This window comes from Dermacentor andersoni, chromosome 3 (genome assembly GCF_023375885.2).
Source record: "Dermacentor andersoni chromosome 3, qqDerAnde1_hic_scaffold, whole genome shotgun sequence".
NCBI classification, from domain to species: domain Eukaryota; kingdom Metazoa; phylum Arthropoda; class Arachnida; order Ixodida; family Ixodidae; genus Dermacentor; species Dermacentor andersoni.
The window spans coordinates 113,310,409-113,454,587 of NC_092816.1; the positions used below are offsets into that span (position 1 = coordinate 113,310,409).

The 144,179-nt window shown below is 47.2% G+C and overlaps 2 protein-coding genes across 5 annotated transcripts; one reads left to right on the top strand and one right to left on the bottom strand.

The window, feature by feature from the left end:
- Positions 1–9,722: 9,722 nt before the first annotated feature.
- LOC129386722 (membrane metallo-endopeptidase-like 1) lies at positions 9,723–85,865 on the top strand. Of its 4 annotated transcripts, XM_055074847.1 has the most exons (11): positions 9,723–10,302; positions 19,244–19,393; positions 22,800–22,940; positions 28,765–28,941; positions 40,856–41,024; positions 57,470–57,565; positions 58,324–58,608; positions 65,182–65,379; positions 72,330–72,562; positions 73,343–73,486; positions 84,530–85,865. In XM_055074847.1, the coding sequence occupies exons 1-11, from the start codon at positions 10,186–10,188 to the stop codon at positions 84,887–84,889; spliced, it is 2,070 nt and encodes a 689-aa protein (XP_054930822.1). In that variant the 5' UTR covers positions 9,723–10,185; the 3' UTR covers positions 84,890–85,865. The 4 variants fall into 4 exon arrangements, with proteins under 4 accessions (XP_054930822.1, XP_054930823.1, XP_054930825.1 ...); XM_055074848.1 differs by lacking the exon at positions 73,343–73,486; XM_055074850.1 differs by lacking the exon at positions 28,765–28,941.
- Positions 85,866–125,965: 40,100 nt separating this feature from the next.
- On the bottom strand, positions 125,966–127,169 carry LOC126540238 (uncharacterized). Its single transcript, XM_050187042.3, has one exon. It carries the CDS (start codon positions 127,163–127,165, stop codon positions 125,966–125,968), a length of 1,200 nt encoding a protein of 399 aa, XP_050042999.1. The 5' UTR covers positions 127,166–127,169.
- Between the last annotated feature and the right edge of the window lie 17,010 nt (positions 127,170–144,179).

Sequence of the window (144,179 nt, forward strand, 5' to 3'; positions counted from 1 at the left end):
GAGTGATTCGCGGGTGAGCCAGGTTCGCTAGACATAGAGTAAAGTAATATTAAAGGGAACCTCAAAAAGCCTCAGTGGACGAATAAACTTGGAAGTCTTTCTTTCTCTTCAAAAAAAAAAAAATAAAAATAAGAATCATGAGTCATTTCACTGTGTGAAGTTGCTTGACATGGAAAGCTGTTTAGCACATGACGGAGAGGTGACACATAACGTTGAACAAAGGCATGAACTCATTTATTGTCTTGATTGGTGGTCATCGTGATGAAAGGTACGCACACTCCTTTATTGTCTTGATCGGTTATCATTATTTCACTCGCAACTGTAATTACATTATTTGATAATGTCGAATCGATGCACGTACGCCACTGGGTGGTCGGTTGGGCCGGATGAGTGTGGCATTGCAAGGGATATGTCTGCAGGACGGAACGCGTAAAGCACATGCTTTTCGCTACCGACACACCCACACTAAAATCGCCGACAACGACAGCAGCGGTAGTGTCATCGTAGCTGATTCACACAAAGTCAGTAGCCATGAACCTTACAGAACTATGAGTCATTGCATTTTTTGCTTGCTTACGGGGGTATGAACCATTGATGATGACAGATTTCGACATGCGGTTCTGTATGTTGTATGCGTGATTACAAAGAATTTAAGAACTGTTCGTTTCACTTTGCTGAGTACTTGTAGCCTCTGACTTGGTTGGTTTTTGGTTCACGGTGAGCAAAAATGCACCGAACCCTAGCCATATCGGTGTAAATACTCTTGCAAAGCAAAAGACGTAGGCCATGGGATGGGACTAGCCGCAGCTGCCGCAGTGCAAAGAATGAACGCCTATAAGCGCGGGTATTTATTCACACGTTGCAAGGTCCACCTACTTGCTGGTACGCTAAATACTGCAACAACATTTTGTATACAGTATGGGAAAGAGTTATCATGCGAACGCGACGCTAAACACTCGATGTGGTGTTAGGGCGCTGGCCATAGATATGTAGTGAGGCGTCGGGTGTCATAGAGATTCTTACTTGCCTACACTCTCAAAGCGCCTAATTTTGGTAGCTCGCCTGTGCTAAAGCGGCAAGTAGAACTAAGCTGACAAGGCAAATCCATGCATTGTTCCGTCTCTAACACATTGACTCTCAGGTGAGATGATGTGGTGAAGAAGTTGCTCATGCATAAACGTGTTTATTCCACATATCTACGACTGGCATTACAGTCCATGGTTATGTGAGCTTAGAATATATCAGCAGTCTACATGAGCGAATGAAAACGAACTGCATGAAGGAGCACTTCGCTCGTCTTAGTTGCTACCGCACACGAAAGATCCACTAAGACTCCAGTTTAAAGCTATCTTTTTGCCTAGGTCACTAGATGAGGAAACTGATTATTCTTAACCTGCTGAATCAGAATCCGTGAGCTGTTTGCAGCAACCCACCTACGTTGCCACGTAGCCTCAGTAGAATCGGCTTGTGATATGCACGCTACAATGGAAGCACGAGACAATTGGAAAGCAAGGGTTGACACTACATCCACGGTTGTCGACGTTGGCTCATTGTAACAATTAGTGGGCTCTCTGTGACGGTCAGCTTGTAGCTATTTAGGGAGCCAGGCCCTGACGGTCGTTACCACTTGCGCAGATAGCAGCGCTTGCTGGAGCCTCTAGGGCAGCTTCTTTCTTTGCCATTCAATAATCAGTGCCGGGTGTGAGAAACCAGGTTCACCCCAGTGTCGTCTAGGCGGGCACTGGTGAAGTGGTCATTTCGCGGGAAGCACACAACGAATGTCTCTGCCACTGTGAGCCGGAAAAGCGGGTGGGCTTGATATGTGAGGTGAGGCGCTTTCCGCGTCTAGCACAGCGGTAAATCCAGTGGCACCCTGCTATAGCCTAGCAAAGCGCTGGATTCATTGGCTGAAGCTGCAGCGATTGCTCAAACAATTGCCGCGAAAGCATCCGCCAGCTGGTTCTTCACGTTCACGCTGAAACAGCGCTAGGAATAGAGAAAGAGGCACAGGGCCCTTGAAACTTGAACGTTCCGGTCTTCTGCGGACCACTTCTGCCATCCTCATCCTCCTTGGATAACATCGTCAATAAGCAATTGCAACAGAAACTGTCTCGCGATGACTGGCGAAGCTGACGTGTTGATATTTATTCAGCATAGCGACACAACTTATTGCCACCATCGAACTGAATTACCTATGAGGCGTACGCCGCAGCGGGACACCTCTTTGGCGCTTCGCTAAGCACAGATGCTGTCAGCTAGAGCCACGGCCGCGAAGCGCGCGCATAGCCTTCGAAATAGATGGCACGTCGGTGGTGGTGATAAAATTTATTGAAAGGGGGAAGGGCAAAGGGGGACGTGGCTGAGGGATTGGGCTCAAGTAAGGCCCTCGGCCTGCTTGGCCTTCTCCGCCAAGTCCAGCAGTTCAAGCTGTCGGTCGACGTCCCCGGAACTGAGCCAGTCAGTCAGTCTCGCTGCTGACGGGGGGATGAGAAATCGGGAGCGAGGTGCATTCCCACATTATGTGTGTGAGTGTTCCTGTTTCTGAACAGAGCCTACATTGGTCGCTTTCCTTGCCCCCTGTGATTTTGTTAATGTACTTTGGGTGTGGGTATCTGTTTGTCTGAAGACGCCTAAACGCGACCGCTTGCCTTTTATCTAGTTGTTTGGCCGGTGGTGGGAGCGCGCCACGCCTCAATCGATACCTATGGGCTATTTCATGATAAGTATCGCAGGGTTCCTCGTGTCTCTCCTCCTCATTCACGCCGTCCGCATCCGCGGACGAGGCTCGGCGCGCGAGATCTCGAGCCAAACTGTGAGCAGACGCGTTGCCGGGCACAGCTGCGTGAGCGGGGGTCCACACGAGGGCTTTGAAGCCGCTTAGGGGGCGTTGTGTGAGGACATGGTACGCTTGTTTGGAAATTATACCGCGGACGAAATTGCCGATGGCCTGCTTGCTGTCGCTGATGATGGTATTCGCTTCCGCATGCATGGCCATGGCAATCGCGGTTTCCTCCGCTTCCACCACTCGGCCAGCCGTGATTGTTGTGTGTTCTATCAATCCTCCGGCGACCTCATGCCCGCGGTCATAAGGTCGCCGAGAGGGTGTCTGGCTGCGTCTGTGTAGACCACTCCATCTTGCGAGCCGTAGCGTCGCCGAATGGCTTCACTACGGGCTTGCCGACGGGCCTGATGGAACTCGGGGTCCATGTTGCGGGGTAGAGGTGGGGCATAAATATGCCCCCTCACCTTTCGCGGAATCGTCATGTACTCTATAACCTCGGGGATAGCCTCGGGACTGAGCTTCCGGAGGACTGTGCGGCCAGCCGGGCTTAGCGAGAGACGACGGGCTTGGGCTTTCTGGTGAGCGTCTAAGAGCTCCTCGATCGTGATGTGCATGTCTAAGGCCTCTAGTCTTGCGGTGGCCGCGTGGTCCGGAAGGCCCAGGGCTGCCTTTGTGCTTCGTCTGATCATTGTGTTTAATTTGGCTGAGTCCGTGGCTGCCAGTTTGACATATGGTGTCGAGTACATGGTTCTGCTCGTTATCTATGCCTGCACAAGTCGAAGCAGATCGCCCTCGCCCATGCCGTAGTACCGATTAGCCACCCGGCGAATGAGCTGTAGTGTGTCGTTGGTCGTCCTCTGGGGTTTCTTCAACATGAGCCCGCAGCGCAGCGTGTTCTGAAAGTCTAGCCCCAATATTTTGATACTGGGGCGCTCTGGGATGGTAAGTTCTCCGACCTTAAGTTCAAGCAAGCGCCTTTTCTGTGATATTCCCCCGGGACAGCTACTTCTGCCGGGCTTGATCAGGAGGTATTCGGATTTTTCTGGTGAGCACGTCAGGCACCTTGACTCCGCATAAGCTTGTACGACGTCGATGCCGCGTTGCATGACCTCTTGAAAAGGTTGTGAATCATCCGCCGCTGCCCATAACATCACGTCGTCAGCATAGAGGCTGTGGTGAAGCCAGGGGATAAAGCACAGCAGGTCGGTGAGCCCGTGCATCGACGCGTTAAAGAGAAAAGGGGAGATGACTGATCCCTGCGGCGTGCCTCGGCTCCCCAGCTCTATAATGTCAGTTTCATGTTCGCTGACTTTGATCCGGCACTTCCGGTCAGTGAGAAAGTTTCGGACGTATTCGTACGCTCGGTTTCCGACACCCAGTTGGGTCAGGCCCTCGAGCACCGCTGCTTGGGCGACATTGTCGAAGGACTTCTTCAGGTCGAGACCCAGGAGGCACCGGAATCGGCGAGCCTCCGCCGGACTTTCGGGTTGCATCACCTGCCTTTTTAACTGAAGGAGTACATCTTGAGAGGACAGGTGTGGCCTGAAACCAAACATAGAGTGGGGGAACTCGTCCCCATATTCTACGTGTTCATTGAGACGGTCTAGGACCACGTGCTCCATCAGTATGCCAACGCATGGTGCGAGTGAAATCGGCCTGAAGTTGTCCGCACTGAGTGGTTTGCCTGGTTTCTGTATAAAGACGATCGTGGGCGTCTTCCACTCTTTCGGGATGGCGCCCGTCTTCCAGCATTCGTTCGCGAACTCGGTGAGCTGCTCGATTACGGCCTCCTCCAGGTTGCGTAGGATCTTGTTGATAACGCGGTACGAACCCGGCGCCGAGTTCGTCCGCAGCTTGAAGGCGGCAGCCGACACCTCAGCGAACGTAAAGATTGCGTGTATGTGCGCGTTCGGCCGGCCGTGGTAGGCCGCAGGTAACGGTGTCTTAAGTTACGGGCCGATGTACTTGTCTCGCATCTCGGCCAGGAACGCCCCCGGGTACTGAGCATGCCTGTGGATTAACCTGGCCATGTTTCTTCTGCCTTCGGCGCTGCTGGTGTACGGGTGCAGGAGGTGGCGTAGGAGGTGATACGTCCGGGATACGCTGAGGCGCCCCGTCATGCGATCACATGTTTGGTACTATTGCTGCCGGGTGACCTCGGTCGCGTGATCGGATATCTTTGCGTCGAGTCGAGTGATTCGTCCCTTTAGGGCTTGGTTATCTTTCCACTGCTGTTGCCGACGCCGGAGCATGCTCGATCTTGCCTGCCACATGTGGAGCAGCCTGCTGTCGACGTTGGATGTTTCCGGTGCGTCTTCCAGGTCAAGATGTTCCGTATGCTCTTCCACATCGCCCAGGAGTTGGCTTGTCCAGTATGAGATATTGGCCATGGATCCCTCACTGGCTCGCATTCTTCTGGGCTCGAGGAATTTGTCCCAGTTTGTAATCGAGAAGCAATGCTTCCTGCGACGCTTGCCGCGTGCATAGATTTCCGTGTGAAGGATGCAGTGGTCGCTTCGCGGAGTTTCGCCGGCGTTCGTCCAGGCGTAGTCTTGCGAGTGGACGACGCACGTCAGGTCCGGGTTAGTGTCTACCTGACCTCGGCTGCCGATTCAGGTGCGGGCGGTAGTATCGTTGATTAGCGTGAAGCCAAATTCTTGCGCGGCTTCTTCTAGATGTCTACCCTTGCGGGAGTCGCCCAGGTATCCCCACAGAGTATGACCGGCGTTAAAGTCCCCAACGATTAGCAGGGGGCAGTCGCGGCTGACTTTGAGGGCCGAGCGAAAAAGCGCATCGAGCTTCGGGTCTGCATGCGGAGCGACGTATACGTTGAGGACGAATAGGCTGGGATCTGACGTGCGAGTCGGGATGATCTCTACGAAAACGTGGGGGATGCCCGAGGGGGGAGAAGTTTCGATGTCGTGCATCGCGGTCACCTGTTCCCGGCGAACGAGCGTAGTGACTTTCTTGGAGTTGTTACGGCAGCGGAAAGCCCGCTAAAAGGAGAGGCCGGCTTCCATGTTGACTTCTTGTAGCGCTATGATATCAGGTTTGTAGGATTCTTGCTGTGCCGTGTTATTAACATGCTGGTGAAGCTTGGCCTTCTTTTTGAATCCGCGGCAGTTCCACTGCCAAACGTGATAGGTGCTATTGGTTGTTACAGCCATGTTGATTGCTGGGGAGTGTGTGGACGGCCAGGTCAAGGCGAAAAGGGCGGAGGACCGCCGCTGCGCTGACGGGTGCCGCCTGAGGGACGACCGCGGGGTGAGGGAGAGTCAGCTCCGGTTGGACGGGCGCTAATTTAGGGATGTATTGTGCGATTTGTGCGACCTGTGCGCCTAGCGTGTTGTGGTTCTGTTCGAGTGCCGTCATTGCGGTTCTTCAACTGCTGGAAGCGTTCAAAACTCGCAGGGAGGATGGCCTCCATAGCCGCCTTGTCCGCGCGTTCAACATGTTGCTCTACGCGTTTCATTAGGTCTGCGTCCTCGATTGGGGCTGTAGTGGGAGTCCTGTGAAGGAGGCTGGCTTTTCGCTTGTTCGGTGGACCCTGTGAGACCATATCGGACTCTTCACTTTCTGTAGTTGTTGGTATGCTAATAAGCGCGGATGTCGGTGAGGTAACTGATAGGGCGCTGGCTGCCGTGCTAGGGTGTCGGTCCCTGTATTGTATGTATTGTAGGTTCGTATGGTATGTCCATGCCGTCCGCACCCCTCGCAATTCAACGTCGAACTGCGAGTACGACCCAAGGGGCAATTCACAGCCCGATGCCCTATCCTGTCACACATAAAACATTTGATTGTGCTTCGAGTCTGTTCTCTCTCATCTGGTGTCTTTTTATCTTCCTTCCCCTTTCCCAAATTCTTTTGGCCTTGGGCTTCTAAATAGCGGTCGGCGTGTTCAGATAGTTCCGCCACCGTCCTCAAGTTACGCTCTTTCAGGAATATTGCCACGCCCTGATGACATGATGCTAGGAACTGTTCTGCAATCATGTTGTCCCTCAAGTCTTCGAATGTCTTCTCTATGTTAGCCATCTCCAACCAACGATCAAAGTAGTTGGAGATTCGAGCGGCGAATTGCTGGCCTGTCTCGTTATCGTGTGGCTTGGAGCTTCGGAATTTATCCCTGAAACCTTCGGCCGTTAGTCTGAAGCGTTGTAGGAGAGCCTTCTTTACCTTGTCGTAATCTACTGCGTCAGTCGCTGACATTCGGCTGTACACGGCCAATGCTTCCCCCACGAGACACATACTCAATCCCGTCGCCCAGTCACTCTTCTGCCAGCCTTGTCCAGTTGCTATTCGCTCGAAACGCTGTATATAGGCATCTAAGTCATCTCGCCTTTCGTCAAAGGGGGCGATTAGCTTTTGGGGACACACTGTCGCTATTCTCTGAGGTACCACGTCTGAGCTCCTATTTCCTGCCTCTTCTCCACTGTTACTCATGCGCAGCTGTAATTTCTTTTCCGTAAGCTCTTTTTCCAAAATCAAATTCCTATACGCATGCTCGTCCGCATCCTTCGCTCTCTCCTCAGCGGCCTTGGCTCTCTCCTCAGCTGCCTTCGCTCTCTCCTCATCTTCCTTCGCAGCCTCTCGCGCTTCTGCGCGTTCTTCTCTTAATCGCTTCTGTTCCTCGTGATACAGTGCTATTATGGCCTCAGCCGACATGCCCGCGGCACTCCCTGCCGTCATCAAACGTTCAAGGTCCATTCCGCTGCTCAAGACACACCGAGGCACGTGACAAAGTTAAAGGGATCCTGGCAGGCTCGCCAATGTTGTCACGCATATGTTAACGCCTGGTACGCTTGCTTGAGCGGGCGGAAGGAACACACGAACGCAAGATGCAGCACACGTAACATTCATTCAATAGGCTATTTTAGTAACAGGAACACGCGGTAAGATTCAACACTTATTACACACGGAATGCGTCCACCTTTGCTCAGCTTTCCGCTCACACTACCGCGTTTACAAACGTCTGTGCGGCGATCGTCTATTCGCTGTAGTAGTGGCGCTTGCAGTACCGGTTCTGTTCGACGCGGGTATCGGCGTCCCCCGGTCTGTGGTCCGTCGATGCGATCTGGTCGTCGTCAGTCGTTGTTAGTGTCCGGCGTCCCCGATGCCCCGGCCGACGTGACGAAGGCACGGTCGCTGGGGGGTCTGTCGCGCTCCGGCAGAGCGCGGCTCGTGCCGGCTGGCGCTCCCGGTGCGCGCCGGCCCAGCGTAGTTCTCCGGACGGGACGGTGACTGGCTGTAGCCAGCCTCCGCGCGTCTACGTTCAGCGGCACAAACGCTGACGTGTCCTGGCAGGTAGGTCCGGGCCAGCGGTAGTTCCGAGGACGTCGGACATCTGCTCGCCGAGCCTGGTACTCGGGCGAGACGTCGATGCGTCGCCTAGAAACTGGGGCAGGACCCAGAGAGGCGATCTCCGGCCGTCTTCTTCTGGAACGCTGCGCCCTGGCCACCACGTCCTTCCCTGCGCGCGCCCCTTCTCCAAGATGGCGGCTCCACGCGCCCGCTCCACTCCTTCTTCCTCATCTTCCTTCTTTGTTGGCGCTTGTCACTCCTGACAGTGGGGCAACAACAGACGGAGAGTAGAAATGGCGCATAGGCGTCTAATAGGCGGCTCACAATGGTGGGCGTATGAGGAGCGCCGCTACTAGCGTTGCAGGCGTCGCACCTTGCGATCAGCTTAGCGCATTCGACAGCCGCTGATAGTGGCGCAGTTCACTTATCTGTAGGCTGCAAACTACAACATGAATTACGCCCTTTCACGTGCCATACTCGAGAGCGGATAGTATCGAAGCTTGGTTGTGCTGCAGCTCACGTTGTACTTACGTACATCCCCTAGTGTCCCAGGCTGCGTTGGCTGGTGCTATAACCGGTGGCCGCTTCTACTATTTCAATCATCGGTCCGTCGGCCAAGACAGCAGCAGCAAGCGCCTGCAAAGGGTGGCAAAAAGACAAACAAAATTTGTCTTGATTGGTCGCTCTGGCTTTGAGAGGAGGCTTGATAAGCCAGAAAACAGGCAAGAACATGATATGCGTAGCCAGGCCACCACGAAATACCCCCACCAGTCATGGGCTTTCTTCGCACGGCCTTTGGTGTTTCTCGGTAGAGATTGACCATGCCGAGTACTGAAGAAGCCAAAGACTGCACCGGCAAGTTTCGAGGACTTTACGGCACCACAATGACTAGTACAAGTAAAAATTGTGAAAGAACTCATTTCATGATGAATGTCGACGCTAATGCGATGAGTATAAGCACAGCGACACATCATATTGCCACCGCAGAGGCACTTCATTTATGAGATCTGCACGCTGTAGAGCTCCTCTGTGGCGTTGTCCCCTTGACATGATGTACTAGGCTAGCGGCCTAACGGCGTCTTCGTGGCGTCAGCACGAGGCAACTATGTGCGAATACATAATCTGAGGAATGTGTCTGAGTATACATAGCACGGCTTGCATTCCGGTGAGCATCACGTATAATTTATATCATTTTTTGTCATTGAAGAGCGCCACATACTCAGTGGCCTGTATTTGGGCCCTAAGTTGTCCAATATGTTCATTGAATAGCAGTACCTGCTCGATGGAACATAGCCAGGGTGAAATCATGACTTCAAAGAGGCACATTGAAGGGGGGCACGCACCCAGTGTTAGACACCCAGTCACCCAAGTTGGTCCAACGGACTGTGGCCTTTGAACCGGGTTTCCTAGGCACGGCAGGCCAATTTACTCATTAGACCACAAACTATCCACTGACCCAAGCTGGCTGAAAAACGTTTGAGATCAGGATAAGCAGCCAAACAAGCAGAACCATTGGTAGCGCAAATTGTGTGAATCTGTGAAGAGTAACTGCATATACTACATAGAAGTCTATAACAATGCTCTCAAGTACTGGCAGGGGATTTCGGCATGAAGCTCAAAAAGTGTTTGGCGTCACGCTTTTATTCCTGTACTAAAGATGTCATTGCGAAATACCACAAATACAATTTTGAAATGCCGTAAATTATCTATTCAAAAAAATTCATTGTTTATCATTGACGTTCCCTTAATATTGGAGCCTGTTGACCGGTATCATTGTTACTGCTACTATATGTGTGTTTATTCGTTATTCTCAATACTGGGCTTGATTTTCGATTCATGGAAGCCGCTATTTCTGGCGGTTCTACGAAGAAGTTCCAGTTTTGCGCGCAGCCTCGTCAAATTAACGTGGCCGTTAACCATCGAATTAATGCGACGAACAATAAGTACACAATCAGTCACAATAATATGCGTACAAAAGTGGCAGTGCAGACAGTCCAGGATAGCGGCACTCAACTACATCCTTAAGCTACAGCTACATCCGCCCTCTGCAGGGACGACCTAACGGGAGCTTACTGAAAGAAGACGGCGATGATGACCGGCGTTATATGACATCTGTGTTATTCTTGTGCCTGATCGGAGTGGTGGAGGGAGCAATTACAGCTGCATTGATAACGGCACTGCTTTACCTCTGGCCGTCATCCGTCTCTCCACCGACAAACGAAGTAAGTGCAAATTTTTCAAGAACTTATTCGTTCCTGGTCCTCTGTGAAGTGTACCACGCTTGATACTAAGCGAAGCGTCTTATTTTCGAATGTTTATTCTTTCATTCAATGGCTGATTGGCTGATCTGCGATCTTGAACGCTAAATACCACGATGTGGTACATACATTTATCTAATGGCCTTATATACTATGGTAACGGCAGGGTCCCGCAGTCCATGCCAGCAGGCCCCAGTCCGGGCCGTCCACGCCCGAGAGCGCCCAGCCGAGCATCGAACCACTGCTTGCGCTCACGAGTCACCATGTACACCACTTCTTCAACTGCTGGCTCCGATGCCGGAGTTCTCATAGTGCCCCTCCCTCTACGAAGGCGATGATGACACTGGCCCACGGTGGCTTGCAGCAACGGCGCCGCTCCTCCGGCGGCGGGCAAACCTAGCAGACTGCTGCAGCGAACGAGGACCGGCGGAGCAAGCAGCGTCCGAGTCACCAAGGTCTTCTAGGAGCTCAAACGCCCTAAACCTGGCTGGCGTCCCGAACGTACGCTTCGCGAAAATGCGGTAAACCAGGTGGTGGCGCCTCAGAGTTGTCGAGGTCTTGCAGAAACCAGAAGGCGCTAAACCATTCCCCGAGGCACACCTGGCACGGTCTTACTCCTCGACTTCGTTGTGATGAGTGCGTGCAGCAGGTCGCCAGAAGTAGCATCCGCCCGTTCGCTCCAATTCCACCGCACAGAGACAACGTGGCACCACACCACGCACTTAACAGGAGAAGGTCGCCGACGATAATTATCGTCGCTCTAACGGTGCCACTTCCACTACCTTTGGCAGCTGGCCTCAAGCGCCCATGAGGTTCCCGTCGTAGTCGTCGTTGAGCTCCACTTCTTCGGAATCGTCATCTTCGTTTACGCTGCCGCTGGCGCCGGCTGGTGTCGAGCAACCGGCACCACATTCCGAGACTTCCCCGTCCTCGGGCGCGGACGAGGAGAACGCGGCGTTCTTGTTATCGGTTTTGCTACCAGACGAGCGGTTCTTCCGTGCCCTTTTCTTCGACGGCTTACCTTCGCGTGCCTTGGCGGCGGCCTTACCGTGCACAGTTTAGTCGTCGTCGCTTTACGACGTCTCCAAGTCGCTGGACGCGGCGACGCCGCCGAGCTTGGAGGGACGCGTGGTCTCCGTGCTTCGACAACATGTCGCGTTGATGCAGTAACCGCGCAGGCCGGTCGCTTCTCCAACGGTGGCGCCGGGAGCTTCAGTAGCTCGTAGAAGACCGCTCCGCACCCGTATTACATGCCAGATCCGATGACGGTGACAGAGGAGGAGCTGGGCGAAAACGCTCCTCAGGGAACGCCAGAGCTGAAGATCACACCACATGGATGATCACGCCCAGGCCAGGATGGCTTCGCTACTGGCCGTGGAACGGGCGCCGCCAACCTCCTCCACGATCATGGTCTGTCCCGGAACGCAGCCGGGGTCTCACGCTACGGGCGCCTATGTGGGAACGGCGCGGTCTCTCAGTCCATGCCAGCAGGCCCAGTCCTGATCCGCTGCGCCCAAGAGCACCCAGCCGAGCCTCAAACCACCGCTCGCGCTCACGAGTCACTTCGTCCTCTACTTTTCGACTGCTGGCTCCGATGGCGGAGTTGTCACACACTCTTTACTTAAAACATGCACTTTAGATGGTTAGAACGACAGAAAGCTGAGCTAGTTGGTAAGGATTCATTATGCAAAAATGGTGCTTTATGCGTTCTTGTGGTCCAGTTCTCTTGTGTCTTGACTGCACGCCTCACCTTTTTTGCATAATGAACTACAATTCAATTCAATTCAGCTTTATTCATAATCTGCCAGATGTTTGGAGCACGGACAAAAAGCCTTAAAAGGCTCGACTGGGTTCGTGCATCATAGCATGGTATACAGTGGCATCAATTCCATACAAAACGTTGGGGAGAAAATCAATTTGCAGAAAATTCAAAAACTGCAGAAAATGCAAAAACAACGCAAACAGACAAATATTTGCGTGGGACATTCACTGTATCATAAACGACAAAAAAAAAGTACAGAAAATACAAGTACTGTTTCAACAAAATATAGAACAATGGAGAGATATACATATATGTTGAGTAGCTGATTCAAAGAGATCAATTATATATTCGTGCCAATTTTGGCCGACTCATTTAACAGGGTCGGTAATGTGTACTTTACCATTTGCTTACCGTAGGTCGTGCGGCATCTATCAACTTTCCATGATTCGAGATAGAGTGTAGTGTATGCAGGAGGATTTTTTATAATCGCGCCAGCCATTTCAGAAGGTAATTTTTCTTGTTTGTCTCCAGTTTATGTTGTCGAAGTAGTCTGAAATTGTACATAGATTGTACGTTTAGAAGCTTAAGCTTGTTAAACATGTCCTGTTTGTGACTCAGGTAAGGAGCTTTAAAAACAAGGCGTATTGCACGCTTCAGAAGTGAAAGAAGTTTCTTCATTTTCTTTAGTTGTTGTTCCCCAAACTAGTGCTCCATAGTTTAGCGTAGGAGGAAATAGAGCATGGTACACAATAGTGTTAGTAAAAAGAGGGAACGTAAAGCAATGTCGACGCATGAGACCAACTACATTGGACAGTTCTTTCGTTAGGTAATTGATGAGAGCTTCCCAGGACAAATTATTGGAGAAAATCACGCCAAGCGTTTTAAAACTCTCTACAACTTCTATTTCGGAATGGTTTAGCAGTAGTCGTGGAATTTTGCAGAATTTGTGTCGTGGATGAAACAAAACTGCTTTGGTTTTACTAATGTTTAGCTTTACCTCATTATTTGTAGCCCACAAGTGAATGCGATGAAGGGTTTCATTTGCACGAAGAGATAGGCATGCGACATCCGAGCCGGTAAAAAGGAGGCTAGTATCGTCAGCGTATAATATGTACTTGGTGGTATGATCAATGTTAACAATATTGGTAATGTAAAGAACAAAGAGAAAAGGACGCAAGATTCTTCCCTGTGAAACACGTAAATTAACTGGTTTGACTAAAGAAGCGTGACCATTAATCATGACAAACTGCGACCGATTCTGTAGGTACGATGAAACAAGTCACAGCTTCCCCTCGAGTACCATAGTGCTCCAATTTTTGCACAAGTATGTTGTGATTAATATGGTCGAATGCTTTGTGAAATCCAGAAAGATACCAAGGACCAAGCTCTGACTTTCAAACATTTCAAGTATTATTTCTTTTTGCATGAGCAATGCCAGTTCTGTAGATTTATCTTTCCTGAAGCCGTCCTGCGAGTCAGTTAGCATGTTGTAGCGATCAAGAAATGAAATTAAACGCGGTAAAACTATTTTTTCAATACCTTTTAGGTAGATTAGAGATTGGACGGTAGTTTGTAAGATAATTCCTATCACCTTTTTTGTAGATTGCTGTAACCTTAAGCATTGCATTTTAAGAGGAAATACCGCACACGAAAGACAACTGTTAATTATATGCGTTAAGCAATGTGCGATGAGGTCAATAACAAATTTTACCGGTTTTATCTGTAGATTCATCATATCTGTGGCTGTGCTGTTTTTTAAACTCGTGTACGTTGTAATAATTTCCGATTCAGGTACTGGCGGCAGATACATTGTATGCTCGCAGCGCGGCTGCATGTAAGACAGGCTGTCACCTCCAGATGATGATGGGAGATTAGAAAGAAAAGAATCATTAAATGCGTTTGCTAGTCCTGCTCCAGAAATGTGCACGTTGCCCTTCAGTATTTTTGTAATAGGTTCAGTACTTTTGCCAAATATCGTATTTAGTTTACGCCACATATCCCCAGAGCGTTGGCTCGAAGAAATTAAGTGGTTATAATGGTGCCTCTTTTTAGCAACACGAAGTTCTTTAGTGCCATGATTTCTGTTTTTTTGAAAGCACGAAGCGTTTGAGGACATCTAGTTTGAATGAATGTTTTGTATAGCTGCTCTCGTTTTCTTATTAGATGCAAAATGCAAGTAGTTATCCTTGGCTTACGAGCTTTCTTTGGTCGCATAAATGTTTTTTGTGGAAAGCATGAATTGTAGATAGATGTAAACTTTTCTAAGAACCTGCCGTAGGCGATATCTGGAATACGTTCACTCAGAACGTCATCCTAACTTACCAGTGCCATAGATTCACGAAAAGTGGTTTATGTGAGAGAGTCAATTGATCTGTAAGAAATGTGTGCCAGTGGCGTAGAGTGGTCAGTAACTTTAGAAGATTCATTTACAGATATAAATATTGGAAGACGGTCGCTGAGGCAGTGCTTTATAACACCAGAGTGCACACGGCGCAAATCAACATGTGTAATGAAGAAATCAAGAAGAGTTTCTGTTGAGGTTGTCAGCCTCGTTGGTGAAGTTATTACTTTGTGGCAATTGTGTATGTCTAAGAGAGGCTCAAAGGCAGCTTTATTATGATTATCTGCAGGTAAATTAATATTAAAATCGCTGCGCAAAAATATTTGATATTTGTAATAGTTGAAAAATTCCAGAAGGAAATCTAAAAAGCTGAAAAAGGGGGAAACGTCACCGCGAGGTGGGCGAAAGCAGACACAGAATAAAAATTTCCCTGATTTGAGAACAAGTGCTTGATAGTGAGGTGTAGAACAATATCGAGATAGCAATTCGCAATGCACTTCATTTAAAGCCAAAATAGCCTCAATGAAGTGCAATGCACTTCATTGAGGTCAATTTGGCCTCAAATGAAGTGCATTTCGAACATATCTGAACATTGTTGTTATATTCCTCACTATGAAGCACCACCACGCTCCTGAGAGCGGTTTACAAAGTAAGACTTGTATCCATGCATTTCAAACACATTCTCTTCACAAGTAAACCACGCTTCCGTAAACATTACAATATCAAAGATAATTTTAACCTCGCTAAAGAAACATTCAACGTCGTTGTACGTATTCCGACCGGATTTCAAATTGATATGGACACAGTTACAGCATCGGTGAAATTCATTCACCGTTAAGTCCTTTAGCTGCATCACTTTTGCAGGTTCATTTGTCGACGAAGCCCTCCACGGACGAGAAAAACAACACTTTTGGTCTAGCATTTGCTCAATGAAAACACATATTGACCAGAATTCCCCGGCCACACCTTACGCGCATGAGCGATCACGTCATATCTGCCGATTAATGAAAATCTGCATTCTCGTTACAAAAACGATGAAGAACATGTATTATTTGACTTCACATGTACTGACCCTCTCAGTTCATTGATTGTACCCGGTATCAGCAACATTACAGCTTGTGAAACTGTCCTCGTGTTTGAATGCATCCACGATAACAGGCGTTGCCAAGTGCCGATTTCATATCCGTTAGAGAATGTTTCAACGAAAGTAAATGTAAAAATATTGCGAGGCTTACGTCTCAGTCTGCGCCTTCGCGTTTGATTTAGGACTGCCTAACTGGTTGCAGCAGTTTCTGTTATAACTTTGCTTTTGTTACTAATGTGGCGCCGTTATTCGTTGTCTTCGTATTGCTCCATTCTGAAGTGTACTCGATAAGCATACAGAGCGGTTCATTGGATCTTTTCCAGATCGTACTCCTGCTTTATGGCGAGTGCCTCTGAACCGTCCGAATTTTTCTCAGATAACTTCTCATTACGGCACCATACGTATTTCCATCCATTCCCGCGCTTTTTAAACAAAGCCATTCCGAGGAGACGTTTTAGTGTTGGACATAAGTGTTCATCCACATAGACAGGCGACGCTAATTCATTGCCAAATCGCTGTTCTTAAGACGCAGTTTTCTTGCCTTCTCAAGCAGGGCACCCCGCTTCTGTCGTCGCGTGTACAGTAAAATAATGCAGCCGGGCTTATTTCTTGCAAGAGCATGGTGACAAGCCTCAACGTCATCTCGTGCAACGCTCACTCCTGAAAGCCGTCCAAGTTTGCAAACAACAGCAGTTACGTCCTCGGTGGGGCTTTCCACGATACCTTTCATTTCGATATTTCTGTTCCTCGAATATTGTTCGGAGTGTTGTAAACGAGACCCCGCGTCTGCAAGGCGTTTCTTCATTCCATCAAGTTCAGCGCGTAGCTTACTATTTTCATCCTTCACCTCAGCGTCTTCGGCCTTGATGGCCTCGTAATTCTGTCGAATGTCTTCGAAGACACCATTCATGTGATCCATGCTGCGAACATTGTCACGAAGTTCAGTTCGCAGTGCTTTCATCTGCGCGCGGAGCTCCTTCTCTACAGCCTCACGAACTGTCTTTAGCTCCTGCCGTAGTTCCTCTCTTAAATCATTGACTGACTTCTGCATGACTCAAAGCAGTATCAGCACACACAAAAACACGCTCAAAAGAAAGCTGTGAAGGAAAAACTAAGCAAGGTCAGCAGTGACAGCTACTGAGTAAAAAGAAACAACAAGGACCAAGAAACGGCACCCGTGCTGAAAACACCAACCTGTAACGTAGGCAAATATAGCTGCGTGAGATGCTTTGACCACTACGCTGCCACTGCTGCCAAAGTGATGCACGCCCGCTGCATTGCTCCTATTATGCAGCCCGGTGGTTCTGACAGCGCCAAAGGGCGCAGTGTCCAGATACACCGATGCACAACACGTGTCCAGACGCTGGCAATGCGCAGAAGCAGCAGTCGTCCCTATGCGCTGAGATAAATCAGCGCAACCGAGAGCAGCGGCAAAATTTCTCCGACTGCATCATGAAACCTTGCAGTATGTTGCTTGCTGAAGATGGCAGTGGGAAACAAGCTGTAACATAAGCAAATGTAGATGCGGGAGATGCTTTGACCACTACGCTGACACTACTGCCAACGGGTTGTGCGATTTCTTTTTTATCCGTTGCTCTGTAGTATCTAAAGGGACCACGTTTGCTATAACATTGAAAAGACGCTCTTGATGCGCTTTGAGGCGACCTGCAAATTCAGCGCGTTCATTCATTTAATTTGTGCATTCAAGCTTCTGTTATTTGTAATATGTTGGTGGTTTGTTCCTTCAACGACTCCAAAAGGCGAATATGAGGTGGTGTGAAGGGTAGGGTACGGGTTAATTGCGAGATGGACAGCGGCAAGAGGAACTTTCGTTGCGTATTTTTATAACTGGCAACGATACCCTGGGTCCCAAGTAGCGATGATGAAGGCAGTCGCGGCAACTACGTTTATCACCTTAGAAGGGATGCCTGGCAACACCTTTATGGTAAGCCGTTCAATTTCAATTGTGTCTCATAGACTTTAACTGCATTTCCACGGACGTAGTGAATCGGAGGTGCATACGCCTCTCTGAAGTGATTAGCCAGGGCGTGTATGAGTAAGTGGAAGTTCTCATGTTACGCGAGCAGCGCATTCAGTAGGAGTTCCGCTGTTTCAGCACGTAGGCTTGCAATCGCACACACTTGCTGACCACAGGCTAGGTCACGCCAATCGAAACGCTAACAACACTTGTCGCTCCACCGACAGCGCTGTTGTTCTCACGCCTGCGAGTTCCTCCACCACTTCGCCACACAGCCACCCTACAGTTTCTTTCTTCAGGCAAAAGTGGTGCCGAAACAGATCGTCGGGCATGTCAAACGCATCCTCGGGCTCCCTCCTCCCGCGCCCGGGCTGACGAGCCGCCGCCAACGCAATCAGGAAGGCAGCCATTTTCTATTCCAAACGGAAGGGGGTAGTCGACAGTTATTCCACGATTTTGGCTGGTTTGTTCGGCGTAATTAGGCATAATGAGTGCGTAAACGTCACTTTGACGTGTCGGTTTTTGACGTTGCTTGACAGGCAGGCAAAATGGACGTGGCCTCAAAAATTTGGACCAATGAGCGGGCGGTGATCGCGGATTTGGAATAAAAGCTGAACGGAATAGTTGTACGTTATGCCGACCGTTAAAATATGTTATCTAGCTGAGTACTAAAGGCATACTGGAGGTCGTCTGATGCGATTTTAAGATTTTGGCGGCAAGTGGTAGGAATCCAAGTAATGTAGGAACTGAAGCAAGAACGGTTCACTGCAGTGAAGGAGACACTGGATAAATTTGACCGCAAACAAGACACTAGGCTCAAAGAGTAGCACAATTGGTAGTGAAATCCACGTGTAACGTGGACGCCTTGAATGTGCAAGTATCGAGTTATTCAACTTCAAGACTTTTTTCTCACTTCGGACAAACATTATTTCAGTTATATTTCGCCTGTTAAATTCACAGAACATGCATATAACAAACACTTCCTCACACACTATTAGTTAACCAGTACAGTGAAAAATATGCGCTTGAATTGCCATATTGTAGTTTCTGTCAAATTTATGATCTTGTTTTTTTCAGGAAGATCAACAAGTCCTTCGGCAAAAAAAAAAAAAAAATATGCATATTATGCGCTATACTGAAGGTGAATGCACTTATTCTGACAAGACTAGCTACCAGAAGGGAAAAGATGTTGAAATATAATGTCGTAAATACTAAACAATTTTGTCACAAAAAAGGCACAAAACTGCTGCAGGAACAGCAGATTACAATAGGTCCGCGCAGGTATCAAGGGACCATTTGACATAGATCATGCAAATATATTCTGACAAGTGTGCATACTTGAAGCTTTTTCATCGGTGTTTCTGTCACCGGTAGTCAAAGCCCTCAAAAGAAATCACAGGATGCATACTTTTTCGAGAGAATAACTTCGAAGACACGCTGGCATGACGCATTGATCTGCCATAAATTTTAAGGGAGGAATCTGAGATGGTCGAGATGAATGTTCGGGACGTTTTTCGTGGAACGAATCTGTCTTGCTATGGTTGTCCCCTCACAATACTTACTTAACACTACGGAACAAATGATATAATCTCGCGTATATATTTTTTTTCTAAAAGCATTTATTGTGCATTCGGGAGTGTACGCTGTGACGAAGGCTGCGCCACAGCCAATACTTCAGCATCTCAATAGCCTTTTTTTTTCGGCGTCTCTTTCTTTCCGCAAATACATATTTATCCGCAGAGTACACCCAAACCTCTCATGTGCACGACCGATGACTGCAAGGTCCTGGCGCAGTGGCTGAGGGTGAAACTGGACCAGAAATTCGACCCTTGCGACGACTTCTACCAATTCGTTTGCGATGATTACCAGGGCATAGATACTGTATCAAAAGTAAGTATTAAAGCTCGCAAGTCCGATCGTAGCTGCTAGTGGTGCCATATAATGCCGAAAGAGAAAGACATTGAATAGATAAGACAACATGGTGCTACCGTAGAATAGAGCTCTACCGAAGTCTACTGAACTGCTAGACCTGGTTTTCTAGCGCATCTAACGACGTCAACAATACGTGTGTTTTTGATTTCACGCTTCCTCACCATGAGACTTGGCGATTCCTCCATCGCCAGGTAAGACACGAAAATTGGAGCATTTTATCAGTCAACTTGCTTCTGAAATCAGTTCCCACGCCGACGGCTGCCTCATACATCAGCATATTTGGGCGGCGAGTATGCCGCAAGGATACGCAACAAATTTTATGCGTTTTTATAGGATCAACATTAGTGCGACATCTTTCGTGCTTTTAGTACGCATAGAAATGATCCATTAAAATTTGTGGAATGCAACATGATTACGTTAGAAACTACACAAGGTGCGCTGCCGCAATGGCGTACAGATGAAACAAGGCAAACAAGCAGGTGCACATCGCATGTACGCACGAGCAGTTTCTAAAGATAATTGTGTGTGTTTTTTTGGCGAACATCCGATTGTTATTTATGAAACTTACTGGACGTAAGAAGGGGCATAAGCAAATGCCTTAACTAAATGGTGCCACCGTATCAAGCGAGACTACGAACGCAAGGCTACAATAGGGAACAAAATGTCCGGTACCGTGTTATGTAAACCGCGTTTTGATTGGAAGCAGCAAGAGTGATCACTGGATGAGCAAAACGGGGATGGATGTTTGTCTTTCGATTTCTGCATTTACGTCCAAAGTGGAAGTTTGGAAGAAGTTTGGAAGAAGTGGCGTGAACTCTTGTATTTATTTTTGAATTCCCCTCGGTATAACACAATCAATGCGCTGCGATTCAGAACTTCGCGGATATAAAATCCTTGCAGGACCCATTTGGGGCTACTGCGCACGCGCATAGATAACCTGTTGCCGGTGTCTTGCCGCAATTTATGATCGGTGCAACGCAGAAGGAAAGAACAATAATTTTACGTGGTTTAGAGAGAAATTGCTGGTAAAATTTAATTATCCACATTTGAAAAATTCTAAGGTAAAGAAAAGGGCCATCAACTTCACTAGGCGGACAACATGGCGATTTTCAGCATATGGCAAACAGCATGGCGAAGTTTCAGGTGGCCGACGGAAAATTAAATACATTTTGCACATTTGGCTCTAACTTCGGCGCCTACGAATAATATAAGTAATATTGCGGAATAATGTGAAGAAAAAAATGCGATTCCTTGTATTTTTGGTGTAACTTTTTTATTTATTCGCTTCCTCTGTTGCTCCAACGAGCGGCGCTGTGGAAGTTATCGCTTCGGCTGTCATTCTGTTAGTGTGCTTAGTGTGTGTTAGTGTGCCCACAGCGCGCTGCAAGATTTTATTGATACTGAAGCATCAAATGGCTCATTTATCGAAAAAGCCAGGTTCTCTAGCCGCAAACAGCGTCTAAATTCCCATTGGCTGCGACGCCAACGTGAAGTGCGCACCTTGACGAAAAAGAGTAGGCGAAAGGGCACAATTGCTGCCGCGTTGTTGCCCAGCGCGCCAGGTGTTGCCTGAAAGGAGAGAACACCGCTTCAAAGCCACGTCACACACGCTCTCGGAAACCTTTGTTATTTGCGCAAGCTCTCCCCTGCGTTCTAACTTCAGCTCGGCAATCGCGTATGAAGAAAGGAATGCATAAAATATGTGACAATGGGAAATCTTAAGCTTTGCCTTCAAGAGTGGAATGCGATAGCATTCAAATATCCATGACTGCTTGTCACGCTACCCGCCAACTGCAGCTTACGTAAAGGTAATGATTGCTGGGAAACGCTGAACGCTGGATGGATGGATGGAAGTTATGAGCGTCCCTTTTGGAACGGGGCGGTGCGTTGCGCCGCCAAGCTCTTGCTTTTATGCTGTCTAATGTCCTACCTATGTTTAACAATAAAAAAAGAAAAAAAAGCACTAGGAACTCCCACAACCAAATCTTTTATCCCCTATTGCGAACTGTTCTTTTGTACGTTTCCGTTTTTTGTTGTTTCCGTACTTTTATTCCACCAATCCTCCAATCGCCTCTTACTAATCCATATTGCGGACAAGTTCACTTTTCCACTGCTCTCGCTGAACTCAAGGGCTTCAAGGCTGGGTAGACGTCTTCACATGCTAATAACATGCTCTATAGTTTCCCTAGCTTTACTGCAGCAAGCACATGCTTATTCTTCCTTCTTATATCTCGATTAACAGGTGCGTGTTCTAAGGCATCCAGATGTCGCTTAGAAAAGTAATCAGCTTCCCTTTGAGTTATCATTAATTGTTTCTTTCCTGATTTCGTTTTTTCCCCCTTAAGTAGTTACTCATGGCAGGTTTTTTTCCATTGCCGCCACCCATAAGATTATTTCGGTCTCTGACTTTAAGCTTGACGTCCTTTGTTGCTGTGTTGCCCACCCTAGAGGCCGCATACTTGCTGTAAGCTTCCTTGTCCTCTTCCTCCACTGTGAATCAATGTTTTTCCTGCACAGATACCTAAACACTATCCCAGCCTTTTTACTTTCATCCATATTCCTCAGTCGTTCTCCATACTCAATTTTACTGCGAGCTTCCCTCACTTCAAAACTAGTCCAGCCCATATCACCTTGCACAGCTTCATTTGTAGTCTTTCAGTGAGCGCCCAATGCGAGGCGACCCACTGACCTTGCAGTTTTTTTTAACGTATGCTTTGATAAAGCTTTTTTTAACGTATGCTATGATATATCGCAAGTTCCAATGTATTATTTACGAATTATATCTCCCGTGATACTGCGATCGTCACCGTGAGACTTAACTTTTACATATATAGAAATCTGCTCGTGTATGCTTGTTACAAACATTATTGCTTACGCTTTTACACGTATGCTGTACTGGTGACAATATAAGAAAACGCGGCAAAGAGGGGCCACCAGGATGGAAGTGTCAAAGCGTTGCACAGCGTGCCGCATACACTATGTGGCGTCTTTGCATAAGCTGGCACCTTTATGTGAATGTCGGCTGTAAGTGCATAAGAAATAACTCTATTAACAGACACTGATGCCAAATATAAGCTGGCGTCTTTCACGAGCCAATGAGGCAGTTTATGTGTCCTGCTAATGAAATCTGAGAGGTCGGTAGTGCTGCGCAGCATGGTATATATCGTGCCGAACCGATTTGGTTTTGAGGAGGAGTAAAAATTTATATTTCTCTGAATTGCAACTGAACAGGAACAAGATCGGAGCAACTTGAACACCAACGTAACCGTTGTGTTTATATTTCAATAACCTGTCAAATAAAGACATATTGAACAGATTAACGACAACACAAGACCCTATGTAAATCTGCCCGTATCGTGCCCAGATTACAGATGACGTCATGAAAGCTGCCTTATCCGCGGCTCGCGCCAGCACCGCCATCCCGTCCACGGGTCAGACCGCCTGGCAGAAAGCGACGGCACTCTTCAAGGCCTGCGTGACGATGTTCTACTCCAAGCGTGACGAGGTGAGCACGCCACATGCCACTTGCGTGCCTGCTGCACGTGCGAGGAAATACGATTGCTTTTTGTCACACGCGCACACACACACGACTGTTGTAGTGTGCCTAAGTGTGCTATTGTTATTAAATATGTGATACTTAGTTTGGCATTCTATGGTGGTGCTTCAAGTTGCGAGTGTCAAAAGGCATAGGCCTTTAGCTGGTTATTGCTTATTAACAGGTGCCTATTGAAAGGTAGGGTGAAATTCTTTTTATGTTGCCTACGTTGAATGTGCCTCATCTCAAGCTTTTTATAGTGTAAAGTGTTGTGGGCTGATGCCAGCAGCCGTTTCAGTTGGCCATGGTGTCGGCTGCCACTACCGCCCCCGGTGTACGGTGGCTGTAGCAGCTATCGACGGGATTAAGGAGAAAAACCTAGTTCTTGCTGGGATAGAACCAGTGCGCTGTGTGGGACTCAGCAAATGTACCACTGAGCAGCGCCAGCGCTTCCAAACGTGCAGCGGAAGAATGTCCTCTGGACGCGTACTAGCGCACGAGGAGACACGCGATGTCACATCCGCGCTACGTAGGGTCGACACGTGCAAGTTTTGCTTTGCACTTGCATTCTGTTACTCTAGGTAGAACGCCATCTCGCAGATGGACAAATAGCGGTACAAGACAGTTAAAGGTTTGAGGAGGAAAAAGAAGTTTAAGGAGATGTATACAACAATGACAGAAGTATATATAATGCGTGTTTGATTAAATCAACTGGCTAGGTCACTATGCCACCACCGCGTTTCAAAGATGATGCCAATGAATCACCATCAACCCTTCATTATTGTATCGTGCTTCTTGCCACATGCGCCCTTTGTACTGCAGTTGCATATTATTACACCAGGTGGCACGCCATGTAGCAGTTGCATATAGCAGTTGCACGCTGCATGTAGCCTGACTTATTTAACGAGAGCAGGCTATGTAGCTATTTGTAACCGCCTAGTTTCGAAGGGGATGCCAATAAACCATTATTATCATTATCAATAAGAACAGCAACGCAGCGTGCCAGAGTTCAAGGGATATGACATGTGCGCCACGTAGTGGCATACATGTGCTAAGTCTTCGGCAGAGGGCTGTCTTTGGGTGACTTCTGGCCTGTGAACGACGGCGAGATATTGGCTCTTGACGTTGAAATTCCTTCGCCCTGTTCAGGAACCTCCGATTCACCGACACTCACAGAGGAACTTACCAAGATGATTGTTCTTGATCTTCTGGCAGAAGCTGCTGACCTCTACCGTCTCATGGCAACTTACCGCGTCGTTTCTGACCTTGAAGACCACACTTTAGACAAGACATTGATGGTCACTCATCGTATTTACAACAGAGACGCCAATTGGATACGCCTCCGGCTGTACCGTGTTTCTTATGTTCAACGACAAGTGATAGAGCGAGAAGTCGATAAGTTGTTGAATAAAGGCGTTATCGAAATATATTGCAGCCCCCGGGCCTCCCTTGTTGTCCTTGTCAAGAAGGACGACGATTGGTGCGTTTAGGTCGATTACAGATACCTCAGCGAAATAGTGCGAAAGATGTCTACCCCTTGCCGCGTATTGATGACGCCTCGGACCGCTTGCACGGAGCCAAGTATTTTTCATCGATCAGGCTATTCCATAGCATATCCCGATCGCATATGTGCAAATCTCGGTACATGACATGGACCGTGAGAAAACTGCCTTCGTAACAACTGACGGCCTCAATCTTCCCAAGATCATGCCGTTCAGTCTTTGTTATACCCCGATAACCTTCGAAAGACTGATGGACTCCCTACTTCGCGGCTAGAAATGGTCGAAATGTCTGTGTTGTCTAGACGACGTCATAGTCTTCTCACCAATTTTTACAAGTCATCTAATGCACCTATCAGATATTCTTGCAGTTTTCGGGCACGCCTACCTGTAATTGCACTCATGCAAATGCCGCTTTGGACGTCGTCAAATTCCCATTTTTGGCCATATCGTCAGTGGCGCTGGCGTTCAACCCGACCCTGACAGATTCGCACTGTCTAGAATTATTGTGTTCCGTCTTCCACCGCAGATGTACAAAGATTTGTTGGACAATGATCGTTCTTTCGTCGTTTTATCAAGAATTTCGCCGAAACCGCTCGCCCACTCACCAACTTACTCAAGAAGGACGTTGCTTTCACGTGGGGCCTTGCTCAAACCAAAGCCCTCTCCTCCCTAGAACGCTTGCACACGACTCCTCCATTGCTGGCTCATTATGTTCCATCTGCCGCCACTGAACTTCACCCAGATGCCAGTGTCCATGGCATTGGGACTGAACCCTTCAATGGGAGCGTAGCGCAGAGCGCGTAATTGCATACGCCAGCCACCTGCTGTCACCCACCGAGAGGAATTTTAATATTACCGAATTGGAGTGCCTGGCGTTACTTTGGGCAGTTGCTAAATTCCGCCCCTACTTGTACCGCCTCACATTTCGCGTGGCTACCAATCACCACGCTTTATGCTGGCTCTCCTCACCTAAAAACCCCACTAGACCATTGTTTAGGTGAGCAACACGGCTCCAAGAATATCTATTTGCTGTCTTATACAAGTCAGGCAGTTTGCAACAAGGACGCCGATTGCCTCTGCTGTGATCCTGTCGACCGCCCTGAATATTATGCGCATAACACCTACTCCTGTGTACGGGCCATTTCTGATCTGCACGACATCCGCACTGAACAAAGAAAGGCATGATGACTGCTTACGTGTTCCCATCGATCGTCTCAATTCTTATCATTCGGACCCTCCGCTGCGCATGTTCTTGCTCCGCGACGACGTTTGTCTATCGTAGCAGCTTACGCCCTGAAGGACCAGACTTTTTAGTAGTTGTACCATACCATTTCCGTACATCGGTTCTTGAGAAGTTGCATGACGGCCTTACTCCAGACCAACTCGGCGTTTTGCGTACTTAAGACCTCGTATGGCACCGCTTTTACTGGCAATGCTTCTACGGCTATGTGCACCGCTACGTTGCAGCATGTGCGCTCTGTCAGCGCCGCAGAACAGAAAAGAAAACGAAACCTGCCGCGCTGCCCGCTGGATGCCTTCACGCCATGTAGGTACCCTATGAAGCATTTTTTTGCGTCGGCCTCGACCTTGTCGGCTCTTTTCTGCCGTTGAAATCCGGCAATAAGCGGGTCATTGCCGCAATCGATTACGCGACTCGATACATGATCCCGCATTATTTGCGCACAAGCTGGGCAAGTGACGTGGTAGATTTACTTTTGCATGACGTCATCTTCCATCACAGCGCATCCCGGCAGCTCCTCACTGATCCCAGCCGCACCTTCTTGTCCCGAGTAGCTAAAGACCTACTTCGCTCATGGTTTGCCGAGCACAAGCTTTCCAGCGCTTAACACTCGCAGACATACGTGCTGACGGCTGAATCGCCTGTCGACAGAAATGCTGTCTATGTACGCTTCTGACTATCCCTGTGATTAGGACAGCACGTTACCCTTCGTGACCTTCGCCTTTAATTCCTCCCATCACGAGAACACTGGCTTCTGACCATTTTACCATTTGTTCGGCCGTCACATTTCTTTGCCCTTAGGCACAATGCTTCCTTCCTCGATGAACACTCCTACTGAATATCCTCAAGGCGTCTTCACCCGGGCTCGTATGGCACGCTGATTGCCGGTTCCCGGCTCACCCAGTCTCAGGCCACGCAGAAGATCCTGTAGGAAAGCCGACATCGGGACGTTCGATTTCTCCTGGCTTCATTGTCCTCCTATGGACACCATGTCGCCGCGTCGGCTTGTCTCAAAAGCTGCCACCGTATTACAGTGGGCCCTACACGATATAGCGTCAGCTTGGCGATTAGAACTACGAGATCGCTCCACTGGACTCGCGTGTCCCCATGGAAGTTGTGCGTTGGTCCAGCCTGAAGTCTGGCTTTCCCACAAGTTCACTTGCCTATAGTAAGTGCCGTGACGGCGCCTTTACAGGCGGGAGTTGTGTTACGGCGCAACCAAGAGTGGCGCCAGTCAGAAGAAGACGATTTGATGGGTGGAGGTGGAATTGGTCGCGACAGCTATCTTCATGATGCATTGTTGCCTAGCGCTCTTGTAAGTTTGGTAAATACATCTTTATATGTGAGTTATGCAACGCAACAATATTGATATTTATGTTGGTTAAAGTAAGGGGCTGGTTGTAAATAATATGTAGCCGAAGGTCAACATCTTCAGAATTGTTACAGCCTCAGCAGTATATTGACTATGCAATCAGTACGAAGCATCCTAAGTGTGTCTTGCGAACGATGCACATATTAACCTGATGTTCTGCGATTTTAATAAAGGCCACCAACATGAAATTTAGTAAATATACCAACAAGACTATCGCAAGCGAGTATGCGAAGTTAATGGTGGGGGATCAAATACAGCGTTTGTAAAAAAAAAAGCAAAAAGAAAGTTTGAGAAATTTCTAGAAACGGCTATATCAGTCAAACGGGTCAGTCAAACTAAGGCGTTTTGTATATATGTTTTAATTTCAAGGAACTTCGTTTCATAATGCAACTTTTCACCGCACAGTTTCTCTGCAAGCGAGGTTCTAATTCTGGAAAATCGCACAAGTATGTTGTCATTTGGTGTCACTAAAGCTAAAGTGTTGTCAAGTTATTGCTTGGTCAAATCTGAATATTTATTTTATAATCTTATATCTTACGAATATTTCATAATTTGTGATGTAGTGCCCTGCAGTAAAGTGTGTGTGTTTATATATCGCAAGGGTATTTATGAACCGGAAAGACGAAGCATTGAAACACACTAGAGGAAGTGCCATATGTTTATGTTTCCCGGAATTCATTAAAATTGCCTCTGTAAGATTGCATAATTCTTGCCCCTGAGCTGCATTATTGGAAGAAGGGGAATTTAGCAGCGCGTGGAATCAAGACAAGCATTGAACTTTCCATTACATTCAGTAATTAACTTTTTTAAGTCAGCTTATGGCACATACAGCAACCTACGAATAGTAGCCGGCGAGTACGCAAGACGTATTCATTGAAATGAATCTCCGGGATGACAGCAGTTTCGACAAATTATTTCCCTACGTGTGAACAAAAAACACAACCGCTATAGTTCAATTTGTTCTTCAATGTATAAAAGATTGTTTTGTTTAAAAACTAAGCACAACAATAGTGCATTTATGTGAGCTTGATGGGGCATATTTCCCAACTGATATTACCCTGAGTGTCCTGCAAACTCACCGGCTACACTTCGTAAATCGAGATGTGTGCGTAAATTTACTATCTGGGTGTTCATATAGGAGGTTTTTAATTAGTTGAATATATGTTTCTATTTCTCGTGCAAGTAATGTCCACCTCCCAGAAAAATTCTGCTAACGGAATATAAATACGTTATCTGCAACAGGGAATATTTTAAAAAATCCAGGCACACTTAATACCGACGACACCGGGCTACTGAAATGTTCAAATTCAACATTTTTGTAATGTGCACAACCTGCTAACAACTTGATAATAGAGAAATGTTTCACGAGTTTTAAAATTTACTATAACTAATTGAATGTTATGAACAGCACAAATTCTGATGGCAGCTGATCTCCACTGCAAGCAACATGTACTTTTACGACACGGTATTCAAGCGCCAAAAAAAAAAATCGGGAAGGAAAGAAAGAAACACGGTGCTACTTACTAGGAGTACATTGTTGTTACTTGATTTTAATTCCGCAAAATGGTGCAAAGTTCTTAAGAGCTCATTGTATGATATTTGAGACACCAAGTGTAATGAATAGACGCGCGTAGAAATAAGGCAGGGATGGAGGGTAACACTAACTGATCGTCGTTGCAGACCAAGGAGCTCACAGCGTGGATGACTTCGCTAGGCCTAGATCTGAATAACCTGACATCTTCGGACCCGTTTGACCCGGTGGACATGGTGGTGCGGTTGTCTCTCGACTTCGGCCTCCCAGTCCTGCTTACCTTCACTTTTGCAGACGTGGCGTTTGGCAACAAGCGTTTGATGGTTGTGAGTACATATGTATTGCCGCTATGTCCTAATTATCTCTCAGCACTCTCAGTCAGTCATCTCGTGGATTGTACCGCCTCAGACGCGCGACGTCACTTCAGCCTTAGCCGAGCGTCCTCCACTGCTCGTGAGACGCGCAATGCGACAGTTAATTCGCTGAGGCGCTCCAGAATAGCGTAGGGGCCAACGTAGTGGGCTAGAAGCTTCTGGCACAAGCCACGCTTCCGCAACGGCGTCCAGATCGAGCCACACAAGGTCACCAGGATCAAAGTAAACGTGGCGGTGACGCCCGTCATAGAGTATCTTCGACCGGTCCTGCGATGTCAGTGTGCGTACCCTAGCGAGGCGTCACGCTTCTTCTGCTCGACATAGGATCTCATCAATTGATTCGTTGTCATGAGCGAAGTTTGAAAATATGGGGTCGAGGGTCTAGCGCGCCAGACGAGCATAAATAAGGAAAAATGTTGAGTAACCAGATGTCTCGCGGTATTGAAGGCATAGGTAATGAAAGGCCAGATACTGTCGCAATTCTTGTGTGCTGAATCGACGTACATGGACAGCATGTTGGCAAGCGTTCTGTTTGTGCACTCGACCAGACCATTAGTTTGTGGATGGTAGGGCGTAGAATGGCGGAAGCTACATGAACACAGACGAAGGGTTTTTTCAACTACGTCTGCGGTAAACTGTCCCCAACGATCGCTGCTTACTATGCGAGAAGGTCCATGAGGGAGTATAACGTCAGCCAGCAAGAAGACAGAAACTTCTGTAGCTGTGGCCGATGGCAACGCGGCGGCCTCCCTATAGCGGGTAAGGTGATCTACGCAAGCGATAACCCAGCGATTGCCCTCGGAGGATCGCGGAAAAGGGCCCAGAAGATCCCCACCAACTTGCTCATAGGGGCCGCTAGAAGGGGGAACTTGAAGCAGGCCGTGTGGCGCTTGTGGCGGACGCTTGTAGCGCTGGCATTAGGAGCAACTGGCGACGTACCGTTCGATATCCTCCCGCATCTTAGGCCAGTAGAAACGTTCTTGAGCCCGGTAGAGCGTACGTGTGGAACAAAGACCTGAAGTTGGGTCATCATGCATGGCGTACAATACTTGGTTGCGAAGGTTCTTGGGGACAACTAAGGGGTAGCGCGCACCGGTGGTCGAATAGCTCTTCTTATACGGTGCGCCACCATCACGTAGGCGAAAGCGACTGCCTGCAGGTGACTCCTGTGCTGCCGCGAAGAGCGGTTGTAAGCTTTGTCCTTGTGCTGCTCGGATATGAGGTACCCATATCCGAAAATTCCGGGGACACAAAAGCGATGTATTCATCAAAGTTATCCATATCACATTCAGTTATTTGAAGTGGCATCCGAGAGAGACAATGAGCGTCAGTATGTCGCCGGCCACTTTTGTAGCGAATAACGAAACCGTATTCCTGTAGACGGAGGGCCCAGCGCGCTAGTCGTCCTGAGGGATCCCGCAAATTCACAAACCAGCATAGCGAATGGTGATCTGCTATCACAGTGAAGGGGTGCCTGTAGAGATACGAACGAAACCGTTGCACTGCGAAGGTGACCGCCAGACACTCTTGTTCGGTGACTGTGTAGTTGCACTCGAAGCGGCTCGAGGACCGGCTAGCGTACGAGATCACGTGCTCACTGTCCCCAACACGCTGAACTAGCACAGCACTGACGCCTACGCCACTGGCATCGGTGTGAATCTCAGTTGGTGATGAAGGATCAAAGTGGCGAAGAATTGGTTGGGACGTCAGCAGGAACTTGAGCTGGCGAAACGATGAGTCGCAATCTTCAGTCCACTTAAAGGGAACGCCTTTTTTGGAGAAGGCGTGTAAGGGGATGAGCCATGTCAGCAAACCAGGGAATGAATGGACGAAATTAGGAGCACAAGCCCTAGAAATTTCCGAACTGCTTGACATAGTTGGGCACCTTAAACCCTTCTACAGCCGCAATCTTTTTTCGATCTGGTCGGATGCCTTCTTTAGCGACCAGATGTCCTAGCACAAGAGTTTGTCGTTCCCGAAAACGTCATTTTTTTGATTGAGCACAAGACCCGCTTTCTCCAAGCAGTTCAGGACCAAGTCCAAACGTTTCTTGTGCTCACTAAACGTTCGCCCGAAGATCACAACGTCGTCTACGTAACACATGCAAACTTCCAATTTTAAGCCGCGTAGTATTGTGTCCATGAACCTCTCGAACCTTCCGGGAGCATTACACAACCCGAACGCCATCACGTTAAACTGAAATACTCCATCGGGCGTTCCAAATGCTGTCTTTTCTCTGTCGTCCTTGTGTATAGGAATTTGCCAGTAACCTGACCGTAAATCAATAGAGGAAAAGTAAGATGCCCCAAAGAGACAGTCGATGGCGTCGTCAATTCGTGGGATCGGATGCACATCTTTCTTAGTAACGGCGTTTAGGCGACGATAATCAACGCAGAACCGCCACGTACCGTCTTTCTTCTTCACTAATATCACGGGGGCTGCCCAAGAACTAGATGATTCTCGAATGACGCCTTTGCATAGCATTTCTTGGACTTGATCGTTAATTATCTTGCGTTCTGACGGGGACACACGATAAGGTTTTTGTCGGATTGGCTGGGCGGCTACTGTGTTGATGCGGTGACGAGTTCTGGACGCAGGAATTGATGGTGGGCCATCGTGCTGCGCAAAGTAGAATACCGAGGTGTGTTTCGTAAGCAGGGCCATCAACACTCGACGCTCGTGATCACTGAGTGATTTATCAATCATGGAAAGTATGTTCGAGCTCCCGGGGCTCGAGACACTAGCTCCTCCTCCGTCGGGTAGCTCTGTAAGTACTGCCACCGATACGGGCGAGTCTTCGCGAAACGTGGTAATCTTTAGGCCTTGGGGTGGAAGTGGAACAGGTTCAGTGGAACAGTTTAGCGCCCACAGCCCCGCACATCCATTGGTCATGAGACCACGCTGTGCGGAATTAACACGTTTTTCTTGAGGCAGTTCTGATGTACAGGTTCCACTGCAGCATCGAACGAGATAGTAGTCGGAGATGAACATGCGACGGCAACACGCATCGCGGATAAGGCGGGCACAACTGTATCATCTCACACGCAAACCACACACTCCGGGAAAGATGCACCTTCAAAGACCACAGGCGAGACACTGGTGTCGACACTGAGATCTCCCGTCCGGCAGTCAACATTGGCACCACACAATTGCAAAAAGTCAATCCCCAGAATCACGTCATGCGAGGAGCGAGAAAGAACAGTAAACTCTGCATTAAAAATTTTCCCACCCAAACACACGTCCACGTTACACACACCAACCGGGTATAATGATTCACCACTGACTCCATGGAAACTTGTGCACTGGTCCCAACGAAACATAACCTTGCGTCCCAGAAGTCCTTTAAGCCCCGCACCCATGACCGAGACAGTTGGTCCCGTGTCGACTAAAGCCATTGTAGAGACCCCATCAATCACTACATGAACCTTATTTTTCAGCATGAAAATAGCTGGAGGCAGTTGAGTCGGCAGCGCAAATTTTCCAGCGACCTCACCTCCATCGGCCGCGCTGGCAAGTTTCCCGGCGGGGGGACACGAAACGGCGCCGAGGCGATGGTGACGTGAATCGCGGCCGAGGGGATGGTGATCGGGAGGCTCGGAAGGCTGGTGGTGGCGTCAGAGTACGGTCGGAGGCAGGGCAGCGGTAGCGGTTCCGGGTTCTTTCTTCTCCAATGTAGGTCTCCTGGGCGGTGCATCGGTCTCCTTCGGGAGTGGCTTCCTGAAGTGGAGTCTCTTGGCCACTGAGTGCGCAGTGTACGACCGCTAGACCGCATAGCCGGCGCTGACGGTCCGTAGTTCGATACTCGACATCGGCTACAGTACCTAGCTATATGGCCAGGCATGCCGCAGAAGTAACACACTGGCAAAGGGCGAACTTCAGAATGTGGATTGAAGTATTCTGCCGAAGACATCGGTTGAGGGTAACGAGCCTCTTCCCCATGGAAATCGTAGGTAGCCGCAAGTCTTCGTGGATGAAAGTTGCGTGGGCATGGATCAAAACGTTGAGGGGACGAACCATTGCGTGGGGGTTCGGTCGTACCGTAATGGGGTTCGTCCCTGCAGCCGTGAAGGTCCGCGACGTTCACCGGGTGGTTCCAAGTAGCCGAAGGGGGTTCCCAAAGAGTGTCTTGGAAAACGGAGGAGCTGCAGCGTGGCGCCGCATAACGTGCCTGTTCGTCATGCCGCTGGAGCTCCTCATGGACTATCTGGCGGATGGCGGACGAGAGGTCTGCGTGCGGAGGACTCGTGTCAGCACTTGCTACGGTCGTTACATTCGCCAGCCATCCAAACTTTGGTGTAATTCGGCGAGTCTTCAGCGCCTCGAACGTACGGCAGTGCCGTATCAATTCTGATATAGTGTTCAAGTTCTCTTGACAAATGAGGAAGTTATACACGTCTTCCGCTGTTTCCTTTACCACGTGCCCCACTTTATCTTCCTCTGTCATTTTAGGGTTAATGGTTCGGCACAGCTTCAAAATTTGTTGGATATAGGTAGTGCAAGTCGCGCCGGGTATCTGAGCTCTCTGGGCTAGTGTCGATTCCGCATGTTATTTCTTTGTTTCCCAGTCACCGAAACACTTCTCGATCTCCTCAATGAAGCGTGTCCATGTAGTTAGCATGAAGGCGTGGTTGTCATACCATACCAACGCCGTGCCGGCCAAGAAGAACACAACGTTCCTAAGCTGAGTGGCAGCGTTCCAATTATTGTATTGGCTTACCCTTTCGTAATGAGCTAGCCACTCATCCACATCTTCCTCTGCCGTCACCGAGAACGTGCGTAGCTCTCGGTAGTGCTGGATAGGGACTGAGTTCGCCGAGGCACTGCTGGTGAGGGTACTTTGCTCTGTGGTCATGATTGAGCGCGACGGCGAAAGTCCGGTGAGGCCACGGCTTCGGTGTATTTCTTGAGCTAATGGCTCCGTTGTAGGTCGTGGGAGTTACCCCGCACAGCTCCACCAAATGTTACACACGAGGTGTTTAATGGAGAACCAGATGACTCTGGTTGATAGGCGCGTTGTGAGAGCGGTCTTGTCTTGTCTTGTCTTGTGTCCCAGACAGTGGCGCGTACCCACTATGGGGGATTGGCCAAGAAGCAGGCGGTTTTCCGTAAGGTTAGAAGTATAGAGAAACTAGATTTGAATAGTGGAGCGTGGGACGATAGAACTGTAATTTAGACTTGCAATGAAAGTATTGGTAAGAATTTTGATAAAATAATTTAACGTAAAGGAATTAAGTAATAGAAACTATGGATAATTGTAGAAAATCAGCAAGGTACTCTTTTTGTCTCTCTAATAAAATTGTAAACAGCAAGAAAAGCATCCCTGTGGCTGGTTCCCAGTGAAGTTGCCCCAAAAGAAAGAATGTTTGTCGAGGTTAGTGATAGGCCAAGTGTGGTAAATGAGTATTCTAATATTCTTCTTTGTCTTAGAAAGCGGCGGCATGAGAGAAAATAATGTTCGATAGTTTCAGGTGCACTGCAATAAGAACATAGAGGGGACATCGCGAGACCAGACCTGTGTAAGTAAGTCCTGCGGCAGCTTGGCTAACGTCGTTGTCTTCTTTCTTCCACCTGGCTGCCTGCACTGCAGCCATGGTTCATGACGGAGCTCGTGACATTATTATATATATATATATATATATATATATATATATATATATATATATAGTGGTGGAAGTGCCTTAATATCGCTTTGACCTCTGCGAATTTGTCTCCTGGAGCTGCGTTCTGGTCGCCGCTTTTGCCGCGCACCCACCGACATGTCCCAAGCCGAGCCAGCAGCGCCCACTCGCCCAGTTCGAGTGCCAGCCACCATACCCTCGTGGTCTGTAAGCAGCAGTCACCGCGATCCTGATATGTTCGCTGGCCTGCCTGGCAATGACGTCGAAGACTGGCAAGACCACAGGGACGATGCTTCTTAATTACGGAACGTTGCCTCCTACGTCAGTGAGGTCGCCAAGACATGGTTTAAGAATCGCGAGCAAAGCTTCAGTGATTCTTCTTCTTTCAAAGAGCATATTCGGCGCATTTTTGGCACGGCCACAGTACTCACTGAAGTTGCGAACAAGCTCTCTGAACACGTGCAACATTATGGCCACTAACACACGTCATACACTGAGCATGTTCTCACGCTTTGCCGTCGCGTTGACAATGCCATGCCAGAAACTTACCGTGTCCGCCACCTGCTCAAAGGCATCGTATCTATTGCTTTGAAGGCTCTTGAGGCGCCAAATTCCAAAAGTAAAACTGTTTGCAGCCCGACTCATCCGATAACCCATCGACCAGCAGTGCTGATCTCGGAGCTCTTATTCGAGCTCTCATTCGTGAAGAACTGGAAGCTTACGATTTGTCACCGTCCTCCAGCGTTCACGTTCACCTTGCTGCTAACAGCCTATGTGGCATCGTTAAAGAGGCGCTGGCCTTCCTGAACAGCGCCAATGATATAACCACTTCTCTTTGCCTGTCACCGCCTTCGTACGGCCACATTGCTGCAATGCCATCCGTGTCTCTTTGCGCCACGTCGCCTTTAACGGTTTAAGGTCGGCTAGCACCTTCAGTTACACGAACGCCCAATCCGCCTGACTTCTGTCTGGCGTCAGACTTGCGACTACTGCGATATACGTGGGCACATCCCTCTTTTGCAGACGCCGCCAACAAGACGAATGACGAGGCTGCGTTGGCTGTGAGAATGATGCGCTTTCTGCTCCGCGGTCATATAACCGACTCTGATAATCCGTCCTCTCACCGATATCCTTCTCGAGCCGGCTTCTGCAACACGCCCCCGAGTTCACGTACACTAGAACGCTGCTGCCCATCGCCATTCCGAAGCTTCATTTTTCGGCTTCGCTTGGCTTCTCAACTCCCTGTCCAGCCTCCGGAAAACTAACCAGTGCAGGTTTTGGAGACAAAGCTGCAGTTTCGCGAACTGTTCTAATTTTTCCTGAGCACCCGGCAAACATTTTATCGGGGTCTGTGGAAGGTGTGCGGTTATTGGCTTTGGTTGACATGGGAGCTACTATTTCTGTCATGCATGCGGACTTGTGCTCTCGCCTGAAGGAAGTGAAAACCCCTTACATTGGACCGTCCCTGCGTGGAGCTGATGACGCAATTATTCGACTCTCCGCACAATGTTCTGCACGCGTCATCATTGATGCATCCGTCACCACATTCCGTTCGCGGTTTTATTCCCGTGCGCTCACGAACACATATTAGGGTGGGACTTTCTCTTCTCGGCGTCCGCTGTAATTTCCTGCCGTCAATGCGTCGGGTAAATGACCGAGACCGACCATTCTACTGATGTCGACAAAGGACGAGGGCCTTTCTTCGTAGCTGCGGATTCTGTGCTGCCTCCCAACCAAGAGGAACGTCTTATCCTCTCGTCCTCCGCCATCATCGATGGCGACGATGTATTCCTCACTTTATACGGCCGTTGTCGTTACCATAGGGTTGTCTTCGCTTCAAGTCTGGTGCGTTTGAAAGATGGTTGTGCCTCCATGACCGCTATGAATACAACCCAGGAGTTTCTTCGGCCTCAAGGCATGACTGTCACTTCCTGCTTGGACACTCAACCATTCTCCGTTCATACCCTTGATGCTTCTCAAAATACCCGTCGACCGGACATATCTGGTACTCTATCTGGCCTTGCTTCCACAATAAGCCCTGAACTTACCTCTTCGTACACTCAGGCATCAGACAAAGCGCCAGACATCCTTTGATGGCAATTTGTCTTTACTTGGCCAGACTTATGTCGCATTCCAACCCATCGACACCAATAGCAAAACTATTGTGCGTCGTCGTCCCTACCGCGTCTCCTTACTCGAACGCCAAATCATCGAGGACAACGTCGCCGACATGCTGGAGAAGAACATCATACGGCCCTCTGCAATTTCTTTCTCATCAGCCGTCGTTTTAGTAGAAAAAAAAAAGACGAATCGGTGCGTTATTGTGTAGATTGCTGCGCGTTCAATAAAATGACTGCGAAGACGTCTATTTGATGCCGTGTATCGATGACACACTTGATTCCTTGCGAGGGGTGCAATATTTCTCGAGCCTAGGTCTTCGTTCAGGCTATTGGCAGATTCCAATGGATGAAAAGTTGGCAAACACAGACCGCCTTTTCTACTCCTGATGATCTTCACGAGTTCAACGTAATGCCTTACGTTGAACTAGTTGAACACCTTTGAAACACTGATTAACACTGTTCTTCGTAGCCACAAGTGGAACACTTGCCTATCTTTTCTCGATGGCATTGTCGTCTTTTCGTCGACTTCTCCTGAAAATTTGCAGCGTCTCGACGAAGTGCTCACGTGCTTTCCAAGTGCTGGCTTTCAACTAAACACTAAGAAATGGCGCTTAGCTAGCACAGAGATTAATGTTCTCGGCCATGTTGTAAACCAATACGGCGTTCAACCTGATCATGATAAGAATTACGCAGTGCTAAATTTCCACGCCCACCTTGTGCGAAAGAACTGCGTAGCTTCTTCAGGTCTCGCCTCGTACTTCCGGCGTTTTATCCGGGATTTTCCACTATTGCCGCGCCCCTCCATAGACTTCTTGCCAGTGCGAGTTCCTTTCACTGGTGCGATCGCTGCGAACCCGCTTTTCAGAAACTTAAGCGCGCCTTAACCTCGCCATCCGTTCTTTGTCATTTCGACAGTAGGGCTCCCAATAAACTGCAATCTGAAGCTTGCAGCCAAGGAATTCGCCCCGTGCTGCTGCAGCGCGACCGCGCTTCTCACGAGAAAGTCGTCGCATACGCAAGGCGCTTTAGACTTCTGCGCAACAGAATTACACCATTACCGAACAGGAGTGCCTGAATGTTGTACAGTCCGTGAGAAATTTCACCCATACCTCCGTGGTCGACATTTAACGGATAATACCGATCCCAATGCTTTATGTTGGTTGCCAACGATCAAAAACTTCTCAGGACGCCTTGGCCGCTAGATCCTCATATTACAAGCACATGATTTCGATGCCGTTTATAAGTTCGGAAGAAAGCACCAAGACGCCAACGCATTTTCTCGCTGCCCATTACCGTCATATTATGGCAACGTGCTGCGTGGAGATGGACCAAGGGCACAACACTTTCGCATACGTAGGCCACTCACAGAGTAGTTTCTGCGTGAATTTCTTTCAATTACAAGCACAAGAAGTAGCAGCGTGGCGGCACCCTCTCGGTTACCACCTTTTTGCCCAACTTTTGCTCTAGAGCTAATATACAAGTATATGCTCCAACTTCACCTAACATCGAACTTACCCGGTAAGAACTTGTTTCAGCAACCTCAAGAGGAGGCTGAATCGCCATTCAACTATTTAAATTTTGTTTAATACTGTAATTTCTTTAAACAATAAGTTTACGAAGCCAGTTGAAGCCACAAAGACGGTAAGCCAGAAGTATAGGTAAATTCTGGTTGAAGCCAAAAGTATACGTAAATTCATGCACTACCCATCATTCTTATTGTGGGTCAACCATAGTGTTGCCTAAACTCCGAGGTCGCGGGATAGAATGACGGCCACGACGTCCGCATTTCGCCTGGGGTGGAAGGCGAAAACACCCGTGTACTTAAAGAACCCTCAGGTGGTCAACATTTCTGGAATCCTCCACTACGGCGTGCCTCATAATCAGAAAGTGGTTTCGGCACGTAAAACCCCATAATTTCCATGGTGTTTCCATGTACGAGAATTTGGGGGGATGTGTGTCAGCGCCTGGCGGTTTTCTGACAAGATATCGTGTGGGACGTTCCTGCGCCTAAAGGTGGATGACAACAAATGGATGACGACAAGTGTAAAAAAGTTTCTGCAGTTATATAAATTCACCTATTGAAGCCTAGACGGCGTAACGGGTCATTTGGGACATGAAACGGAAGGACGCACGAGACGGAGTAAAATATGATCCCGCCCACCAAGACTAAGATTGTTACGCATTAAAAATCCATCTATAAAGGGCCGACGCCCGTAGTGCCGTGATGTGAGCACTCGTGGCATCGCCTTGCCACCGAGTAGGCTAAGAATGCTCGGTAGAGCCCTTGACGCAGCCCCCGAAGCGATACTTAGAGAGCTAGAGAGAGCACCCGATACGAAAATTTGGGAGGCTGCGGCAGAGGTCAAGGAAGAAGTACTCGACACTTTGAAGAATCGAAGAGTGTTTGTGGTGGTGCCCAGCTTTTTGCGCGCGACAGCAGGCACGCGTTTACGATGTGCTGAAGCCATCACTTCCGGGTCGAAGGAAGGTTGGAAGTCGGGGCCGGCGCGTGATGACGAGCATCACGGGTGCGCGCTGATGGTATGCGTCGCGAAGATGCGGGATGACGCGACTGGTATTGTGGCGAAGGTTTGCAACACACCGTATTGGGACTCTCGAGGACAATGCCGGAGCCTGAAGAGCCACAATAGGCGATCCGCAGAGCCTTGTCACGTTTGGCTCAGGAGGTGGCAGTCGTAGTTCCGTGAGCAAGCCCTCTAGAAGCTCCCATTGTTTGTGGTGGTAGTGAAGCAGTGGATCAGTCATGTAGTTAATGTAGAAGTCGCTGGCCAACAGCATAAACCAGAGTGCGGAGCTTTTATTATGAAACTCCTAAAGGTCATAGATTCGCGGGACGCCTCCTGGCGCAAATTTGTTGCACATGTGGTCGCCGTTACTGGATCTCGGGCATGGCTGGCTCGGTCGTGCGGAGTCACCAGTTATGCGTAGGTGGGTTAGAGGAGGGCCTTTGTAGCCATGGTTCATTAGATCGGGCCCGCCATGATGGTGATGGCATCGTGGAGTGACAAGTGGATGCGAGTGTTCAGGACGGGTGCGTTGGGGTGTTCCACTCTGCTTACGAATGTCCACGTGGCGTTCTTCCTTGGCGGCTATCGTTAACTGTCACGCCATTACAACATTTGCGATCGTTGAGATGGAAGAAATTTCATTTATCTCTTAATCAATTTTGATGACCTGAACTCATCATGAGCGATCATCATACACTATGCACGTCTAGCTCTAACTCTCATTAGAAAAGATTATTTCGCTGTATAATCAATGTCAAAATTGGGAAACGTTTTGATACATGTAGACGCGTCTATATCGGAGCGATAACATTGTAGCAATGGTTAGTGAATCCAAAGCGGTCACTGGAAATACCGCATGCGAGTTAACGTGGACATTGAAGGCACGCTCGCCCCGTTGGCGACTCTGCTCCCGTACTGTCCCGCTATCGACCATGCAAACGTAGGCACGCGGGGAGGTTTAGAACGTCACCAGAGGCGTGACAGACGACCAGTGCTCTTGTGTTAGAGAAGATGAGGCTAATTTGACTTATACTTGCGCTCCGCTCAATTAGCTCTGAAGCACAGCCAGGACAGCATTCTGCTTTCCTTGGAAGGCAGTAGCCTCCTGGGCTCGCTATTGTGTTCCTTCACTGCAGCCGCTTGCTTACCGTATGAACTAGATTATAGCTAGGCTCAGAATATAGGTCATTGCCTGATATTGACTTGACCACACGATGACCCAAATGTGTTAAACACCTGTATATAAGAAGAGCTCGGACATTTTTTCCCTTATCTGATTTTGTCAGTGGCTGATGATTCAGCCAACGTAAAAAAAGAGCTTCACTTTCTGTGAAGCATTCAATCGAATTTTAGATAAAATGCATTTTCTTTTCTCAGAAGGCAGCAAACTCACGGGTAGATATTAGCAGAGAATCTATGTAAGAGACTCTATAGGATATAGGATTCATTACAAGCTATAAATTGTTGTTGCTGTTTCTCAGTGTTCCTTTTTGGACGTGTGTCATGGATACGTGGTGTTTAGTGATAACATAGGTGTCAACAACAAGCTTTCTTTATCCTAATAATATCACACTGCTTTTGCTTTTTTGCTTTCCTGCAGTTACAAACAAACGACGCGGATGCAAGTTGGTCTGAATACCGACAAAAGACCTTGAGTACATCACCGGCGAACATTAATGACTTCTACTTGAGGATGCTCCAAAAATATGGCGTTGATAACGAAACAATCCAAGGACTCTCCTCCGAAATCAGCAAATACGAGACTCGACGTAAGAATAAAATATTTTTAACGTACCCTTATCCTTAACCTTAGATGTTATGAGCTGATCTGCGGTTCACAGCTTGTTTCGTTCAGAGGGCCGCCTTTGCCTCGCTCCAGTGCAGATTAAAAAAAATGGGTTACGACGCTAAGCACACTACGACGAAGTCATACGCAAATGACATATACGAGTGCCAACTTCGTACTTTTTCATCACCAGAGACCACGAAATTTTATACACCAATCCTAAGTGTGAAGTAATGCCTGTAGAGATAGACTAATCGAGGTGATAAATGCTGACACTGCTCGTAAGCCATTGATCTGTACTGAATTAGCATGCGGATAGGTTCCTGCAACAATCACCCCTGTATATTCCTGTGTACAAGTCAAACAATTGTATAACACACACACGCTACTTCTCGCGAGTTCCCAAAAAAGAGATGGTATAAAGGCACAGCTGTGTATACTACCCGCCTATGTTAACTCGGTTGGAATGGTCAAACATTACGTGCGATTGTAGGCTCATCGCGAAGCTTTTATGTAAACAAAATATTTACGAACTGTAGATGCTAGGAGAGTGAAGTTTTAACCAACGCCTTGAATAGGGGCAGAAAACCAACATTTGCTGCACCGCAGGCTTTACCCTCCGTCTAACCCTTCACTCACTTCAACCGGCAGAATCACTCGGCTAAAATCTCGGCATCTAAATAAGTTGTACGCGACTTCTTAAGCATCTTGAACCCCGTCGGTGGCGTTGCGTGTTGCCTTTGACGTACTCGGGCCGAACACACGAACCAGAATCGTGTGCCTGAAGGCCTGAAACCACGTCTCAAAAACATACAGATGCAAAATGGTGACTGGAAGCTCGAAACACTGCAACTACTGCTTGAGCGCTAAACAAGACTTCTCACCTAGGCGACTGCAGATGATTATAGCCAAGTGTGTTTCTTAATGGTAAATGTCGGGTGTCCCAGGGTAGCAACGAAAAAAAGATGTAATGCCCTTTTCCCATTTATTGTTATTCCAGGGTGTCTAAACATGCCTTTAAAAAATTTCAGTTTCGCCCGTAGTTGACAGTTGCACAAAGTAAGGATAGTGATGCTAGCGCGCACACGCACACTTGAACACATCACGCTAGATGACCGCGGGCTCTAGTTGTCAAAACGCTGGCCTGAGCAAGCGCGGCAGCACATTAGTGCTGTCTATTGCTTCCACCAAACAGCGGCGAGAAAACAATACGTACAAAGGTATGAGCTGTCTGCAGATCGCTTTCGAGGTACAAACGCGCGGGACCGCGCGCCGCCGTGCAAAGTACGCAGTGGCTGGCGGTGTAGAAGCCCTCCTCCCCACTCTGTCCCGCGCTGCCTCCCCGCTTTCCTCGGTTTCTCACGCGATATTGAGCCGCGATCGTCCGTTCATTCTCCCGGTCGCTGAATACGCTGTCGCTGCCGGAGCCCAACAAAGCTCTCCGCTCCCTCCCTCCCATACTTCCATGGCCTTTCGCGCTTTCTCTTGCTCTCCGCCTTCCTCCCTCGCGCGCGCCAGATTGAGCCACTGTCGTTGGGTTTCCCCGCGTGGTTTCACTCGTACATACAGTATAGGGCGCGCAGCGACGGCGTTATCGCCCTTGGACATTGCACGGAACATCACGATGCCGCCGACGGCAAGAATGCGCCTGGAGTGTCCATATAATTGCTATCGCAATAAATAAAATGCATTCTAACAGCCTACCAGTACCACTTACCTCCAATTACTCAGGCAACTATGTCAAGGAGACCATGTTCGTCGGGCTACGGTAGCCGCGCAGCCTACACGGCAAGCCCTCTCATCTGGCCTTTTTGACAAAGACCGTTGCCCGCCGTGGTTGCTCAGTGGCTATGGTGTTGAGCTGCTAAGGACGAGGTCGTGGGCTCGAATTCTTGCCACGGCGGCCGCTTTGCGGCGGGGGCGATATGCGAAACCACCCGTGTACTCAGATTTAGGCGCACGTTAAAAAAAAAACCAGGTGGTCCAACTTTCCGGAGTCCCCAGCTACGGCGTACCGCATAATCAGACCGTGCTTTTGGCTCCTAAAACCACAATATTCAATACAATGGTTGGTCCACTGTTAAAAAAATATTGAATTTCTATAGAGCTGCCGCGTACGGTTTCTTTAAATTATGGGGTTTTACGTGCCAAAACCACTTTCTTATTATGAGGCACGCCGTAGTGGAGGACTACGGAAATTTCGACCACCTGGGGTTATTTGGAAGCCTGTCATGTGTGTGTGTGTTTTTTTTTTCTCACTGTTGTCTAATAACTTGTTACTGATGGCTCTGTCGCTGTCTGCCAGGCACTGCCGTTCAAGCCCATTGTGGCTTTGGCAAACGCGATTCTTCCACTGTAATGATTCTCAAGTTATCAATAAAGTATTATTATTATGATTTAACGTGCACCTAAATCTAAGTACACGGGTGTTTTTCGCATTTCGCCCCCATGGAAATGCGGCCGCCGCGGCCGGGATTCGATCCCGCGACCTCGTGCTCAGCAGCCCAACACCATTGCCACTGAGCAACCACGGCGGGTTTCGGTTTCTTGTACTCGTGAAAAAAATGAGCGTGTATCGGTCGCACTAGAGCGCTTGGTTTTATGCATATCTAAGACGCGCCGTTGTATAGACCGATGTATCGGCGAGGAGAAGCATAGCCTCGAACCAGCACGCCGCGCCGCTCTCCTCCTCGCACTGGTATATGCGGATCGCCATTCTTCAACCAGTGTCATTTTCGGCACCCCCCAGCGGCCGCTTGGAACGGCAGCAGTGCCATTCCGAAATACTGCGATTCTAGCACGCTCCGTGTGTAATTACTGTGGTGACACATGGCTCAAGGTCGACGGGTTATTCTTGTACTGTACTCCGCTGCACAGATAAGTTTCAGAAGAGAATTCAAATATCATTATACAGCCGCGGTGACTCTGTGGACTCCGCTGCTGCTGCAGTTACATACAGGTGGGAGCTTTCAATTACCAGCATGAACAGAAGGGACTTAGGTCATCAGTGTCGTGGCCTGTATGTTCAGACGCTTGTGTTTCCAGTGCGCGTACGGCGACGAACTGGGTAGCCTTCATTAAACTGCGATATGAACGAAAGGAAGATGCGAATTTGTCGCGGTCAACTGATGTAAGTGGACGAAGTGAGCTATTTCTTTGTGCACGCACAATAAAGTTATTCTTTCGGAATGTGTTCAAAGTTCACATGGGCTCTCGAGACCTTCTGAATCTCTTCGGCAAGCTGTCCAGCCAATGTCGCGCCTCGTGCGCTTTATCTCATGAGAAAACAAAGCTGCAGTTGCAAAGAGTAGTTCATCTTTCAGCTCTCCCGAGTTGCCGAGGTGACATTGCCTATGCGTCACTCGAGATCTAAGAGATCCCACATACTTTCAACGCATCGCGTGTGTCTGGTTGACGACGTCATTATCACGGCCACTGTCACCAGATCCCTTTGGCGAGTACTCCATATTAATGGCCTTTCCGGTCGCGTAATATTTCAGTTGTTTATTTTGTAAAATTTTATGCCCACATACCAAGGTAAACAAAGTTTGGAAAATCTTACCACAAGAATTTAAGCACCACCAAACCTAGCAAAACGTGTTTACTCATAGCTTCGCTGTTACATGGATTGCGATGAACATTGCGGCACACCGCGTGACACACGAAGACACGCCGGACTGTTGTCACCTGAGGGCGACTTCAACAGTATTCAAGGTCTGATATACAATAATAACACGTTGCACGTACAATACGTATTATATGTACGTATCGACAATGTGGAGATTTGACCCGCCTGCTGTTTGAATCGCGGGCTGAGCTGTGGTAACCCTTGTAGGCCTGTCGCCTTTAGTTAATGTGATTATATCGAAGCTCACAGCTTTAGTAACGCCCCAATATGAAGCTTCCCAATCGGAAAAAAGTTGTAGTGACCTCTCAAGAAGACGCAAGAATTTGCCACTTGTAGTCAACAGCACGTTCTCTGAGCACCATCCATTGATATCCCACGTAACAGCTAGGCGACGGACGATAGCGGACGCCGTTACCGCAAAATCGCCGTGCTCTCGATAAAACGGTCTACAGACCACATATTTTGTAGCCTCGTAGCGCTGATGTCAGTCACGCCGCTACCCTTGACACAAGGTGCTGACTTCTGGTCAGGACTGTTCGAGACACGAGAAAATTGCTGGACTTGCGGTGTGTGTTTGCATGTTGTGTTTTTTAGACGTGTTCTTCTGAGTGGGATGTACAATGGTTGTTCGTCTGAGCGGCAGTGTGCCGTCATCGGCTGCGCCAAAAATCAGCGAACGCGGAAGCTCCTCATGCAAGAGCCCTATGATAAACAAAACAACAAAACACCCTCCATGTATTTTTTACCAGTCGACACGACATGTTCATAAATTTATTTCGTAAGCATTCCTCCTCCTGTCTGTAAAATGCGGCAAGATGCACTCTATAGACTTACGTTTGGTCCTATGGCAGAATATATGAGAATGACTTATGACTAGGTATGAATACTATTTATGATTATGACTACATGTGGAGAGTGCGGATAGACATTAACACTAATTAAGCCTAATAAAATCTAGTAACGGCAATTACGGTGAAAGTAGCTTTAGCTTATTGAAGAGTTAAGCATATTTAAGCATAGTCAGGATAATTTAAATTATTTAGGTAAAAATAACATATTCGAGCGTAATCAGTTTTCATTGATTTGTTTATCGTAAGTCTGACTGATTGTCTGACCACTATGTCTGACTGATATGCTTCAACAGACGAAACATTTTTCGTCTGCCATATGTTGCGTTTTATCTGATCTTTTACTTATGATTTCGGGTGGCGCGCAATCTAATCCGGGTTCCATGAAGAAAGTCGAAAGTGATGCGTTTGCCCAGGCCCTGAGCACCATACACACGCTTGAAAATGACCTTGCCGCTCTTTTAACAGGGTGAAAAAGCAGTGCTGAACAGAGGCTGCTGCTCATAATGAAATCAAGCAACTAAACGCTAGAGTTGCGGCATGAGAACATTTTATAGCATCACTTGTCAGTGTGGAAACCAAGACTGATGCCCTCAGCGTCATTTCAAAACGAATGGCGGCCATTTCATCTAAATGTAACGACACGGAAAACAAATTGCGGCGTTCGAATCTCGTTTTTTTTTTCCGCCTAGACGATCATCCCAATGAGGATTGGGCATCGACCGAATAGCACATAATCAAATTTGGCTCATAAAACTGGGCGTTACATTAATAGGTCAACAGCTTGAGCGCGTGCATCGACTTGGTAGATTTGTTGCCTGAAAACGAAGGCTTGTCATCGCCAAGCTAACTTTCTTCAAAGATGAAGAGCGCATTTTGTCTTGTGGACCGAGGCTTCAGGGGACAGCTTTCTCAGTCCGAGAAGATATTTCACAGGCAACTCGGCAGGTCAGAAAGAAGCTAATTGAATTCGCCGAAAGACAGAATAAGTCCTTTAAGCTTTTGGTTGACAAACTAATAATCGGCTCTGTAACATACGTCTATGAAAGCATGCCTAACGCTGTCGTCGAGTTAAACAGATAGCTTCCAGGTCGGAAGGGACGCCTGAAGTTAGGAAATTGGAAGTTAGACAACCCTTTCTTCGCTGCAACTGTCACAACCCAGGGCACATTGCTGCGCATTGTTACAAGGCGAAGGTTGTGTTTTTACCGGTCGGTTTCAATGACGAGAACATCAAGCTGATCGAACCGTACATGCGCGACCTTGAAGTAAACGGGAAACCATGTGGCGTACTGCGTGACTCCGCGGCTGTTATGGACGTGGTTCACAGCTCTTATATGGAAGCCTAGGTGCCCATGGCTCAACGCGTCTAGATTAAGCAAGGTCTAGAAGCTCATAGCGCATGCATTCCGGTCACAAAGGTATCTAATAAAGATCCTTTCGGCACACTTGAGACGGAAGCTGCAGTACCACCTACGCTTCCTCCGTAGGATCCTTAACTGCTCGCAAACAGGTCGGATTAGATTCGGCGCAAGAAAGCGCTAATGTTCAGGGAGGCTAGTGCGTTGGCACAAATGACAGCGAATACTTGTGAGTTAACTGCAGTAGCAGTCGCATAAACGGCTCTAACTGAGGTGAATGGCTGTTCGCAACCTTAGAAAGTGGAGATATAGAATCCTGCCGCGTTGGAACCACAGATGTTTGGATCTGCTCTGGCAGAGGCCCCGGTAGTAGAAGCAGCCGAGTTATTGGAAGAGAGTTCGCCAGATCTGCTTGTAGCGCTGGGATGAAAGTTTTTTTCTTTAATTGTTGCGGGTGGTTGGGCTGAGCCTCCGAGAACTCAATTGAGGACGGAGCCGTTTCTTCCAAAACGCACATGACACCTTTAATGCATCAAACAAAAATAGAAACACCTAAAATGACTACTCAATGAAAAACTCATAACCAGAAACAAAATACAGTAAGAACTATAATAGTAGCCGCAGCACTGTAGTTAGGGGCAGGTTATGTGTGATCGTGCACGTAAACTGTTCCACGCGAAGGGGTGGAAACGAGGCGGTGAAAGAACTGGCGTTGGTCTCGCCACAATGTCGATGTACTTGACCGATGAGCCAGCGACCAGAGTGCAGCTCCAGCTTAGAGAAGGGACGCAGGCGGCTTGGTGCGGACTGGTGGACGCGGTGTCTCGGCCAAGCAGCTGGGTGCAAACTGCGGCCCGTCTCCCGACTGCTCGAACTCCGCCTCCGGGCGCAGAAGTTTTCCGGCCTCGGGTAGAATATTTCATGCTCGGCAGGAGTACAGACGCCTGACAACAGGATGGCAGGAGGTCCCGGTCGGGTGAAACACTGGTGACTCGGGTCGGGAACCCAAAAGCCCATCTTTAGTTCCCGGTCTGGTGGGCGATCTTCACCCTTGCGTCGCTTACTCGAACCCTTCCACCATGGCACTGTTTCGCGCGCTCCACACATCCCAAGCTCCTCCGTCGGAATGGCTACAGCGGCTGTTACAGATAAGCAGTTAAGTCTTCAAGTCCGATAAAAACAAGGATCCAAGCCTGCGGAACATCCGAAGCAACCTAAATGGAGGTGTTCCATGGGCAAGGCTTCACGAAACGATTCCGGTAGAGCTTCCGGGCATTTTGTCAGTCACTAACGGAGAGGTTCGGGAACAACTCATTAAGAAACTAGTCTTTGAAGCGTAGCTGGAGCATGAACGAATAAGTCGTAAAATCCTGCAAGGATTTCAGGACTTATTTGGAGATTGGGGACGTTCTTCCTGCAACGCAGAGCAATTTGTAAGGATTTGCGACACATGTACGTGGGTGCGGAACTGGGTGAAAGGAAAGAGCGCCAATGAAGCTAGTGCAGATCACCCCTGAGCCCTTTCGCCGTCTATTAGTAGACACACCGGTAGGCCCACTTTCAGTAACGACCTCGGGATGCGATCACATTTTGACTGCGATTTACCCCGCTAACAAATTCCCCGAAGCGGTCCCACTTAAAGAACTCCGGTGGAAATAGTTAATGCGCTTCTCTCGATATTCGTGCGAGTTGGTTTTCGCGCCGAAGTACAGTTTGCCAAGGCACCAAAAAATGACAAATCGCACAAGGGAAAGTAGGTGACTGATCTCGGTCTTGTAATCAGACAGAGCCGTCGCCGTCCCTCTGAGCTAGAGGAGGCTGTGACACGAGATTTCCCCCAACGTCGCACAAACACCGATATTCGATCTTTGTTAGAGGTCGCCGGGTACTATCAGCGGTATATCTCTAGGTCTTCTGAACAAGCTACTGCTCTAACTGATGCTCTTCAAAAAACGTAGCCACAGGCATTTAGGAAGAAAAAAAAGGAATACTCTTTCAACGCCCTAAAGAGCACGCTGACGAGTCGGGCCGGTCTAAGATCACCGGACTACACGAAGAGATTTGTGGTTCATTGCGATGTGGGCAAGCGAGGCATGAGCGTCGTACTATGTCAAAAGGGGGAGAACAGCGACGAACACCCCGCCCTTTATGCAAGTCGAAAACTCACTAGTCGAGAACAGTCCTACTGCACTACTGAGAAAGATTTCGCATGTCTCGTATGGAGTGTTCAAAAATTGTCCTGCTACTTTGCGGGCTCGAGGTTCTTCATGGAAGCGGTTCATTGTCCTTTCAAATGGTTGCAGGCAACGTCTTCCAAAAATGGTCGTGTCCTACGCTAAATTCTCGCGTTACAGCAATATCCTTTTGGGAATGCCGACGGCCAAGGCGTCGGTTAAAATGCGCCTGAAGTCTCATTATAGTTACTGTCGCAATAAAGCGGAGACTGGGTTCGGTGACGTGTCTTCGAATGAGTCCATATGCGCGCTCAGACATGTAGTTAGTCGATGCATCTAACGTACTCCTACATGGAGTGGGCTTTCATACGTGAAGCCCCTGTAAATCTCTAAAATAAACTCCTTTTGTATCGCTCCTGCTCCTGAATGTACTCATCCCTGTGCCTTTAGGATTCGTGGCCGAAACGCCACGCCAAGCCGCCACAGGACGTATAATGCTTTTGCATAAAAAACTAAATTCGCACACGTTGGTACGCACGTTCACCGACTGCAAACAATAGCGTCGGCTACGCGTTATCTTCGTCAGGACAATGACAATTTTGGTGAGACAAAATAATGTGATAGCAATTGACCAATCGGTGGCTGCTGCCTTAGTGAAGATTGTTTTGGTACTTTCCATAGTCCTGTGGCTTTGTAGGTTGCGTGCAATCGTTTTTTCTGGGCTTTAAGCTTTCCAGTGGCTCGTTGACGCTTTGTTTCTGAATGATGTTGGAGGACGGCTTTGCAGATTGCAGTGGCCCGTTAACTCTTAGCCTAATGCAGTTTGTGTAATCAGCCCTCTATCACGTCCTCCCTTTAAGCTGCCTCGGCACGAAGAATTTCTCTCTTTCACGTCTTAGGGGGAACTATGCTAGCACTGAAAGGAACGTCCTCCCTTTAAGCTGCCTCGGCACGAAGAATTTCTCTCTTTCACGTCTTAGGTGGAACTATGCTAGCACTGAAAGGAAGGCACTGTATGCAAGTACTTTTAGCATGTAAATGTTACCAGGGGACATTTAGAGAGAAGTGTACCGCACTTTCACCTGTTGACCCTTATGCCATTTGTATATGAGCTCCTGTCTTTTTAGCACTACTGAGGTTTCTAGTATGACAGACCAAGTACTCCGAATGAATCTTTTGTCATTTGGTCGTAGGGTGCATGAGCGTGCGCTGGTGTTGAGCATATTTGATTGGGAATTTACTGCGGAGTAGTAACATGGACTTTTCTAGGCGTAAAAGTGTAGTTCATTGTAAGCTGGAAAAGCGCGCTGGCTACCTCTTACCAGTAAATTGTTTCGATGCGGCGCCACTCACATGCTCAGCGTCCCAAAGCACTGGCTAGCGCGACGGAAGCTGGTATGGTGTTAGGTGAAATTTCATGGGGCGCGTCCATGGCTAGAGCATCCGGCTGCTATGCTAGAGTCTTTGGATTCCACAGGAACCGTCGGAGATGTGTTAAAGCGAAGCTTTTTTTTTTTTTTTTGGTAGCCCAGCCAGACTTTCCTGCCCATAATAGCTGCTGGGTTTCTTTCTGTGTACCTTGTGGCCTGGCTTTCTATGCAGTCATTCAGTGATAAAATAATAGCTAGACCTTATTATTCTAATTGCTGCACTATGTTTACTGAAAAGCACAATTCCGTTGGGAACGCCAGCCTTTATATGCATACCGTCCTAGGGTTTGGGGTCTGGCCAGTCGCCTTGGTCAGACTTACACCAAGTAAAGGCAGGATCCGACCGCGTGTATTCGGCATGTTGACTCTACATACAATGTCCTAACACGGGGCGCCGATTCCGAAGACAGTATTAAGCGTGGTTACATGGTTCATAGGTGAAGGTCACCAGGTCTTGTTGTTTTCACTGATTCGTAGGTAATCGCTATGGTGGAAAAGGCTGTTCCGGATGTAGTCAGTTGCGTGGCATTTCTTTACCCTTTTCACCAAAGCTTCACTTCTCAGTATCTACCCTGCTGACTGGATCAGCAAAACGTTTTACAGCGAAGCTGTTAATGGGACTAGAAGTGCTCGAAGACGTTAAACGCAGCTTTTATCCGTTGTCGGGATCCTGGTATGGGATTCGGGTTTCGCACCCATGTGTGACATAAAGGATCGCTTGCCTAAGCTGCCGGAGTGCCTAAAACATGGTAGCTGGACTGCGCTATAACGGGATCTAGAACTAAGCCAACTAAACGGACCCAGGCCGTCGTCTATCTCTATCAACGAGAGTTGCTTCTTGGTGATGAGATAAGATCGGGAGTTTGGTGGAAGTGAGAAAAGTGTTTAGATTTGCTTATTTACAGCTCCCAACTCTGTAAGGTGATAGGAGCACGCTTCAAATGGGAGCAAATTACAGGACTGATCATACTACATATAAGCACACCACATGTCTGAGCACACTAGACGTATACAGATTACGTGTCTGAGCACACTCTGCACAGCAGCAAAGATCCGCTTTTTCAGTCTTCGTTTTCTCTACATTCACTAGACGGGCGATTTCGATTACTCTGTACCTGGCAATCAGAAGGGTCGAAGTGTTCAGAGCGCTCCACCCATGATTTCGCTGCAACATGTTGGACTCCGCCTCTGATGTCATGCAGTCACTCCCGCACATGACGCAACCAAGAGACAATTGGGAATATGAAGTCAACGTTGTTGCCATGGATGTCGTCAGCGCTGGTCGGTGCATCAGTTAGCGGGCTCTCCATGGAGATCAGCTTGTAGCGAGTTGAGAAGTCTGGATTTGACTATTGTTACGGCTTTCACAGAATGTGGTAATCGCTGTCACATTGAGGGGAGCTTCTTTGTTGGCGCGTCAATAATGAGCGCAGGGCTCCGTCTTCGTCTTGGCGGGCACTGGTGAAGGAATCACATCGTGGGATGCACCAAAAGAATGCCCATTCTTGTTTTGAGATGTGACGGTGCATTCTTAAAAAAAAACTGCTTAACATGACAAATTTATGCATGCTCAATATCGGGAAAATGATAGAGGCAGTATGCAGGCAAATATTCAAGAGTGTGTGTTTGCATGTGTGTCAATTAGAGTCTATATAAAAGTTGATAAACGCTCGTTTTCAGTCTGCATGAAAGAAGTTACATGATACGCTTCAAATGTTTGTCAGCTTTGGTGCACCAAATGCGGCAGAGATTCATTAATTTCAGCAAATGAGGCCGCTCTATAAGTGACGTGTACCGTAAGTTTGAGTGTGTAGATTATTATCTGTTTGAAAATAATTACTGAATACTCCTGTGCACCCGAGTTTTAAGCAGTATAACAGGCATTTCTCTTGTGTCTCCTCGGTGAAACATGTGAGGCACAGTATCTACAGCTCCTTGAATTCGAAAGGATGCTGTGAGGGACAAACGAGAAATGATTATTCTGTGCAACATATTTGCAGTTAATGTAGAAACTTACTTATTCAAATGTCCCAGACTGTCACATGCACATTACCGGCAATGTTTCCCAGGAGCATGAAACATTCGCGAAAGTCACCAACTTCAAAGTCAGCTAAAATATGGCGAACCTATAGTTTGCAGTCACGCGAAAACTTCATGCTACAGGTTTAAAGAGATGCCTTGGAAATATGTACGTTTATTTACTCTTCTGCGTCTGATACGAGAATTTCACTCTGTTTGTCCGGTATCGTCGATGATTAGAGAAGCCGCCTCCTGTAAATTTTCAAAAATGATTACATTTGCGTAACTTGTACTGAAAGTTCAATATGTGTCAGTGAATTGGGGTCATTGTCATTAATTACGGTTGCAAGTGTTTCGGTGTGTTACGAGCCTGATTTACGAGACGTGCAAAGTTTAGACAGCACCTTTGTCGTACCTACAAATGCAAGCCAGATCTACGGGGACTTGAGGACAACACCATCAGATGTTTGTGTGTATATGTATTAACAACATCAGCTTAGGCTCATGCGGATAATATAACAGCTTTCTAAAATATTTATGCAGCAAGTGCTCCAAAGTGTAACGCTTAGTTTCCGAATGTACTCAAAAAAGAGCGCGTTACAAAAAGTTTGCATTTCGTAGAAATGAGCGCATTCATAAGTGCAATATTGGTGCTATAATACGTGCACTCGCCAAAAATAGATAAACATTTTTATTTTTATTTTATTCTTTGTGGGTGCACGTTTAATGGCACCAATATGTTTCCTTGCCAGACGAGTTTTCGTCGAACACTTGGCTATAAGGGCAACCTATAGAGAAATTAAAGCTTAATAAGTAATTGCTGAACCGTATGTTTATTCCTTATTTCTTTGCGCATAACGATAATTGTAGTTTGTTTTTCTGGTGAATCTTGCGAACTACCATAGTGAAATTGTTTATATTTTTAGGAACTAAACGCGAAGACTGGGGTAACGTACATGCAAAGTTCTAAATGGGGACTTTAATTACGGTCTTTGCAATAAATTGCCGTAGAGGTGTTCCGAAGCGCTCTTAGTGTATTTCACGAGCAGCGCAAAATTTTGTTAGCTGCTCTGCCGTGACTGCGAATTTCACAAAGTTCAAGTTTACGGAATAATTAGTAGAGCGTTATGGTAAATTTGTGCGGAGTTATTTGCTTATGGTAAGATTGGCCTTGGTGAAGCATTTCTTAATGAAGTGTTCGCAGGTGTAATTCGAAAGTGTCATGGGCGTTAATGGCTATGCTATCCAAGTTTTCCAAATACCTGCAGGTTGCACCATGTTTTTATTTCGCAGGAAGGGAGGCAGTGGGTCTGCGCAATTTTTGGAAAAATAAAGAAAACACTTTCACGTTTAATCATTATTGATACGGGTTACAATTCAATACTGAACCCTCATTTTAAAGCCACAATCATCTTCCTTCAGATATTCAACTGCGGCGACTGCTGCTCCTGCGGGCGACCCTCCAGGATCAGTAGTTTGCTCCCGTCGGCCAGACGCGGTGGCACAAATTTATCCTAGTGAAGCTTTGGCAGCAACTAGCTTCCCTACAGACGGGTGCAGCTTCCCATTTGTTTTCCTTGAAGGGCCCCTCACCAGGTCTGGCCACTTTGAGCTGACAAGCGCCGTGCATACAATGCGCGCTAACAAAGCTGTCGGCTAAGTGTTACATCACTACAGCCGCGGGAAGAGCCGACATTTCAAACCGAACGCCGTCTGCTCTTCTCCTCGCGCGCGCTGCGCTCCCAGCCGGAGAGCGGATGTGCATCGAACAAGTGTGCCTAAGTAAATATCAGTGCTGTGGCGTCGTTCATAGTGGCACGTATTTTCGAGAATCATCCAAGGCAACATCTGTTATTTGCGTAAATGTTTGCTTCAAATGATGAATTAAAATTTAGAGAAATCATAAAACATTTAAAACAAAACTCCACGCGTTTCTTTAACGTGAGGCTTTCTTTGCCTCTTCCTTCGATTTTCCCACTGCTGCTGCTGCTGTGGCTGCTGTTGTCTGGCACACCGCTCTGGGGTGGGTAGTGGGGGGTAAGAACTTCTGTATACTTGACAGGAGTGAGTCAGAGAGGAAAGGCGACACGGTAAACTCGTTGGGACCCCACCGCGCCGAATGTGCACAGTGCCCTCTGGAGTACCCTAGGCGTCACCACTTCAGATTTTTGACAGCTGTAATTCTCCATGACTCCACTCAAAACCATATCAGAAAGTGGAGTCCCTCCTCTTCTACTAACGTAGATAGAACTGCAGAGAGGAGGGAGGAGAAGAGGCTGCTCCCATGCAAGGGGGCGGGGAGTAGTCGGTAACGTGAGAAAGCAAGCAAACCCTACTACTATACCACAGTGGTTGCGGGGAAATTAGATATGCTTAAGTTCAAGGCATGGTACAGTACGTACCTGCTATTTATAAAACAAAATACCATAAATATATCAAGCGGACAAATTATGCAGCCGCATTTATTAAAGCAGCGTCCACGCGACACAACGAAAGCGGTCCCTCGTCAAATCAACACTTCTATTCCCGCCGCAGTATTTTTGCAGCTATGGCATTGCTACAGGTCGCGCATTTGATCGCGACCGTGGCAGCTGCATTTAGACTGGGGCGAGATAGGAAAGGCACGGTCACTTAGATTTTCGGACACGTTAGAGAACGTCACGGTGTCAAAACTAATCCGGAGTTCGCCACTACGGCATGCCTCATAATCCGATTGTGGTTTGGCACGTACAGAACCATATTCAATTATTAGTTTAATACTTCTGCCACAAAGTCATGTGCCATGTGAGGCAATGACAGTGCTCAACCGTCTCAGATGCTATGAAATATGGCTCAAAATTACGCCTCAAGCAAACACCACTCCCTGTGTGTTCTGTGTACTACGCAGACAATCAGCAGTGGTGCACGAAAGGTAACGTTAAACATGAACTCACCACTCTCGTGTTAGCCTAAACGTTGAAGAAATTAGGCTTTCGCCATCGACAATCCCGCTAATTATCGTCAATAAAAGCAACCAGCAAAGAAAGGTTCGCTTATATTGATTCCCTCAGGGCTTGGGATTCGCACAATTTTTTACTTCGCATCTCAGCAACCGAGATGTACTTCCGATTCGTCTGCTTCTTCTAACGCCGTTCAGACGTGCGTGCAGACAACGATACTATGTCATTTCCTAGCGTGTTCAAGCACACGATCATGCTCTGTGTCCCGCTTTTGTCTGTCCTGTATTCGTGTGGCTACGACTTACAGCGGTAGTGAACTGTTCTCGTGCGCAGCGCGCAAAATCGTGCGCTGCGCGAAAGGAGGCAGACAAAACAGCTCGCGTGCGACGCTGTCTGCGGAAGTGTGCCTTGCAGCAAAGAAAAAAGACAGAAAAAAATGGAGGCAGTGTCCGTGATGTATGAATCCTCTAGCTTTGGTATTAGAGAACGCAGGGAAAGAATTTAAATTGCAGACACTAGACGGGGCAAGTGGAGAGAGGCCTCCATTCGCGGTGGCGCAAGCCACTTGAATTCGTGAATTCGCCGCAATGAAATATTTCTGCCTAGACTTTTAATGAACCAATTTTAAAAATTATTGGGGGGAACGCTCCCTAGTGAGCACGTAACGACTTTAAGCGTGTAACCGACGTGTTTTTTTTTGTGGCCTGGTGAGGGGCCCTTTAAAGATCAGGTGCAGCTGCACTAAATATTGCATTGTACAATCCGTAGCATGAAATTCTCTCTCTACGAAACTTGAGCCAGAGAAAATAAACAGTATGCGAAAAATAACATAACTATGATTTTGAGCAAGATACGTACCTCTTCGAAGGTAGAGTGAAATTTTATTGAAGCGACTAATTTATTGTTGAACGACTAACTGCGATGCGTAAGCTGTGTCTATTGTCATAGCGCGCAACGTGTAACATGCTTCAATACTGACAAGATCAGAACTTAATTTCTGTATTTCTTTATAATAATGCGCTACACTCTTCCGAAACTATACTGAAGTGTAAGCACGAAATCAGGCCAATGCACAGCTTGAGACGTCTACGCAGTGATGTCCCCAGACCGAAGACGTAATGTGTGTCAAAGCAAGAATGGTGGAAGTAGTGAAATGGACAGAGAACTACAGCACACACCCAGCTACATATAAAGATTCTGTACCTCGTCTGTTATAATGGCTCCTATCCATTGCACAGCATTTGACAGAAATGGACACGTACCCTCTGATACATACCAAATAGCGAAATCAAATAAAATCGAAAATATCAGTGAAGCAATTGAATATTATGCGCTAGTTCATGAAGAATTTATAAAGACATGCCTATGAGCCGACATGATATGTCCAGGTTTTTGGTGGCGTTTTATTTTTTGAATACACACAAAGAAGGTGCACGTTTGCCTTTAATTTGTCAATCGAAACGCAGTGCTACTTCAGACTCTGTATAGTCGTACCAGTAGTAGCAGCGATGGTGCCATCGCTGCTGCATGCACCGGGGTGTCAGTCAACCAAGCTCCACCTTAAAAACTTCTACACTGACATAGAAGTTCATACTAAGCCGAGCAGCACAGCCCCCGTGCACGTGCGTGTTCGACATGACCAGTGCACGTTCAAAGTGTTCGCTGCGTCCGACTTAAAGAATTATGGTATCTTCGGCTTACTGAGCTAGGTATCAACGTAGGCCAGTGCTGGTTTGTTGAATATGGGCTATTGTAGTTAGGAGCAAAGCCGAGAACATGCCGACCCTCTGTTGATTGGTTGATTGATCAACCTGTTATTTTTTTATTGATTGGTTGAGTTCAAGCAATCTGTTGATTAGACCATCTTTACTTTCATTTGGATACGATGCTCGAAAATATGCTGTTTGACAAAGGTGCATTCTTTCTTCCAGCGGAGCTCCATGTGCCGAGCTTTGCTGCAGTCGCAAGAACAGTGAAATAGACCAGCTTAGGGCCGTGGTGGTGTAACAAGCTTTCTTTTCTTTTGCAGTTTCTGCAATACATGAAAGCGCGCGAAGAGTAACGGGTCAAGTTCATGGACCCATTAAAGACATAGGCGCCCTGACAGAACCACTCATCACTGGCGGTACGTTATTTTCCATTTTCGTTGTAATTAGTTCTGCTGCAAAGGTCTGTGAGTAATGAAAGCAATATGATCCTCCTGGAAAAAAATGGTGTGCGCACAGCTTCAGTGCCAAGATTGCCACAGAGTGGACATGTCAAGATTTTGATATCCAAATGCCCAGCTCGGTGGTTTCTGCATTCAATTGCTCCAAGGCTTAGCCTGAGGTCGCGAGTGCGATTCACCTCTGTGGCTCCGGAGTAGTTTCGACCTCGTGTGGATCATTTTAAACTGCAATAAATCTAATTTAGGCGAGCGGTCTCGCATTACAATGGAGGCGAAATACGAAACTACCCGCGTAACGTCTGACGTAGAAATTATTCCGGAGCCTGGACCCTCCTCAGTACGGTGTCTCATTATAGCCCAAATGCTTCTTCAGAACGTTTCCCTCCATAATTATGTATGTTTCATTTTGTTTGATAGCGCGTTTATCAGGCAGTGCTACTATGTTTATGAGCCTTTTATCAAATGAGTATTCCAGAATTTAAAGTTCTCCAACAATTCACCTTCACCTTGTCATCCAATCTGCAGCTTTTTACATCTGAATTAAGTTTCTTTCCCAGCCGTGTTAATATTACTAAATCCCAAGGTCACCCAAGGGTGCTCACTCGAACAATGTATGTTATTCTTCTCGTGACGATGCAGCAGCCTGACGCATGTCAGGTCGCCACGTCGTGTAGTATACACGCCTGTGGCGCATTACGTGGCGTTTTCATTTCCAGAAATGTGGGTTGGAACAATTGCAAAGTACACGAAAAACATGTACGGAGGCAATGATATCATCACCTACCAGAAGCTCGTCCCGGTGTTTCTGGTGAAAGCGCTCGACTCCAAATACGTTGGCTTGCACGGAATACGGTGCTGCATGGCCTGGAGCCTGTTCCGCCAGCTCGTATACTACGCGGATCCCGGTCAGTTGCCGAAGCACAGAAACCCCGAAAGCGTTTGCTACAGGCACGCCAACTGGCTAATGGGGTACGCTATCACCAGCCGGTTCTACCATTCGGGTGAGTTCATGGGCTCAATAAAAATCTTGATAAGTGGTCACTATAGTTTGCACCCTAGTACAGCAATTAATTGTTGATTGAAATGGTTAGCAAAAACTCGGCATATATATATATATATATATATATATATATATATATATATATATATATATATATATATATATATATATATATATATATATATATATATATATATATATAGTTACAAAGGCTCAATGCAAGTAAAAATACGCGGGAAGCGAGAATGGAGAAAGAGCAGCACGACATTGCCCCTACGACTTCGACGGCTATTTCTGCCTTGGTGATCATTAAAGCAGCCCCTTAACCATCTCCGGAGAGCGTAGCAGATTGGTGGAGGTGCTGCGTACGACGAAGATGACCGCAACGACGGAAGCTCTACTCTCTGGACTTCGCGGCAGCCGCCTCCTTGCCGCAATTCGCCTTCGCCGATCAACATCATGTCCCAAGTCCAGACCACTGATGCGGTGTTGGCAACTCCTACGTGTTCCTTGCCATACTTTGGAGTACCACCGAACTTCGGCGGCACTTCAGGAGAAGACGTCAATGAGAAGCTCAAGAACTACAACCGGGTGAGCAGAAGCAACGGCTTGGACTAGGCAGCGCAGCTGAGTCTTGTTGTTTTTTTCGGTAACACCGCTCCCATGTCGTATGAAAACTACGGTTACATGTTCACAACTTGGGATCGTTTCGTTGAAGAAGCGCAGAAACTCTTCGGCGATCCTAACGCGAAGAAAAAGCGAGTGGAACAGTCATTGGCTGAGAGGGCAGAGCTTCCATGCGAGAAATGTACCACATAGAATAAATTTCGAAGTTTTGCAAGATAGTGAATCCCAGGATGCCTGACGAGGCCAAGGTTGGACACGTTGTTAAATAGATAGCCGAAGACGTGTACAACTTCCTGAATGGCAAATAGAATCCGAACTCCGCGTCCTCAGTAATGCTGCACTGCTGCACATTTGAAACGCTGAAGATGCGACGGAGAGCTCAGAAGTATGGCCGTCTGTCGAACGTCCCAACAGTGGCCAATGTCGATACAATGCCGCCTATTGACCTCTTGTCGACAATACGGCAGGTTGTAAGGGAATAATTATTTCGATGTCAGCAAATCGCTCATCGCAAATCACGCGGTAGCTTTCAGGGCGGCTATGCAACGGAAACAGAACGCACGCGAACATCGGCGGCTCCGGTCCCATGGCAGCCGTCAGTTAATGCAGCAGATGTCGTCGATCATTATCAAGGAACACTGCAATCTGGGTACTCAAGTCGACCAGTCTCCAATTACGAACGCCGTTCTCGCTCGTCGCACTTCTCTCCACGAATGTTGGCCGGCGGCCGTTGCCATGAAGAGCGATAATACCATTGAGTTCCTTCTGGGAGGCCTGGTTACTCCGAGCTGCCGCAGGTGTCTCTACCCCTTCCGGTGTACTACAGCTGTGGCGTCCCGGGTCCCATCTCGTGCTTTTGCAACTACCGCCCTTCATACCAGCGAGAGCTCTTGAACATGTCTTCCCAGCCTTTCGACCGCCCGTTCTCCACGCCATTGCCACCACACACACCTTCGGGTTCACACTAACCCTTGCCAGCCTCTGACCGAAGCTTAACGCTGCCATGAGCTCCCCGTGCTCCACGATCCCCATCGCCGCAGCGACGCACGCCGTCACCGCCGCCGGCAAACGGGCGGGGCGGCCAACGGGGGTGAGGCCGCAAGATTCCACGCACTATCAACAGATATACCGCCGTCAGTGTTTATGCTCAAGAACATTGTACATGTACTTGTTGATTACTTACCTACTATGGCACTTGTGGGTAGAGGCGCGACAATATCTGTGACGAGTGTCAATTTTAAGAGGCTTCTTGGAGGTAAAGTGATGTTTTCTTTAAGCCGTGGTGCGACATACCGTGGTGTGAGCAGTGATGCGTTGTGTCCTGTGGAAATCTGTACTGCGGATGTGTCTTTGTGCGGCAAAGTGTTTCCCACAGAATGCGCGCTTATTACACGATCCACACATGACGGAATTTTAGGTATCGATTTTTCGCCGGAGTGTGGAGCAACGTTTGACTGTAGAATTGGGCACCTTTCCATTCGCGGTAGTTTCCCAGCTGTGCTCTTGGAGATTTCATCGTGAGGTGAATTAATCTTTGTCGTCTCTGAGGACACTGTCTTTCCTGCATTTCCAGCTGTGTGCATTGCGGTGACCTCTTCTAATAACGACCTTGCCATGTTCGATGCAACGCTGGAACCGATTGAGTTGACTTGTGTGAAAAAAAAAAACATTTTAGTTCTCCATTGCGTGGTGTCTGTAATCGAAGGACCCGCGAGCGCGTGGGACATGTACGGTTCAATGGAGCCTGCAGTGTTGCCTTGTGGTATGAAACTCCCTGTATTCAAACCCGAATCCTCTGCGGTGCTGGTTGCGCTTGTTGCTGCTACAGGCGAGAATGAACATCTAGATTCTCAAGGTTCGGAAGATTCAGAACTTCTACAAATGAGCAGCAAGTCAGTTAGTCAAAGCGAACGTCACACACTCATGGGCATTTTATCTAAGCACTTCAAAGTGTTCGACTTTCTGAAAAGCATCAAAATTCTTTCAATTCCAGCGCCTCGAATGCGTCATCGGATCAACACCGCTTCGGCGCATCGCATATCTCAGAAAACTTACAGAGTGGCACCGTCAGAGCGTAGCATCATCAACGAACAAGTGCAAGAGATGCTAGGAAAGAGAGTAATTCAGGAATCGGCAAGTCCCTGGGCTGCTCCCGTCAATCTTTTGAAAAAGAAAGATGGTACGTGGAGATTCTGCGTTCATTACTGCTGACTGAATTTCGTTACCAAGAAAGACTTCCCTCCGTTGCCTTGTATTGATGACGCCTTCGGCTGTCTGCATTCCGCTTCCTACTTCCGTGGATCGCAGAGCAGGTTATTGGCAAGTTCCCATGCACCCAGCTGATGAGAAAAAGACGCCATTTGTTGCGCCTGCCGTGACGAGTTGAACGAATTCAAGTCATGCCGTTCGGATTGTGCAATTTGTCGGCGACATTCGAAACATTCATGGATACTACTCTGCGCGGTTTGAAATTACAGATTTGTATGTACTACCTTGATGATGCCCTAATTTTTGGACACGCATTTCAGGAGCGCAACACTCGTCTCGCTATATACTCGAGTTTATCGAAAAGGCTTGTCTTTAGCTGAGTTCCAAAAGATGCCGCTTTGGCAAGCGCCAAACTGTGGTGTTAGGACATCTCGTCGATAAAGATGGCATTAGACCTGACCCACTGAAGACGGCAGCCATTGAATCAATGGAGCAACCTAAATCTATCAAACAGCTTCGTAGCTTCATAGGGCTCTGCTCATATTTGCGGTGGCTCATACCCCGTTCTACTGATGTCGCTCACCTTTTGACGAGTCTTCTGTTTAAGAATACTCGATTTCAGTGGATCTGTGAGTGCGAAGCCGCTTTTCGCCATCTGAAGTTTTTTTAACTTCACAGTCAATACTCCGGCACTTCGATCCTTCGTCACCAACATAGATTCACACAGACGCAAGTGGCGTTGGCATCGGTACCGTCCTTGTTCAGCGCTTTCGGAACAACAAACATGTCGTGGCGTAGGCAAGCCGTTCTTTAGGGAGCCTGAACTAAACTACACTGTCACAGAACAAGAATGTCTAGCAGTAGTATTAGCACGGCAGCGGCTTCAATCGTACGTCTATGGTCGCCAGTTCACCATCGTCACAGGTCACCTTTCTCTGTGCTGGCTTGTCAATCTTCGTGACCCGTCCGGTCGCCTCGCGCGATGGGCGTTGGTCTTTAAGAATATGTGTTCACTATTTCGTACAAGAGTGGCCGTCGACACGCTGATGCGGATTGCTTTTCTAGGATGCCACTACATACGATGTATTGTGAAGCCGACAACTTTGATCACCTTATCGCTTCCCTCTCGCCTGGCTTTCCCAATGCTTTGAAAGTCGCCGCAGAGCAACGCAGAGACCCAAGCTTGAATGCTCTTTCCTCTGTCACACTGGGCCTTATAACCTCAGGTCAATTTTCCACCCGAAGTAATCTTTACAAGAGAAACTTCTCAATGACGGGCGCCCGCTTTCTACTGATGGTTCCGGAGTTTCTGTACGCACCTGTTCTGCGCGCGACGCACGATGACCCGACCTCGGATTCCTTAGGGACCACGCGAACAATTACTTATTAATACCAAAGAAAAATTCTACAGGCATCAAATTCTCAAAACAATGGACACCTATGTGGAAAACTGTACACAGTGCCAGAGCCGCAAGCGACCTACCTCAGCTGCAGTCAGTCACCTGCAGCCTGTAAAGCACCCGAGTTCCCCTTTTGAAAAAGTCGGCATGGACCTCATCGGATCATTTCCGCGTTCTTCAAGAGGCGACCGGTAGATCGTTGTGTGTGGTTACTACCTGACGAGGTATTGTGAGACGGCAGCTCTATCCTCTGCCACTGCAGCCCAAATTTCCCAGTTTTTGCTGCATACAATAATACTCCGATACGGGCCGCCTCGCGTGATAAGTGACCGTGGTCGCGAATTTATTGCAGATATTGTGGAAGAATTACTGCGTTCGTGTGCCTCCCCGTTCCGATGCTCCACAGCTTATAATCCACCCAATAATGGGCTCACCGAGAGCACAAACGGAACATTGATAAGCATGCTATCAACGTACGTTGCTTCGAACCACAAGAACTGGGATGAAGTATTACCGTTCGTGACTTATACTTTCATCGCTGCGAAACACGAAACGACCGGTTTCAGCTCTTTCTTTCTTCTTTGTGTGCGCCCACCTTGTCATATGCTGGACACTATCTTTTCTTTCGTTATCCAGGATGATTTGTCTATGGCGGAGACTTTGTGTCGTGAAGAAGAGGCTCGTCGACTAGCTTGCTTACGTACACCGGCCGCGCAAGGCTACTCTGAAACACGCTGCGACAGTCACCACCAACATGTTACTTATGTTCCTGGCGACCTCGTGTTGCTTCGAACCACAAGAAGTGGGATGAAGTATTACCGTTCGTGACTTATACTTTCATCGCTGCGAAACACGAAACGACCGGTTTCAGCTCTTTCTTTCTTCTTTGCGTGCGCCCACCTCGTCATACGCTGGACACTATGTTTTCTTTCGTTATCCACGATGATTTGTCTATGGTGGAGACTTTGTGTCGTGAAGAAGAGGCTCGTCGACTAGCTTACTTACGTACATTGGCCGCGCAGGGCTACTCTGAAACACGCTGCGACAGCCACTACCAACATGTTACCTATGTTCCTGGCGACCTCGTGTTTTCTGTGGACTCCAATACGTAGACGTGACTTGCGCCAAAAGCTACTTGCCCGCTGTGCGGGGCCATTCGTTATACTTTATCGTCCAAACGAGGCGAGCTACACGATTGCACGTGTAACTTCCCATTGCCGCCGTTGACGCAAGACTGAGGTGACGCTTGTTGCCCGCCTGAAGCCGTTCACATGCAGCAAGCAAGAGTGACTCACTCGGAGCGCTTCGCCTGGGAGAGCAGAAATGTTACAACGTGTCACTGCAAGTAAAATACGCGGGAAGATAGAGTGGAGAAAGAGGAGGACGACGTTGCTCCTACGATTTCGACGGTTGTTTGTGCCTTGGTAATCGTTAAAGCAGCGGCTTAACCCTCTCCGGAGACCGTATAATACCGTAACAATATATATATATATATATATATATATATATATATATATATATATATATATGTATATATATATATATATATATATATATATATATATATTTGCACACACTTAACGCGTTGTAGTTTCGCTCAAATTATACTTGATGCTTCCTTATATTTACCTGCCGCATTGTCTTAGCAGCCATGGCGTTAGTTGCGCTGCTGAACGCGATGTCCACGCGCTGAATATAAATGTCGCAAGCATAGTGCGTATTAAATACAACCCGTATACATTAGCCGATAGTGTCAACGTTCTTGAAAATTCGCCTTACTTTTGCGATCTGCACTTGCTGTGCCATGACTGCGATCCTCAAACTAAAAGATACCTGATGATGGTGAAGAAAGTTCCTGTTGCCAGAACGTTCACGCCAAGCTGCGGCTTCTCTCGCATCCGCATTTCTTTTCAAGACTATAAGCTTCAGTAACGTAGCTCGAAGTGGTTGCACTAATTCTTGAAAAAAAAATCGACCACATTGACAACGTTTACATTATCGGCTCAAGCTAATGTTGATAGTAAGATCGCAGGAATATATTTATAAAAAGGAGATAACGACCTGATCTCAAAAGAAAGTTCACTAACATAGCATGTTGCAGAGAAGCGGTGCTGAGAACGTGTAGTCTGAAAAAGCAATGCGAGTTGTTTGGGGGAGCTTGCATAAAATCGGGATGACATTGTACAAAGACCCAAAGATTGAATAAATCGAGCGAGATTTCCATCACACTAGCGCACCTTAATTTCTACCTCCTGTAGCGGCGAATGAATCTCAGGCTCAAAAGGAATCAATGTAATGTCGGTTTTGTTTGTCTTCCTTTTATTGTGCCCAACAACCAGTGATCAGCAAGAAATCATTGATGGAGGTGAACGAAATTGTGTCCAACACTCGCAAGGCCTTTCAAGCAGCATTCCAGTCGTTAAAGTGGATGACCGGATCTGTACGCGAAACCGCCCTACGCAAAATCATGACTATGCGGCATCACATCGGTGCTGTTGGAGCACTTCCTGATAGCGCCTACGTGGAAAAATATTACGGTAAGTGTATCGCCTTTAAGTCGTGTGGCACGCCAGCCTGTTTAAAATCCGAATCCGATAGGGACGGAGATTTTTCGCTTGTTGCGCCACTTTGGTTGGTAGTCGACGAGGTAAATTTTCTGACAATACCGGCTTGCTTGCGTCCGAAATTCTCAGATGTTGCCTCAAAATGAGATTGTTCATTGCACCTAAAGCCACCAGACTAGTAGGCCGGCCTTCAATTCTGTGCTTCAACTTGCACCCGTTGCTCTGTCGCGTGGCCCGCTCATTCCCGCGTTCGGTAGTGACGAAATTCGCGGACGCTTTCTCTGTATGTCAGTTTACTTGCTAATTTATATTTCGGATGAGGTCTTTCTTATGAGCAGCTTTTAGAAATTCTTTGCCACACGAAGCATTCTTTCAAAGTCTTTTTCTCTTATTGCTTCAGCCTCTCGCTTCATTTGGCTTTATGGTCATGTGCCTCGTCGTTTTTGGCAGCCACCTCATACAGCGCTCTACATATGCCCACTAACACAGGTGTGGTCTCATCCTAAAAGGTGCCGGAAAACACTGCCCAAATTTAAATGGACGGAGACAACGCTGACACACACCTACGCCAAATCAGCGCTATCTTCGTTCCCGTCCGTCCAAAGATGCGCAGACCAAATTGCCGAAATGTCAGCTTTCATGGTCATCGCGCAGAACATGCGATTAATCAGCTTGCCCGGCAAGAACTTCAACTTGTGGTTTGCCTTTTTTGAAAGCTCAATTAGCCGCTCGAAAACACAGAGCAGCATTCTGCGGTCTTCTGTAGCTTTACGAGCTCACTGTCAAATAAGATGAGCTGTATTTTTTATGACAGGTGAGAGTTCGGTGCCACTATTTTGGCTTTAAATATGGCCCTTTGGGTGTTGATAGAAGTGGTCCACTTGTCATCTGAAGCCCAGGCAACGTGGGTTTTCTGAGGCGTGCTGGACCGTGGCCTTGCCTCTCGGGCTTTCTTTCTCCAGTTTCAGGGGCCCGATAACGTAAAATTATTCCAATATGTTTTTACTCCAATCTCCTGACGTAAAAGTTGCGTAATCACCGACGCATACATCGGACGGTCACCCTCAGGGTTGTCTGAACACACGAATAAAACGCTCTCCTCTTTCATAGGAGGTCACTTTCGTTTGCTTGAAAAACGAATAACGTTGGCTACACTGAGCGGCTTGTCTTACCTAATTGGCTGACAAGAGGCGAGGAGCACGCTCACGTGGCGAGGGATTCGATGGGGCAGAGCCACTGCACTAAAATCGATAACCGGGTGAAGAGGGTGGTGCCGCTGTCTGCGATTGGTCCGCTTTCCCTTACTCAGCTTGCGGTGGCTGGTCGAAAATTGCGCCGGTATGCGACGGAAGCTTAAGAATGACGCTAAAACGGATTTTCCGCAAAGAAGAGTTGGCAGAACGAGGTTGTAAACGTGCCGAAAGTGCTCGAAAATGCTACGCAGCCACCCAAAAAGTTTTAATATACGCAAATAAGCCCATGCTTTCCGGCAGGGGCGAGTAGCTAGTGCCTGAGTGATCGCCGGCAGCCATATTTTATTCTTTTTGGAACGGGGTAGCCTGCGGCTATTCAGAAGAAAATTCAGTTTTGTTCGGCATATTAATGCATCTTTAACGCGTACACGTCACTTTGACGCGGTGAGTTTTTGCTGTTTTGTGACGTCGCGTGACAGGAAGGAGAAGTGGATGCAGCCCGAAAGCTTTTGACAAATAGCCGAGGGATAATGGCTAAAAGGCGTCGAATCAGAAATAGGTATATTTTCTTTTGTTCTGTGAAATCATGCAGAATCAGTGTGTAGACCTCATATCAGATGGGGAGCTGTCGTGGTTTTCGTGACGTCGCGTGACAGACAGGTGAAGTGGGGGTGGTCGAAAAAAGTTTTTGACCAATCGTGGACGGCTGATTGCAGAATTGTGATAGAATGGCTTGGAATAGCTTTACGTTATAGTACCCCAGGGTTTTGAACCACGGTTCCCTGCTATATCGTTCCGTGATCTCTTCATGAGTGCAAATGTGATTAGAAAAAAAGCCAACATGCACACAGATCGTCGCCGGTGGTCTGCTTAGCTTTCGTTTCATTGTTTCTTTACTCTTTTATTGGTTCCTTATTATGTCTACATCTGTGCGGTGGGCATTTACCTGAGTCGCCGAAGCCACATGTCTCAACCGATTTCTGACAAGCAGCATCACACACGTGCTTCTTCTCGGCATGCGAAGGGAGTTTTCTGCCCTATGTATTAGCTCCTGAACCGTTCCTAACGTACAACCTCCTTATCCCTATCTTTATAAGCCTCGCAACAGATATGCGCTCCATCGCTTGTGTTTCTGCCATACGGCAGCACCGGAAAGCCCAAGTACGTTTACTATAGGGCAGATCGCCTGGTGTGCAATCGCCTCCATCTTGCGATCATGTGCCGCCAAAGGTCATCAATGTTACAAATGGTGGCATTGAGGGCTAGCGCCACAGATGGAACACAAGTAGGCTGGAGGAGTTTCAGCGAACAGCTAGACTTTAGTGACAAGGCTTGTTTAAGTACACATCAAAACCAGCACTATTTGCGTAGTGGTGGTGGACTACATGGGCAATACAAAACAATAGAGAACCGAAACTAACTATGCAAAATATTTCCCCAATAATAATCTTTAGCTTGTCAGTAAGTGTTAGCATCGTAATATTTTCTTAAAGGGCACAAATGACTCATTTACCACAAGGCGCTCGCCATATGAAAACAATTAAACAATACAAGTAAACCAAGATACAGAACTGCAATTATATTTACTCATTTATTTCAGTTAAATCAGGGCCCAAGATGTACTAAAGAGCAGAGTGTGCGCAGCTTACGTAAAAAATGTGAAATACAGAATAAATAAGTACAGAACAAATAATACCAAAGCGTAACTACGAGTACATATAGAACGTTCCGGCGTATACAGTGTTAGCTAATGCATCAAAACAAATGACTACAAAAATAGTACAATTCTTTGTTAGGATTACACTCGTAATGCTCGTACTAATATTTGCTCATGCATCATAAAGATGTACATTTTTACAGATGACTACAATATCGACTGAAAGATCGTTCCACTTTTGCGAATTACGAGGCAGGAATGACAACAAATGTGTTTGTAATAGAACCATGTCTACCGGATAAGCATAATCAACGCGTGATGAGGTGTAGTGCGGCGAAGGAATGAGATCACATTGTAGTGCTGGATGGCGAAAGAACTTGTGATACATGGCAAAAGGTGCGATTTTACGATAAAGCGATAGGGTAGGTAGATTGAGGCATGACTTCGTTTGTGCCATACTATCTGTACTCAAATAATTAGAGAGTGTAAAGCTAACGAAGTTATCCAGAACAAGTTCAAGATATTTATTTAGGTTGTAGTGCTAGGGTCCTATACTGAGGCAGCATATTCAAAGGTTTTATGAAGGGGAAGTTTAGCTGAAAGAGTTGCGTTGAAAAAGTTACGATGTAAGTAACCAATGATGCGCATGGCATGGCGGACTTGCGCATGGCAAAATACATCAAGGACCGGGTTTCTGGGCCAGGAAAGCTAGGAAACCGATTCAACAAACAGGCAGGTAGGAGAACGGGCTCATATTTCACACAGAAACAAAGATATAGGAATGTTAGCGGCCGCCGCGCCGTTTCACAAGCCACTGAACGTTGAAGAGTGTGACCGTGACTAACAGAAAAGAATGTTAAGAAGGGGAGTGGAGTGATGGATACGAAGAGGGGGGCACGCGCATAAAAGGCGTCAAGAACGAAGGTGGCGGATAAATGTGGAGATAGGGAGAGAGTCTCGTCACTGCCCGTTCTCTCAACACCTAGACAGCCGCGGCCACCGGCCTAGCCGAGGCTCACCTACCACGTCGTCGCACGTGCTGCCTGCTGCGAAGAGCACATTCTGACTGAACATTTCGGCAATTTTAAGAATAGACGGGTGTCGAAGGATACGACGCCTTCAACTCTCTTAGATGTACTGGCCCTTATTTTACTGTGAACAACAGATGCCATAATCTTCACAAAGGCTTCTAAACAGGAAGCAGCCCAGTCTCGGACTGTGCCTCATCAGTTCCCGAGTGTAATAATATAACAATATGCGTTGTGTGATGACTACAATACCATGATTACAATTTACTTCCAAACATCTCTTCAAACAAATTGTACAGCAAGCCACCAAAAATGAGTGAAACCTGCATCATATGATACTAAGGTCCTAGAGCAAAGCTTCGTTTCTTTATTTTGAAATCTAGGATAATATAACATGCCCACAATGCTGAACGCGCGATTGAGTGATAGCCAGGAAACTTGAAAATTATTGTCCACACTTTCAGGTACGTAGCCCCGACCGTACCACTCACTAGGTCTGGCTGGAAAACAACGGTGATCTCCACTGTTGCCTGGGCTGTAACACGTCTGGCCTGCAAACGAGAAGACACGATATAGCGCTGTCTCTTTTGTATGGCCGCGCTTTTAGCGCTGTTCGTTTTCCCAAGACATGAACCAGCTAGGTCATTGACATACATAATATAAATGCGGTTATTCGTAAACTAAATTGTAGTTTTGATATCATTTATAATAACAGCAAAAGCATGGTGTAGAATTTGATGTGAAGTGGCTGCAGAACGTGCATTCTCGTTGTTAAAGCATTTTCGTCCAAGAGTGTTAGGAGTTTCTCTTTGCGTGCTGTACAACCTCCACACACACACACACACACACACACACACACACACACGCACACGCCCACGCACACGCACACGCCCACGCACACGCACACACACACACACACACACACACACACACACACACACACACACACACACACGCACGCACGCACGCACACACACACACACACACACACACACACACACGCACACACACACGCACGCACGCACGCACACACACGTGCATGCATATATATATATAGATATATGGAGGGGCAGGAGTGCTAGTTGGCAACGGTAGAAACCCGCCACGAGGAATAAATTTCTGGCTACACCATCGATGACAGACGCAGTTATGTTGTAGGTTGGGTACTACGATCCGCGCGTTTCACTCGCAGGATGCAAGTCACCACGTAGTTTCAATGCGTACGCTCACACCCCCTCTTTTCAATGGTGACACCCATCGCATCAATCCAGCCTGAGTTCCTGTGTCGACTAGGAATTGTGAGGTGGAATTGGTGGCCAGATTAAAAAAAATCAAGAACAATTTAGTGCTAAATGGTCAAGAAATGCCGGAGCATTAGGTCGCACCTGCTTGAGTTCCCGAATCCATGATTTAAATCGAGTTCACCACGTGGCAGTCTTCTTCGGGAGCTCATTCGACACACAAACCTGCCTCTTCGAGGAGCGAAGAAGAGGAGCGAACTCACCGTGTTCCGCAAAAGACAACCGTCAATTATGCTACGGGATTATACGCGCCAAAACCACTTTCTGATTATGAGGCAGGTGGTAGTGGGGGACTCCGGAAATTCCGACCACCTGGGGTTCTTTAACGTGCAACGTGCATTTCGCCTCCATCGAAATGCGGCCGCCATGGCCGGCATTCGATCCCCTGACCTCGTGCTTAGCAGCCCCACACCATAGCCACTAAGCAACTACGGTGGGTACCCCCGTGAGTTGCTGTATTTACATACACACACTCATATAAATATATATATATATATATATATATATATATATATATATATATATGCTTCTAACACGTGATCGGCTGCGCGCACTGCACACAGACGTACTTTTTGCCGCCTTGACGCTCCCAATGCTTTAGCATATAAGGCGACAGTGGTTGAGGCAACAACCGCTTATTGCCCTCAGAGGTGGGCTAAGGAGCTCGCCTACCACCAACACTGTAGCATGTAGTGGCACGCGGCTGTGCCGAAGCGACGGGTATAGAGACGCCTGGTGCGTTATCACGTTCGCGCCAGCGGCTGTGCTCGATGCGGTTGCGCGGCGAGATTGGGATGGACGTCGGAAGTAGTAGTTCAACGACATGCTGTATCGGCGGTACGTCGCAGCTTTTATGTGGTCCATTCGTGCGCAGATGCGATAAACGGCCGATGCTGGCGGCGAAATTAGATTGTTGTGCAGGAAGATGTCGGGGTCGTGGCAGCTACGGCGGCGTGCAAACTAAAAGGCGCGGAGTCCATCAGTTTGCTTGTTAGGGAAGCGAGATGGATCAGACTCGTGGTAGTAGCTGCCTTTGGAAAACATTCGGCGTCATAAATTAGCAAGTTGCTTTCTAGAATTTCTATTATTTACCTTCTCGACCCAAATTCAACAAATTTCACTCAATGTGGCCCAGTGGTTGTCTCATATAAATATTCGCTTGACACCTGTGTTTCACAAGTATCTGAATAGCTGTGCACAAATCAAAACGCCATCTATCGTTTCTGCTAATTAATTTTGTAACTCTTTCCGGCACATATTGACGTTTTCAAACAGAACCCTTTGAGATTTCAAAGCACGTCCGCATAGAAATCATTTTGAAGCTGGCACCACTTGTGAAAAACATGCAGTGAAGTACAATGCTACTGCCCTTCTCTTGCCTGTGTTTTCTTTCTTTTTTGCATTCAGCCAACATTATAACTGGAACGCTAATGTATTTTGGAATGAACTTTTGGAATGTTTATCTCGAAACCGCCCTGCAAGCTAACCATCTACATCTGGTGCATTACAACAGCTGCCGTAAAGATAATAGTTTAAAATCTCCTTGGCAAAGTTTTCATAATAATTCGATTATGAATTGCGATCGCCCTAAGAACATCCGCCTCTTAAAGTAATTCAGGACAAGAGTAGTATAATGGGCCTAAATAATACAGGCAATTTCGGAAGTTTCTGATAAGCAAACACAAAGATAACAGCTTATACTTCTTCCTCGTCTTTCTTACGGGTCATCCATCTCTCCACACAGCGAGCTTTCCGGACTTGCCCACTAACCGGTTCTTCAAGGGTTGGCGGGAGGCCGCAGCAGCCGCCATTCGCCAAGCTTGGGCCGACACAACGATGCTGCTGCATATGGAGACCGAGGCAAACGGGTTTTACACTCCCGTGTTTAACACGATGGTCATCTCTGCATCGATGCTGCTTCCCGATATATTTTTCACTGAAGGTCCTGCTGCCTTCAACTACGGCAGCTTAGGCAGGGTGAGCATGCGCCTTGGCACGGTGGGACATCCGCTACTTCGTGCTCCTGCAGATAAAGAGCAGCTCTTTTTGCATAGCTTACCTAATGCCGAGTTCACTACTTCTTGTTTTAAACGGCCCATGGCATCACGCGGTTTCTGCAATTTCGGCGTAACTTTAGGAGCGTTAAAGTATAACATGTGCAAAGGGTGAAATAAACGATGCCATATTTCCTAAACAAACACAAAACAAAAGGAAGTAGAAATGATCAATCGGAGGTCAGATTGCTTTCATCGTTTAATCTTATAATTAGCTGTAAGTGCACATTTATCACTCCGAGTGCCAGTGCTCCCGTATGAAAAGGTCCTTCGCTAGAGAGAGCAGAGGTGCTCTTGTTCATGCTCCCAAGGGAAAGGCGGAAAAGCTTTCCGAGCTCCTTGCAGCTGATTAAAAATTTCAAACACTAACCTGTTGAACTACTTTCGTGACAAAGCGGATCATTCCCGCGGCTGAGTGGCAACACTCTAAATGCTCTTAGCCTTCAACCACTACACAATTTTCACACTCAATTATTCGCTTGATACCGCGCTTCCAGTGCTCTCAACAGGCAAGCTTGCCAGCACACAATGCCTGCGCAACATTTAGGAACTACTTGGTTACCGAAAATTTTGTCCTGACAGCCGCGTGGCTGCTGTTTGCCATACTGCTGTGATGAGTGATACGCGAATACTGTAACGATTGTTCACTGTTCAAAATTGTTCACCATTGCTTACGTTCTTTTTGTTCCTTGTTTTGAGGCAGATTTTGGCTCACGAGATGATGCATGGTTACGACGTCACGGGATTAGAGTATGACGAGAACGGCGAGCAGAGGCATTGGTTCTCGCGTGAATCAACCGAGCACTACGTGAACAGGACGCTCTGCTTGCGGCACTTGCACAAGAACGTGAGTGAACTCCATCGCAACGATGGCGAGAGTGCCATAGAATTACGCGCTTGCAGTGGCCGCACTCGAAGTCGCGTCCCATTTTGCAGAAGCGGCAGGGTATTTCAGGCAAATACCGTGTTGCGATGTAATTTCCGATGTAAACGGACAAAGAACTCTTTTCTCTCTGAAATAACCTTGTCTCAAGGGCCTAAAGTCTAAACATAGATGTATTGAATGAAATGTTTTTCGTCGTAAATAGATGAGGTAACACAACCCGCTAAACACTGCACATATGACGCCCAGCAGTAGCTTCTGAATACAGTAATAGTTGGTAACGGCGGCTAGAAGCAAACAGGCGCCACACATGCGGTGCACTAAGGCGTGCGACCTGTTACTACATCCTTAATCACTGATTTAGTGTAATGCCACCTATTAGTTATTGTATGCGTTGGTTGGCTCAGCGAGCGTGACATGACATGACAAGAACTTTATTTGAGTCCTGAGGGACGGAGACCTTGGGGAGCCAATACTGAAGGCTCCCGAAGATCAAGTCGGTGGCTCCGCCCACGATGGAACCGGGAGATTAAGTCCCGCGGCAATGTCGTGGGCCCTCTGGACAGCCTGGAGTTGAATGTGGAGATTGCTGCTCTTGAGAGATTCCTTGCATTGTTCCTTCGTGATGGGTGGAAAGGCGTTAAGGGCTGGGCACAGCCAGAGAATGTGGTCAAAGGAGCATGAGTCATGACCACATTTGGGGCACGACTTTGAGTGTTCAGGATCTATCCTGTTAAGAGACCGAGGAGTGGGATATGAACGGGTTTGCAGGAGTCTTAGTGTGGTAGCCTGAGGTTTGTTCAATTTGGGGTGACGGGGTGAAAATGTCCTCCTGCCTAGTCGATAATGGGAAACAATTTCGTGGAATGTACTTAATGGATCTTTGTGGATGTTGACCTCGTTCCAAGCCTGGCTACCCACGACAACGCGGTGCGTGAAATCGCGCGCTCTCCGGTGGGCCTGCTCGTTAGGATTACATCCAAGCGGATTAACTGAGGTATCTAGATGGGTTGGGAACCACAAGATTTGGTATCCTCCTTCGGTACTCACCCAAGTCCTTTGAAGTGCTTTGATCACAATACTGTACGCCTGTTCAGATATGAGGGCGGACGAGAAGGATCTAACCGCTGTGCGTGAGTCCGAGAAGACGATAGCGGGAACTTTTGAGCTGTGAAACGCCAGAGCGATCGCAGCTTCCTCCGCCACATGGGCAAACTTAATATAAACAGAGGCTGCATTGACCAGGTTGCCCCCCGCGTCTACCACCGAGACAGCGAACTTATCCCTACTGTCATATCTGGCAGCATCGACAAAGAGGGCATCTAGCTTCTGCTGATTGATCTTTTTAAGGATGGACTTGGCTCTCGCGAATCTTCTGCCCTGGTTATGCACTGGGTGGATGTTTCGCGGGACGGGGTCAACCATGATGCGAGCTCTGGTTTCCCGGGTCAAGCTAACTTTGGTCGCCGGTTCATGTCTGGGTTGGATTCCTGCTTCTTCTAAAATCTTAATCCCTGGCTTAGTGGATGAAAGTCTCATTATCTGAGCCGCTGTGTGAGCTTCTATTAGCTCATCGATGGTGTTATGGAGTCCTAGCTCCAGCAGCGTCTCAGTGCTTGTGGTCCGCGGGAGGCCGAGCATGCGCTTGAGGCCGGTTCTGATTAGGGAGTCGAGCGTGAACCTGTGTCTTCTCGGACTCAGCCATGGCCCAAAAGAAATACACCTCGAGGCCACAACTGCCGAAGTTTCATGTTCTTACGGTGGACCCAGACGAGCTCCTACCATTATCGTTCCGAGCGTAGCCTCCAGGTAGCCCAGTGGCTATGGCTTTGTGCTGCAGAGCTAGAAGTCAGCGTTCCAACTCCACCCGCGCTGACCTCATTGAAATAATGGCGACATGCAAAGACTATCGTGTACTTTGATTTAGGGGCACAGTAATGAATACAGGCGGTCAAAATTATTACACAGTGCCGCATTATATACGGCGCGCCTAGTATCATATCGTATATCTTGCCATGTATAACCACATGATTTAGCAATATAACCTGCTAAAGCGCGCACAGGAACTCGGACATTACCGTGCAATCAACAGCAGTTTCATTCGATTTTATTCGTTACCTTAAAGATCCCCAATGAAAAGAGTATTACATAAGGGTTGAGAAGCTTGGACTACAGTCGAATGGACGTGCCCCTCACGCCTTTTTTTAGACGATATCCTGCGCGTCAGTTATATGCAGAGCTAGACGCTGCGTCACACGAGATACAGTGTTTCCAGAAATAAAGAACATATTACAACTCTGCACCTCAAAAAAATGTGCTGAAGCATGCTACGTGCTAGATTTTATTACCTCTAGGGCAACTCGTTTGGAACCGCGAATTCCAGGTATATGCGACTCATATACCGAGTGGAGCCCAACACTTGGCCAATACAGGCATGTATTTTTGGCACAGTAAATTACACGCAGACCTGTCGCCCAGACCTCTCTTTTCTTGTACGTGGTGCTTTTAGACATAAGTCAATAAATTTAACAATAGCCGCAGCTGCGTGATTCTTACAAGCCACAGCCTCTATTTGTCGTGAGTGTTCCTGTAATCCTACGTCAGAGCTTTGGCAAAGGAAATTAGCGGCATGTTTGCTTGTAATAGAGGAGTACGCTTTAGTGTGTGGACGGCATTGAAACAGCTATAACTGTGCAATTTATTGTCAACAAGTAACCCATCAATATAATTGCGGGAGCCTAGACGTATATAAATTTAAACCATTTGGGATTCTTTAACATGCACCCAAATTTCCTTACACACGCATTCTCACTCTTTCGATCCTATATAAATTCAACTGCCGCAGCCAGAAACCTAACACGAGAGGCCATGTTCAGCAGCATAGCTCCATTGCCACTAAATCGTCGATGTGGTTCCAAAGCATATTCCGTCACTTGTATTCTATTTTGTGCACCCGCCTGGTTCGGTGGTAAAGCGGCACTGTGAAAATACCAGCCTACAGCGACAAAGCTAATATTTGCTTTGGTATTCTCACACCATCCTCAACTCGAAGCTCTTCCTTCAGGCCAACGAGTTCTGCACGACGCGCCTTCTCGGCTGAAGAAGGTGCTGCGCTTCTCAATAATCGACGTGTTGATCACTTCTATTTAAGCGTGATCTTGCCATGAACTTCGTTGAGTCGTCTTGCGGTGTTGAGCGCAGGAACGTTCCAGAATATTGGAGTAAACGCCAAATCGCTAAACTAGCGTATGTAGTGCGTCTAATACCCTGCTCTCCTTTCATGTCAGCGTTTTCTGATTGAAGCGTGTTTGTGCAGCGCTTTCTTCATTTCCTGATTGATTGATCTATCAAGGATTAGAAATGTTGGTAGGAAATAAAATATTGTTGCAGGCAGTGTTACAAAGTCATCGAACTACTGATATCGTTGCCATCGTCGTCATCTTCATCAGGGTACAACTTGATTGCTTGATTGCGGTATGTGGCATTTATTTATTTATTTATTTATTTATTTATTTATTTATTTATGTTACCCACAGGATACAGAGCACATATTTCAGAGGGGAAGAGCAATTCATAGCAATTAAAAAAGAACACAGAGCACGTTTCATACAAGAATATAAAACAATAGGGGAAAAAAGATTAACATCCTAATAAATGTCCTACAACGTTTTAAAACTATTGATCAACAATAATTTTAGGTGGATAACCAAAACAGCATGCTAAAGTCAGATAATGGACAATACACAAAAGCGGTAATTAGGTAATCAACGTTTTAAGGACATTTTTAAATTGAATTGAATCAGTGATGCGTGTAGGGAATCCCATTCTTTACAAGCTTTTGGAAAATATGATTGTGCACATTTTACAGTGTTGGAATGGGTTGCTGAGACTTCTTGTAGGTGATTTCGGCGATGAGAAATGAAGGGTACTGGTTTAACCCATTGGGAGTGAAGCTTAGAGTTATGGTAGAAAGCCTTATGGAGCAGACAAATACGGGTGCACTTTTGTCGGGTATAGCAAGTGGGATCAGGTTTAAAGACGTCTTAATTTGCGTAACAATAGCCGAATTGTGATATTTAGCGAAAATAAAATGAGCGGCACAATTCTGCAGTTTCCAACATGAGCGCTAGTGCGACCTGTCCAGACTCCCATTCAGATGAAGCATGTTCCATTTGTGGTCGCATATAGGTGGTGCATAATATTGTTCTTGGCGTTGGTCGAGCAAGAAAAAAACTTAGTTTGAAGGTAACCCACTATTTTGTTTGCTTTTGATGCTATATGTTCCGTACGTAATTTCCAGGAAAGAGTGTTAGCTATACGGATGCTGAGATACCGGTAGGGTGTTGCGCTTTCAAGGGGATGACTATTAAGAAAATACGTTGGACAAATTGTATTCGAACGAGAAACCGTCACAGACTTACCTGTTATAATGTTTAGTTCCATCGACCTGGAGCGCGTGAATATCGGAATCGTTAGTTATTTTACGGTAAATTGCACCATCATCAGCAGATAAATAAATTGCAGGGGTAATAGCAGTAAGTAAGTATTTATATAAATTAGGAATAGTAGGGGGACAGGAACAGATCCTTGATGAATCCCAGAACCAACTGGTGCAGTAGAGGAACCAACGTCATTAGTGCTGGAAGATTGAAGACGAGAAGATAGAAGTGCCCTAATGCAGTTAAGAACTGCAGGGTAAATTTTTAGAAGACTTAGTTTATATAAAGGCAGTGATGGGTTAACTTTATCGAAAGCTTTAGGAAAGTCAAGAGCTATGCACTCTGTTGAAAAAGCACTGTCCAAATAGAAGTGCAAGTCATTAGTGAAGGAAAGTAGTTGAGTATCACAAGGGAAAATCTTTCGGAAGCCATGCTGATTTAAAGAGAACAAACTGTTATCCTCTATAAAATTAACAAAATGTGCAAATATATGTTACATTAATTTGCATGGTATTGATGTGAGAACTATGGGTCAACAGTCAGAGGGGTTGTGCTTACCTCTGGCTTTGTGTAGTGGTATGACCACTGCAGTCCTCTCTCCTGCAGTCCTCTCTCCTCGCCATCCTGATGCGATTGTGAGAAAGTGCATTTAAGGATCATAGAACTATATTCTTAGGTATTTCGTCAAAAATCAGTGTTCCTTCCACAGCTGGTTTCGATGCCACTCATCAAAGTAACGTGGGCACAGAGACGCACTTGTGCCACTGCTGCCGCGTTCGTCGTCGTCTTCTTCCGTAGCTTGTCGCGCCTTTGCATCTCTTATGCGATAAGTAAGGACACCTGGTAGTTTTTTCAATTTTTTTAGACTAGGACAGCACGTGATGCCAAAGGGCTATGAAAGGCTGTGTGACGCCGCGCTTGAGCTTCTTAGTCACTTCGTCATCGGTGAGACATCTTTCGTTCGCTAATAGCCGGTAAAGTAGCTGCCGAATCGGTGCATGACTCGCGTTGTCCAAAGCATGCGACAGTCATTACACAGTTGTATAATAACATTTGTCCCTTTATGTACGTTAAACGCAGGCACCTTTATGGAACGTTATGGTGCGCATCCCTTCAAGACTTGTAGTTTAACGTGTGGGAACGTAAACATGACAAGACTGTTAGAAGAGAGAGCGCCGTCTGTTGCCATGTGCCAAACGTATCCAAGTCAAGGCAGTTCATTAGCAACCGTACTGTTGTGGCTATGCTGACGCGTCTCGTATAGACGTACTGACGCCGGGATTGCCGAATCATCTCAGAAATTCGACGCGCTGCGCCGTCATAATGAACGTTTGAGTTGATTTAGAAGAAGTGAAAGCTCACTTGAAGAAGTACTGATGATCAACGAGAGCGAGAGCGTAGCTATGACGAATATTCACGCTGCAGCGGAAGTCATGGGTTTCGTCGTGCTGGACAACGCTTTTTTTGCGTGTCTAAGCATTAGGAACGTTAAGCTCACCAAATAACGTAAGATATCACAGCGTACGTAAACAACAGAAACTCGAGAATGCTCGGTTCATGCGCTGTGATGACAAGGGTATTTCTTTACGTACGTGATGCAAGGTCAATTTAAATAGGTCGCGATGTACCAGGCGAAAGGCGGTTCAGAACAAATTCGGTTATCAGCAGGGGTGGGTATGGAAGCAGCGATTTAAGCGCGGCTATGGGAGGAGGGAACAAACACTGGAAAATAAAGAAATAAAAAAAATAAAACGATACCAAATTTTATTCACTAAACGAAAATAATATGCGCAATCAAATTTATGAAACCCTGGCAAGAAAAGAAGAGAAAACTGTTTTATTTTATCATTATCAATAAAACTCGTTTTAGCGCCTGCCATAAGATCACTCACCGTGATCACATGCAATGTAATGCGGCTAAATAATTTAATTAAATTATCTTGCTTTACGCGCCAAAATGCGATCTATGAGGCACGCTGTAGTGGGGGAGTCCGGAAGTTTTGGACTTTCTGGGGTTCTTTAACGGCAACGCTGCACTTGAAGTGTGCAGAAAGGCGCACTCGTAAATTTCACCTGTGACAATAGGCTCTTCTGACAAGTTTTGTTGTTTTGCTTGTCGGCGCTTGTCTGGGTTCTGTGGCGCGGGTACCTTCATCGTCTCTTGAAATTTTCAGTGAAAAGTAGTTATTTACGTCCGCCAGGTGCCTCAGCTGTTTTCGTTCGGCTGTGGCGGCCGACGGACTTGGCATTTGTCGATGAGACCAGCACTGTACACCTAAAGCTGTCGTTGGCCTCCAAAAAAAAAAAAGGAATATCCTCTGCAGGGGCGCGATTTCGACATTCGTGCGCTAACCTCCTGCTGCATTGCCTTTCCCGCTGGAAGTTCGAAACGTCCATCATGTCGAAGGGCGGGGTATTCGAATTGTGGGCCACCAAAACAACTTTCGCGCCTTTGAGAACAAAATGACGTCGCTTCTGTTTTTAACGGGTATGGAGTCACATTATTTGTTTATTCCGCCAGAAGAGTTTCCTCGCTACACGAATAGCACTACGTCCGATCTAATTATGAGGCACGCCGTAGTGGGGGAGTCCGGAAGTTTTGGACTTTCTGGGGTTCTTTAACGCAACGCTGCACTTGAAGTGTGCAGAAAGGCGCACTCGTAAATTTCACCTGTTACAATACGCTCTTCTGTCAAGTTTTGTTGTTTTGCTTGTCGGCGCTTGTCGGAGTTCTGTGGCGCAGGTAGCTTCATCGTCTCTTGAAATTTTCAGTGAAAAGTAGTTATTTACGTCCGCCAGGTAATTGTTTACCTCAGCTGTTTTCGTTCGGCTGTGCCGGCCGACGAACTTGGCATCTGTCGATGAGACCAGCACTCTACACCTAAAGCTGTTGTTGGCCTCCAAAAAAAAGGAATATCCTCTGGAGGGGCGCGATTTCGACATTCGTGCGCTGACCTCCTGCTGCATTGCCTTTCCCGCTGGAAGTTCGAAACGTCCATCATGTCGAAGGGCGGGGTATTCGAATTGTGGGCCACCAAAACAACTTTCGCGCCTTTGAGAACAAAATGACGTCGCTTCTGTTTTTAATGGGTACGGAGTCACATTATTTGTTTATTCCGCCAGAAGAGTTTCCTCGCTACACGAATAGCACTAACTCCGATGAATCGGCGATGAACTGCCATGTTTCGAACGTATGAGTATCTATAAAAGCTTTGCTACCATGTATGTTTAGCTTTCGTGATCCATCTTAGCATCAAACATTACTCCAAAAGTATCTATTGTGCGGCCTAATCAACTTGCTGGCCCTGCAGTGATTGCATTCTGAACTTCAAAATTTAATTTTCTTGTGACAGAGGGCTCTGCCGGCACTGCTTGGCAGAAAGGGGGTGGCATCGAGGAGAAGGGCAACGACGAGTGGAACATATGGGCTCGGCGACGGCAGAAAAATCAAGGCTGTCATTGAATGGCGACGCTGTTAGGAGCGTCGCCCGTTGATTGACTAGGACATAGGCTGTTGCAGGCCTGCGGCCGTACAGAGGTGGCAGTCACGAATGACGTGTTGAACAAGACCGCATTGGCAGCAAATTTGGTGGTTATCCGCCACGCGGAAAGTCTCTTGTGTACATGGGCGTTATTGTGATAGGGGAAGCCTGGGAGTTGTATACTGGAGCCCTCAGAGGCGGGTGAATTGGTGGGTGGGTCGGCAGTCTAAGTTGCCGAACTTTCTTGGCGGACATCAGGGGAGCAGAAATCGGAGCTGAGTGAAGAGAAGTGGCAGCGCAGTCAGAGACTTGCTCCTTGATGACGTATTCGATGAAGATGCCGACTGACCGTGAGCAAAAGGCACAAGGGAAAATTGAGAGGCAACTTCTCCACTAATAAAGTCCTTAATCTGATGGGACAGAGACGTTTCATCAAGGACAAGGGCCAAGGTCGGCAGCAAACTGGCCTGCCGAGCATGTCGACGTGTGGGAACGTGCTCTTCGCGTACTTCGCCAAAGCTATGACAAAGGGTGATGACTTCAGACACTGTTCCGGTATCATTTGCCAGCAGTACCCGGAAAATGTCCCTGAACTTCTCGGAATGCACCTTAGAAAAATCGACTCGCTTGTACAGGTCGGCTACCGTAACTGGTGAATGTCGCACCGCTCTGCTGCGCACGATCACGTAAGCATTGCTAGTGCCGAAGCTCGCTACCGGCATGGAGCCAAAATACTGTCGTGAAGGTTGGTTTAAACGCCAGCCACCTCATGAAATTATGTTAGTGGTTGCAGTACCACAAGCTGGCAACGTTGCTAAAGTAAAATATCAGTTTCATTAAGCCGTCCCAATGATTGTGGGTGCTGACCTGCTCGTAGGAGGCGAATCAGTTCTCTGCGTCCTGGCCTTTTTTGCTGCTGAAAATTGCTGGCTTGCATTAAAGGAACGGGCGGCTAGGCAAGACCACGGAAAGCACCGTTGCAGCTGGATGTGGTCAGGTGCGAAGTTCCAGGTTTTGTTGTTGCACCCTTTGCTTGCGGCAGTTGTTAACGGGGTTTATTCAGGTTGTCTAACAGCAGCGACAAACGCAGCCCCGGAACCAAGGGCCCAGCGGATGGTATTTGGAGGGCCAGCGGCAGAAATGGAATAGAAACAGATGGCGAATAGATTTATGTTATAGCGTCCTTAGTCTGATTCGTATTGTGTGCAAAGTTATCAAAATACTTTCTACGTCGTAACAGTAGCGCAACAAAAGTTTCTTTAAAGTGACAAGCCGCACGTAATTATTTGATTTCTCATCGAATGAGAGTTCTTGGAAAACCATTCAAGGTGGCACGCACCGCGACAGGCTGTTGAGTGAAACATGACCAGGGGTGCTATAACTTAAAGCTATTCCAATCTTTTCGAATTCTGCAATCAGCCATCCAAGATTGGTCAAAAAATTTTCGGACCACCCCACTTCGCCTTCTGTCACACGACGTCACAAAACCGCGAAAACTCATTGCGGTAAAGTGACGTGTACGCGTTAAAGATCCATTAATCTGCCAAAAAAACGTTTATCCGAACAACTAGAGACTACTTCATTCCAACATGAATATAAAATGGCTGCTCACCGATCGCTCAGGCACGGGCTACTCGCGCCTGCCGGAGAGCATAGATTTGCGTATAATAAAGCATTTTGCCTTGTAGTACACCACAACCGAGCCCTTTCAGCAGGTGTACGATATCACTCTGTCAACTTTTCTTTCCTGAGGACCCGTTTTAGTGGCATTCATAACCTTCTGCTGCACGCCACCACGGTTTCTGACCAGCCATCACAATCTAAGTAAGGGAAAGAGGACCAGTCGACGATGCCAGCACGATCCTGCTCATCCGGTTATCTATATTCACTCCTCTGGCTGGGCCCCGTCGAAACGCCCTATACTTAAACATGCTCCTCGCTTCATGTTTGTCAATCAGATAAGAACAACCGCTCAATGTAGGCGACCTTATTCGTTTTGAAAGCAAGTAAAAGTGACCTCCTATAAACGAAGAGAGCATTTGATTCGGCCGTTCAGAAGACGCTGCGGTTACCACCCCTGGTTTGCCACGTATTTCTCGTGATTTTCTCTTATATCTTCGTAGTTGTACCACAATCTTTTATGTACCTATAGAGAACTATCTATTCTAAGTACGACAGCGAGTGTTTACTATAACTAGGGAAGCAATGTGCGATGAAGCTCTTCTGAACTTTAGAGACGAAAGCTGCCTGCACTTCAAGAAGATATGCTTACTCTCACGTCTGTACAACTGACCACTGGCTCAGCACAAGACCCATGACTATAAAATTGAAAGAAGAGCGTTTGTGTTTGTCACGATGTGCTTTTATGTCTTAATCTGAAATTTTAAGAATATTTTTTTATGTTCTTTTCCTGACCGAACTTAAAGGCGATGGTGCGCGCTTTTTGATACAACTAGGTGGTTGTATTGACATTGAGTATTCTGTGGCAACGCAAGGAAAACTACAGGGGCTGACCTTCTGCACATGTGTTACTGCGCCATGAACTCCAACACCGTATGACATCGCTGTTGGCATTTGGGGGTAGATACAGATTGGGGTAGCTTCCACTCGACGTAGTTTCAAGTTTGCCAGAATGTGGATAAAAAGGATGAAACATAGGTCATGTTTACGACTCAGTTGTCTATTTTCTCTTATTTTGCTGTAGAAAATGACGCGTTGATGTTTTCTGCTTCGGAGATTAAACTACTGTGGATGAAAAATGTGGGACTTCTGTCCGAAGCACTCTCAATTGTTCACGATTAGTCTCCACAGCTTTTCCTTTATTGCCACAGAAAGGTCTCCGCGAGTATTGAGCTGAAACCCAGACCACACAATAGCGTCAATTTAGAGAACTCTTTCCAAAGGAAAAAGGCAAGCAGGGGTCGGTGCCTACGTGTAGTAGAATGTAACAAGCTGATTATAATCAAAGTCTTCATGGCATGACTTCTTACTATCGCCACGACTAGTTGCGGATCTTGTGTCTTATCAGTTAAGCAAATTATTATGGGGCAAACAAATTGGCTGATGACCACCTGTGCATCTCGCAGGTCCTCCGGCCACGGCAAGAAGCTCCAAACGATACGATAGACTCGGAAATCCTCGCCGACTTGGGGGGAACACCGATGGCATATTCCGCGTTTACGTCGCTGCCTCCCTCAAGGAGGGACACCACGCTGCCAGGCGTTGCTATGACAGCGAACCAGCTATTCTTCGTCGGCCATTGTACCGCATGGTGTGAGAAACAAACAACGGAACCACCGCCTTGGTTATCTGGCAACGCCATCTACCCACCTGGCCGCTCTCGGTGCATCGTACCACTTATGAACATGCCCGAGTTCTCCGCTGCATTCCACTGCAAGAAGGGGTCATACATGAACCCGGCAAAGAAGTGCAGCTTCTGGTCTTGAAAGTGGGACAGCCGACGCTTTCGTTGTGTAATTCTCTGTCGGTCGCTGCGTAAAAATTACAGGTTATATCTGCAGTCTAGCAGATAAGCTTACCATCTAAGCTTCTGTGTGCGTGTGTGCGCGCACAGACGCCTGTGTTTGTTTTCTGCTAATAAGCTGTTGAAAAAAGGAATATTGCGTTGATAACTTGCTGTGTGATGGTGGTAGCGGCAGTACACAACTAGTCCAAGCATAGTCAAGTATACTATCATGTTTTAAATCTCTCATACACAATTATGTCATAAAATTGCCCGGCTCGTTCTCGGAAAAAAATAAGAACGTACAAGATAAGAAAAGTCGTCTTTTTCGTGTTTTGGGCCATATCGAAAGGTTGCCCGCGAAGAGAGACTCACCGATTCGACATCTTCGAGTGGTCTCATATACCGAAGGGCAGCGCAGCAAATTCAAGAAAATAAGCACAAAAATGGAAACGTGAGAACTTAAACAAAAAAGGAAAACGGAAAGTGGCGCATTTTTGAACAAAAAAGCCCAAGCACTACTATATGTGAAATGTGGCTTAGTCTGTTACCGTACCCAAAAATGAACCTGTGACCTGCCGACGCTTAGACAACGCGACATACGCTCGAAGGACCTCCTAATTTTTACGTCTCTGATGCGTCGCATCATTCTGTAAGGCTCAAAACAGCACCTTTACCAGTTTCTCATTAGGTCCTAGGCTGAGAAGAGATGTTAAGCTCAGACAATGTCACCAAGATAATACGCCACGTCATTGTGACCACCGTTATAGAAGCCACACATGATTGTCAACTTGTATAATTGGGACTTTGTTTATGAATGTGATGTGCACGCGGTTTAATTCAGGGGACTTGTTCAGCCCGATTATCATGTTGCTCGGTACTCTGGAGCCGCTTTGTTGTCATGGTTGCGCGGAAGCACACTCATGGGAATGGCGACAGCTACGCAAGTAAAATCATAATTCGCCTACTTAGGCGTGTACCCGGTTCCTTTTAGTACATAGTGCTGTCTTACTATCAGTGACTCCCCTCAGAAGCATTGCAGAAACAGCGGTGCTTCTCTTTCTACTAAGGTGTCAGTCCAGAAAGGACCTAGATATAACTGTAGGAAGTAGGTACGAGAAGAGGCAGTTCCCATACAAGAGACGGGGGAAGGTGACGTGAGAAGGCAAGCAAGGCCTCCTACTATACGACGGTGGTGTCGGGGAAACTGGATAAGCTTAAGTTCTAGGCACGATGCAGTACGTTGCTGATATTTCTGAAAAATAAACAGCATGCATATATGTCAAGCGGACAGTTGTCAAGTTGTCAAGCCGAGCCGCATTAATTAAAGCTCATCGCTGGATCCGGGTAACCTTAAAGAAGCAGTCGACCTGCAAATCAACACTTATGTGCCCGCCGCGTTAGATATGTGGCTATGGCATTGCTAGAAGCCATGAATTTCATCCCGAGCGCGGCAGCCGCATTTCGACGGGGGCGAAATAGAAAACGGACGTGCACTTAGATTTTGGGACAAGTTGAAGAACACCACGGTGTCAAAATTAATCCGGAGTACGCCACTACGGCGTGCCTCATAATCCAATTGTGGTTTTGGCACGTACAACATCATATTCCAATTCAAGTTTATTACTTTTGCAACAATGAGATGTGCCACGTGAGGCAATGCCTATGCTCAACCCTCTCAGAGGTTATAAAATATGGCGCGCAACAACGCCTCAAGAAACACCTGTTCCAGTGTGTTTTGTGTAGTAGGGAGAAAAACAGCAGTGGGGACCGCGAGGTAGCGTTTAAGATGAACTCACCACTCTCATGTTAGACAAGACGTTGAAGAAATTAAGCTTTAGCCGTTAACATCACCGGTAATTTTCGTCAATCAAAACATCCAGCACGGAGTGCTTCGCTTACATCGGTTCCCGCAGTGCGTGGGATCTGCATATTTTTATTTAGTAAGCGAATCTTTACAAGTTGATGCGGCAGATAAAACTATCCTTACTTCTGATAGCTGTCTACTTATTTGCTGTTGCATTCGATCATTCGCCCCTCGATCGAAACTGCGACTTCTTTCAGTTGATGTGCTATTCTTTCAAACGGTTGCTTTTGGAACATTTCATGGGGAAAATTAGTTCGTAGTTTGGTCGATGTTGTAGAATTTTGAGAAATTCCTGTTTATGTCCCGGAAGACTTTAATTACAATCGAAAGCTGGTTCCAAATATTTGGCTGATGACGTAGTTAGTGTCTTTTTGACGCTGTGCTTTCTTCCACGTACGCAATGTACGTGCCCTTTTCAGGTGCTTATATTAGAAGCGGAAGTTTTTTACCAGTATCATAACTTTCCTTCTGCAATCTAACGATTCCTTTTCGGACACCGATTTCACAAGTAAGTTTAAGATTGCCCAAGCAGAGGCTATGCTGATATAACAGATGATACTGGCGTGAGGCATGATACTGATTTCATCTTTAAGAACATTCTAGGCACGGTATCTGAGAGCCCTGGTCGGTGATATCGCTTAGTCTACGAACCACATTATCAACAAGCATGTTAAGTGGATGACTGCCGCGTGTACTCAGGAATTATATCTTCAGGACTACGTCCCAGGAGCATTGTTTCAAAATAGCAAATGTTGCAGTGTTTGTTTAATTACGAACTGTAACTCTTGCCGTGAAGATTGCAGACGGTCTTAATAGGGGACCTCCGGCTGAAATGAGTTGAGGGCGCGTCCTGTGCAGTCTTAACTTTCTTTAACTTCTGCGATAAAGCATCCGCTAATGACGGAGCCGTCCGCGCCTGTGTCCCCTAGAGCGGTGACATTATGGCTTTCGAGAAGACCGTCGAGTTCCGTGGTTATTGGTTTTGCGTTTTAAGAAGGATTCAGGCATTAGATCACGGCTCCGTCTCAGTGCCCCGCGGCCGTTATGTGCGTCGTGGGGTCTTCTATAGGCAAAGTGCTTTTACGCAGAAGCATACATCTCCAGTCTGTGAAATCGCGAAATGATGTTTGATAAGGATCTGAAAAAAAAAGAAATATCGCTTGATTCTGCAACCCCTGTGGGAGCACGGTGAAACGTCGTGAGTTACGTTTCTCGCCGTGAGGGCAGCCAACGTCGCAGGCGGAAGTAGCCTGGAAGGCGCAGCAGGGAATCGTCGCGTTCTATCCTTTCTGTTTCCGCGCCGCCTGCTCTCTCAGCATGTTGGCTGCGTCTCTTCTTTCATGTGTAGCAATATGAGAATTCCCTGTGGCGCAGCAGGCGTTGCACTATCCAGGTCAATGTAACATCCGCGATCGCTTTCACGTCATTTTTGTTTGCGCTCCTACGCCGTGGTGCTCGCTGTGAGTGTTCACGGTGGATCTTTGCATGCATAGAGTTTCCTACAATAATTACCATAAGGAAATCTGGCTCTAGTGTCTACGGGAGGTGCAATTGGGCCGGTTGTACGAGGATGGGAATTGTGGGAAGTACATGGATTTGCCTAAACTTGGTCCTCCTGGCTTCAAACGGCTTCGTGACCTTCTAAACTCGTCATTTGCAACAATGTACTGCGTACACACTAATTAAATACATGTTATTAAAAGTGTCTGAAGGCAGGATTCGAGCACAGGATCCCTATCACAGAAATCTGATTTTGAAACCACTACGCCATGAACGCATGCATCGAGAAGCGATGTGAAACGCCCTGATGAATTTATGGGGCGCATGCCAGTGCCTTGAGACGCTTGGCGCGTTTCGATTTGGCCACCTCGACGAGGTCAATCGTTGCAATTAGTAGCGATTGTGCGTCTTCGCAGAGTATTCCGTATTTCGAAGGGTATTGATTCTTCTTAATTTTGCGAAAGTGAAGGCATACAATGCGTAATGTACAAAGCCACAAGAACGTCTGAATCCAAAAGCACTAAGATCGGACAAATTCATGTACTTCCCATCATTCCCATGTTGGGTAAACGACTGCAGCGTCAGAGTTCCCTCTAGTATAATGTAGGAAACTTTGTTTGCAAGTGTATGGCTATGCGCATTCTCTAGGTCACTCCAGGCATCGCTCCGTCGTAATTAATAGCCGTGTTTACATGAATGCGATAGAATGCGACAGTAGCGCATCGAATATTCTAGCGTATCACGAGTAATGCAGTGCGCCAGCGTTTACATGTAGCCCATAACCCTTGGTTCGATGGTGGCGGCAAACGGTGCTGCACATAGAAGGTAAAGCAGCGCTTCCAGACACGCACGGGGCTACGCCAAGCTTGGCGATCGCAGCATATATGCCGCAAATTTAATTTCCCAGAATTCTTAATGCGTTGCGATCGCGTTTACAAGCACTGCAAAAGTCGACTTATTCGTATGAATCCACTTCTGTCCGGTGCATTAACACGACGCGCTTTCCTAGCGCATTAGCCCCGTTTACATGGATGCGATATGCTGAAAAGTTGATGTGATGCGATGCGCGCGCCGCTCGTCGCATTCATATAAACGTGGCTAATGTACCTTCTGCGAACGGGTTCGCGCCCTTTCCTTTTGAGCTCGACGCGGCGCTGCTCGCTGTAAGTTTCCACGGCATTCATACGCTTGCGCGTAATCCGCGTTCACCATGTGCAACGTTAGTGCAACATTTATTGCGATAGAAATTATATGGACTCTCAAGAAACATTGCTGCCGTCGCCGTCAGCGCTACCGTGAGGTGCCGTTTAATGTCCACGGGCGATAAAATCGTCGTCGCGCGCCGTATGCTATATGTGCGAATGAAGGCGTGGCAGGGTGAGCCAACAATAGCGGCTGAATCTCACGCACGCAACGGAGGAACGCGAAGAGGAAGTGCGCCGTCTTTGGTCGCGCGCAACGCTCCGGAGGGAGGGTAGGGAGGAGGGTGGGCTCTACTAGGTGCTGTCGGAAAGGTTGCTCGCGACCAACCAGGCCGCTGAATCTTCAAAGCCATCTTCGACAGGGCAGACTCCACCACGCGGTGTGTTTTCTCGGTTTAGTACGCGTTCATGCGATACGCTAGGCAAAGGTGGATTCGCTTACTGCTCCTGCCACTCGTCTTCACGGCAGCTATCGTAGAGCGAGTTTCCGCGATGGTCGAGTGAGATGTGCTGATCCTTACTTGTGCGCGCGCCATACCATGTTTGTTAATTTAGCTTGTGTGACTTTGTTTACAATATGACCGATAAAGCTACTATTCATGGTTTCTAAAGATTCTCACTAATTAGCTATCGCTATCGGTGCTTCGCCTTTCTTCGTGAGAATTGGAATGAGACTTAAGATGACCGCTGTGCACTTAGCCGTCTACTTTGTCGTCTACGGCAAGTATTGCAACACAGCCAATATACACGCTTCTGTCAGTGATCCGTACCTTCTGAATACCTCTGTAGAGGTTGTACACAGTTCAATGTGCCTTTGACTTTGGTCTTTCTCCCATCCAGCTCGCGGCTCATGCGCACTATTTAAAATTAGTGAATGAATGTGCACGTAATTTAATAATAAGAGAATTTTTTTATGAGTGCTACAGCAGAAATGCTGTTGAAAGCCGAAAAAGGCTTGTTAAAATGAAAACAATAAAATGAAGAGTCATTACTTAGTAGTGAAAATGACACGAAATGCTGAATAGCTAAATTTAACAAGGATTCGGCCGGATTCCTCGAGAGAGAGAGAGAGAGAGAAACAACTTTATTCCGTCCACTATAGACGTAAGCAAGCTCCACGTCACCTGGCTAGGCCCACTCGGGGACCATCAGGTTAAACCTGACGGCCCTATCGCGAGCCCTCTGGACTGCCAGGATTTGAGAAGTCTGATCCTGGGCCTTAATTAACTTCATCATTTCCTCTTGAGTGAAAGGGGGACGGGCAGAGGCGCAGCCCCACAGGACATGTTCGAAGTCCGCATAATCACCACACAGAGGGCAGTCCGGGCTTGGGAACGTTCGGGGTACATTGTGTGCAGCGCCGCGGGGCTCGGGTAAGTGCTTGTTTGCAAAAGCCTTAGAGTGACTGCCTGGGCTCTGCACAGCGAGGAGTGCGGCGAAGGCAGGAGTCTTCTTGACAGATAACTATATTTGCAGATTTCGTTGTACGAGCAGAGAGGCTCGGGTCGCCCAGGAGAGGACGCTTTGCTCAGCGCACGGTCAGTCAAACCTCGTGCAGCCGAGTGCGCCTCCTCGTTGGGGTTGATCGAGGCACCCTCAATGGTTCCAAGGTGCGCAGGGAACCAGGCCAAAGAGTGATGTTTCATGTCTTTGGCACTTTGAATGATACGTAGGGCCTGGGGAGCCACCATTCCCATCTGAAAGGCCCTGACAGCGGCCTTGGAATCAGAATAAATCGTGTCATGTACACTGTCCGTTAATGCAAGAGCAATAGCAACCTGCTCTGCAACGCTGGAATTAGAAGTGCGGACGGTAGCGCAGCTAAGGATTTTAGAATCACCGTCGATGACCACTGAGGAGAAGGCCACTTCTTGAACATACGAAGCAGCGTCTACGAAGCATGTTCGGTCCTTCTTCAAGCGGGCACTGGCGAGCAGACCTTTACCCCTGGCTCGTCTTCGTCCTTCGTTGTAGGTGGGATGCATATTTCGTGGCAACCGGTGTATGTAAATCTTGGACCTTACGTCGCTAGGCAGCTTCACAGCGTCGAGACTGACGACCGTGGGGTTACGTCCCAGCTTGCCAAGTATGGCTCGGCCCGCTGGGGTACCGGAAAGTCTGACAAACTGGGAAAATTCTTGAGCTTCAACGATTTATTCGAACGTGTTGTGAATTCCCAAATTGAGGAGGTCTTTTGTGTGCGTTCGGATGGGAAGGCCGAGGGCAAGCTTGAAGACTCTTCTGATTAGGGCATTGATCTTGTTGCGCTCCGATACGAGCCAGTTGTGCATAGCCCCTGAATAAGCGGCGAGGTGGCATAACACGAAGGCGTGGATAATCCGGATCAGATTGTCTTCCTTGATTCCGCGGTACCTGTTGGCGATTCTTCGGATCAGGCCGAGGGCGCTTTCGGTCTTGGAACAAATGCGTTTGAGGGCGGCTCCATTGGCCCTGTTCGACTCGATAAACATTCCTAGGACCCTGATAGTGTCTACCCGCGGTACTGGGGAGCCCTTACCGGTGAGTAACGTAATGCGGCTCTCTGTTGCTGGCTTCCACGACCGGTGTGAACCGCCTCTGGGCCTCTTCTTGTAGAGCAAGAGCTCCGATTTAGCGGGCGAGCACCTTAGCCCGGTGGGGATAAGATACCACTCCGTCACATCGATGGCCTCTTGCAAGCACCCTCGACCTGCCCTTCACATCCACTGGAGCACCAGATGGTGATGTCATCCGCGTAGATTGTGTGGTTAATGTTCGGGATTTTGTTCAAGGCCCTCGACAGGTTGATCAGGGAGATTTTGAACAGCGTCGGAGAGATCGCCGCCCCCTGAGGTGTTCCCTTTGGCCCAAGCTGGATTTCGTGGGTCAAAAACTCGTCAATCTTGAGTCTAGTGGACCTTGAGGAAAGGAAGGAGCGCACGAAATTGTACGCCCGTTTGCCAACGTTACACTCTATCAGGCTCTTGAGAATAAAGGCGTGCGATATGTTGTCAAAAGCCTTTTCCAGAACCAAGCCGAGAATTGCCTTAGTGTCGGCGGAGGTAGAGTCAATGATCTGGTGCTTGATCAAGTCTCATGGCGTCCTGAGTCGAAAGCCCCAACCGAAAGCCAATCATGTTGTGTGTATAGCATTCGTTAGACTCGAGATGGTCAGTGAGGCGGTTAAGCATGGCGTGCTCGGCCATCTTTCCAACACACGACGTCAGGGAGATGGGCCTTAGATTGTCGATGCTCGGGGCCTTACCTGGCTTCGGTATGAGTACTGTGTGGGCTGCTTTCCAGCTCTTGGGAATGAGGCCGCTGCACCAGATATCATTCATCTTGTGCGTAAGGAACTCGATTGAGGCGTCGTCGAGATGCTTGACCATTTTGTTGGTGATCCCGTCGGGCCCAGGGGCAGATCTGCCGTTGAGGGATGCGAGAACTCGCTTGACCTCAGCCACGGTAAAATCCTCGTCCATAGATGGTACGTCACGCCCTTCGTACTCGGGAAACTGGGGGGGGGCACCGGATCGTCCGTGGCCTCCAGGTACTTGTCTATGAGGTGCTCCGTGACTGCCTCATCTGGAGTCCTCGATAAAGAATTGTCTGAGTGCAGAGCAATTACCCCGTGGTAGAATCCCGAAGTAGAGCATTCAAATGAAGCAAGCCAAGCGCAATCGTGTACCTTGCAATCACCGTCAAGTCTTCGCCCTTCTGGCGAAACTGCCACTTTTTTCTGTAATAAAGAGCGGTGCAATACTCGGTTATCTTGTTTCTGGCGTTAGTTTTCTTTGACTGCTATTAGTTTTACCTAAAAACATTTTTAATTACTGAGTATGAGGTCTTTGTTCTCTGCTGCATTATTAGAGCCTTTTAGCCCGCCAGGTATTCGCGTAAGCACAAGCGGCCTGGGCGTTGTAGCGGATGAGCGGAGGCGTAAACATAAGCGGGCTGCACGATGTAGTCGAGTGCCGCTTGACAGCTCAGTCAGACAAACACAGAGTTAGTACAGCAGTAACCAAATATATTTGACTTTGCTGCTGGTGTATATTTTCGACAGCGACACTCTTGCGCCGTCACCAGAAGTTTACACCACAGTATACTCTTGGTTACTGTTAAATTAGTTCTGTGTTTGTCTGAGCGGGCTTTTAAGGCGCCAGGTGGCGGCACCGTGCATGCCGTTCGCGTTTGTGCCTCCGCTCATAGGGTAAAAAACCCAGTCCGCTTGGGCTTACCCGAATACTGAAAACGCTGAAACTCTCTATTACCTTAGTACTACGGCATTAAAAATTCTTGGGCATTAAAAATTCTTGCATTTGCATCGAAAAGTGATGCAAAGCCCCCATAAAGCACCGCAGTTCATAGGCAACACTACGGAAGCAGCCAAACGTCAAATCAACAGTCTTGTTCCTTCCGCGTTAGCTTTGCTATGCCGTTGCTCGAGGTCAAGGGTTCAATCCCGACCGCGGCTGCTGTATTTCTTCTTCGGCAATAATACAAAACCGCTGGCGTACTTAGGTATAGGTGAGGCTAAAGAACCACATGGGTTGATATAATGCGGAGTCTGCCACTGCGGCATGCCTCGTAATCGCATTGTGGTTTTTTCACGTTCAGCCCGAAAATTTAATTACGGTTTAGCACTTCTGTTCCAATGTGATGAGCCGTGTGAGGCAATGACAGTTCTTGCCTTGTTGGAGGTTATCAAGAATGGCGCGCACAACTCCCCAAGAATATATGTCTCGCAGTCTGATCTGTGTACAACGCAGAGAAACAACAGTGGTGCACGCATGGTAAATATTACCATGAGCTCACCACTCTCGCGTTTCACTAAAGGGTGAAGTAATCATAGAGTTTCTCACTATAACACCTAGAGGGTAATCTGGCGCCACCGTCTATGGGAGATTCTTAAGGGGGCACCGTGCCGTCATGGGAATGACGGTATATGTGTCTGTGAGGCTCGTGTTGGCTGGTGTTGTAAGCGGCTTCGTCTAAAACGTGGATATGACTACGCAAATAACGCGTTCTCAAAGTAAAATCTTCATAAAATGTTTCCATTCACGCATATTACATCTTTACTCAGACACGATGCATGACCAAGCGAAGAAAAGCAAGAACAGATGACCAACTGTTTCAAAGCGAACGCGAACCTTGTCGTCTGTTCTCCAACTTTAGCGGCCCGCTGATACTTTTTACGTAGCATGTATTCGTACACACAATAACAAGTTCTCATAGTTAAACAAAACATGTTTTCGCGTAATAATAAAGTTAAAACAGCTTTTCACGTGCTGTTCTAGTAGAAAATGAATCATTGTGACAGACGGAACGGTACTTGCCAAGCGCGTCTTCAAGGTCTCCTGTCTCTACGAGAACGATGCCAATCCGAATCCACAATATACCGGCATTCCCATGCATACCACAGCGCCGCAGCGCCAGCTTTCCCTCTAGGTAATGTAGTGAGAAACTCTATGGAAGTAATTGAACACTCGTCGTCAACATCGCCGCTAATTGGCAATCAAAGTAATCAGCGCAGAAAGTTTTGCTTGATTCTCACAAAGCCTTGAATCGGCAAGTTTTTTCAGGCTCTTCCTTTCTTCGTTTTTCTTTATGAAATATGAATTTCCCGTAAGTTACCGTCTTCACTCCATTTTTTGTTTGTCCCCATTATTGGCTAACTGCAGTAAAATGTGGGTCATCATCATCACTGAGTGACCATCTGCCGTCAGCAACAACGTTTTGTCAGCAACAACGTTGGTTAGCAACGTAGCAGTTAAGGGAAAACAAAGAAGTAGAAGTCAGCTACAAATCATTATGAAAGTCTTCCAGAAATTCAGCTTGCTAATTTAAGGTTAATCATTTCATCAAAAATAATGCTAAATTTTGTTGTGTCTGTTCAGGGTTTTTGATCCAAGGACGTGTTTGATGACGTTGGCGGGTTACATACTTTCAGCTAAACGAATAAGCTCTTGAAGGTTCTTCTTGTTTTTGTGTATTTCTTTTGTTATGGCTGTATTTATTTAGTTTTATTACAATATGTAATACTTCAGAACATTAAGCAAAAAATCCAAGCACACAATACCTGGCCAATCCCCCAGTGTGGGTACGAGCCATAGCATGAGGCCATCATCATCTACTGCACCGTTGAGGCCATGACAGGATCAGCAGCATGAATTCAGAATCCTCATCGCAGTCTGCCAGAACAGCGGTAAGTCTTTAGAGAAGTTGCACTGCAGCTTCATTTTTCTTTACTGCACTACTTTAGATAGAAGTGTGTATGATAATGTGAAATGATCACGAAAAAGAAGCATTAGCGTTCCCCTGTGCATGCTCAGATGGTGTTATAAGAATTCGCGGGGGCGACATGCTTCCAGACAAAGCACACGCGATGTCTGCTACTGTGCCCCAGAGACAGCGTCTTGTAAGGTGTGAGGTATGTGCTGGATACGAGTCAAATGCCCGCGCCTCTGCCAGCGCTGCGAGCGACGCACCTCAGGCAGCGCAGCTCAGAGAAGATAGACTGAAAATCGTGAGCGTCTGCAGCCTCGATGTATGCCGTCCGTTCTGCACAGACCACTGCATATGCCATGGTGCAACGTGCACACATTTGTTCTTTATAACCGAGAATTTTCTGCGCCATCACAGCCAAAGCTACGCGCACGAGCGCGCACCTTCGGAGCTTCAGGTCTTGTGTTACTACGTTAAGTAGTGTTCACGCTTTGCTATTGGTTTACAAGGCAAGGAAAACCACACATTCTAGACATGGACACTAGAAATCCAGAAAACTAGGAACAGCGAGAAAGGGAAATCCTTTTCCTAAGTAAGCCTATTAATTGTTTTTAAGTAAATCTTGAACAAAAAATATCGTTACAGACACTTAAGTTTGCTTATGTGTTGGAATGCGAAAGCTGTCAAGTCGCTTTGGTGAAATGTCAGTAGAACGCGCATGTAGTGGGAGCGTCGCTGCATTCGCATACAGCATCAATCTTTCCACGGACCTCAACGCACGCACTTCGCACACCTTAAGCCAGCCAGCAACGTGGAGCCGCTGCAGCGTCGCGGGTTTCTATCATGTTTGCGTGGTGAACGGTCGTGTGTAACTCCCAAGGATCGGTTTGTAGCTGCTTGGCTACAGGTTATATTAGGCCAACCAATAAACCCAGCCAGGACTACCAACTAATTGTGCTATCTATGCCAAAAATGAGTCCGTTTTGCATAGTTTCTTTGCATGGTGGCGTTAAGGCAAGGCCTTACGAAGCGGAATAGTTTCGCGACGCTAATTACACGACTATCTCTCATGCCGGAAGCTGGGTGCATATCACATGAACCGTCTCTGGGCGCTGGCTTTCAGGGATGAAGAAGGCACAAACATTCTTGCTGCAGACGCGTTCGATGTCAACGACCAGCACTGTGTAGTCATTGAGCCCTGAGACCAAGGCTTCCGAGTCAAGCTCAGCTGGCTTCTTCACGGAGTACTTGACGACAGCGTTGGTATTGTTTTGCCACCTCTTGCAAATATCGCTAAAATCACCAAACGCAAGTGGCGCGTGCAAGGATGCGTAGAAAAATGGTAGACCACTTGTTTAGTGACATAGCAGCTGAAGGCCGGCATCACTACGCAGCGTTTGCCCGATCAGCTGTGAGTAGCGGAAGATGCACGTTCCAGGCAGAGCTGCCTTCGATGCCGTGTCATCGGGCACAAACGACGCGAGTGCCCAGTCTGACGCTGGCGGCTTTGTTGTCGTTACGGCCACGACAAGACCGACTGCGTACGAGCCTGCGCCACAGTGTCAGGCCCACGGCATTGAAGCAAGACATAACAGATCACCTGATGGACATGGTGGTAGCCACTGATGAAGGGACAGATCTCCAGCCCTCGGTGTTAATGGCCCTGAATAAGGCAACGCCTGCTGATAAAGCTATTGAAGTCATTTGACGGCGGCAAATACCTGTAAGATGACACGGTAGAACCAAAGAACTCGATAGAGATCAAGACAAATGGCACCAAGGAAACTTGCACCTCAGCATAAGCGACTACCGCGGTACACGACACTGTGGACACCATTTGCCTATGTCAAGTAGGGCGCCTGCCAAGAGGCTTCGTGAGGAGGCGGATGAGCCGGAGGAAAAGGAGCAAGAAACAGGTGGTGCGGAGCCTCAACAGGGACGCTGACGGGTGCTCAAGCCTGAGCCCGGTATTCCAGCCAATCGCGGCAAAGCAACCCCGACGCCTACGCTAACGCGAGGCGTTTCTAACCACTCTAAAGTGTTCTAGAAGTCGGTACGTAGGTTTGTGGGCAGGTTGTGCGTCGACCGTCGTAATTGAGGTTTGAAGCAAAGGAAAGCATGGTCCACCTGACTATGCCTTCGAGTCAGCGAAGCAGGAGATGTAAGACGGGTGATGTGCAATTACTGGCTTATATTCTCTTTTATTTAAATGACAGTTAACGTTTTGCGTAAACCTCACGTCGCCACGCTGAGCGCGCGTGGACTAACTTGGCGTATTAGAAAATGGTAGGTTAAGCGTATTCTTTTTAAAAACAATATTGGCTTTTTAGCCGTTTAGGAAACAAAAATATTCGCTGACGATTACGATACTCGCTAATGAAAAATTTGAGCGTAACTAAATACTTGTTTTAATTTCACGATATATTGGGTGGCGCGGACAACCTCTCTTATGCTGCAATTTAGATAGGGATCGAAGCGTTGCAAAACAATTAACACTCAAGCACAACGATAGCGGCGGGCAGATTCGGGGATCGCCGAAAGCGCGTCGGCTTTTATACATGATTCCTCAGAAAGTACTACACAATTTGTGTTGCGCATACAATTAGATTACAAATGCTACGGAGCGATCTCGTAGGCTCGTGCGGCACTCTGCTATCCTCCTGACCTTTTCAACATTCTCTCCTCCTCAACTTTCCTCCTCGTGTTACCTCCCTTCTTTTATATACCGCTGCGCTCCAAGTTCGCTTTTATCTTTCCCTTTGCTCGTTGGCTCAGTTACGCCGAGGGACAGCGCCGAGGCATGCGGACGCTCAACGCAGGAACAGGCGCTTAAGGACTGCGCTCTAAAATTGCGAGTGATGAACACACGAAATAAATTTTAACGTCTTCCGGCCCAGATATACGATACATGTATATCACGCGGCGGGGTGGTCAGGAGGCTACTTCATTTATTTATTTTCTTTTTTGCGCTACAGCGCCGCCGTAAATGAAGTGGTCGCGTATTCGGAGAATTGTTGAATGGTGCTCTTTGATTTGACTTTGAGAGCGAAGCTGGTTACCTCTAGCCCCCATATGCATTCCTGGCATGAGTTATCAGGGAGCGGGGTATCCTGGGCGGCTTATCTCCGTATCGGAGATAGAAACGGGTAAGGGGGACAAGGGAAAAGAGTGTGGCATTGGAGCCTGTGCAGGTGGCAGGCGCTTCTGTGTTTAAACGTCACTCGCCTAGAACGTGCCAACGTGGCTCCAGCAATGGTTGCGGCAGATGCACGGGAGATGCGGCAACTTTTGGAACTGGCTTCACTCTGGCAGCAGCGGCGGCGATTATAGGGCACATCCTAACCTACTGTTTGCACTCTTTGCAGGTTGGTCGACTTTTATATTGCATGTCGTATGCACCGATAAGTCCGTCGCTGCTGTTGCTGCTGCTACTGAGTTTTTATTGGGCGTTGTAGTCAAACCAGTGTTTCTTTTTTAAGTTGTTTGAACTGTGCCCGTCTTATTTCGTGTACACAACAGTATCTTTGTGGAATTTTATTTCATGTGTCTGAAACCATGGGGGCTAAGGAATCTGGTGGCATAGGCAATGTTGCAGAGGCCCTGGCTGATAAGCAACCAAACAGCACGTAAGACGTGGTTAAGTTTGTAGCTGATCTAAGGGGGAGACTCTATGTGTTTTCAACTGAAATGAAAGGTGAAATTTCTAAGGTCGCTTCCTCGAACAGTAAAATATTTACTGAACTTGTAGGTGTTAAAGATGCAATTAGGTTCATTATGGATAACTTTGAGCACTTTAGGACTGACGTAGAGGCTTTCCGTAATGAAATAGGGGCGGTAAAAGCTGAGAGTGCGTAGTGCTGCAATGAAAATGCAAAACTGCGGAGGGACCTAAGGGAAGCTAGGCGCGATATTGTTGAGCTGAAGCAATACAGCAGAAATATGAATATCGAAATCCAATGTCTTCCGCAAACCAAGACTAAAGACTTGCAGAAAACTGTCGCAAACGTTGCTAAATCCTTAGCAACTGATGTCACAGAAAAAAACATTGACATCGTGCACGGCATATTCTCGAAAGATAAAAAAGAAGTTCAATGTGATCATCCGATCCCTCACTAGAATGGCGCGAGACAAGCTGTTGTCTGCCACAAAAAAGGCTAAACTAGACAGCAGTTGTCTTGGTTTTGACAAGAATAACCCAGTCTGTATAAATGAGAACATCTGCATGGAATTGAAGATTCTGCTCAGTAAACCACGGCAAGCAAGGCGTGAAAGGGAATGGAAATATGTGTAGGTACCACCGGGCAAAATTTCCATGAGGAAGGCATACAGGACCCCCTTTTTACATGTAACTACTGATGCCGATCTGACTTAAGTAGTCTAGCCTAGTGGCATCCTTACTATATTTTTGTAGGGAAGAGTGGCGATGGATTCCAGTGCATCTGAATTGAGCTCGTATGTAAGCGACCATCATATGCAGCTGCTGACATTTCTTCATATTAATATGCAATCAGCTCGTTCAAAAGAATTTTTTTTTATTTGTTGATGTGTTCAATTTCTAATTCTCCGTTATTATGATGACTGAAACTTGGGACCGTAGTGATACAAATGTGCTTCATATTGACGGATATAATGTTGTATACCAAAATAGAAACTCAAAAATTTGTGGTGGTGTATGCATACATGTAAATGCTGGACTTGATTACGCATATGTGGAAGATTCGTCTCTGTCTACACAGGACATTAAAATAACCTGAAAATATCAGAGCCATATGTTTGTAGTGATGTACAGGACACCAGATGGCAATATTGATTGATTTATTAAATATTTAGAAAATATATTTTCCGTTGTCAATGAGCTTAAATATACATTCGTTCTGGGAGGAGACATTAACATATATATGTTGAGCAATACACCTAAACAGACGAGCTTTTAAGACTTCCTCGCTTCCTTTTTCTTAAGAAACGTAATCACTATCCCAATGCATATTACCGGTAGAAATTCTATTCTAGTAGACTTGTTAATTACGAATAGTACGAATAGTACAGTAAAGGCAGGTGTCCTTGATGCGATCATTTGCCCCTATATTTAGTCCTTAACAACATAACTAATTAGAAGAGTCAAACCTTTCCTGTCGCTTATTTTCAACAAATAAACTACCTTGCCGACAAACAACTACCTTGCCGCTCCGTCTGACGTCCATTCGACAGGAGAACTGCGTCGCCAAGCAACCCACTTTTCCGTGCGAAACAAGACTCTATAACGCCGCAACTATATGCCCGATGGTCAGAAATGGCAGCTTACTTTACCTTGTCATTTGCAGTCTGACATCTGCACGTCTTTCGCGCTGATCCACTAAGCGCTCATGCCGGCGTGCTCAAAACTTACGCAAAGTTGCGACAGCGCCATTATTGGCGAGGCATGTACAATTTAGTGCAAAGTACATTCAATGTTGTTTTACATGCCAGCAAGGCAAGACACCGACCCAGTGTTTCACAGGACCGTAGCAGCCGCTACCATGCCCGGTTCGTCTGCTCGACTGCGTCGGTATCGACATCTTCGGCCCGCTGCCATGCCGTGGGTGTGGAAATCGGTGCATTATTGTCGGCGTAGGTCATTTTACTCGCTACGCTGAGACGGCAGCTCTGCCGGCAGCGACCGCCCGTGAAGTTGGTTTTTAGAGCGCAGCTCTTTGGCGTCCGTTCCTGGGTTTCGCGTCGTCGTCGGCGTTGTCGTCGGCCTCGTAACCAGCTCCGCCCCCCTTTCATCCCCCCAGCGCTAGCAGCGACCGACTGATACCGCTGGATGCCGCTGACGCCGCTAGAGAGTCAAGATAACGTGACTGCATAGAACACCGTCGCCGCCATGCAGAAAGAGGAAGAAAGGGTCCCCCCCCCCCCCCCTGTTCTTGTGTGGCGGATAGGGTGCTCTTCAGTTGCCGACGCGCCGGTTATTTCACGTAGGCCCCGGCACGTCGACGAATACGTGACCACCTTCCCACGGCTAGACCTGGTTCTTAGCGCTGCGGAAGCGAGGGTATCATATTGTTTGTGTCGGCATCGGCGGCGTTGTCCCTGAAACCAACTCCGCAGCTGGGGTTGACTCACTATCGGCGTCAGCGGCATCAGTCAGTCGCTGCTATCTCTTCCCTCCTCCCTTTATCGTGTTGTCCGCTTGCTGCGCGCGCTTCTGCCCCCATCGTTTGCCGCTGGGTGTACACGCCGCCCCCCTCCCCCCTCTTCCTGCGAGTCTCCGGTTGTCAAAGCGCCGGCTCGAACTTAGTTCCTTTCTTCGCTCCTCCTCCAATGCAACCCCTGTGCGGTGGCAATCAGAGAGCCAGATCGGTGGCGGCGGATCTGTATATGTGCACCGCCCGAGCCGAAATTGCCGCTGCCGTTCGCCACTGCGAAATTATCTGCCAGTTCTTTCTGAGCCATGAGCGAGACGACCGATGGAAGTCCTCCGTCTGCTGCTGCTGCTGCTGCTGCTGCTAAACGAGCTGCCAGAGCAGAGGCCCAGCGCCGTCGCCGTCAGAATCCAGAGGTGCGTGCCGCCGAAGCAGAAGCTTACCGTCGCCGCCGTCGAGATGATCCAGGAGTACGCGTCGCCGAAGCAGAGGCTAAGCGCCGCCGCCGAGGAGACCCTGCCGTTCGCGCCGCCGAAGCGGAGGCTCATCGCCGCCGTCGAGAGCAACCAGCAGTAAGCGAGGCTGAAGCAGAAGCTCATCGCCGCCGCCGAGAAGACCCTGCAGTTCGCGCCGCCGAAGCGGAGGCTCATCGCCGCCGTCGAGAGCAACCAGCAGTAGCGAGGCTGAAGCAGAAGCTCATCGCCGCCGCCGAGAAGACCCTGCCGTTCGCACCGCCGAAGCGGAGGCTCATCGCCGCCGTCGAGAGCAACCAGCAGTAAGCGAGGCTGAAGCAGAAGCTCATCGCCGTCGCAGAGAAGACTCTACCGTTCGCGCGGCCGAGGCCGAGGCCAAACGCAAACAAAGGCTCGCAAACAGTCAGGGTGCAACAAATGCAACAAAAAAATTCTGTGATAGCGCATACATGTGTTGCTCGATTTCTTTGCCTCAATCTATCGAAAAGGTGAAACAGCTTATTTTCTGCGTTCAAATTTCGCATTAGGAAGTAACGTAATCGTCGGTAATTTTTTTCATCCTTCGCAATCTTGTTCGTCGTCATGGTGCCCCCGAGAACTACTGAGTGAAAGGGGCCGTCTTCCTGCCAGAGGGCATCCAAGCCCTCCTCACTGAGTGCAGGATCACTCAGCAGAAACCGACCACCTACCATCCACAAACCAAAGGTCTGACCGAGAGGTTCAATCGTACACTTCGCGATATGTTGTAGATCCATATTTCATCCAATCACTCTAACTGGGACACCGTACTCCCCTTTCTTACGTTCGCATACAACACCGCGACGCAAGGGATTACCGGCTTTTCCCCATTTTAACGCAACAGCGTTAAGGAGCTCGTGTCGCAGAAAAACCGGTGTCGTCGGCGTCGGTGTCGGTGGCGTTGGTCGTGAGCGATAAATCCCGGCAGGCGCTTCATGAATAAAAAACAACTTACAAGACGGGCTGGGTGGGAATCGAACCAGGGTCTCCGGAGTGTGAGACGGAGACGTCAACACTCAGCCACGAGTTCTTTTTTTTTTTCTTTATTTACTCAGCCACGAGTTCGATGCTTCAAAGCGGTACAAAAGCGCCTCTAGTGAATGCGGTGTTGCCTCAGAAACGAACCGTAGAATGTTATACTGCGGTGTATATCGGTAATTATGAACATGTCTCTCACAGAAGTCGCAGTTACACGAGTAGCGAAGTGCGTTTCCGCTACATTTCTTCTGCGCTTTCCGCACACGCAGAGCCATCTTGCGGCAAGCATAGAAGACCCCCTCCTCTCAATGTACGTCGCTGCCCCGACAGGTGTCGCGCCACGCGCGCATTGGGACTGTGCGGGGACCGGTGCGAGGCGCGTCGCGGCCCGGACTCCCTCTCCCCTGACGACGATTCGCCTTGCTCCCTCGCGGGTTGCAGAATTAAGCGTCCTCCTTTCTTTAGATCACTGTCTATCTCTCTGCCAGTGCCGATCACGACGTTTGGCTGGCGTGCATCGTGTCCCCCTCCGAGACACCGAGTTCTTTGGTTCATTCCGCTTGCTCAGGCGCACGTTTCGTTGCCGCGCCGAACGCTGCGTTGCTCGACGCTCACCGCGTCCGATGCGGGGCGCCTCGTAAGTGATCGCTGCGCCGTATCCCATTGTCTTACACCCCTTGGCGGGTCGACGGGAATGCTGTCGCGTTCCACTCTTGAAGGCAAAGCTTAAGCGTCCTCCAATTTTTTTTTTCCTTCTGTATGGGCATGAGCCTTCATGCCTTTTGGACACCGTACTGCTGTACTAACCGAACGCTACAGAGTATGCTCCGCTTTCCGAAGTCACCAAGTAGGCTGAAGATCGTCGTCAGCTGGCACGTGCCCTGACCAGCGAAACTCAAGAACGCCAAAAGACACGACATGACTGTACTCATCAAACACTGCATAACTTTGCTCCTGATTCGCTTGTTTCGCTTCGGATACCAGCCCACATTCCTGGCCTCTCTTCCAAACTCGTGGCGCGTTATCATGGTCCGTACCGTATCATCGATGCTACTTCACCGGTCAACTACACCGTCGAGCCGCTAATAGTGCCACCAGACCTGCGTCATCGTGGACGATAACAGTACATGTCAACCGCCTGAAACCGCATTGCGACCCGCTCATCTAATCTGCGCCCTAAATCGCCAGGGTGTCTACGCTTCGCTCCCGGGGCATTGTAATGAGACAGACGCGCCACTGTGTGTCTGCCGACTGAAGAGGAAGACGAAGGACAGTGCCGTGATCGCGAGTGAACTCCGTGCTACGGACAGGCCTTGCAGTGCTTTCCTATACCTAGCGTTCAAGCAACGTTGTCAACAACAATAAATCTCGTCGCACGAGCAATTATTTGTGAAATTTGTTGCAGTATCTCAGTGGTTGGCTAACAATTTTCGTTTCTGTAAGCTTAGTGGTGGTGGTTTCGATGTAATATTTAGTTTGAGCCAGAATATTGGCTTCTAAATGTTGGGTAAAGTTTTTAATTAGGAGTTTGTGTTTGGTGTATCTTCTTGCCGGTGTTTCTTTTTCGGAGGGAATGTGGAGGCCTGAGGTGGTGGAAATGGAAAGGGTGGAGTGTCGAAGGGATAGAGTTAACGGCTGTCCTGAGAATGCTTGCCTTTTCCCGCAGGAGTGCTATCTCTTCCTCCCACGGTGAGGTTAGGCGTGCACTAATTGCTTTGGTCCAGGCTCGCTGGCCATCACGATGAGGCACTAGGGGTGGACGGGCATTTACGTGGGCACTGACGTCTTGGATTTCGGCACTGCCTAACTTCGAGGCTGGGGGGTTGGCGGTCCTAGCTCTGCATGAGCCTGTTCCGGTAATGTGGTTCCCTCCTCAAACAATGCATTCCAGTTTTTGGGAGTGGGCATACATCGTACCTATGGCAAGGTTTTCAGCAGATCGCCCAGGCATCAGGGCTGCCCTTCCACTTTGGTGCAGCGGTGCACCGCGCACAGGCATTTAATGGTGTCGTGTACGGGAATTGAGGCAAATTTTCTTAGAATCAGGGTCGCGCAAAAGTACTTTCAATTTCTCATCATATTACACAAGATACTCGGACAACAAGTATATGAGATACCGGCTCAAGACACTACCGTAATTTTTGCATTCGATGCGATACTTTCCATTTGTACCTTCAGATACTTTAATAGATTCGGAAACTTATCTTTAGGGATCTATATAATGCAGCAGCAAACCCGTATGCGCAACATTGGTTGCTTGGAAATTACTTAGCACCGACCAATCTTGTTTCATTTGAATGAACTGTCTGTTGGTATCTCAAAATCATCATGTTTCTCAATATATAATAGTTTCATGCCAAAACAGTTTATTGGAGCTGCTTTAGCAGCTTAACGTAAAAGCGCTCTTTACGCTGCGCTGTCAGCGGTGTTTGCTTGTCGATTTTGTAATTTATAGAAGTCGCTGCTCAGCTTGCCGACCAGCTAGCGGATAGCCATGAAATTACAAGAACATCAATAAGAAGCCTCAACATGGCGGCGCAAACACCACTGTGCAGTTTACCATCTGGAGCTTTTCCGCCTGCCCTTCTTAAGGGCTCTGGCAAAAACATAAAAAAAAAACGTCGCTGGCTTTAGTTTCATTCTGGTGGCTTCGTGGCAGCAGTATCAAGTTGAAAATCCGAGTTCAGCCTGCCTTTATAGTTTCGCACGGTGATGTTGCGATGGCAGTATCTGGTATCTTAATATAGAGAATAAATTTGTTTCATATATCGGAAATACAGATAGTGATACATGTCTTGCTATGATACAGATACAAGCTAACCAAAAAGTATCTACGATAACGTCCAGATCTAATTAAAATGGATGGAGTTTTCCCGAATGCTTCGGACCGCTAAGATATTGGTCTCCGGTTTGCAATACTGTAAGTCAGCTATTACTTGTTTCGGTGTTTCACTGCAGCATCATTGGGGAATAAGTGCTTTGAACGGCTTGTTTCATATGAATTAAATGTCTGTTAGTTTCTCTCCTTTTTTGTCTTTTTGTTCAAAGTGATATTTTCGTACCGAAACAATTTATTGGGATTACTTTATCTGCTTAACACGAAACTTCTTTCTACGCTGCACTGTCAATGGTTCTTGCTTGTCACTTTTGCATTACATGTGAGTCGCTGCCTAGCTTGCTTGCCGACGAGCTGTAGTGGGTTGCCATCTAACTACAAGAACAGTAATAAGAAGCCTCTGCACGATGGCGCAAATATCACTGCGGAGGTTTTACCTTGTCTGTAAACGTATTACCGTTTAAAAATGTAACGTAGTTCGAAAAATTGGTTTTGACGTTTGGCAGCAACTATCTCGTACACAAAGCAGCCACCTTATGCGCAAGGTTCCCGGGAGCAGCTTCATCCGCGCTCTAGTTCACAACAGCCAAGCTTAAATCCACGAGATTGTGGCAAAGGTTGATGTGTGAAAGTCACCTCGTTCTTGCATTCTTCAGACTTCGTAACGAAGCGCCACGCAACATAAACTTCAATAGCGACACTATAAGCGGCATCAGAACTTGCGCGAAAGGCGCCGCGCATGCATTAGCGTATGCAGCACAGTACTGTGGCTGCGAGCAAGTATAATGGCACCCACGCAAAAAAAAAAAAAGAAGTAAAGAATGCAAAAGATCGGCGGCACGGACACGTTCGCGCGCTTTACAGAAGAGAGAGAGAGAGAGTAATATAGGAAGGCAGGGATGTTAACCAGTCAATAATCTGGTTGGCTGCCCTACGCGGGGGGATGGGAGAAGGGGAAGCGAGAGAAGGGAGAGAGGAGCTGTAGATAACGTGTACGGACAGCACTTGAGTTAAAGCCGCTCGCGCAAACCAGAATTTCTGAGAAAGCATAAAAGTGCCTTCACTGCCTTCTGAGCCGATGGTCGGTCGGGACGGTGCTCCAGTAACGTCTGTTCACTCAGAGAACGATCATCTAACTTCCTCAATGTATTGGACAAGGATTGTCTTTGTGCTTGAAATTGAAGACAATGGCACAATAAGTGTTCGATGTTCTCCTCGCATCCGCAAACATCACATGCAGGACTATCAGCCATTCCAATTAGTGCTGAGTAGGCATTTGTGAAGGCCAGTCCAAGCCATAACCGACACAGAAGAGACGCTTCACGTCGGTGTAGACCGGCTGGAGGTCTGAGTTGAAGTGACGGGTTTAGTCTGTGCTTTACAGAAGTTGTATAAAGAACGTATATGGATAAAAGAACGTCGCTGGTTTTAGTTTTCTTCAGGTGGCTTAGTGGAAGCAGCATCAGCTTGAGAAGCGCAGTTCAGCCAACATTTATAGTTGTGCACGGTGACGTTGCGATAGCCAGTATTTCGTATCTTGATATACACGATACGCTCTTTCAAGTATCAGAAACACAAATACTGATACACGCCTTGCCACACGTATGACGATACAGATACAAGGTGCCCGAAACGTATGTAAGATACATGTATCTTCGATACTGCCCAGCACTCTGTGTGACACAGCTTGGGGCCGAACGGGTACATTGAAGAGGGGCACTTACCCAGTGTCACACGCCAAGACACCTATGTTTGGACGCTTGTTTTGAACCGGGATCCTTTGGCACAGCACCCGAAAAGCTCGAAAAGTGAATGGTAGACGTTGCGCTTTTATTGGGCTAATAATTATGCTGTCGCAAGGTAACGCAATAGGCATTTTTAAATAACGTAATGTATCAATTCATGCAATTTGATTCTTTAATATTAGATTTCCTTGAAAAGTGGCGCTTAATGTTCTCAGGTGTCATTTTTATCGCTACTGCCTGCATGTTTCTTCTATTAGCCGCTAAGCAAGTTAATGCTGCTGTATGCTCTAGAGCACATTATTCATGATTCATGGAGGCCCCAATTTTTTGGCAGTTATACTAGCAATTCTCACTTCTGCGCATAACGGCGTCAAATGCTAGTACATCATGGAACACATTCGACAAACTATATGTGCACTTTCGGCTGCGACGAAATGAATCAAACGTAGCAGCACAGACAGTTCAACATAGCGGTATTCAACTACATGCTTCAATAAAATAGTTGATACCCACGTGTTCCGCCCTCCCCAGGGAGAATCTAACGGGAGCTCGCAAAAGGAAGACAGCGGTGATGGCCGGCGTTTTGTGGCATCCCTGTTATTCTTGTGCCTTATCGGAGTGGTGCCGGGAGCACTGGCTTGTGGACTGGTGACGGCGCTGCTTAGCCCTTCGCAGTTATGCGTCCCTCCAACGACAAACAGCGTAAGTGCGATTTTTTCATTACCGTTTTGGTGCCTAGTCCTCTGTAGTGTACACCACGTGTGATACTAAGCGTTAGCCTCCTATTTTCCAGGATTCCGTCCTTACTTCAAGGACTTTTTGATGTTCTCCGTTAGTTAGCGCTTAGTAACATGACGGGGCACACAGAATCATCTAACGCCTCCATATAGCAATCTGCGCTTCAGATGGGCTTCGTGGTTTTTCTTAATTTCTTTTTGCCGGCGCGTTGCAGAGTAGTAGCCAAATCGACTAGGCTTGCCGTAAATTTAAAAAGACGCTCTCGACTTTGTTTGAGGCGACCTGCAAAGAGAGCGCATTCATTGCATTTGAATGTTGGATTCAAGTTTCTGTTTTTTGCAACGTGTTGGTGGTTTGTTACTTCGCCGACTGCAAAAGGCGAATGCCACGTGGTGTGAAGTGTACGGTGCGTGTGAGGTGGGAGAAGGTTAGCGGCAGGAGGAAATTTCGTGGAATCTTTCTGTAACTGGCAACGATCCTCTTGGTCCCAGGCAGCGTTGCTGAAAGCATCCGCGGCAGCTACGTTGATCGAATTAGAAGGACGCCTGCAACACCTTTACCGTAAGCCGCTCGATTTCAAATGTTTCTCCCAGACTTTTACTGTAGTTCCGCAGACTGAGGTAGTGAAGCGTATCTGCAGAACGGTCTCTGAAGTGGTTAGCCAGGGCTTGTATCAATAAGTGGAAGTTCTGATATTCTGCGAGCGGTGCATTCAGTCGGAGTTCCGCTGTTTGGCCACGGGTGCTGGCGATCAGCATCTCCGCATTTCGCCCGTCGCTCCACCTATTATCCAAAAAAATAACGACGTCCGCTTGAATTCGTTACACCTCTTGAGATATTATGACATTGAACAGAGAAGTATTCAGTACCTTTTCAGAGGGTGCCATCCCGATATTGCTCGAAGGTAGGGCCATACCATCGACCAGTTACTTGTGTTTCGCATCGTCGTCACTTCGCCATGTAGGCTCTTGGTGCAATCGCACATAGGTCGTATTGCGGCGCTGCCTGAGAATTGTAACGAGGCGATCACATCAAAGAGAAACGTGCTACATTTCCTCTGAATCTGATTCTAAAAATGCACATTCCGTATTCACTTCTTAATTTGCTTTCTTTGCTGCTGATTCCGGTCTGCGTAGTATTTCGCCCTCATATTATGCTGCACGTTACAAGATGTTCCGAGATAGGTGTCAATTAGCACAAACTGAAGGTAAAGCATGGAGGGTAAATAACAAAAAACGCAGTATGAGATAACTGAACAGGGCTTGCAACAGGATAATTGAAGGAATTCTAAAAGCTGTCTCACGCGGTTTGTCAGATTTGTTTGGACGAGTGGTTCAGAATTCCTCCAAAAATGCTTTAGCGCTTGACGTCAATGAAGGCACAGCGCCGCGCACCAGCGGACGTGAGCCAAGATGGAGACTCAGCACATTATTCGCAAGGAAGGCGCGACCATGGATGACAATGAAGAGACCTCTGACAACCAAAACAATTTGCTGGCCCTTCCCGCCATCGTAGCACAATTGGTAAAGCAACGCACATGTAATGCGGACACCTTGGATGTGTATATATTGAGTTACTCAACTTCAAGATATTTTTCTCACTTGAAACAAACATTATTACGGTTACATTTTATCTGCTATGTTCATAAAACATGCAATACAGCAAGCACTCCCTCACGCATGTTAGCTTGAACCACTAGAGTGAAGAAATTGCGCTTCAATTGACATTTAATTGCAGTTTTTCTCAAATTTATTTTGAGAAATTGCAAACTAAATTCGCGAGCACTAAAAAATCATTTGGCAAAACATTATGTATATCTGATATACTACGCTGAATCCACATAATATCCCGAGAGCAGCCGCCAGAAAATCCGTTTAAAAGTAAATTCGTATACATATGCCACAATTTGTGGTCGTAGAAACGGCCAAAGAATGCTACAGAACCAGGAATATACTATAGGTCCACACAGGTACAAACCAGCCACTTACCTAGATCACGCAAATATATTCTTGCAAGTGTGTACTTGAAACAGAATTTTTTGTTCATGATTATATCATAGGTAGTTTAAACATTCAAGGAAATTTCAATTGTTGATGACATGACGCAAAATTCATTTTCACAAAAGGATTTCAATCACATGCTGTCATGACACAGTGATCTTTGATAAATTTTAAGCCAGACATTCTAGATGTCGAAAGGAATGTTGGGGATATATAGCGTGGAATTAACTTACCCTGACATGGTGGTCCTCTAGAAATACGCAAGTAACATTGCGAACAAGTGCTATATATATATATATATATATATATATATATATATATATATATATATATATATATATATATGTGTGTGTGTGTGTGTGTGTGTGTGTGTGTGTGTGTGCGTGTGTGTGTGTGTGTGTTCTAACGGCGTTTATAGTGCCTTCTGGCGTGTATGCGCTGGCAAAGGCTGTGCAACAGCCAAACCCTTCGCATATGATTAGTCTTGTTTTCTGCTTTTCTTTTTTTCTGCAGAGTGCAGCTAATCCACTCGTATGCAACAGCAATGACTGCAACCTCCTGGCGCAGTGGCTGAGGGTGAAAATGGACCAGGCAGCCGATCCTTGCGATGACTTCTACAAGTTCGTCTGCGATGATTACAAGGGCCAAAGCGTTCTATCAAAAGTAAGTCTGAAAGTTCTCAAGCTTGACGGTAACTGCTACTGGTGCACGGCTGCAATGTCGTGCGAAATAATGCGGAAAAAGCAAAAGATATGACGAGAAATAAGAAAACACTGTGCTCCCATATAATAGAGATGTACCTAGATCTACTTGAACTGAATGTTCTAGCGCATTTACCGATGTCTTAAGGGTCCCTGCGTCAACATGTATGCTGTTATTATTTACGTTTCCTTAGTATAGAGTTTGGTGATTCTTCCATCGCCTTGAAAGACGGCAAAATCAGAGCATTTGATATTTGAATTTGCTTCTGAAATGAGCTTCCACGCCACCTACAGCGTTTTACATCAACAAATATTGGCAGCGAATATGACGGAAAGACACGTGACTTATGCCGTTCACTTTGTTGGGTGCGCAATGACAATATTACCTTGCGTTTTTATACTACTCATTCATTGAAACATCAAAAATAAATACATGTTGTATACTTTTTATGCCCACGAAGAGGGCGCACATTTGTGCAATGCGAATTAATTTTGTTAGTCACTATACCGTGTGCTCTGCTGCATTGGTGCACACATAAAATATAATGCACAAATCAACATTTGCACGTAGCAAATACGCACAAACAGTGTCTAAGCAGCACTCTGTATGTTTTTTTTTGGCGAACATCCAGTCGCAATTTATGAAGCTTACCGGACTTGAGAAGGTGCGCTTACAAGTGCATTTGCAAGATAGCGCCACCATATTAAGGGAGACTGCGAAGGGATGACGAAAACGGGAAAAAAATTGCTGGCTCTGCTGTTATCGAGAGTAGACGTAAGCATGAAAAGGCTACCGGCAAAGCATATTGAGTGCAGATGATACAAGCCACAATCTTAAAAGGAGTGTAGTGCATGTTCGCAACTGCACACTCGATCACATCACACCGCACCACGCCATACTATGCACTGGTCCATATGAACATATGGACAGAATCTTATTGCAAGCATACGTTCGTAAGCAAAATTACACCCTTTGGGTCGTATGCTGCCACGAAACAATAACATTCATCTGTTTCGTCCGCATTTTCTTGCTTTAACACAGGGAGCCCGGTACTTCCAAGTGAGGAACGGCATGCACGTTATCAGCATGACAGAGCATTCTCGAGAGGAAAGTAGTGAGCGCAGCGCTTTCAAGGAAGTAAACGCAAGCAACGCAGAAGACAATTATTGTTAAGTGGGAGATATACACCCCAAAGGGTGTACATTTGCTCAAGAGTCTACCGTCTTGCTCAAATGGCCATTCGCGGCGCGCCGGATGCTGCCGGCTGGGACGCTGCCGGACGCACTGCGGCACTCGCGAACTACTGACGTCAAAAAGAGCACTCAGCAACAAAAGATGATAATCAAGCGTATAGTGCCCTGTATCTGCATTTTAACGCTATAGCGTGGAGAGCCCAGTGTCGCAGGAAATCCAGCGTTGACGTGCAACGTCCAGCGTCCACAGTCTTTGAACGAAAAATCATTCCGGACCACGCATACCCTATTACGCAGGCCCTCCGTGTAGCATAGACGTCACTTAACTAACTGAATTTCTTAGAGTAAAATGCGTCACAAACGGTCGTTAAGTGCGCCTTACACAGCTACAGACCTGAAAGTGCGACGGATTGTAGCAGAATCCGAATCAGTTTATTCGTGACAAAAATGGGGATAATTACATGATAAGTATATAAAGAAGAAGGTCCCGTAGTTAACACTGAAATTGCACCTCCTGGACCTGATGAATAGAATTAGTAATACAAACACCAATGGGAACATGTGAAATGTACGTTAATAAATATTTTTGGAGACAAGGCATCAATGAGCAGAAAAGAAACGGATGAACGCATTAAGCAATAACTGGGCTTCGGATTGTACAACAATGCGTGCAACTACAAAGGGAGCGTAAAAAAAGTAACAAATGCGGGAATCAGATATAGAAACGAAGTTAAAGTTAAAAATACGAGACAGAGTACACTCAAACGAATTTGAATACACGATAAAACAATTTTGTAGAGTAGGGCGGCCACAAAATCGTAGAAGGAAGGGCCCGTTTAACGTCACACCGCATGCGCACCTGGGCATCACACCAGTATTGAACGTGCATCACCCAAATGTGGCAAAAATTCGTACCAGGCCTGAATCAACGCTGGCATATCGGCTAAATGTAACCTAATCCAATAATGACGGAGAGTCAGAGCCAGGATTCGCCGACTGTTTCGCCAGTGCCGCAGCCATTGTGTGGCTAGTGAGGACCAGCGCAGTGTCATACCTTTCTCATTATTAGCTAATCATTTGGAACAAGCGGTCTGCATTTCAAATGCTATAAGTACGCTGGCTGTAGAGCACGCAGCCATTATTAGTGCGAACATCTTGCTAGTGGTACCTTTGATAGCAACCATCCCTATAGTGTCTACATGAATTAGTAGCTAAGAAAACGCGATAGATATATATTAGCTTACGAAGCAAAAGTTCTGCAACAATCGAAATATTAACAAAAAGAATACCAAAAAACAATTTTAGGACAGTTTATTAACAATTTTTAGTACAAACAGACATTTTCCGTTGAGAATAATGGGTGACGCTGTTTTTTTTTAAAACAATTTATTTACGATCTAGTACCATAGAGCCATCTCCCGTGACACTAGGTGGATGACGTTGGGTTAGGCAGGTTCCCCAGGTTGCGAACTAGGCAAGATGCCGAGTAGTGTGGGCTGGCCAGGGCTTTCAGGGCAAGGAGCTGACGTCGGCACACTGGTCAGTACTTGGATCACCATGGGCTGGTCAGGCCCCTGAGGACAGCGGTAACGGTGTTGTTTCATGGAATTTATTGCCACCTCACACAGGGACTTCTTCCTTACTCGGAGAAGATGATTGCGTTGGAAAATAAACACAAATGTTATGAAAGATGAAGAGATCACAAATGCATGTGGAAATCTTTTCATGTTGGAAAATATTCATACTACCAAAATAGAGCTTTGACCTGAGAGTTACCTGCCGTGGTTGCGCAGTGCCTAAGGTGTTCGGCTGCTGAGCACGAGGTCGAGGGATCGAATCGCGGCCACGGCGGCCGCATTTCGATGGGGGCGAAATGCGAAAACACCAGTGTACTTATATTTAGATGCACGTTAAAGAACCCAGGTGGTTGAAATTTCCGGAGTCCTCCACTACTGCGTGCCTCATAATCAGAAAGTAGTTTTGACACGTAAAACTGCATAATTAAAAAAAAAAAATATGACAGTTCGATGACGTGACTCAATATGTTTTGCTAAATCCTTAAAATGCCTGAAAGTAATTATTACCATTATTTCAGAAGCAATAAGTGCCCCACAGACTTAAGGTATCACATGTGTTCGCACGTGTTGAAACACAAAACCACGCTCTCATTGTCCTATCAAAACAATATTCGCTATACCAATGCACACGCATACTAAAACCATTAATATCTAATACTCTAGCCGCTTCCAAACTTCTAATTAAAAGCTATAAAGGCTCAACGTCCGCCACGGTTGCACGGGTTGAGTTCCTGTATTTGCGATACGTTTGTTTCGCGTAGCAAAGAAAAGCAGCTTTCAGAAATGACGCTGTAATCTATGTGCTTCTTGATATTGTCACGTGGTGGTGACGGTGAAGAACACAGTTGCAATACTGTGAACGACGAAACTAAATTTTATTGGGCGAACCTGTGCCTACAAAACAGGCTACACTTATAGCACAACGATAGCGGCGAACACAGTCGGCGATCGTCGAAAATCTGATCAGCGGGTCAAGCGCGTCGGCTTTTCTACAGCAGTCATCGAACGTTCCAGAGTAAACGTTGGGACCCGCGTGCCTTCCACAAAGTTCTACACCATTCGCGTCACGCGATGAAATCAGATAACACAAGGTTCGGCGACAACTGACAGCGGATAGAAGTATCGATAACTTTCCAGAAACTTCGGATACATGCAGGCGCGTCCCGCGCTGTGCGATAACATTTGTTAGGCGGCTAAACATGGTCGCCCGATAAATATAAGTACACGTGTCAATACTCCCCTCTTAAAAAGCATCGACCCGATGCTGCAAACAAACGCAAGTAATAAAGAAAAGCACTCGTAGCAAAGAAAACAACAAAATAAGGAACTTCGTCAGCGTCCGTAAAAGGGTGTGAGGCGCACCACGTGGACCACTTCAGATCGTGCGCGGCGCCGCTGTGAGTGCAAAATGTCGTCTGGCACGACCTTATAGTCCAGTGCGCCAATACGTCGAGTGACCTTGTAGGGTCCGAAATAGCGTCGCAATAGTTTCTCACTCAGTCCTCGTCGGCGTATCGGGGTCCATACCCAAACACGGTCGCCGGGCTGGTACTCTAAGAAGCGTCGTCGCAGGATGTAGTGTCGGCTGTCGGTACGCTGCTGGTTCTTGATCCGTAGGCGCGCGAGCTGTCGAGCTTCTTCGGCGCGCTGGAAATAGGTAGCGACGTCAAGATTTTCCTCGTCAGTGACGTGCGGCAGCATGGCGTCGACCGTCGTCGTCGGGTTCCTGCCATAAACCAGCTTAAATGGCGTGATCTGTGTTGTTTCTTGCACCGCCGTGTTGTAAGCGAATGTTACGTACGGCAGGACCGCATCCGACGTCTTGTACTCGATGTCGACATACATTGCTAGCATGTCGGCGAGGGTCTTGTTCAGGCGCTCCGTGAGACCATTCGTCTGCGGATGGTAGGCAGTTGTCTTCCTGTGGCTTGTCTGGCTGTATTGCAGAATGGCTTGCGTGAGCTCTGCTGTAAAAGCCGTTCCTCTGTCGGTGATGAGGACTTCTGGAGCACCATGTCGCAGCAGGATGTTCTCGACGAAAAATTTCGCGACTTCGGCTGCACTGCCATTCGGTAGAGCTTTGGTTTCAGCAAAGCGGGTGAGATAGTCCGTCGCCACGACGATCCACTTATTTCCGAAAGTTGATGTCGGAAACGGTCAAAACAAGTCCATCCCGATCTGCTGAAAATGTCGGTAAGGAGGCTTGATCGGCTGTAGTAATCCCGCTGGCCTTGTCGGTGGTGTCTTGCGTCGCTGACAGTCTCGGCATGTCTTGACGTAATGGGTGACATCGGCGGTTAGGTGCGGCCAGTAATACCTTGCTTGTATCCTCGATAGCGTCCGGGAGAAACCGAGGTGCTCAGCGGTCGGATCGTCATGTAGGGCGTGCAGTACTTCTGGACGCAGTGCCGACGGAACAACAAGGTAGCTGGCGCGGACTGGTGAGAAGTCCTTCTTCACGAGAAGGTTGTTTTGAAGCGCGAACGAAGACAATCCACGCTTAAATGCCCTAGGGACAACGTCGGTCTGCCCTTCCAAATACTCGACTAGGGCTTTTAGCTCCGGGTCTCCTCGTTGCTGTTCGGCGAAGTCTTCCGCGCTTATTATTCCAAGGAAGGCGTCGTCATCCTCGTCATCTTGCGGTGGCGGGTCAATGGGGGCGCGTGATAGGCAATCAGCATCTGAGTGGTTTCGTCCAGACTTGTATGTTACAGTGATGTCGTATTCTTGTAGTCTGAGGCTCCACCGTGCCAGCCATCCTGAAGGGTCCTTTAAGTTAGCTAGCCAACACAACGCGTGATGGTCGCTGACCACTTTGAATGGCCTGCCATAGAGGTAAGGGCGAAATTTCGCTGTAGCCCAAACGACGGCGAGGCATTCCTTTTCGGTTGTAGAATAATTGCCTTCCGCTTTTGACAACGACCGGCTAGCGTAAGCTATCACGTGTTCATGTCCATCTTTTCTCTGGACTAGGACGGCACCGAGGCCTAGGCTACTGGCGTCAGTGTGGATTTCGGTATCGGCGTGCTCGTTGAAGTGCGCAAGTACGGGCGGCGACTGCATGCGTCGTTTTAGTTCTTGAAATGCGTCGGCCTGCGGCGTTTCCCACTTGAACTCGACGTCACATTTAGTTAGCTGTGTCAGCGGCTCAGCGATGCGTGAAAAGTCCTTGACAAATCGCCTGTAGTAGGCACACATGCCAAGAAATCTACGCACTGCCTTGTCGGTGGGCTGCGGGAACTTTGCGATGGCAGCTGTCTTCTGCGGGTCAGGGCGGACTCCAGACTTGCTGATGACGTGGCCTAGGACAGAAGCTCATCGTAAGCGAAGCGGCACTTTTCTGGCTTCAGAGTGAGCCCTGATGACCTGATGGCCTCTAGTACTGTGGCAAGCCGCCTCAGGTGATCGTGGAAATTTCCGGCGAATACAACGACGTCATCCAAGTAAACGAGACAGGTCTGCCACTTCAATCCTGCTAAAACCGTGTCCATCACGCGCTGTAATGTTACAGGCGCCGAGCACAGCCCAAATGGCATAACCTTGAACTCGAAGAGGCCGTCTGGGGTGATGAAGGCGGTCTTTTCGCGATCTCGTTCGTCGACTTCTATTTGGCAATAGCCAGACTTGAGGTCCTTCGACGAGAAGTATTTAGCGTTGCAGAGCCGATCCAATGCGTCGTCTATCCGTAGGAGGGGGTACACGTCCTTCTTCGTGATCTTGTTCAGACGACGGTAATCGACGCAGAAACGTAGGGTTCCGCCTTTTTTCTTTACGAGGACAACAGGGGATGCCCACGGGCTTTTCGACGGCTCGATGGTGTCGTCGCGCAGCATTTTGTCGACTTGTTCTCTTATAGCTTCGCGTTCTCGCGGCGAAACTCGGTAAGGGCTCTGGCGGAGTGGTCGAGCGTACTCATCGGTGATTATCCGATGCTTGGCGACTGGTGTTTTCAGAATCCTCGATGACGTCGAAAAGCAGCCTTTGTATCGTCGGAGCAGACTTCTGAGCTGCTGTTGCTTAATCACGGGGAGACTTGGATTAATGTCGTAGTCTGGTTCGGGAACCATGGTCGTCGGTATAGATGCGGCGGAATCCGAGAGGACAAACGCATTACTGGTTTCCAGAATTTCCTCGATGTACGCGATCGTCGTGCCCTTGTTGATGTGCTTGAACTCCTGGCTGAAGTTTGTCAGCAATACTTCAGTTTCCCCTCGATGCAGTCGAGCGATCCCTCTTGCGACGCAAATTTCACGGTCTAGTAGTAGACGTTGGTTGCCTTCGATGACACCTTCTACGTCAGCAGGTATTTCGTTGCCGACCTAAATAACGATGCTGGAGCGAGGCGGGATGCTCACTTGATCTTCGGGCACACTCAAGGCGTGGTGACTACGAGGGCTCTCCGGCGGTATCGCTTTATCTTCCGACAGCATTATTGACTTCGACTTCAGGTCGATGATTGCGCCGTGCTGGTTCAGGAAGTCCATACCGAGAATGACGTCTCGTGAACACTGTTGGAGGATAACGAAGGTGGCAGGGTAAGTCCGGTCATGAATAGTTATTCTTGCCGTGCAGATTCCAGTCGGCGTAATCAGGTGTCCTCCAGGGGTGCGAATTTGAGGGACTTCCCATGCAGTCTTAACCATCTTCAACTGTGCGGCGATGTGTCCACTCATGACGGAGTAATCAGCCCCTGTGTCCACTAAGGCGGTAACTGCGTGGCCGTCGAGAAGCACGTCGAGGTCGGTGGTTCTTTGTCTGGCGTTGCAGTTAGGTCTTCGCGTCGGATCACGGCTGCGTCGTGTTGAACTGAAGCTGGAACGTCACGTCGTCAAGTTGTCTTTCGTCGGTGTAGTCCTGGCTTCCTGACTTCATCGGGACGGCGGCGGGTCGTTATTATGTCGTCGAGATGGTCTCTTCGTCGTCTTCGTCGGCGGCGGAGGATCTTCGTCAGTTCGACGAACAGCAACCGCACCTCCATCGGTTGCTGCTTTTAGTTTTCCGGATATGGGCTCGTAGAGCGGCCCCGGGCTGGGCCGGCGTATGGTCGGCGCTGCGGCGACAGGTAGCGGCCTGGTGACGGCGAACGGGACGGCCGTCGAGGGCTCCACTGATTAGCGGCGAAGTAATCGGCGATGTCACGTGGGCGCTCGCCAAGCTGTGGACGCGGCGCGTTGACGGCGAACCCTTTCAGTCCCAAGTCGCGGTATGGGCATCGGCGGTACACATGGCCGGCTTCTCCGCAGTGATAACAGAGCGGGTGGTGGTCGGGGGCTCGCCAAATGTCCGTCTTCCTCGCGTAGGTGCGGTGGGCGACGGGTGGGCGAGCTGGTGGCGGCGGCGGAGGACGGCGGAATTGCGGCATTACAGGGCCCTGGCGCGGTCGCGGAGGGTTGCCTTGACGGCGTGCGACGGCGGCGTAGGTCATCGCTTCCGGCTGGGGCTGTGGTGATTCTTGTTGCACCTCAGGAACTCCAAGCGATCGGTGCACCTCTTCTTTCACGATGTCGGCGATCGAGGCCACTTGAGGCTGCGGCGAAGGCAAGACCTTGCGCAGTTCTTCGCGCACAATGGCCCTGATGGTCTCGTGCAGATCGTCCGTGGCCAGTGATTGAATTCCTGCGTAGTGGGTAGAGCTTGTACGGCGGTTGAATTGCTGGTTCCGCATTTCGAGTGTCTTCTGGATGCTGGTGGCCTCGCAAAGGAACTCTTCTACGGTCTTCGGTGGGCTTCGTATCATTGCGCCTAAAAGTTCTTCCTTCACACCACGCATGAGAAGGCGGACTTTCTTCTCCTCGGGCATATCCGGGTCGGCGTGGCGGAACAGTTGGTTCATTTCTTCCGTGAAGATGGCAACGTTCTCGTTAGGTAGCTGCACTCGGGCATCCAGCATGGCTTCCGCCCTTTCCTTGCGCACGACGCTCGTAAAGGTGCGCAGGAAGCCGCTACGGAAGAGTTCCCACGTCGTCAAGGTCGACTCCCGGTTCTCAAACCACGTTCTGGCGGCATCTTCTAAGGCAAAGTATACGTGCCGCAGCTTGTCGTCGGAGTCCCAGTTGTTAAAAGTCGCGATTCGTTCGTAGGTCTCCAGCCAGGATTCTGGGTCTTCAGTCGCTGCTCCATGGAAGGTCGGTGTCAATATGATACATTGATTGGCTTGATGAGCAGTGCGCTTGCGCCATCCTGGTCTCCTGTGTACTTAAGTAGGCAAAGTCTTCAGAATAAAATTTAGGTGCGAGTGTGCGCTTGCTCTGTTCTTGTGTGTCTATCTTTTGTCCCGTTTTTCAATTGCGCGCACCAGTATTCAGTCGTTAAGCATGAACCAACTAGCCCAGCGACAAATTTTCCTATCGTATGAAATTATGTGTGCCACGTATCCATTCATACGTGTCACGCGCACATTCTTATGAGCAGCGTATGCATTCCTGCGAGCCGCATATCCATTCATACGTACCACGTATCCGTTCTTACGTGCCACATATCCAGTCAATATGTGCTTCCTATGAAAGCATAAGGGCCCCGTATCCATTTAAATGTGCCTTGTACAGAACGATACGTGCACTTATTGATGCAGGTGTTCGTGGAATCCATTCTTCGTGCCTTAATTGCAGATTATTGTGCACCTTGTATGTGCTTCTGTGCGGCCATGTCTAGTCTCTAGCGGATTACATGCACCCAACACGCCCAAGTAGCTACCTTAATACAAACTTGCTATTGTCTTGTAAGAGGTTTAATGTATATCCGCATGGTATAAATTTTTCCACATATAATGTACAATTAACTCTGCAGGATGACTGGAATAGCTGACTTTGGCAAATATTTACACAGCCAAAGCTGTTCCTTATGCCATACAGTAAGCACTGGTGACGTTAGCAGTGCACAGTAAGATTTTATGAGAAACGTAATTACAAAATAGGCTTCTCCAGTAAAAAAATTCAAAAGTGCTTTGTTGCATCAATCTTATGCGGCATTAGTTTCTGGAAGGATACATCTACAGTTAGGAAGATGTTGATCTAGGGCTAGCAGTTGTGATGGAGCTGCTGGGTAAAGTAAATCGTATAGAGGTAATCAGAGCATGGAACATCTTCAATGATTCAACATGTCGTCCGGAAGAGATTGCCAAGCTGAAGATTTCAAGGATGGGAACCGTTGCAATGGGAATCATTGCAAGAGAGCTGTGCTTTAAACTTATGACAGTAAACGTGAGCTGAATTATGACATCTTGTAGATTAACACAAAAGTTTTAATGACCACGAAGTTACGCAATTGCTTGCCTAAATTTGGGAAAGATCAGAAAGCTGCTCTATAAAATGATGATACATTGCGTACATAGGTATATGTAATTATTTCCCGGTTGTGTCAATTTACAATGAATAATTATTGCTTAAATCCCCTACTGTACAATTTTTATGACAAAACTTCAATGATTAATTTTTTGCTTGGTGCAACCAGAAGCTCCATGGGAAATAGTTCAATAATTATTGACAAACAAATGGGTGTATTTTATGTTAGTTTTATCCTGGTATCCCGCTTCGACGTTGTTGGCGATTATGAAGCTCTGGAGAAGAAGTAGTTTCAAAATATAATCGTGTATTGACTTATGAATGCGTACGATTCCTACGCTTTGTAGAAAAACAAGAAACAAAGTGGTTATGATCAATTAAAGTTTGTGGTTCCAGCTTTCATAAAACCAATTTTGAGTGATGTGCCGAAAGCCGCTACTCGTACCTAGAAATTGTGCTTCATAATGCTTGCTTTTACTTATGTTGTATTATAGTAAACATTTCATGAGAACCCGATAAGAATTCCGCAAAGTGAGGGGAAGAAAAGGCTGATATTTAGTAAACACAGACACTGTTCTTACAATGGCTTGGAAAATGTGTACTTCGGAAATACACACACATATTCGCTAAGTAAATCTGTCATTTTAGCAGTAGCGGGACATAGAGGCTTATTTTTATGCGAAGCATATTACTAGAGCTCAACCCAGCTCCTCAGGCGCGGCGGTGTCGCCTTCAATACCACGTGACACCGAGACGTCACGACAGAGGAGAAACGGGGCTCCAACTCGCGCCGTCGCTCGCGGCGTCGCGGCAACTCTTGCAAGTTGGGCTGGGTGGGAATCGAACCAGGGTCTCCGGAGTGTGAGACGGAGACGCTACCACTGAGTCACGAGTATTTTTTTTTTCTTTATTACCTTGATTTCAACACAACTCAAACGCGTACAAAGTAGGTCACTTGGTGCAGAAAAATAATATTACGTCACTTCGACAGACTGTACATATTTAAAAGGCACTCAAAGAGGATATCACAGACACCAAAGTGTCAAGCTCCAGAAACCACTCTGGTGGTTCAATCATGTGCTTGAGGACATCACGCGTGTACCTAAGACTTTCATTTAGGTGTTCCCTCGCAGACCTTTCATCTACGCGGGCATTCCTGACATCCATACGCGTTTTCCACACGCTGCTCATACACAAAAGCATTATCAAGTCAGCCGGCACTCCCCCTGTGTCTGCACACGGTAAGAAACGAATACCGAAAGGACTTAACGGCAGGTCTTTCTTCAGAGTTCGTTTGAGAACATCCCACAAGAAAACTGAGTCATGGCAATCCAAGAAGATGTGCTCAATAGTTTCAGGTTTCCTACATATGATGCAGTTAACAGACCATGGAACAAAGAAGCCCTTGCTTTGCAGCCATGGCTTCACAAGGAGAGTGCCCGAATGCAATTGAAAAAAGAAGGTTTTCGCTGAAGATCTAACCGGCATTTTCCTAACGCGTTTCAGCACATTGCGTTCAGGTCCTAAGTTATACATCATACGGTAAACAGGATGCGGCAAGAAAACATCAACCAGATCACTATAAAGTTTCTTACGCGTCACTGAAGTCAAAAATTCATTCGAAAAATTCGCTTTCAATAAAGAAAAGGACATAACAACTTCCCTCAGAAAGCCAGTTGGTGTTCGAGTACGTTCATTTGTTGATGAGACAACCCACTCAGGCAAAGAAGAACTCAATCTCACTTGAATAACAGTACGCAGAAATATATCACTTTGGTCCCTTAAGAAAAAGAACCTACTAACAATCTGTTTCAAAAACAAATGTGTTAATCCTAGTCCTCCATTCTTCACCGAATGAAACAAGTTACATCGGCTAGTTCTCTCCCAAGTGGATCCCCATATATATACTGCAAACACTCTGTGAAGTTTCTGCACCGAAATCCTTGCCATGCATAACACTTGTAGTACATAATACACCTTTGCAACTAAAAACAAATTGCAAACACTAGCTCTTGAAAACATCGAAAAATTATGCCCGCCCCACTTTTCTGTCTCATCTTTACTTTACAACTCTTTTTACTTCTTCGATCCAATACGCGGCACTGTCACGATAATGTTGTAATGGCACCCCAAGATATTTTCCAGGGGTAACGCTCCAGTTCATATCGCAAAAATACTCGGGTACCTGTGTCCAGCTGCCGTGCCATAAGCCTAGGCACTTAGTCCAGCTGACAACACTTCCAGTTGCGGCGCAAAAAGAAACAACCTCTTTCATAGTGTTATACACGCTTTCTGTATCACGGCAAAAAATTGCCACGTCATCTGCATAAGCCAGAACTCTAGTCTCAATTCCTGCGTAGATAAACCCACGAATAGATTGGCTTTTAATTATTTTCAAACAGAAAGGCTCCAAATACAAGGCAAATAAAAGAGGTGACAAACAGCATCCTTGTTTTACTGATGACTCCACTTTTATACTGGCGCCTAATTTCCTATTAATTACTAACTTTGCAGTGCAATCTTTGTACACCATTCTTACTCCATCTGTTATCACTGCACCGGCTTTAACATGTTCTAAGAGCAAAAATATGACATCATGGACGACTCTGTCAAAAGCCTTTTCAAGGTCAATTTGTATCATAGCGACTTTGTCCTCTCTTTCATCGCAGCATTCCAGTATGGTCCTTGCAGTATGTATATTCGAAAAGATCGATCTGCCTTTGATTCCGCATGTCTGATGGGGGCCCACAAGTTCTTTTATAACGGTCTGCAATCGTCGCACCAGTACTTTAGTGTAAACTTTGTAGTCCGTATTCGTCAAGCTTATGGGTCTGTAGGCTTCAACCGCCACAAGTCGCGCAGGATCTTTTGCTTTAGGAATTAAAATAACGTGCGACGTCCGAAAAGAAGGAGGTGCTTCCTTATTCTCGTACATCTCCCTTATCACGCGATGTAATGCTACAGCTATTTCACTTTTAAAGCACTTATAGAAAGCTCCTCCCAGACCATCAGGCCCCGGTGACTTGCCGGGACTAAGTTCATCAATCGCATCCTCCACTTCTGAAAGGCTTATTGGTCTGTCAAGCGCTTCACAGACCTCGTCTGACAATGTTGACATTAATGGCAAGAAGTCAGTTCTATACCTTTCGATATCACATGTCTTTTTCCCCATCAAACTTTCATAATAAGACTCAAAAGCGTGTTCAATAATTCCAACATCACTAGTGACTTCCCCTTGATAAGTTATTTCTGTTATTTCTTTGGAAACAGCGTGTTTCTTCTCGTCACTTATTGCTCGCTTGGTAGGCGTCTTCCCCATCCATAAGCTCTCCGCCCTTGCCCTTAATATCGCACCCCTGTACTTTTCTTCATCCATGACTTAAAGTTCCGACTTAGCTTCTTTGATTTCTTTCGAAAATAAGCCAGGCGAAGAGCTTTCTGCGGTGAGCATGTATTTTAGCCTAAGGTGTAATTCCTTCTCACGCTCTTTTTCTTTGTGATAGACTACGCATGCTCTTTCAATCGCGGTTAATTTAACGTCTCTTTTGAAGAGTTCCCATTCTGCAATGAAGAACGCTGACGTAGTTATGCTGAGCAAATTTTCGAGCTTTTCTTGAACTGCTTTTTGAAAAACGTCGTCTTGCAAAAGCTTATCATTTAGCTTCCATAAGTCCCAGCTGAATTTCGATGGTTTTTGTTTCTTTCCTATGGTTGACATAACGAGGCAATGATCGCTAAAACTAACATGTAGCACTTGATAACTTGAAAATAACGGTACAAGGGTTAACGGAGCATAAATTCTGTCTAGCCTGCCATGACATTGACCTTGATAGTGCGTATACATGGTACGATTTCCGCTTGACAACACATAACCAATGTCTTCAAGCTCTTGTTGCCTTACAATCGAACTTAAAAGCAACGCACTTTTATCACAAACACTAGTCAACTTAGATTTATCTTCTGGAAAGCAAACACAATTAAAATCACCCAGTAATATGACATGTCTTTCACAATTCAAGTACTGCTGAATATCACCAAAAAATACTTCCCGCTCCCGTGCTACGTTCGGAGCATAAACACATATAGCCCTCCAAGGCATCTCTGAAAAAGTAAAATCGCAGAGGACCATTCTACCATCCTGGGATGAGGTGACGGCTTCAACTACAGCAATACTGCTACGCAAAAGAATAAGGCAGCCCCCAGACCTACCCGCCGCATGACATACACTTACGGTATATCTAGGGCGGAAAACGTTAACCATTTGCTCCGTGCATTCATCAGTTGCAATTTTTGTTTCTTGAATGGCCAATAAGTCAATATTATTTTCAATAAGAATACGGTTAACTTGGCATTGCCTTCTGCGCCCGCTAAGTCCACGCACGTTCAACGTCGCGACACAAAGACCAGTCGAAAAATTAGCTACCATTTAACGGGAGGAGAAACTAAACCAATTACCACACATCGTCCGTCTCACAGCTGCTGCGATGACTCGACGGTCTACGGAGGCGGACCATGGTTTTCTGGACTTCATAGCCGAATGACGACGGCCGACGCACATCCTGCCCACAAACCCCAGTCCACAGACCCTAACAACAATTTTTCTAACCCAGGAACGCCTGCGCTAACGCGGAGGCGTCTGGGTTGTAGAACGGCGTTTGGCTGAAACGCCGGGCTTGGGCTTGAACGCAGGTCGGCGTCCCGGGGTAGCTTTCGGAGGAGGCTCATCATTCGCAGTCTCTTGATCCTTTTCCTCTTGCTCATCCGCCTCTTCGTGAAGCCTCTTAGCAGGTGCACTACTTGACGTTGCCATCACGGTGTCATCAGTGTCATGCTGTTCGCCGGTCGTCACTTCTGTTGATGTGCACGTATCTTTGGCCTCTTTTACCTCGACCTCTGTTGAGTTAGTTGGTTCCACCGTGTCATACCATGGGTCTTTCCAGCCGTCCGATGACTCGTCTTCATTAACAGTCACTGCCTTCTTCAGGGGCGTTAACGCCGAGGACTGGGTCTCTTTCCCTTCGCCTGCGGCTTCCACTGCGTCGACCACGTCCATCAAGTGATCTGTGACATCTTCCTTCAATGCCGGGCCTGTCACTGTGGCATAGGTTCGGACGCACTGGGTCTCGTCGTGGCCGAAACGACGACAAAGCCCACAGCGTGGCACCCGGCACTCGCGTCGTATGTGCCCGATGCCACGGCATCGGAGGCAGAGGGGAGCTCTGCCAGGGACGTGCACGAGCGCAACATCTTCCGCCACTCGCAGCTGGTGGGGCAAGTCTTCAGTGGTGACGCCTGCTTTCAGCTTAATAGTGACAGTACGGGTGGTTGACCCTTTGTCAACGCATCCTTGTACCCGCCACCTGTCCCTGGTGATCTCAGTCACCTTGCCAAAAGGCGACAAGGCAGTGCGAACGTCGTCGTCAGGTACACCATGAAGGAGCCAGTAGAGCTTGATACGGACGCCTCTGTCACACGGGTCGACGACCACACAGCGGTAGTCCTTGACATCAAACGCGTCTGCAGCGATAATCCTCTTTTTCCCTTCTTCGTCCTTGAAAGTCACCGCCCACAGATGGTTCATTTGATAAGCACCCAGTGCAACCACTTCCGGCATGAGAGACAGCCGTGTAAGAGCGTCTCGAAAATGTTCCACTCTGTAAGGCCTCGCCTTAATGTCACCATGTAAAAACACCGTATGCAGAACGGACGCACCTGTTGGCAGCGTTGGTAAAATCATTTGGTAGTCCTGACCTGGTTTTTCAGTTGACCTGATACCGCGGCCCAAAAGGGTCGCTGAAGCCGCTCGCGAAGAGCCCGACATTCCGCGTCCGCTCACCTCGGTGGCTGAATAGGAAGTCGACTGAGCCACGAGTACGATGCTTCGAAGCGGTACAAAAGCGCCTCTAGTGAATGCGGTGTTGCCTTAGAAACGAGCTGTTTCTAAGGCTCAGGCGTGCGTCGCTTGCTCAGGCGCACATTTCATTGCCGCGCCGAACGCTGCGTTACTCGACGCTCACCGCATCCGATGCGGGGCGCGTAGTCGCTGCGCCGTAGCCCATTGTCTTACACCCCTTGGCGGGTCGACGGGAACGCTGTCGCGTTCCACTCTTGAAGGCGAAGCAGAGTAACGCATGAGTTGTTTCTTCTACTAGCCGAGCCAAATATAGCCAAGCAACAGCAGTTCACCAGGCTAAACAGTGGTTCAACAACTAAAATAAAGGCTAGTATGCTTCGCATCCTGGGCTTAACCTTAGCTAAGCCACAGCCATTTTTTTCTTGAGCAGATTGCTGCTCATGTCATTACGTCTACCATGGTCCTGACAAACGCATACAAACATCCCGCATACACAATAATTTGGTAGTAAATAAAAAGCCAGATAAGCAGTTTCAGTCAGCCCAAATAGAGTATTTCAGCAAGGGCAGAAAAAGGTATAGGTTGTGCCAGTCAACCAAAAAAGCCCTCCTAGTATGCGCATCTTATTACCCTGTGAACAATTCTGGCAGCCAAAATACAGCTTGTATCTCTACAACACTTGGCTTGTGCTGTGAGTCTATCATTACATCAATCATAAATACCGAACTACAGGAACCTCGATATCATAAGACGCGCCGAGGAACGCGAACACAGAGAAGAGAGACATAGACTGGACAGACACAATACATCAACTTAAGGGCTTAATGAAGAAAAGAGAACAACACACATGCTTGCACAGAAACACACGAAAAGAAGCAGAAGGCGCAGGTGTCACTGAAAACGGTTCCAGCACCCTTTGAGATGCGCTTTTTCCTTGTCATGCCCGACCATCATGAGTTTGTCAGTTTTGTTGATAACTCCCTAGGACCTGCAATATTTGTGTAGCTTGCTGCATTGAAAAGGCTGCGCAGGACGCACGTGCTCTTTAGTCAGCCATGCATGAGCACTGCCCGCAGCGATGTGGCAAATGTCCGCCCCCGTCAATGACTTAACAGCTGCACGATGCTCTCTAAGTCTTGCGTGGATGTATCAGCCGGTCTGACCAACATTTTCCGCATAAAAGTGGGATAATGTACACCACAGCTACTCAGTACTACTTGAAAGGTGTAGTGTGCTTTGTTGCGCAGCCTTTCTTGGCAGCACCATTCACGATATTGCACACACGCGGAAGCTTACCAGGCACCGAAAATGCCACCGGGATGCCGCATTTCGCAGCCACCTTCGTTATCCGGTGGGACCGGTCATAAAAGTATGGCACAACCACAGGCCGCGGCTTTTTGGCTTCAATCTTATTATGGCATGTATGGCTCCCTCAGTACATTTCCTCAATCAGGCTTTCTGCTATAGAAGCCAATATTTCTGCGGGAAAGCCAGCATGCCCAAGCGTAGTACTTGGACCTGATGGCTGGACGCAACCTGATAGTCACAAGAATGTTTTAGAATAGCATGCATGAAGTCTGTTGCAATAACTTTTTGGAAACTGTTGGGCCAAATTGTAGCTAAGGGCCGGATTTTTGGTATGCGTATAATATCTTCAGCACATCTGGCCTTCCTGCAAAATGTAACTGATATCAAGGCACTGGGGGCGTCCATCTTCTGTTAGCTCAAAGGTGAAGTTGAGCTCTTCGCCACAAGGATAAAAAGCATCAAGCACTTGGTTTACAGGCTCTTTAATATGCTCGGCTACGCATTCTTTAGGATAAGTGAGCAATCAGCAACATATCTGAAAATGTGTAAAACCTTAGCTGCACATGTCGCATCAAGGCATGTGGAAATACTTCAGTGACAAAAGTATAAAACATAACACACGAGCAATTAATGATCCAACACAAATCCCCTCCTTTGAAGGACAGGGGTGTGATTAAAAGCAACTGATGTGGAGCATAGGCGAAATCTTAAGAATTCCGCAAAGTTGTCGGTGTTAAAACCTGTAGAATATTGAAACGCAACAGGACCAAAGCCATCGATGCTTTCAAGCACAGCACAGAAGAGTTGGCTTTGGGGAGTAGAATAAAAAAGATCTAGTACCAATAAACAAAACATGTATAGCGGCTGCAGAGGATACTCACACTTGGAAAGATAACGAAAGACACTATCCGAATGGCACACGAGGTAAGGCTCAGTCAAGAACAGCTCTCCATCACATCCACTTTTTGTGCGCTTTTACGGGGGAAAATGTATCCAGGGGGTCCTTTTTCGCACCACCTATGGTCTTCTTGAGGCTTTGCAAGTTCATCTCGTCACAGAGCCCCCGAAGCTTTCATACTTAATTCTTTCCGTGAGCACTTCACGGGCCTAAAAATTTTTGATCATGCTTGTTGAGCCTTTTCCGAGAAGACTACCTGAGCTAGCGCCACGGGTCTACCAGTGGGCGCCCTATGGCTGTTCTATGCGTACACCGGGTGTCCCACCGCCTATGAAAAGGTGGCAATCAAGTGCGGCGTAGATGTTGCTTCAGTAGCACTAAAGCTCGCAAGAATGTGCATGTTGGTAAAAAATGCCGGGAGTCAAGGTACGTGCACAAAGGAGGATGCTTCCCCCTTTGTTAACTGCAATATGGGGGTGGTATAGAAGATTTTACTTCCTTTTGGAAAGCGTTATATTGGACAAACAGGCCTGAATGACCGACTTGGGCAGCACCGGATCGCTGTAAACGCTCTAGTGGGTGCTGGCCACTTGGCTCACTACTACCAATATGTACTCAAAAATGCTCGTGTTTTCATAAAAAGCATGTGCTGAGACGGTTTACCAGGCTTTGTGGATTTCAAAAACTGCTAATGAATGTGTAAGCACTCCATCACTGGCAGTCACTGATGAACCTGGTGAATGCTTTGTAATGGCTTGTTGTGGGCGCTTATTGACTTCGTTGCGCGTTTTCTTGGGCCGTATACGGCCATTTGTTTATGCGACAGTCTGCGCATCTGAGCATACGGTTGCCTCTTTCCATGTTTTTTAGATAAAGCTTGTCAGTGGAAGTCTAGCGCAGTGTCCTCTCCCATCTATTTTCCGTTAGTCTTGTTCGCGCTAGTAACTATGTAATATTAATTCTCAATATCAATGTTCAACAATGCTAAGTATGCTGCATGCTTAGAACTGTAACATATTTGCCTCATTACACTTCGAGTGGTTCGATGTGTAGAAATTCCATGAACGTGTTGAATAAATGAAAGAAAAGCGGTAATAAAAGCTACAGCATAGGATAATTTCAAAACAATCAAACCAAACAAAATGTGGTAAATATACTCGGTACTAAGCAAAAATAAAATATAACTTTGAGCAAAGCGATTGGTGCAAGAAAAAATACTAATCAAGACAGATCAGGTCAAGTTTTATATTGAACACGAGAATGGGCACATCTGCAAAGAGAAATAGGCAGCAAGTTGAATAAAGTTCAATAAATATTGAAACTATTTAGTAAGCTGTGTTATGTACTATGTCCATAAACTTATCCACGAATAATATTGAGGTCCTACTTTTTGGAACACGTACACTTCCGTCATAACTGACACGACCATCCAGGTTAGACGGCGTGCTGCGGCAGCCATAGCCACGGAGGGCTCACATTTCTGGGGGCTCCTCTTAGATGCGGACACAGTTGCTCATTACGGCCACATTGTAACAAGGTAAGTTCAACGTTAACTTGCAGCAGTGACACTTTAAAAAAGTCGCATTGTGAACACATGCAATGAGCGCCTAATAATTTTCAAGAAAACATTATTTGCACCAATGGAAGGCGAAAACAGAGCACAAGGGCGAAGTCACTGATGAATGTCGTGATACTAGGGACACCATCATGACAGTAAAATTTTTAACAGACACGCAGCAACCGTATATTACAAAGATATGTTTGTTTACGCAACAATTCATTCTTTTTCTATGATTTAGTTTAAGCAACTTTACGCTGTCGTCTTTAGTTAGGGCAAAGGTACGTGAACATCCTTTGTCTCAAAAAGTAAGCTGTAGTTCTAGCATGCTGCGATTGTCTGCATATTTCTGCCAAAAATTGCTAGTAAGCCGATAACCACGTAATCAGAGATTATTTGCAGCTTCGAAGCATATATAAGCGAGGAAACGTCAATGCAGGAAGAATCGATGAAGAGGCAGATGAGTCATTATTATGGAACTTCAGCAGAAAAGCGGGAGCTTGCGCACATGATGAACAGTATTGTTGCTGAACCTAGTCTCTCTCATTGGAAGGAAGCGCTCATCAAGATTTTCAATTTCACATTCAGGCAATAAACTTTTGCAACGCCAAACTCTGCCAACCAGCGCTCAGCAAGCGTCAGCTCAGGTGTCAGTGTCGTCGTGCGGGTTGTCTTTCCTACGTTCGCAAGGCACTTAGTGCACACACGAGAAACACACATCAGAAGCACGTACAATAAGCTTGTAGTTAACAAGCACGATTACTTGCAGCCTCCTCTAAGTTGCCGGTGCTGCAAGTTAAGTTGCAGCATACATGCCGCTGCGTAGTGGACGAGCTGAAGCACGCTAATAATACGCATTATTTCTTTGCGATCTCCACCGAACATTCCCAAAGAACCAGGGACAAAGGGAACGCACCTCACCACTCCACAACATGAAAATCGTTGGTCCAAAATTGCCTGGCGCGCCACACATACGGCGAATTTGCAGCGAGACACAAGCTACCTTCTGGCACTTTCGTGCAAGCGATGTAACTCGCATATCATCACAGCAAACACAAATACGCCATCATACAAACACATCGTAGCAACTCATCCAACTGACCAGCACGTTGAAAACGGTGTCACAGGATTGATGGATAGATTCCATGAGCGACCTCTTTGTAACCGCTCGGGGTGGGGCGCCACCTGTAAACCTGTGGGGCTGTTATGGCGTCCGTGATGCCTAAAATAATAACCACTGCACTCTCTTTCTGTGCCTTAATGCGGCCAACTACATATAAAAGTTGCGATAGAAAAACAACCATCACACGCTATATTTTCAGCTATATTTTAGCTAAGAAAAAAATTCTATGACGTATTTTCAATTTATAATAACGTCTGCCGCATACAGGCAGCAAAAGGATGGCCTTCAATATCTGGTTATGCTATTCTTAGGAGGCCGTCTCTGGGGCGAGATTTGAAGGGATTGAGTTCGCCCAGCTGTTTTGAAGCCCATTCACAACGTCTTGGGCTACTTAGAGAGCTACCTGCGTCGTTACTTCGAGTTAAATAACTTGAAGGTGTGGTCAACCTCTACTGTAGCATTATAAATTGTTGACACAATTTCAGAGGTACACATGTGCAGTGTGCGATGTTTCCATGCGCGTTGCAACTATTTCAATCGGAAAGCATGAAATCTACCAGGGCTTATTCCTCCTGTGGCGCAGGTTAGAGCCGTGTCGTCTGCATTGGTTTTGTGGTGGTGTATTGAATATACCCGGGTTGCGCTCCTGTCTTCCAAGCATTCTGTGTTTATTGTGCAACCCACGACGATTCTTATAAAGAAACCACATGTCTCTGCAGCATAAATGTGTCCCACGTGGTGGGTACCCGAAATGTGCGGCGGTGTAAAATGTGTTTGTAGCCAAGTGATACCGAGCATTCCAGCGAATAGATGCGGCTGCTTACGCGCATTTTTTAAATATCTTTTGTGGTTTACCTGCATCTGCCATAGGAACCACAATGCGCTTCCTTGACGTCAAAGTGTGATGGTCTAATTTTGTGTCTTGTTCGCCTTTTTTCGATGAGTGTCCTCTTGACGATGTTCTTACTTGACAGTGAAATGTCTGTAGTGGAATTAAAATAATCTGGCTTTTTATTCCTATAAATTTGGCTTCAGTGCCAATTTTATAAGATAATGGCAATCCAGCTATAGTCACCGACTATCTAAACTATCTAAACTTGTTAGAGTACGTGCATTACACGATGATGTGTCAAAATCTCAGCATGTTCTCAGTGCTGAGGATCTTGCACCATGGTAAATGCAAATGTAGTTGTCTACTTACCTGATGTAGCGTATAACATTTCTTCATATCAATTGTTCCAATTATAAGCAAAATTTCATCTGTGCAGCCTTGCCTTTTCGAGTTAAGAACATATCTTGAGATATTATTGGACAGTACGCGTTGCATAATTTCTACATGAATGTAGGGGTAATATAGGTTGTTCCGTCTATAGTTACTCTGTTCAAGCATTTATATAATTGAACAAACATTTATTCGTCCATCGCCTGTAGTTTGTATGTTATGAAGCAAAATACTATTTCAGTTTGTGCTGAAGGAATATTATTCCACATGGTCTTGTTGGTTTGTCACCAAATTATTGTGTATGGGGGATGTTCCTATGCACTTGTCTGGACAATGCTACAGAACTTGACATGAGCACAATGGGCTCATTAAAAGATGAGCTCCTAAGTCACACTACGGCTAAAATGACAGATCTACTGAGTGAACGTCTGTGTGGTTCTCTAAGTTACGCAATTGCCAATCCACGTGTAAGCACAGTGTTTGTGTTTAGTAAGTATCTTTCGGCCCTTCACATTGCATAATTCTTAACTGGTTCTTACATAATCTTTAGTAGGTTATAACGCAAGCAAAATCAAACATTATGAAACACAAATGCTAGTCACGAGTACCGGTTTTCAGCACATCACTCAAAATTAATTTTATAAAAGCTAGAAGCAGAAACGTCCATTATCATAACTGATTTTATTCCTGGCTTTCTACGAAGGGTAGGAACGGTACGCATTTGTTAGTCATTTCATCAATATATTTTGAAACTACTTGTTTTTGAAAGCTTCATGCTTTATCGCAACTGCTAGACCTACATGCACTTAACACCATCCTGACTGAATGTTTTCTTCTCAACACTACACCCAGACACTTAAATATGTTTTTGTCTACACTTTAGTATTGTGCAATATTTTACCTTGTCATGTTCATTCTTCGCCACCTGTTGAATTCTTTTTTTATCTTGACCACTGGTCTGACATTGCATCATGTTACGTTTTCGCTTCGTTCCTCTACCAAATTTCTACTCTCTATAATGTCCATTCCTGCAATAGGTATTCTTGGCTACACTATGTTGCAATAAATAAAAACATATTCAATCTTTTGGCTGTGATAATTTGAAAGCAGCGAACTTCGCATTAAAAAGAATCATACACAAAGAAGACCTATATTAACCGTGGCACTAGTTGGTGTGCAAAAGCAAAGTTTACATCACGACATGCTGGCATACATACCTGACAAGCACCGCACCAGAGTTATGTGTACATCAGGCAAGGCTAGACTAATGTGGCGTGCGCACGAAGTTGCACTAAATCCTCCTTGTGTGCACAACAGATGACACAAGACCACTCGGATCTTCATGTTAGGTAGCACCAGACTGTGATGACGTTCACACTAGAAAACGCGGGAATACACCAAGCCGGTCTGGTGTATTTTTCAACTGAGTGCATATTCAAACTACACAGACAGATGTAGAGGCACAGACAGTGCATTTGAAATAAAGCAGTGTAAACAACGTAATTTATGCATGTTTTGCTGATCATCTACAGCCTGCAGGACGATTTTGCAACTGCAGATTATCATACTGGCTGCCTCAAAGAACATTGTCCTTCAATTATTTCAGAATTTCAGTTGAGAATCTTGTGCTATCACTCTGGAAACATTTTAAATATCGTATTTTCTCCTGGAGTGCCACACGTATGATTGTAATTTGTAGCTATTTCACATAAGAAATTATATTCGAAAAAATTCAACTTTGCCACCACGTGCTATTGGACTGCCAACACCTACTCATTGAGAGAAAGCCCGTGGTGCTTCGCATATGCTGACGGGCATATAGTTTACCATAGCCAGAGCAGTGTAGTAACACATACATGTCTAGCATGCTCTACAATCATACCAGTATTCCCAAGATGAGCTCAAGATTAAATTCTACACGCTGCACACGAGAAATGGTGAAAGCTAGAGCGACAGTCAAGTAGCTTGAGCAGCTCCAACTGCCTACAAAGGGTGGCAGAGCAGTGACATCTTATTGTGAACAAGCAACATAAAATACTGAAGTCGTTACAACAATAAAAAAACATTAATACTAGACACAAATTTATCACGGTACAAGAGTTAATAAATAGGCTTCGCGAAATACTTGAATAAATGTTAGAAAAGTACATGTGCACTTACTTCTATATCAATAAAAATGGCACTACAGTGATACTATTTGGGAATTCAATGAATCACATGACATCATGAAGCCACCGTCATCACCGAGTCACTGCTATTTCATAAGCCACATATGTTCTCGTTGTCGTATGCATTCACCCATTGTCCTCCCACTACGCATCCCACCATCCACCCAGTACACCCACCATTGATCCAGCATGCATACCACTGACCGATCATTTAACGGGACCCTGAACCACTTTTTATTGAAGTGGAGAAATACATTTGAAGTGAAGATAGGCTATTTCAGTACCCCTTTGCCACAAAAAAGTACTTCAATGCGTTCAACAGAAGCGCAGTTATCGGCAATGAAACACGGCCTCAGGTGTGCTCCCCTTCCTCCTCCAATGCCTTGCACTGCGAAGGCTACGTCGGAGACGTCACCGTGGCGCGCAGTTCAAATTTCCGATTTGGTGCCTATGCCGCGCTAAACGTTAGCAAAACGCGGCTGTCCTCAGAGAGCCGCAGTGCGCTTAGCCACTGGACTCGTGGCAGCACCTCGCGGCGGCCGTGGTGTAGCCGAGCGCAGCGACCAATAGCAGCCACGTATGCGAGTGTGCTTTATGACGAAACAAAGCACACAGAAAAAAACGAGGAGCATGGAGTTTTTTAAACAAGAGCATTTGAGAAAAAGGTGACTTCGCGCTCCGCTTGCCTGCTGCACGGACCGCGTACGACAGCAGAACTTGGCTGAGATGTTCACAACAGTGTATGCTACCCGCGGACTATGTTATTTCCCCAAGGCCGAAAGGTGCTTCAGGGCCCCTTTAAACAAATAACCCAGTATGTATCACACCTTCTACCCGGCACACCCACCGTTCACCCATCACAATCATTGTTCACCCGCCATTTACACACATCACCTTGTATGTATCTCATCATCCACGCAGCACATCCACCATTCACTAATCATGCCCACCATTGAGGCAAATCACCCAGCATGTATCTCACCATACATCCAAACATCATCACTGCACCCACCATCCACCAACTGCACCCACGATGATTTCCATTATACCCACCATGTTTTCTATCATGCCCAGCACATTTTTCATGCCCAGCATAAAATTCGTAATGGGCAATGCAGGGATTTTTAATAGGGTGGTGAGTATCTATTATCCCTATTTGATAAAGTTGAAGATGAAAAATTGATCAGCCCTTTTACTCTGTGAAGAAGGACGAGCAGTATAGCTGTGGTGAGTTTTACCTCAATCGATGCATCTATGCATATATAGGTATTATTATTATTATTACTCATATTACTATTGTTTTTTTTTGAAGGACATAGGCATCGAATACATATTTTGACTGTGCAGGGATTATTCCTATTGTTTTATAAAGTAGTTGATGAAGAAGGTTTGTGAAGTATATTTAATAGGGTGCTGAATACTTATTACCCATATTTGATAAAGTTGAAGATAAAAAAAAATTCATCAATTCTTTTACTCTGTGAAGAAGGACGAGCAGTGTAGCTGTGGTGTGTTTTACCTCAATAGATGCATCTATGTATATATAGGTATTATTATTATTACTAATATTACTGTTATTATTCTTATTATTTTTGAAGGACATAGGCATCGAATAGATGTTTTGACTATGGAGCGATTTATTCCTATTTTTTTATGATGTAGTGACGTGTGCAAGTACCACCACATGGCAAACGGCTAATCCACTATATTTTCGGTTTCACTGTGAACTACATGAAGAGGCGTCTTAGCGGCTAATTGTCATATGCTTTGTTTCGGGATAGTTTCGATAAAACAAGAGGTACAGCGGTTTTATGTAAACCTACTTTCTCTGTAGACAGCCATGTATTGACAGCAGACAGGAATTCTGTAACGTTTAGAACTTTACTTTGAACAAGCTAATTAGGATAACTAAATGAAACTCGGCGTAATGATAGAATGGGCTTAGCGGCCTTTTCAGTTAAATTTTTACAGGATACCTGCAACAGTTTGAGAGGTACAGAGCATACGCGGGAAAATGGAGGAGAAATTTTTTTATGTCGACGCGACGGGTAGATGGACGGACACCGACTACTGCCGGAGGGTAGCTGTACACACCGTCGCTGTAAGAAGGAAAGTAGGATCTTAGAGTAGACAACTGGGCTTTTGTCGGCATCTGGCCAATAACGTCTACATGTTTCTTGTGGCCAATGGAAAACTAAATATATTGTGGTTGTATGTCTTTATCTTTGGCACCCACGATATTTAACACTGGAATTTCGTGCAGAAAAAATCTGCTTCCCGCTATTTTGCTTATTTTGGTGTATCTTTTTTTACTTAGTCACTTCATTTGTTGCGCCAACAGGCAGCGCTATCAGGTTTATTGCTTCGGTTGTCTTTCCGTTCGTCTGCTCCCGGCGCTCTCAGCACACGTGCACGCTTTTGCCGTCTACTGTGCGCTGCAAGATTTTATTAATGCGAAAGCATCTATTGGCTTATGGAGCGAAAAAGCTGGCGTCTGTAGAAGCGAAACGGCGTCTCAGTTCTCATCGGCTGCGGCGCCACATCACGTGCGCACATCGACGGAGCAGAACAGGGGCCGTATCCTGCGACGATCATTTTAGGCGATGGTATCGCTTCGGTCACAGTATCGCCATCAGGCGCATGCTGATTGACTTGCTGAGCACTACGTCACGCGAATGCGATAGTATCGCCGAAGCGATCGTCACAGAATACATGATCATCGCAGAATATGAATAGCTCTCTGCGGTGCTAGCATGCGCAAGGCGTTGCGCAAGGGTAGAGGGCATCGGCGCGGCGCCGCGTCACCCGTGGTTTAGAAAGATTGTGCTATACGCGCGTTCCAGTTCCGCGAAAGCTCTCGCTGGGGTTTTAACTTGGTATCGGTAATTGCGATGACAATATTACTGTTTCAAAAAGCAGTACAGCTTCGAAAGGTCGCGCGTTAATGGCAGCTAGTTTCAAACCCACGACGACACGCTCAGAAACTGAGTATCAGCCGTTCAGCAAAATAAACTCCTGTGTGCTGTGCTTTACGACATATGCGAGTTGGACCGAAATTCCTATTCCCAAGCCCGGCACGACCAAAGCGGTTGCGTGAAAATCACCGCAGCTTACGTGGGCGCGTCCTCATTAGACTCCACGGCCGTTGTACAAGGTAAGCTGATATCACGGAATGAAGTGCACCAGCGTTGTCCTAACTAGGAAGCATTTGCCAAGCGCCTCAATGCGACCGCTTGCCCACGAGGAGTTCATAGCTTGAAGGACCACTAAGTGGAGTTCAAATGGACATTAATGCTTTCGCATTTACAACTGAGCAGGAGTGTCTGTCTCCTCGGAATTTTACTGAATTGGCCAGTAGGTTCAGCAATGTAACGAAAGCAGAAAAAATACCATAAGCACAAGCACCCTTAAGTTAGGCAAACACTTAGGGGGACACAAAAGCCACTTTTTTTGCATTTCCAAAAAAGTGAATGTAAGCACACTCTTTATCTACTGGTTACATAGTGAATAGCCACGGACCTTTAGAACCGGCTGAACGACGAAAGGAGGACTCTTCCATATGCGGTATTGCGTTTGTCGCAGCTAAGATTAGCCTTTCTGTTCAACGAATAAAAATCTAAAAAGCATGGTTCGAAATTCGTGGTTCGAGATACAGTTATAAGACCTACGGTCTTTAGTCGTGAACTTTCTGACAACGGCACATCATAGCTCTTAAAATCGTACCTTGTACCGTGTTTACTTAATCACATTTATTTCATTGAACAGCTTGAATAACGTTAGCTGGATGCCCTATATTTTTCTTGGGTAGGTACACAATGAATATATCTATCGACAGCAGCTTTTCAGTTGAGTGAGTGCTAGTTAAGCCGTTAACAGAAATTTCTCTTTGTTATCCGCCATGGTCATCCAAAATTGGCATCCGAACCACATCGACCGTGCGCATCGCTTTGGACTCTATACAGAAGACCGTGCTTGGCCACTTATCGTAAAATTTCATCAATTCAAAAGTAAAGGATCTCTCCCTTCTAAAGACTCTCAATTTAAAGGGAAGCAATTTCAGCGTCGGAGACAATTTTTCTAAGCTCAACAAATTTGCTCGAACACAACTTATCGCTTTCGCAAATCGAAATTCACGTCCTATTCTCCACTCTTCAAAACATTGCACATTGGTACCAAACGATACGTGCTTGACCATTCCACAGAATCTATTAAGGAAATATCTTTGCAATTGGCCAGTCATCAACATGTGCCTTCCCGCCTTGGCCAGCCCCCCGATCAAGCTTGTTGCTTTGCGCTACCTTCACTAACATACACAGCTTCATCTTAAAACGTAATGTTATCTAATCTGGTTTCGTCATCTTGGAGCAACCTTCTAATATTAACGGAAACATGGCTTACAAGGCACGTACCGGACAGCGAGGTGATCGGTCACCTAGCAAATCGTCAACTGTTCCGAAATGATCGCAGGCGCACGAGGGGGCGAGGGGTACTTGATGCTGTGAACCAAGTTCTATCCTGTATATCTGTTACCATTGTGTCCGATCTTCAAATCCTAAGGCTTAAATGCCATGCCGTACCTCGTTCAGTTTTACTAGGCATTTGCTAAAGGCCCCTCATAGTACCCTAGACTTCTCTTTCGATCCAAATAACATCCGAAGCGAAATAACAAGCAAAAAACCCAACATGCATGTTGGAGGCTTTAGTTTTCTTAATATCGATAAGTCAACCCAGCCTACACCAGCGGCTGCGTAAAGGCAATCGAACGAGTTCCTTAAGGTATGCCTTAACTTTAGTTATCCCAAGTGCTCACAGAACCAACCCGTTTAACCGGTAAGTGCCAAAATATTCTAGACCTTGACATAACTAGTAATCCCGAGGGCGTGTCATCCGTCGCGTATCTTCCCGAACTTATCGACTATAAGGTCATGTTGACTTCGCAATTCAACCCGTATTGACCCCGACTCTTCAAAAACTATTAGCTTGTTTGATAAGGGCAATTAAGAAGCAAATAATCATGAACTGACACAAAGTCACCTCACTTTTGAAACTGCCCTTTCATGGATATTCAAAGAGAAACTAAAAGATCTGGTTGGAGAATGCATTCCTCAAATTAAGATTCATTCCAATTCAGCACAACCCTGGTTAAATAATGCACTTAAACGATTAGAAAACACGAGAAAAAAACGTCTCTTCAGTGCAGCTAAGTCCGGTAACACCCCTGATGCATGGAATAAGTACAACGCCGCCAGAACTGCCTATCTCGAAGCCATGCATCACACTAACGCTCATTCTTTCATTTGCAAGTGCCGAACATGCTTAAGAACAACCTGAAAAAATTCTGGCAAGTCTTAAATCCTTAGGAAACGTGCACTATTGCCTTATCGAATAAGTCAGGTGATGCCCTGACCGACGCTGAATGTGCTCACTTGTTTAACGTCGCCTTTGGATCAGCTTCTACTGTTAAGAATGGCCGTACGGGCCAGCTTTCAGCCCGCTGCACGTGTTCCAAGCCCACCAGACAGGGATCCATTCCGAGAACTGCGGACGGCCGGCAGCCACGTGGCGCGCGATCAACTCCGGAAATTGGTACTTGGCCGAGCCACCCGGGACAAAGCAGTTCTACGAAGCCCTCTGACGTCGGCACTAAAAGCTGGGTGGTACCGAGAACTGCGGATGACCGGCAGCCACGTGGCGCGCGGTCAGTTCAGGAATGTGGTACTCCGCCGCGCCACACCAGACGGAGCACAGTTCTGCGAAGCGCTCGGTCGTTGACTCCGGAGCCTTTGTGTGTGTGGGCGTAAACGATACTGCGGAACAGCGCCCCTCTGTCGTCGGCTCCAGACCTTCGCACCTGTGTGTTTGCGTGTGTGTGGGCGTAAACGATAGTGCGGGGCGGCGGCAAGTTTACAATGCTTGGACGAACCTTCCCGACCATTCGTGCTCCGTCCACGCCGAACGATGACGTCGAACTATGACGTCGAGCAAGTACTTATAAGCAGCGTTTGCCGGCTGCTAGGGTGTGCTCGTGTCGTGCTCGTTGTCGGGAGCTGAGTGCTCTGTCATACTAGAAATGTACTAGTGAGCTGTGTGCTCGTAAACTGTTTGCTGTATGTTAGTTTTGCGGGCTCCATATGGGAGTCGCGCTAGTCTGCCAATGTATGTCATGCTTTAAATGTAAATCCTGCAATTAAATCCTGCTCGCCTAGCCCTGTCGTCCCAAGTTCATCTCTACAGCTACGTCTGCCAAATCCTACAACTGAATGGCAGCGGAGGGATCCGACTACGGCTCCTAGATCGGCCTACGACTCGGAAACACCAACGGCAGCTGACGGACGTTGGCACATGGTGACCGACCGGCATCCTGATCAAGTTGGAGGCGACTTGAGATTGACCACCTCTTGCAACTGACTGGATACGGCGGGGAAGGACTGGTGATATGGTGCTGCTTCAGTGGGTAAGCGCTTGGTTTTGGCTGTAAGATTTACCAGGCTTCAATTTCCCTGTGTTTTTGATTTGATTCGCTGGGGATCTTTTACTTGAATTTTGATTTGCGTGGGTATCGCAGCAAGTATTGTGTGACAGCAGAGCCAAAGCTTAAAGTAGCGACCATGGTCCTAATGTGTTTGTCGAGAGCTGACCTGTTGTGGTTGTGTGAGGAGATCGAGGTAGACGTAGAGGAGGACTTGACGGAAGCAGAAATTCGTAAGACAATTCTCGAAAGTGAGAATGATTTGATAGAGCAAATGGGCAAACGAATTCTAAGTAAAAAACGAGAACAGGAAGCAATTAGGCAAGAACAGGATGAATTTAGGCAAAAACAGGAAGAAGCTAGGCAGAAACTGAAAGGGGTTTCGCAGGAAGAAGGCCTAACAGAAGTAACGAGGCAGTACATTGATGCATTGAACAATGAGATTCAAGGTTTTGAGCAGTCAATCGAGCGAAGTCAACAGCGGCTGCAGAAATCTGTAGGCTGGACGCAGCGAAAGTGGCAGGAAGTAAATAGCAGATTTTGTTCAAAAGCCGAGGAAAGTAGTAGTACCTGTGAGAGTAGCAGCACGTTCACAAGTGAACTCGAAGTGCTAGCAGCTAACGAAGCCTTAGTGGCAGCAGAGGCCGTCAAAGGCCAGAGTGAGAGCGACTAGGTGCTGTGCCAACAGATGACTGTAGAGACAGCTAGGCCAGCTGCGAACAAATTGGCACAGTTACCGCGCGTGTGCGTCGCATCTCATGGTAGCGAGGTCGTTAGCGAGGTACAGAATACTACGGACTTGACAGACGCGAGCACCCATGTCGAGTCAGATCTGCGTGGAGAAGTGAAGTGCGAACTGGACGATGCAGTTGAGAATAGTTCTCGGGGTGGCGAGCTCCGTAGCTCACGAGAGAACAACTGCATTGTTCAGGGATCGGTGCGGCTCTCCGCCAGTCTAGATAGCCTAGATAGGGATGATTCAGTTGTTAATCATTCGGACTGTGCGCGTGAGACAGCGATCGATACCGACGGGCTGTGTGCAGATGCACAGCGTGAGCTGGGCAATGTAGTAGAGGGCAGTTCGCAAGAGTGCGAGTTGTCTAACTCGAGTAAAACCTGCTGCATTGTTCCAGAGTCGGTTGAGCTGTCCGCCAGTCGAGGCAAAGAATGTTGATTTAAAGGAAAATCACTCAGACTGTGCGGGTAAGAGACCGATCCGGGCCGACGAAATGTGTACCGGCCAGCACGAGGCACGAGAAGGCGACATGAAAGTGAGTGCGAAGAGAAAGCGCCGTAAAAAGAAGCGCGGTGAAGACCGAAAGACGGTAACTAATGTAGCGCCGCCAAAGATGGCGAGAGACCCAAGAGGGCAGGGCGCGAGGAAAAAGGTGCGGTCGTCACTGACGATGTTGACGCATCGAAAACGTTCGAGCCACCGGTCAAAGGGGGACCGAGAAGCTTGTTCTGCACGGACGCGGACAATGGGCACGGGGCAGTCAAATTCCTCGTCGTTCCGTCGTTCTCTTCGAAGCTCAGCGTGCAGTACAAGGAAGCGCAAGGTGGCAAGACGAGACCAGGTGGGGAGTAGCGACGCGGTCAATCGAGTTCGTGTTGAAAGCGGGGCGCCAGGACGCAAATTGGCAGGGGACTGTAACGTCTTGGGGGAGCTGATAGTTAGTCAGCCCTTTTGTTGTTCCTCGGCAGCCAGAGTAGCTTTCAAACCGCGGCCACCTCGGGTCCGACTCAAAGTATGAGTCAGACGAAAGCGTTTGGAAAGGGGGGCCAAGAGCCCTTCCGTAGAAACATGTTGTTTTGTTTGATTTTTTGAGCATCGGAGAATTTTCGCGAATTGAGACTGGGATTTCTTTCAATGTGTAAGGTTTGAGCTTTGTTTGTGTTTTCGTTAGAGAAGCTCCGAGATTTGAAAGATGCGTTTTATGTAAACCTGTAGTCTCGCGAGATGTTCATTACTGAGTACATAGGCTTTCTTTTTTTGTGTGTGTGTGAGTAACCTGTAGGTCAAGGTTATCGTTGAGAGGCCTATCGTAACGCGCCTGTGTGCTATTTAACCTTCTTTCTATTTAAGTGTTTTTTGAATTTTCTAAGGTTAAACGCGTAGATTTTCAGTAAGTGCGTCATTTGCACTGAGAAGAGCTCTTAGGTCCATTAACGCGTGTCCTGTGCGGACGGAAGGAAGCAGAACGTTGATGACTGGGTTGCTCGTGTGTGTCGAAG

What these genes read in the sequence shown, in the direction of transcription:
- LOC129386722 (XM_055074847.1), top strand. Translation starts at nt 10,186, where the DNA reads ATGACATCTGTGTTATTCTTGTGCCTGATCGGAGTGGTGGAGGGAGCA. An exon ending in TCTCTCCACCGACAAACGAA is followed by an intron (nt 10,303 to 19,243) that starts GTAAGTGCAAAT and finishes ATTTATCCGCAG; the next exon opens with AGTACACCCAAACCTCTCAT. An exon ending in ACTACGGCAGCTTAGGCAGG is followed by an intron (nt 72,563 to 73,342) that starts GTGAGCATGCGC and finishes GTTTTGAGGCAG; the next exon opens with ATTTTGGCTCACGAGATGAT.
- LOC126540238 (XM_050187042.3), bottom strand. Translation starts at nt 127,165, where the DNA reads ATGTCGGGCTCTTCGCGAGCGGCTTCAGCGACCCTTTTGGGCCGCGGT.